This window comes from Talpa europaea (genome assembly GCF_964194135.1).
Source record: "Talpa europaea genome assembly, chromosome: 13".
Taxonomy (NCBI): domain Eukaryota; kingdom Metazoa; phylum Chordata; class Mammalia; order Eulipotyphla; family Talpidae; genus Talpa; species Talpa europaea.
In genome coordinates, this window is record NC_140080.1 from 3666422 (window position 1) to 3810600 (window position 144179).

General features: G+C 48.6%; 2 protein-coding genes across 2 annotated transcripts; one reads left to right on the forward strand and one right to left on the reverse strand.

Annotated features, from left to right (window-relative positions):
• Nucleotides 1–4764: 4764 nt before the first annotated feature.
• DKK2 (dickkopf WNT signaling pathway inhibitor 2) lies at nucleotides 4765–90218 on the reverse strand (the record flags this gene model as incomplete). The annotated part of the gene is made up of 4 exons (XM_084252175.1): nucleotides 4765–5015; nucleotides 7249–7404; nucleotides 8503–8653; nucleotides 89997–90218. 4 exons carry the CDS (start codon nucleotides 90216–90218, stop codon nucleotides 4765–4767), a joined length of 780 nt encoding a protein of 259 aa, XP_084108301.1.
• Nucleotides 46315–47480, forward strand: LOC311182957 (abl interactor 1-like; the record flags this gene model as incomplete). The annotated part of the gene is given in 3 exon segments (XM_084252121.1): nucleotides 46315–46422; nucleotides 46426–46883; nucleotides 47018–47480. Coding segments are annotated over 3 exon segments (1029 nt in total).
• Nucleotides 90219–144179: the final 53961 nt, after the last annotated feature.

A 144179-nucleotide genomic window follows, 5' to 3' on the forward strand; every position in this document is an offset into this window, starting at 1 on the left:
AGACAGACGGCAACGGTGACTTCACTTGGGCACTTGTCGCTGTGTGCCCTCCCTGGGGTGGAGGTGGGGCTGAGCAGTGTCGCGGCTGACGCCCGGCCGGCCCTCACCTGCACTTCGCCTGCTGATGCTGCGCGTGCGGGGCGGCGCACGAGGGTGCATTTCCCGACTGGGCCGTGCTGACGTTTCCCCACGTAAACCTAGGACTGCAGAGCATGGCTCCCGGGCAGCTGGTTCGAATTTGTCAACGTTTTTAGTGAAGTGAGCAGACGCCCTCCCTCTCCGCACTCGGCCTCCAGACACCTGCGAGTCCCAGTGGGCCTGGGCGTCTGCGCCCGGCAAGATGTCGTGTTCCTGATGTGCCAGCATCCGTGGCTTAATCGTGCACCTTCTAAAAATTCCTTGTGCTTCATTTTATTTTCCCCCTTTGGCGCGCAAGTGGTGGTCAGGAGATTATTGGTACAAAGTCGAGCAGAGGCAGACAAATCCAGGTAGCTTCTATCATCCTAATTTATTGGATCAGTTTGCTTTTAAAAACCAAGCCCTTGTTATTAAAAAATCCTAGTAACAACTGGCCTTAAAATATGGTTTTTAAATTACTGTGGGCTTTTCAGATTTTTGTCATATAGTTTGTGGTAACGATCTGATTTGCTTGTGTGTGTGTGTGTGTTTTCATAAGAATGTCTCAAATGCCCCCTGCGCGTTCCTATTTCCACAGGAATCACCCACGTTGTTATGACTGTGCCCTCCCGCCGCCCTTTATTCCCCTTGGCACTGTCTCCCGCCTCCTCCCCATGAACCTCAGAAAGTGCTCCTCATTTTATTTGGTGTCCGCTTGTTTTCATCTGCAGTTTACTTTGTCAAATCATCTGCTATGCAGAAGACCAACATTTGTCTTGTCTGCTGACATTTCACCTTTCCTTCTAACTGAATAGTGTTCCTAGTGTGGATTTATTTTAACGAACCCTGTCAGAGATTGTTGGGGTGAAGACAGCCTCTGAGGTGTGTGGGGCCCCCACTTAGCCCCTTGAAAGCCTGTCTGGACTGTAGATGCGGGTCCCGCTGCACGTGGGTCTCAGGATGCCCCCCCTGAGGTCCCGTGGGAGGGAATGAGCCAGGAAGCCACAGTCACGGGTTAGGATTTCAAATTTCGATTTCCTTGGACCCCTAATTCTAAAGAGAAACAACAGACTATCGTGACTTTCAACTTGAACTTACTTTGACTTTAACGTGCAAGAGGAGCTAAACCTGGTACTGGATTTCCCCCCGAGCGGCCCTCCCCAAGAGGATTTATTATTATATTCAAATCGGCCTTGTTGGAAAGTCACGCTGATGTGCCTCGCGCACGCCCAGCAGGTTCGCGATGCCAGCGCTCCGCTCCGCGGGCCCGGTCACGTGTGGGGGAGAATGTGGCAGACACATTTGGGGTGAGACAAAAGGGGGGGTGTCACCATCCTGTCCCGAGTGTGGCCTTGCTGTTGATGGAGCCCACAAGCTGTTTCCTTCCGCTTTGCAATCTACGGCGGGCAAAATCTAAACTGCCCGCCTGCGGAAGGGTGGTGAGGACGGCTGGCACTCGGCGTGCCCTGGCTGGGGCTGCCCCGGGGGCGCTTCCGCTCCCTCTGGGGTAGGGATGTGACCATCTGGGGAATGATACGGCGGCGTCTTTTCTAATTGTTAGCATTCCGTGTGGAGCGTGTGCTGTTCTTGCTCTTGCTCTCCCTCCATCCCTCGCTCCCTCTTTCCGTGTGGACTTAAAATTGTCTCGCTTTGGAGAATTTCTAAGCAGATTCTGGAATGAGAAATGCCTAGTTCTGCCCCTTCCCACCTCTTCTTCCTGGGCACTGCGGGAGGAGGCAGCCCCTGCTCCCCACGCTGCCCTGCAGGTTCCACTGCTGTGGCTCCCGCGGGAAGGCTGGCTGGGCCGTGTGGCCCGGGGGCAGCGTGGGGGCGGTGTGGGGGCGAGGGGGGCCATCCCCTGGAGCCCCCGCGCCCGGACACGTGCGCCTTCTCCACAAGCAATGCCCGAGCGCCCGCCGCAGGGGAGCTCCGCCGGACTGCCTTTCGTGCAGCCGCCTGAAAGGGTTGAACCCGGGGGAGGAGGAAAGTGTAATTGATAGCTCTCCGGCCCTGCCTGTGGGTCAGGCAGGGTGCTTTGTTTCTTGGACACACAGGAAGTGAGGGCAATTTGTCGCTGCCGAGAGCATCTCCCTGAGCTCAAGAGAAGATGACCCATGTGATCATTGGGGCGGAAGGCACACCGTACCTAGGAAGCAAATGCTCAGGCTGAGGAATGGCAGCCATTCCAGAACATGCTGAGGCTGCATTGCAGGGCTCCGCCCCTCTCGTGGCCCTGGTCTCATTGCTCCTGTGGGCTCCCGGGACACACTGAGCCCCTCAGTCTGGGTCCCACAGGGCAGAGACCCCCACAGCTTGACTGTGCCACGGTGGGGGGACCGGAAACCCGTGTGTTGTCGTCGCTGATCTGCAAAGGGTCGCCCCGGGGAGAGTATAGGAATGAGACTAGGTGGCCTTGTGTCTTGCAGTCTGTGAAAAGCATCTGCCTCAAGAGGTTGTAGAAGGTGAAGTACACATTCGTGGGCGGAAAGCACACATCGCAGCCCTCGAGTTTAGAAAAATAGCTTTCTAGCAGGTACAGCGGTCCTGTCCCGAGACCAGCAGCCTTGAAATGGCAACGCTGCTTGGCCGTCCCCTCTCCAGGGTCCCCATCCCGCCACGCCTGGGTGAGCCCCGACAAAACACACTTCTACGGCAATTCTTCCCATCAGCAAAACACAGATTTGAATTCAGTTTTCAGAGAAAGAAAATTTAATATATTTTATCTTATTATACATTTCCCCTAAATTACAAAGTCAATAGCTGCAAATATATTCTGCTACAAAGCTTTCTGTAAGAAATATCTCTATAAGAAAATACATCTCATAACATTTCCTGTAAATAAATTACTTCAAATAATAATTTTTGAAGGGATGTACATAAGGAAAATAATGCAGAAACCAGACTGTAAATGTAACTGCTGCACAGGAAACATCTGACCGAAATGCCCCATGTTCACGTTACCAAGCTGAGAGAAACCTGTTTGGACGGAGTTTGCATCTTGCATAAATTAGCTTATGATTGTTATTTTAGCAGGCGTGCGGGACAATGGCCACCTGAACCCTCCTAGGAAATGGATATGGGGAGCTGGATTTCTTAATAGACAGGCAGGCTCGGGTTCAGTTTCTACTGGGAGAACTTGAGTTGGAGACAGCAGGTGGATTAAAAGAATGTTAAGGAGTGTCTTGCAGTCTAAGAAGAAAAGGTCAAAAGTAAGAACTACAAGATACCTGTTCTTTATGCTCTAGCCAGAATATTTAGAACCAAGTAAAGAAAAATTAATAAAACGGTTTCAAGGAATTTAGAACCTGTGACTTCTATAGATCAGTGATACGTGTAGCCTTTGTAGTTTATTTCATTTGTATTTTAAATCTTAGTGGCTGCAGCAAACGAACTATCTCTTTGGCAACAGCCATTGTAGGGAAAGTCTGATGCCGAAAACATGGGACCATTACAGCCTGGCTGCCCTGCCTCCTCGGGGTCCGTTCCTCACAGTAAGCTTTGCTGAGGGCCTCACAAGTGTAAAATAAATATTTTGAGGTCACGAGAGCTCGCACTGAACTCATCTGCGTGGTAAATGTTAAATACGAATCCCTTGGAAAGCCTCCATGGAGGCCGCGCGGGCTGGGGCTTCAAGGAAGAAGAGAGCGTGTGCCTCAGACAGGGGAGCTGCCGCGGCCCGAAGCTGGGCGCCTGGCGAGCTCCCGGCGTCCTGTGGCCTCGGCTCAGGACGGCGGGGTCTCTGCTGCCAGCTTTCCCCTGTCATTCTGCAGAGTATGTCAGGAACATGCGTAGTCACTAAGTCTATCAAAACGGGATGCCGAGACTTCAAAAAAAAAGATCTTCCTATTAGGACGTTTGTCTCCTACGTCTTACCCATCTGAGGGACGCTCCACTCTGTGCACTTGCTCTTCCGCGCTAGTCCCAGACGAGGCGCAGGCCGGAGCCCCCGCCGCCGACACAGGCCTGACTCCCTTGCAGCCGGAGCGGGCGTTTTGCCTTACACCGGGTCTCCTGACTGCGGGTGAAACGCAAATCTGGAAAAATGTAAGTGGGCAGTTGCAGGGAAAACCAGATTTTCTACAGGCCTTGACTGCCTTTCTTTTGGGGGCTGAGAGGGGGGTTGCCAGTAGCAGAAGGGGGGCTCCGTAGTAGGGATTACAAGATGCTTCTGTGTCGCGCGTCAGCTGTGACCTGCGCTTTCTCTGGTATGGGACTTTTCCTGTTTCAGAGCCTGCCGGGCGCCAGGGCACGGGGCTCTTTGTGTTACACTGTCACTTGCAACAGAACTATGGCTTCTTGGTTATTTTCAGAGGCAATCACCAATCTGCAGGGACCCTGTCCCCCAGCGCCACCCAGCCTCCTGCAAAGTCACTGGTGTCCCCTCAGTGATTTTCACCATGTGCTTTTCCTTCAGTAATAGCGTTGCCACGCGCGTGTACATTATTTACATAAACGAGTTGCGTAATGGAAACACATCGGCTGTCCTAGGTCAGTCGCCCTTCCGTCCCCTTGCTTCTCTCTTCCTCCCTGCTGGGACCCCTATCCTGACGCCGGCCGTCCCGCTGAGCTCCGGGTCTGCCCCCCCCCCATGCCATCACGTGTTGAGCACACAGGCTCACGGTCTGCGGGCGGCCCCGCGGGCGGCGGTCAGATCTTCTGGCACACGTGGAGCCTGGCCTTGGAGGAGTAGGTGGCGTCCTTCCACACTTTACACGACAGGCCCTTGGCGCAGTCACAGCGCTGGAAGATCTCCAGCCCGTGCGAGCCCTTCTTGCGCTGCTTGGTGCAGACCTCGCCCTGGTGCAGCACGGGCTTGCAGATTTTGGTCCAGAAGTGACGCGCGCAGCAAAACCCGTCCACGCAGTCTGAGGAGCGGAGGCAGGGGTCTCCCTCGTGCCCTGCAGAGACCAAAAGACAGGACCCGACACTTAGCGACACAGGGCGCTGTAGTCAGCAGCCTCTGGATGCTCTGACGTGCACGGTCTTCCATGGTGCCCCCTCCTAGCGAAAGGCTTTAGAGTCACACCCATGGGCTCTCTCGAAAAGACAGAGCACCGTCTCTTTCCATACTGGCGTCTAAATGTCAAGTGTCGAGAATCGCAGGGACCAAGCTTTGTCTTCTGTTTACTTTGTCATGTCTGTGCGGAGACATTTCCTGCACTTTTTTTTTTTTTTTTTTAAACAAGGTGAGTGGAAAGTAAACAGAGAATTGCTTTCCAGTGAATGAGTCTGATACCCTCTGGGAGAGTGGAAGCAGTGCTGATTGGAAGGGAAGACTGTACCCCCAGGGCCTGCTAGGAAAGAGCAATCAGTGGGCTGCTGCGGGAGTGGGAACTCCCAGCGTGAGGACAGGGGTCCGAATGCAAGAGCTCACACAGGTGCAGCAAGCTCCAAGGTGGCGAGCAGGGCTGGAAAGCCACCCTGCCTCAGGCTGAGAGGCCCTTGTGGCACAGGACTCCCAATTCTAAGACCGCAGGCCCAACAGCCCCCCCAGGGGAAGCTGAAGGCCCCTGAGGCAAAGCTCTACCAGAAGCCAAGGTGCAGACCCGGTCGTGGGGCGAAAGGTGGTTCCTCCTGCCTCTGCCTTCTCGGGTCTCCCATCTCCAGCAAAGCCAGCTCAGGGAACATAGTCCAGGGAGAGACGCGAGACAGAGCAGAGCTGAGGGAAAGCAGCTAGTCCCAGGCCCAGCCAGGAGGGTGTCACAAAGACCTCGGGAAAGCATGAGCCTGGACAGTTCCTTCAGAAGGAAACTGTGAGGCAGCAGAGACTCGCGCCTCCTGACCAGGTTGCCGGGCAGCCTGTACAAGGGGCTGGTACACCCTCTGCAGCGGAGCTGAGGACAGGTAGTTGAGGCTGTTGGGGCCCCGGGAACAGCCCTGGAGAAACTGCATGAGCCGGCTGGCTGGTTCCAGCCAGAACCAAGCAGGCCCACCCTGGCTCGGTGCCACAGTGCCTGCCTACCCCACCAGACAGGGAGACCCACCTTTCTGCTGTCACCAGCTCTGCTTGCCAGTGACACCAGTTCTGCTTCATCATCTCAGAAAGTCACAAGTGATTTGCAGGAAAACAATCAGTTAGAAACTAGTGTTAGAAACGGGTTTCTGTGGCAGTAAAGGCAGATACTCATGTACTGCCAGATGTAGGGAGTTTGGTGGAACAGAAACGGGGCCTGTGGGTAGAGGGCGCAGGCCTTCAGGGAGTGTTGGCAAAGAACTGATTTGAGGTGTGTTTGGCAGGCCCCTCGCAGCCACCAGGACTCCAGGTGGAGGCTGCAGGATGCTTGCTCTCAGTACAAGGACAGGGCTGGTAATGGCTTTGTAGTCAAGGGAGACTGAAAATAGCCGTTGGAAAAAGAGGGCCAGTTTTGCTCCCCACTGGACGCTGAGAGCCTCTGGTATGGAGTTTGTGATGACGGTCCCAGCCTGGGGAGAAGTGTCCTCCCAGCTCTGGACGTGGGGCGTACCCCCTGCCTGGAGGAGCAGGGCTCCGCGGAGCACCTCCCTCAAACACGCAGGTGCTCCAGCCGTGCCAGGTTCTGCTCTGTGATTAGGCGTCTCAAACACTTAGAAACCAGAAAGGGGCACCAGCAACCCGACTTAAGCCCGCTAGGAACCTTTTCCTTTTTCTTTTTCTGGAGATTGGCTTATGAGTAGTATATTAATAGTTACATAATGAAAGAACGTTTCTGAAGCTGAGAAAAATCCTCAAATTAGGAAAAGTATCTGATCTGGTCGTTTAGTGAGGTAACACTCCTGAATCTGCAAGGATGAGAAAAGGTGCTAGAGCCGCGTGAGCAGGCACATGACAGCTGCCACTCCCCGCACACTTCAGAATCCCCCGCACAGAAGCGCCTGTCGAGGAGACTTCCTCTCAGCTCCATGTGAGACAGCAGAACTGCTCAGAAAACGGGTGGGTTATCCAAGCAGTGAGATTTCCATGTGCATTTTCTAACAATCTAAGATGTCTAAGGAGCCCTCAAAATTAAGACTTAATAAGCACAGTTAAAATGTTGGCATTGAAGTTGGACAAAGCAACTTGCCTTTTTTCCAGGACTTACAGAATTGTCTGTATTTTCTTTTACGTCTTTATAAAGCCAGGAAAAGCAAAGCCGTAACCCCAGGTGGGCCTACCTTTTATATGTGACATCTTCGTATGTGGTCTGCCTAGGTTCTGCCACCCCAAGTCGTGGTTCGAGTAGTGGCCGTGGTTTCGATCCCGGTGCCGAGTGCCGTCCAGAGCTGGGATGTGAGGCGTCAAGATGCTCTCAGTGACCGGGATGCAGATGCCTGCGGATGGCCAGGTAAGCAGTTAGTCTCAGCCAGCGGAGTGTGGCTTTCCTCCAGGTGCGCTCCTGATGTGAGGTATGAAGCCATTTATCTACCTGCCTACCAGTCAATCAATGGATCATGTCTCTCTGCAAATGACCTGTCTTGTCTACCTGTTTATCGGTGGCTCCCTATCAGTCACTCTCATCCGTCTACCTACCCATTCATTTACACATTTATTTCTGGGTTTATTGAGACCACTAGTTTGGCCGGGTGTCCTTGATTTTAAATCATGTCTCTGTGAAGACCAGTGACTGGGTAAAAGTAGGAAGAGAACCAGAATTCCTGTCACTAAGTCATAAATAGTTATAAAGTGTTAGAACCATGACACGGTACTATGGGAGCATTGCCAGCTAGTAGCAGTGCTTCAGAATCACCCGGCCAGGCGTCCACACTGTCAGCATCTCTACCATCCTCACCTCCTGCGCAAGCTGCTGCCACCAGGCCAGGCGTGGACGTCCAGAACTGGTAAGTGCGTGAGAGTTTGTGTATTTTATATCCTAAGCATATTCTGGTGACATTCTGCAATGATGTGACAGTGTTTGCCACACACTGTTGGTGAGTCTTCAGCTCATCGTTAATGCTGAGTAGTCTGTGATTTCACTGGGGTTGGGTGAGGCGCCTGGAGAGGCTGGGGTGGACCTCTGTGTCTCCCTCTGGGGGAGACCTCCCTCTGTCGCATCTGAGCATGATATGGGGGCTGGGGAGAAAGGGGGGTTGAGAGGACGCCTTGCCATAAGAGGCAAGGGCTAAGACTGGCCGGAGAGGGTCCTCTGGCTCCCTTGCTCGTATGTGAGTATGCACTGAAGCGGAATAGGCGCTCTGGTTTCCTCTGCACCACACTAGGACTTGGCAAATCCTGGGCCAGCACAAGCTGCCAGGTTCACACAGAGCTCAACACCCTGGAAAACCAAGATTTGGGACGTCGTCCAGGGCCTCTTACCCATGTCTAAACAACGCTCTACCCCTGCCAGTTAGGAATGGCACCCGCCGTTTTAGGAGTTTCACAGGGAGTCACTGTGGAAGGGGCCTCCGGGAAGGCAGCGCGCAGATGCTCACCATTGTTGCAGCGGGTGCCAGGGCAGCACATGCCGTCCCGGTGGCAGCGCTTCTTCTTCCTGCGACACGCCATGCAGGCCGAGGAGCCCTGGTGGGGGCTGTGGCAGTACCTGCCGACTTCGCACTCCTTGTCACTGCTGCACGGGTAGGCCTGCGGGCGGGCAGGACACCAAACAGGCAGTTAGCGCTGGGGCGTTTCTGGGGCCTTGTCTGAGCTACTGCAGCGGGTTGTGGCGCGAAGTCGTCTCCAGTGTCCTCTGCGGGCAGAGCCCACTGTGGGAGCTCTCAGCCCTGGCCCTGCATCCGGACACAGAGGTGGTGGTTGTTGGCGACACAGAAAAAGCTGAACATATTCATATTTGTTCATTGACGCAACTTGGTGTTGCTTAGCAGGGCCTGTGAGAGTGGGGCTGGGGACTCGGCCACCTGAGGGGTGGCCCCGGCTCTGCCCACCTAGCCGTGCCGGTTCCGCCCGCTGAGCCCAGCGAGGAAAAGGTTAAATCCAACAGAGAAAGGCTAAGCTGAGGGAACAGCATCTCCTGCCCAGGGATGGATGCGTATTTTAAGAGTGACTCCTCAGTCGCTGCCTGTGAGGAGCAACGAGGGAACCGCTGCCAGCCAGTCCAGGCAGTGCGCTCTGGCACAAACGCGAGGGGCAGGGTCCTCCCGACCCGATGAGGAGCCGGAGCGTCCAGTCGCTCCCCTCTGGCGATGGGCCTGGCTCCCAGGAGGCGCCCAGGCAGCACCTCACACGCAAACAGTCCACAGACCACGGCACATGGAGGACCTGTGTCCTCACTGCCCTGTGAGACCCGAGGCGGGTTAGCCGTGTTCCATGTCTCCCCCGAGTGCCCACGTCTGCTCTCCAGTGACGTGATCCTGGCCTCTCGGAAGTGCCCAGAGCACTGGAGGCTCCCTGTGGCAGACGTGGGAGGTGAGAGGCAGAAAGTGCCCGCCCTCCTCCCGCAGGCAGCACACAGCAAGCCGCACTCACCTCCGCGTGCCCGGGAGGGAAGGCTACTGGGGCCTCGGCTTTTTGTAGCTCTTTGCCCCTGATTTCTCAGAGAAGGAATGGTTGCCTCTTTATAATGAAAAAGTAACAAGTACAAAAACTCAAAAGAAGCCAGGCCGTTGCTGTTAGGCCAGTGCAAATGATTGGAATAGAGAAGTAGGGCATAGAGTTGCCGAGACCGCACGTACCAGCGTGGTTTGATTGCTTAGGTCGGAGGCCTGACGCCGCGTGCCTCCTCCTGACCCGGCTCCTTCTCACTCTCGCCTCGTCACTGCCTCTTCTCCCGAGTGCCTCTCCTGCACGTGTGCGTACATTCAGCTGCACGCACTTTGCCCTGAGAGTGAGCACCTTCTTAGGGGGAATACCTAGAGTCGATGCGCGTGGCGTCAGCGCTATCACGTGCTGCTTACTCTCGAAGGAAATCGAACTGGCACTGTCTTTACACTGAGACTTGCTCCTAAAGAACTGCACAGCAGAGCTGTCTGGTGCCTTTATTATCACTGGAGCCAGATGCAGCTGTAAAATAACCCTGGGCATTCTTGTCCCACCCTGGAACTGCACTGGTCGGCTTAAGAAGGATCACAATGAGGTTGAAAGCAGAGTTTTAGGCCATTTTTCAAGGACCCAAGACTGATGAAAACAAAACAAATGTCACTTCCCTCCTTGCCACATTCTTCCCCCGAAGCACTTACTCCCTTCATATTTAAAGCTATTAATTTTAATTGAAACACAATTCACATGGTTCTGATTCATTTACATCTATTTCATCAAATAGTTTCGCAAGAAACATTTGATGTCTTAAAAGTTTTTTTCCTTCCTCAAAAATAGGACATGTTCTGTCAACGGAAATAAACACGTGCCCCGGAAACATCGTGTGCAATTTACAACGCAAATAACAAATCTTCAAGGGATTCTGAATATACAGTAAGACTTGATTCTATCCCTAAAAAACAAAAAAAGAATGCCAAAACAGTCTATGCAGGAAAGCAAGCTGTTTGCTAAAAGTAACGATTCGTGTAGGCAGAAGACTGAGGCAGACATGGCAGCATCTTCCCTTTTTAGTTGATGGGCCGTCGAGAATATTTCAATGGGTAATACATGTATCATGGGGATACCTGACACAGAGATTATATTACAAAAAGTGAGGTCCTCTGTTGGAATGCGGTCGCCACCGAATTCTCATTTTTGGCGAAGGAAACTCCCTTTGTATAAGAGGAAATACAGGAAGAGTACCTGTAGTTTCATTATGCTCCAAGTTATCTTTTCATTAGTTTGAAATAGAAATGACACAGGAAGAGAAAGTGTGCAGTGAACATTTTTAATGGGAGGCTATTGTTAATGTGCCCTGTACCTGGAGTAGAATTCCAGGGCATAGACATTAAGAGGAATTCTTGGGCAACTGAACAAGTAAGTTTTAATAGTTGAAATGCAAGATTATACTACACAGTTTCTAGTGTACTTACAAAACTTCTGGTTCCAATAAATAGCATGTATACATGAATGAAATCAAGAAAGGATGAGATAATAACTGAATCAGGTTTCAGGGATCGCAAATGGTATTTGGGTGTATGTCTTGCCTTCCGAATTCAGCGTCCCCAGAACAGATTTACTCACCCACTGTTTTTTCTTGCATAGCTGTAAGTGACAAAATGCAGCATGTGAAGAAACAATGGATGTGACCATGAATAGCAAGAAGCCTAAGGCGTAGCTATTCAGTGAAAAGTTTAAAGTATTTACAACTCCAGGTTGACAGATCTGTTGCTTTGCTACTGGAGCTTTTCCTACCTTAACCCCTTCAGTGTCTGGAAATTGGATCTGGGTGGGGGAGACAGACAGACATATATGAGTAAGGTAGTTATGGAGGCTCTTGAAGAAGCTATTCAGACCACGGTGGGGGAAGGCAGGGAGAATTATATACTTATTTAAATGCTATTGGAAGCTTTCCCAGCCTCAAAGGCTGTCCCAGGCAAACTTGATGTTTTGTGACAAACAAAGGATATTGAATTTGAGTACCTTAGTCTCTCTTTCCATTTAGCACAAACAATAATATCCTTCCCTGGTATTTATTTACAAGTGAATCATAAAAGGTTTTCTTCTACCTGCTATGGAAGTTACTGGCCTTGAAATGTGGTGGCTCTTCCTTTACTTGACTTGAGGTGGGCCGCCTACGGTGGGGGGAATCTGTGCAGGCTAGAGAGGAGAGAGGATCCAGAGGGACCTCGGAGGCCTGCCCTGTACAAACATGTCCCAAAGCAGAGTCTAGAAGTGCGGCTGCGAAGGGCCAGGAATGTCCCTCTTCACATAGCATCATTCATGACTTGGGCTCAGCGAGACACCTAATAATAGCAGAGGCTGGGTCATAAATTAAGAATGTATGAGCACTGTCTGTGATCAGCCAAAAAACAAAGTTGTTTTGCCCAGCCCCCTTTCAAGGTTTCCATAAATAGCAGTGCTGGTTGTCATGACAACCAGGGCATGCACTTAAAAGGGAGTGAACAGATTGGACACAGCTTGAAAGTAAAGCCTATCAGAAATGAGCATTTCTTTGCAGTAGGAAGGCTTTTTTAAGCCCATTTCCTCTGTGCTAATTTGGAACCAGTATTCAGAGTCTTAGCAATGAAGTAAGGAGAGCCTAGGTAGTTTCTGCAGAAGAGCCCTGTGAGTGCTGCCACGGAGATCTTGGGGTGTCGGAGCCCAGCCCCACTCTCAGAAGACACCGGTAGGATGCGGAGCAGCATTTGATAGCGACGCTTAACGGACACGCAGAGAAGGCATCTGAGGAGTGACCTGTGGGCTTGGTTCAGAGATGAGAAAAAGAAACTTGGCCACTTCTCTTTCTAGAAGCCTCCAAATTCCAAGAGCTGGTTGGGAAGACAGGACACTGACAGCACGGGAAGCCACACTTCCTCATTCGGCTCTGTGACAACCAGTGTATGTCCACTCAGACGCCGCGGGAGCGGCCTTACAGGCGAGGCCACGGGGCAGAAAACGACGCGTAATCCTAACCCGCACAATGAAACGCTACTGCATCCGAGCTCAGCTAACTGCAGGGAGAACAGGCCTATTAATTTGAGGCTGACTTGGGGTTGCTTCATTCTCTTCCCCCTATTACTGCCCATCCCCTAGAACATGCAACACAGCCAGTAAAGCACCCCCCCGCACCTCCCCCCCCCCCCCCACACGAGTCCTGAGCCAGTAAGAAGGTCCTGGCTATCTCTGCTGTGCCAAACTAGGAACAGGCCTTTACCCACAACCGAAACTTAAGTTTATCTCCCAAGGTTTCAAACTAATGCCGTTATTTCTGTTAAATGATGGGGAGGCTGGACAGAGACGAGAAAACGTCACAAACTCTTGCTGTGGGACGACCACCCGTCTGGGTCCTTGCGAGACCTAGTTTGGCTGCTCTTCTAATGGGAACAACACTTTGTCCCCTCGGGCATTGTTGTTACCATCTCACAGGTTGTCTGGAGCCAGAAAGGCCTCACCGGCAGAAGGGGAGCAGGGGTCAGCCCACGGTGGAAACACAGGGGAGGGGGCTCAGCGCGGTGGAAGGGCGGCAGTTACATTAGAGAAACCAGATTAGGTGGCTGCCCCGAAAAGGTTGTTTCCTGCATGTTGACGTTCCACAGGCAGGGCCTGGGTGTCCCCGAGTGGGCAGGGGAGGCGGCCCTCGGGTCCAGCCTCGAAAGCGCTCTGCACCACAGGCCGGTGCTGCCTCCCTCCTGTGTCCACAGCGACCTGGGGGGGGATGCAGGGCGAGATGCGTCTCAGAGGATCCCAGTGCGCGAGGTCAGGATGACTGAGCTGTATCGGGGTGAGGGGAGAGCTTGGCTGTTTGACGAGATTCTGGACGTGGGCCACGGGGCCATCAAGGCCACTGCTGGGGATCCACTCACTCCTCAGCCACCATTTAGTTAGCATTTCCTTATGGAACAACTGCGACCCTAGCTCAGGGAGCTACACGTGTGTTGCCGGCTACCCCAAAAGTAATTTGAGAAACATACATCCTCTCACACACTTGACAGGTAATATTTCCCAGCCTAAGTTTGCCTGACTGAGGTAATATATAATGGTAAGCATTTTATAAGATGAAGCTCATGGTAATTTGACATGACTCCATCAAACAAACTTCGCCTACTTAATGATCAGTTCTTGACTTTTTGGTGGTAGTCATTCTAAACAGCAGTGCATTTACGGATACTTATTTTTCTTGAAAAAAAAGACAATCTTAAAAAGACCTCCAGCTAAATTTTAAAATATGTATCATCATCACTATTTTGGATGTTCTGTATGCAGCCGAGGCCAAGTGTCACTTTTAAAGAATTGATGATAAGAACAGAGAGTGCCTTTGTGTATTTGGGATGCCCTCAGCAGCCATTAAGCATCTCTGTTATAACGAATATTCAAATTCTACTATAGTTTGTCATCCAAAAAAGGTTTCTGTATGTCTGGATACAGCAATATATCAAAATATGGAATTCATAAGTTTTGCATCTCCTCCCCTCCCCCACCCCATAAAATGGGATAAACACAGGCCTATTCCCAGACAACTTGAAAAAACACCAAGGGAACTAAGAATCTGGAGATTGATTCCCTCGAAACAGTTTTGCCGTGCGCCACACAAATATCTTTGAGTACTTTCATCATTTCATCATTTTTTATGGCTGAGTAGTAGGAGTTCATTGTGTGTGTGTGCACCAGCACCTCTCTGAGCACGCCTCTGTGGCCGTGCACTGGGGCCCTTTCCGCATCGTGGCTAGTGTGAACATTGCTGCAGTGCACATGGGGGTGCCTGTGTCTTTTCCAATCCGTGTTCTCCTACTCTCGGGGTAAATGCCCAGACGCAGGATTACTGAGTGGCGGCGGCTTTAAGCTTGTTGTGGAAGTTCGATGTTGTCTTCCCCGCAGGCTGCGCCAGCTTACATTCCCGCCCTTCCTCACATGCTCACCACCATTTCTCAGTCCTTGACGTTTTGGTAGTCGTCATTCTAGCCTGTGTGAGGTGAAATCCTGGTGTGCTGGGTCGCTGCCCCGACCTAAGTGCTAGAGAGCAGCTTCTCTGTCTGCTGGCATCTGCGTATCGCTTTTTGGTGACATGTCTATTGAGATCCTTTTCCCACTTGTCAGTGGAGTTGTGTACTTTGTTGTTGTCGTTGAGCCGTACAAGTCGTGTATGCATTTTGGAATTTCACACCATCTGTTGGCAAGTATCTTCTCCCCTTGTGTAGATCGCCTTTTGGTTTGAACAGTGGTCTCTTTGGCTGTACACAGCTTTTTTAGATTGATGTCTTATTTGTGGAACAGAGAAAAGAGGAAAATTAAGTTTTCCTGTGACCTTATTTGCACTAAATTCACTTTTAATCTATTAAAATGATAGCATTTCCAAAATAGCTAGTATTCTAAGACTCAGTGAAACTTCTTACTCCTTGCTAATGAATCCCTTCTGCTTCTCACGTGTGGAAGACACACTCCGGGTTCCTAAGGCCAGGGCTTCCTCAAGAGCGTCATGTAGTGTGACTGCAGTTTCCTGATGAAAACTTGCCTTTTCATTTCACAGATGTGACCTTCTTAGCAGATTCAGACCGTCAAGGCAAGATTCAAATCACATGTGTGTGTATATATATATATACACAATTCATTGTTTCAACAGTTACTTAATTGAGCTAATGTTTATTGCCTTGACTGACTTGCCAACTTCATGCTTCTCTAATCGCATTTAATTCTCTTTCATTTCCACGAGGACTTAGGCTAGCCCGACAGGATTTGGAAACCAAAAAAATTAAAGAGGTTGTTGTTGGAGGAAGGAGGAAAACACAGCAAAGTAAAATTTCAATATTTAATCTCTAAGATATATCGTCAGCCTTGTGTAAATACTGCTTGAAAATAGAAAGTTTTACCATTGGAACTTAGAGCTTTAAGCAAGAGGGCCGGCCACATTTCATCCCTCAGGAGCTCCGGGAGGAGAAACAATAATTTGGGGAGAAGCAGGGCCCCAGATGACTGCTGGGCAGCTTAGAGCAAAAGGTCAGCTCTTTAGCAATTCAAAGACTGAATGGACTAACATCTTGATGAAAAAGGAGCACAGGGAGGCGTTCACAGGCCTAGCGCAGAATTCTCCTTGGCCGTTCAGCTGCTGCTTCTGCCAAGGAGAAGATGAGCAGTAGGCCTGGGAAGGGTCCTGAGCCAGAGTCACTGATGCTGAGCTACTCCCGAGAGGACTGACCCCCGAGCTGCAGCAAAGCGACCTTTGCTAGGAGAAAGGAGTGGAAGCTAATCTCATTAACCCATCTCTCCTGCTTCCCTGCCGACCCTCCTCGGGCTCTCTCTGTCTGTGTGGCCTGTAACGTTGATGAGGACCTGTGCTCCCTGCCTGTGTTTGATTTGTGTTGATCTGAGACTTTGTGGCTAAGGCAGATCTCACACAGGCCACGCCAGGAGCACTCCACGGACTGCCCGTGGGCTCCTGGGGTTCCCATGATCCCACGCACGACGAGGAGAGGGTTGAACCACAGTGCGGCATGCTCTTTCATATCATGGTCAGGTTAAAAGCATCTGGAATTGTGGCCTGACTTCCTGACAGATAACATTAAAATCACCGAGGCTACTCTTTTATTGCAGATACTTAATAGACAGCGGGACTCAACGGTCCCAGCTTGGAGAGGATTTTAATTTTTAGTGTTTGATAACAGGAAGACTAGGGCTCCGTGTTGCTTATTAAAGGAAACTACTTCTCCCCAAAATAATCAATACTAGTCTTAGTTTCCGGCCTCCTACCCCCGCAAACCTGTATGGAGGGAGGCAAGGGCTGGGCAGGACCAGGCGGCCCGTCCCTTGCTGGCTTGCCAGCTTCTCTCAAGGTTCTAGGTAAGTGCTGTGGAGAGGACTGGAAAGGCAGGCCATGAAGAGGCAAGTGACAGATTTTTTGGTTTGTGTGACCACGGCGTTCAAATCTCAGACTCAGAAATGTGGCACATCTCGTGATGACACACTCAATGTGTTAGTAATCCCGGGAAAACACGCTGAGGCCTCGTCCCCGCACCACCCACGTCCCCGGCCATCTGCGCCGCGGCAGTGACCACGCTTGCTCCGTAGTGCAGGGGAGGTCAGATGACTTGTGACTAGATGGGAAAAAAGCAATGTAGTCGCATCTTCTCTTCGCGCTGAAGTCACTTCCCCTCCAGCCCATCGCTTCTTCGAGTCTGTGCAAAGAGTATGCGCCTCTGTGTTCCTGCGGCTGCTTTTCTGGGCCCCCATTCATGACTCAGGCTCCCCAGATGTACTGGCATCACCCTCTTTTTAACACCTCTGTGTCTGGTCTCACACTCTGGCAGACTTTGCAGCAAATATGGGGCTTTGAAATGTGAGCTGGGGGTGGGGGGTGGGGGTGGGAAAGACAGGCAGAGCTCAGCCTGGAAGCCCCAGGGGCTGGGCAGATGCGTGCAGTCTGAATGCCGTGTGTGCCTTCATAGGAAGTCTAGGTAAAAAACTTCCAGAGACAGCCTGGCTTGCCACGTGGGTGATACAAGGCCGTGCATGTCTGCTGGTCAGTCTGTCACCCTATACATTAAAGAAGAAAATGGTTTTCTCTCCCACCCAGCAGCAGTGCTCCTCTGGAACTGGGGCTGGAATGCTATTGGAAGTGTTTGTTTTTGTTTGTTTTAACCAGAAAAGGCAGACGTGTTACAGAAACATTGCATTTTTAGGCTGGCTCCTATCAGCCCCTCTGCGGGCACCCCCAGTTCTGGGGTTGGCCACTCTCCCTCCCCACTGTGCATCTGTAAACATTTTTCCTCCACCAAGAACACATTTGCTCCATTCACTTCATCTCTGGACTTACTCCAGTTCCTCATTCAGAGATTGCATCAGGTGAGTTCACTGCTAGGGAAGCCTGTGGACTGGCTGGATGGGTCACTAACCTGCACTGCTCACACCTGATGCTTCTCTGTCCTCGGCGCAGCTCCGTCCATCTGCTCAAGGTCTCTGTATGCCTCTTGGATTAGGGGATTCGTCTTCCATGCCCACATCTCCAGCACTCACATAATGCCTGGAGACGTTAGCGTGTCCCATTTTGTGCAATAAACATACGATTTTTGTTGCAACGGTGCTTGGAAATGTGCGCCACTGAACTGATAAAAATGGCCACGTAATTACCCATCCAAAAAAGATAAAAGAATGGACTGAGAAAGTCAGCAGGTGAATGTAGAGACGTTGTGAAATGATTTTTTTTTTAATCAGTTAATGCCACACAATTTCTGCCGTCCAGGTTAGCAGCTCCATTTCAGCAGAAAGACACGGGCTGCCGAGTAACTCTCCAGCCAGCCACTTGGCTGCAAGTGTTTGATGTTCAGCCTCGATTCCCATGTTCACAGTTACTGCCAGCTCCTTTCTGTGACCGGCCCATAGTGGGTGACCTTTTCCATGTGTCTGTGATCTAACAGATGCCTCTGTGATGTCTAGCAGCATGGAGGCCCCCACACAGGGACCAAGTGTCCTCCTGCCTGCCTGTGGGGGCCCCGACCCTGGGGGTCGTGCAGCACTGCACGCAAAATACTCCCTGACTCTTCCTTTCTGCTCCCTCTCAGTACTTTCCTGATTGGTGGGTATGTCCCGTAGTGCCCTGGTTAACCTCCACCACTGTGAGATCCCGTTGCAAAGAAATGGCACAGTGAGGAATTCGAGGGGGCTTCCTTTAGCTGTCTCGGAGGTGTGAGGACGGAACAGGAAGGGGCTCTTTCTTGATCAGCTGCTGCCCAGCAGTGGGTCGGTACTTCATGGCTGCACGAGACAACCGCAGCGCTTCCCCCAAGGGCACCCCCCTTCTCCCCACCGTGGTCGCACCCTCCAGGACCAGCAGTTGTTTGATGTCTACCTTGTGGATTAGCATAGCAAAGTGAGTTCATCGCATGCTTTCAATTGCTTAAAGCTCATTTTCGGCATCACCAACAAATGTGGCCAGGCTGTCTGGGTTTTGATTCAAACTCATTTTAAATTGTGGTGACCACCCTGTCCACATCCGTGCAAGACCGCTCGTTAGACACATGCATGTGTGTTCAACTGGGGGGGGGAACCTTACAGTTGAAAAAATTACAGCAATTTACAAAAAGATATCTGGCACTTACGAAAAGATGATTTAAGCCTGTTTTGGGGCAAAGAGGCAAGAAGTAAGAACACTGGCTCCAGCTCACATTTCCTAAGCTACGTGTTGGCGTCATGGTTTTAGTCCAGACGGGGATGTCACCATGTGCCCGAAAAGGCTGTGCCCCTCGGCCCCCTGCACGGTGGGGCCGCACAGCCGGGAAGGCAGGCGGATGCCCTGTGCAGGAGGCGGGGAGGCCCAGCCACACCCAGGCACGGCAGGTGACGCCCAACAGTGCGCTGGTGGCTTCTCCTGATTTGAAATGAGATCACCGGAACTTTAGTGGTTTCCACAGACACTGGCTGAGAGATGGGTGTGAGGAAGCCGGCACTGAACAGGCTCCTTGCTGAGGACAGAGCAGAAGCAGCGGGCTGTGTCGAGGGCCGCTTTCCAGCTCTCCTCAAGCCCAGCCCCCTAGCAGATGCTGGCCTGGGTTTGCCTGGGATTCTAAACAGGATGGTTAGAAAAGCCGAGACTGAGGCCTTGAAAGAGCATCGCTCACCCCACGGTAATGAGAACTGCGGCAGTACTTTCATAAACGCCATGCTGAAAACTGTTTACAACTTGCAAATGATGGTTCCAAGAAACACTGGAAAGCTTTTCTTATAGAAAGTCATTAATAAATGACAGAAAGCTTGCAAAAAAAAAAAAAAAAGGAGTCCAAGTCCTGCTCGCTGGAAACCGTCCAGAAAGAAATCACAAATCTTTATAACACAGTTTCACAGAATGAAACAGTTACAAGAGTAATCAACCGGGAACTGAATCTGTAATAATTAGTATTGATATTTTTCTGCCACTGCTCATGGAACTTTCAGTCTTTAGTCTCTTAAGTAGTGACAAGTTAACGGTCTCCCAACTGCCACGTATGTGTGGAGAGCCTGGGGGAGTGTGAGGTCCACTCAGCCTGCACAGGATCTCCCCGCTGATGCATGAGCATGTTTGGGTATTCAGAGATGGGGCGTGATCCACACCCACGTCTGTCTGGCGGGCTCGCTGCTGAGTGCTCAACCCACATCCAGTCAGAGGCAGAAATGTGTTTCCAGTGATACAGTGGGATGGTTTTCATTGAGGACAGACTTTGCTGAAAATAATATAAAAATTGTCTGGGAATTTGGGTGCATAACCTGGGTGTGGTGAGCACGAGCTTTTCACGTTTCTCTGTACAGTTGGGGTACTCTCCACATAACCTCAGCATGGCCCTGGATGCCTGCGATCACCATCTCACCAGCCAAGAGCCCTCCTGCTGGCTGACGCCCGCCCGCACACTGCGCGCCTCCTCTGCAGACCCTGAAAGTAACAGGCTCCTGGAAATGCACGTATTTCGCAGCTGTGCCTCTGAGGACACAGCCTCCTGCGTGGCACTTCGCTCCTGCGTCACTTTCGCAGGCAATGTAGAGCAACCCCAGCTTTTACTATCAATGACACATTTTAGCGGCGATCGGTTTCCTCGATAAATTCCAGTACCGTAAGCGTTCAAGAATTCTGCTTACTGGGCTTTGAATGCGATGAGGGAGCGCTGTGCAGTCTGCTTTTCGTAGCACTGCGGTGATTTTTTTGGAGATTACTTTCTCTTAAACAACCGAAACATTGTGGATGAAACAATGCGAGCCTAGGATTTACGGAGAAATGTTCTGTGGAGAGTGGGCCTGAGTGAGGTGGGACAAGGCTAGTTAAAAACTGTTGCAGGTCTGGGGAGGGCGGTGATTCCAAGAAACAAGAGATGGCTCCAGGACGCGTGAGAGTGCCCGCCCGTCCACCTTGTGTGTGTGTGAGATGTCCATTCAAACAAAACACTTCGGGATTTCTGCAATATAATCAGGATTCTGAAGCGGCAACCCCAGCTAGAACGTGAAGTCATCTGCTTCCACATCCAGCCTGCGGACAAAGCAGAATCTGAGTCCTTCACCGCCGACCCCATGGTCAAGCACTGGGTACAGTCAGAAGCGCAGGAGGGTGAGAGAATTCGCCAGAGCGGGGAACAGAACAGGCAGACTCGACGAAATACACTGCTGAGGGGAGCATCGGGCAGCAGGGGAGGTCTGCGCGCCATGTGGGACCCTCGCCGGCGGCTGGGGATCGAACCGGTGCTGCAGAGGATGCGGGCAGCTTTGCAGCCCAGCGCTCAACCGCTGCGCCACCAGGGGATGCCCGGGATTGTATCTCTTGATTCCAAGCCCATTCCCTCCACCCCAAATGGCCATTTGTCTTGTGAAATGTCTGTCTCGCTAGAATGACCGCTCTCTCCCAGCGGGGGAAGGCAGCTAAGGCTAGCCACCCTGAGTGGCCTCCGCAGGAGCCCCGTCGTGTGGCCCTGGCGGCTGGCAAGAAGCTCACACACCTTCCTCCCTGCTGTGGGAGGCGAGCTGCGCATGCATGTCACTGGCACCTTGTTCCACAACTGGCTCCAGCCAGTAGGAACTCTGGGGCCAGCTGCACATGTGCCCCTGTGGCCCAAGACCTCGTTATGGGGAGCAGGATTGTACACCCACAGTGCTGGGCAACCTGTCTCTGACTCCACTCCCTGCACTCTGAAGCCAAGCTCTGCTCTTCACCCCTCAGCATCTCGGGTTGGGGTGGTCACCTGAGGCTGTTCACCCCCTCTCCTGCCAGGCAGCCCACCCAGCCCTCTGGAGTAGCCGAGTGAGTAAGCGCGGCAGCCTGGTCGGAGCCCCCACCAGGTCACGGGCTGGCAGCTCCGGTTCAGAAGGGGAGCAGGGGCTGGACTTGCACTTCTGAGGCGGATGCTTCAGCACCACTGTGGTTCTGGGCGGCCCACCCCGCTGTGTGCTAATGACAGGTTTTGCCGGTTCAGCCCGGGAGTCCTGTGTGTGAGCAGAGGAGGGTCTGCTTTGCTCCTGCCCAGCCTTGCGGGCCGATTGGCCGGTTCACCATCAAAATGAAACGGGCAAAGCCCTTTCTGTCAACATGAAATGATCGTGCCGTCCTCACCGGCATAGCTCAGTGTGTCCTCCAGCACATCTGCGGCGACCAAACCCCGTGCCCCAAGCCCACACTTCCCACAGCCCAGAGCAGGAAGCCTCCCCAGCGCAGGGCTGGCGGCGAGACACCACTCGCGTCCCCTGAATTCTTCACTTAACAAGCAGAGGTCAGAGGCTTGGCAGAAGCATTTCCGATATGTGGCTGTGAAGGTGACTGACCTGACGGGCAGGTGCATGTGGACAGTCCTCCCCAGGTCCGCTGAGAGCCTGAAAGCTGCCGGTGAGGGGACCCCTCTCCTCCTACAGGAGTTGCTGCCAGTGTTTCAGCATCAACCTCAAACCTCTTTCTTCCCCCACCCCATGTATGTGCATTTCTAGAGATGGCACCTTGTACTCCAGCCAACATCTGCCCGCCAGACTGGCGCCCTCCCGGTCACTCGCACGGAGGGGTGTGGAAGGGCGCGCGCAGTGCACAGTGGAGCTGACAGGGCCTTGCGGCTAACGTGCCAGGCTCCTTTCATCTTCCCTGTGCCTTTGATGTCTGAGAGCTCTTCTCCGTGCGGTGACACGGGGCCACGGGGAGCACCAGGGCACCATCTGCAGGCAGGGGTACGTTGAGACACCTGCATCGCCATGGTGCCCGGCCTGCTCCCTGGTGGCGGCAAGCAGGGCTCTTTTTTCACTTGGGTGAAACCTTGACAGCGCCGGTCACGCAGGACCTCTCTTCGTTCTCTGTGCACATGTTCAATGAGCGCGCAGGCGGTCGGGGGGCGAGGGGGGCTCTGTGTTGCTGAGGAGTATAAAGCAGTTGCTTGAGCGCTCGTGGCTCTTGGCCATGAATCTGCTTGACTTCTGCCTTCAACAGTGTGACATTGCCTCCTGACAGTGTCTGTTTCCATCGAGCAGAAAAAATTAGATCTCGAAACAGAGTATGTGCTGAATATGAAATAGCACCAGTACGGCTAATGCAGCCTGGCGGGGCCAAGCTGCCGACAACCCCGAGTATTTCCTGCGCGTGCTGTACAGCGCAGTCTGCATCAAAAATCTCACAAGCGACAACGGGTATGTGAGTTTCCTCAATTGCGAAGCACTGACAACTCAGTCGAAGAGGAAGATCAGGAAGGTCGCAGCAGAAACTGGTCCTGTGACCATCCACACAGGCAGGGACGACCCTTGGGAGTACGCCCAAAGGAAACCACGCTGTGCCCCCATTCTCCAGCCCTCTCCCCGCCTCGGCAAGCGGCCTTTCTGCAGCGTCAGCTGCTCAGCCAAATGCTTCGGAATCCTCTGGATTCCTTTTCCTTCCTCCGTTCCTCCTACTCTCAGGCCCGTCAGCGGGCGCGGCAGCTCTCTTCAGCGTTCACACGATCCACCCTCTCACCATCTGCTCCGCGCCACCTGCTCTCGTCCCCCGCCCTGCCCTCCCGCCCAGCACTGGCCCACACCCTGAGAGTCCCGGGTCCCGCAGCAGTTCCATCTTGCCGGTTACTCCCTGCATGTGGTATGTGGCTTTGCGTCTCATGCCTCATGAAGGCCCGGCCCGTGGTATTTGCTGTGCACTGCGCCGCTTTCACTCCACCGGGCTTGGCGAGCCCCACTCCAGCTGTGCTGGGCCCCTTGGGCCTCTTCCCGCACGCCAGGCACCCTGAACCTGTGCCCCTGCACTCACTCTTCTCGGTGCTGGAGGCCCGTTCCAGGAAGCCCTAGGGCCATGCCCTCCTCTCCTTCACGTGTGCTCAAACATGACCGAGGCCTCCGCGTGGGAGATACTGCCGCGCGCTCCCTCGCCTGCCTCGCCCTGGGATTTCCTCTCTGCGTGGCTCTCAGCGTCTGACATGCTGTCCGTCTTGCTTGCTTGTCCCCCCCCTCACTGAAGTGTAAGCCCCCAGAGAGCGGCTGCGTTGGGCTTCCTGGATGGCTGTGTCCCCGTATGTGGCTGGTCCTGGTAGGCGGCTAACAGTCAGGGGAATGGCCATGGCTCAGAGATGCAGCCTGCACGCCCCACTCCTTAGGCTTCCTTTTCCTCCTCTTTCTGTCTGTTTGTCTGTCTGTCTGGCTGGCTCTGTCTGTCTGTCTTGCACTCTGTAGACTCTCCATTATTTTTCCTTTCTCTTACACAGTTTATCCTGCTCCTGAATAAATGGTTGTCCTGCGCTTAAAAACGAGTTTACTTAGAAAGAGATAGGCTACTTTAAAACTTTCTTCCAATTAGCACATTTTTCTTTGCCCTGCAACACACTCTTGTGGAGCACAAAATCCCTACCTGTGCTCATGGCTTTCATTAGTGAATTTCTTGGAAGTAGTTTACAGACGCAGCCTCTGATGTCTGGCTGCAAATCTGTTCCTTAGCGCACACGTGAACTGAACTCTGACGGTACCAATGCACAGAACTCATCAGCCAGCCTCCTACAGAACTTTCTAATTGTCCGATCACAGGGCTGTCTTTGATCAGGACTTTTTCCGTTCTCCCTCAGGGAGCGCTCGAGGAACAGCCACCCGCTCAGCCTCTGGCCCGTGTTATCGCGGTTCCTCCCTTGTCGCAAATGGGCCTTCTGTTCTCTCACCTTTAAACAGCGCCAGCCTCAGAGTTCTTATTTTTCTACAGAATCTTTCACTCCAAAATTCTACTCACTTCTGTGACTTTGAAAACCTCGTGCAGTAAGTTCTCGAGGCACGAGACAGCAGGCGCCCTCGCAGCCGCAGACACGCCCACCCTGCCGCACACCACCCTCCTCCTGGTCCTGCCGCGCAGCCCCGCTGAGCCCGGCCGTGGCTCTCCTGCTAGCACCTTGCCGGGACCGCGCCTGACAGCACGAAAGAGCCCCCGCCTAGCTCGGCGGCCTTCCTGCAGGGAAGGGCTTGTGTGCATTTCAGACGCCCCGCCAGCAGCGAGCCTGGCACCCGCGCAGCAGACACCGTTGGAAGCACAGGACGAGAACTTAGTGGCGTCCGGGCCATTGGGTGAAGGGAGGCAGCCCTGCCCACGGCGGGTCCACTCTCCCCACCGCGTGCTCTTGGTCTTTCATCTTCTCAACATATTACTCAGTTTGTTTCTAAAGATACCACAAAACTTAAACTCACAGTCCTCATTTTATGTCATTTTGGGGGGACATTATCCTTTACTGATTTCCCCCCCCAAGTCCCTGATACCTTCTCTCTGTCTTATACAAGTTGCATCTAATTTCCGGCTTTCCCATAGTTTCTTCTTTGTATTCCTCCCAGGTAGCCACTTTTATTTTGTGGCATTCCCATTTGGGTTTCAACTCCTTGTTTTTTTTCTGTGCACAACCAGCTGTTAGGCTTAAGCGCGCCAGATGTTAGTGTAAGGCTTGAGACGCAGTCGCCAGGGCAACCAGCCCGGGTGCCCCAGCCCACCCTGAGCTAACCTTCTAGGGCCGAGTTCCACCTTCCTCGGTGGAAGTGAAACAGAAGGAAAGACATTTGTAGCATGAATTTAAGGAGCTGGTCAGAACCCCCTTTCGTGTGGACTCTCTCCCTGCCTTTCCAGCCGTTCTGCACTTCGGGAGGAGACCGGAGCAGCGCGCGTTGGCTAAAGCACACTAGGGGACGGGAGGGCTTTTATCACTGCCACCTGCGGGAGCAGGAGAGGGGTGACTCTCCCCTTGTGAGCGCGTATCCCGATCACATCACCTCCAAGTAATGAAATCAAGTACTTGGAACTGTAGATTTTGATTCTCGTCCGCTCTCCTTAAGCTTTGATACCTAGTTTTCCTGCTAGTTGAAACCCTGCCGTGCAGTGTGGCGAGGGAAACCCAGGTTGCGGAGAGCGTGAGGGTCCCAACCTCATAAATTATCAGCGAAAGGTCAGTTTCCACAGAAACACAAGGAGGAGAATAACCACCTCTGTTCTGCTCACTGCACCAGTGAGTGGCCAACAGAAGGGAGAGGTTTCAAGTGCCTGTAAATGGTGTTTTCATGCCGTGATTTTGCAGGAACACCGTAACACTGAAAATCACCTGCGTGACGCAGGGGGCTGCTCTCCCAAACCAGCCGAGGTCACCGATGTGCCAGCTACGAGCCCTCAGACACAAGGTCTGGAGAGGAGCTTCCAGCCAGGGTCCTAGGACTGCGATTGTGAATTCTAAGGGTTTGCGTTAGTGCCTTGTTGGTTCGTTAAGTTCCCCTGATTTAATATGGTCACCTTCATTTCTGTCCAGACTGCCCAAAAGTTTATTTTTATCGTAGGAAAACAGAGGTAACGGGCGACAGTTAGCACTGCATTTTGACTGAGAAGTAATTGTTCCTTAGTACCCCCCGTAACCTCACGACGTTAGAGAAAAGCCCACTTTTATGTGACAGAATGACAGGTCTTGGGCCTTTCCTGGTGCACAGAAGCACTTGTCCGCGACCAGCAGGAGGCCGAGCCCACTGGGGTGGGGTGAGAATGTCTCCTGAGGACGCAGAGGGCCGTGTGACCTGCTGCACGCTGGCGCTGCCTCCGTTCCCAGGCTGACCTCTGGGGCCCCTTCACATCCCCGGGCAGTGGCTCACCCTCACAGCAGTTTACTGGCAGTGGAACGGCAGGTGCTTTGCCCTGCGAAGTTCTCCCGATGCCCTCCCTCGAGCTGACGGCGGGGGGACTGCTAGCTCCCTCATCCTCACTCATGGCCCACCCACCCTCCTAGGGCCGGAAGCATCCTATCTACAGCTGTGACTGAAGGCAACTGTGAGGTGAACACATTCTTCACATGGCCTCGCGCCGGGCCACACCCGCCCGGCTAGCGCACGCTGCACACTGCACACTGGCGCGGGGGCCTTCCCGCTTTCTTCCCGTGACGCGCACACACACACCAGCACATCGCCCGCGAGGCCGGCCCAGTCCATCTCCTCACACCTCCCAGTGCAAACACAAAGCAAAGTATTGTTTTTATCCAACAAAGGTCAACATATATCCCAGGGGCCAATCTGGAGAAATTGCAGTGAAACCTAGAGGGGGCAAATGGCTTTCTCTGCCATGATGAGAAACACAAAGAGAGCAATAAACACATTTCTTGGTAGTGAGCTATTGCCAGGCGCTGCGGAAGACTAACGAAGTGCAGCTACACTTACGGGACAGCTCAGCCCGGTGTGGTGGGCTCCGTGGAGCCCCCTCTTCCAGGCCCTCCTGCGCCGTCCCCCTTCCCAACCTCACGGCTGCCCTTGCTGCCAGCGGAACCACTTTCCTTCACGGGGTGTAGCACAATCTACTCTCCTGTCCAGAAGCTCCCAGGGCAGCGACGGCCCGCGCTGCACAGCTCCTCGCCAAGCAAAGGCCCTGTGCACCTGGGGGCGGACCGCCAGCCCCACCAGTTCTGAGCTCCAGAGGAGTCAGTCGAGGAGCAAGACAAGGGCGTTCACAGTTAAGGTGACAGTCCACTGGCAATTTCGTTCCCAGTGTCTCCTGGTTCCCGACAAGCTCCCAGTTGCCCTCCTGCCAAATGGTTTCCCCCCTGTGTGCCCCCGCCATTCCTTCAGCAAATGGCCAGCGAGGGTATTAAGAACGTAAGAGATTTTCAAGTGACATTAAATGTCTTTCCTTAATGGTGTATCTTTCCCTGCAGAAGATATTTTGGGAAGCTAAAAATATAAGGCCAATTATTGTATTTGACTTTCTAAAATAACAAGATGTCTAAAAAAAGATTTTATTTGCCTGTGTGGGAAAATACTCCAAACAAACAAAAGGGTTTTTTCCTGGTGGATTAGGAATGAAATGTCCCAAGTCTCCACATCACAGGATTCATGTCATTAAGCTGTTTTATAAGAGTGCCTTTGGCCTCACATCAGTTTACATTCTTGATTGATCTCATCCTTTCTCAGGCACTCTAGAAAGCTGGTCTTCTGTACCATTAGGAAATGCTGGCTTGACGTGCCCCATGAGAAGAAACTACTCCTGTCAATCTCTTCTTTCATCCGGGCTGTCTGCCTGTGTCTTCAAATGTTGAAGGGGTAGCGCGCTCAGGCGTGACCTAGAGCCGCCATCTGTATCAATGCCGTAAGCGGGCCCATGCCAAAGCAGAACGGTCTCTTAGAATGGGAATTTCACAAATTTTTTAAATTGTATGGACTAGGTTTAATAATGTAAAATCTGAAATATGAACAAACCCCTGACAATAAGAAGTAAGTCGCCAAAGTGAGGGAGACTGCAAAGAGCTGCGCTGGCAGGATTTCACGCCTCTTGCTCTTACTCCTCATCCAGTCAGTCAACAGACACCACTGCCCCACGTGAGGCCAGCGGGGCCTCCTCCCACGGCCGTGTAGATGTTCAACTGTGCTCTTACACAGTAACGCTGGAGTCATTTCTAAAATGTGATTTCTGAGTTTCTCAACATGTCATCAATTTGTGGATCACTTTGTTCCTTAGCACAGATACAGAACCGAGAGGGTGTAAACTCAGACAAGAGGGACAAAGCCAGCTGTGTGCAGAGAGACGACCTGGGCCGTCCAGGTGCCCATCATACACTCGCTCTCGAACAGTGAGTCGTCTCCTTAGACCATGGTCAGCCGACCGTCATGTGCAGGCTCTTCCCTGCCGACATCCGTGCTGTTGAGAAGCAAACACTTCCCTTCACATTTGCTGTAAGCTGTAACTGGAAAGAATGCATGTAACTGATGAGTTAAATTATTTTTTCCCTAATGAGGGTGAGCAAGACTCATTAAGTCAACTAAAAGGAGCCACCGAGTGGCCGGCTCATCGTTGTCCTGTGCTTCCCTTCTGGTGTGTTCCTTCTGTTGCTGAGGCCTGTTTTTGTAAACAGGGGCTTCCAACGTCTGTGTTTATTATTCTTTACAATGGCACATGTTTAGGGGAGGCAAGAAGTAATTTGTTTTTCTTTTTTTATTTGAGTGTTGTACTTTGGAGGTCAATATCTGAAGAGATTAATTCCATTTAAATTGTTTGTTAGATTTGTAACTAAGTGTATTCTAAAATAGTAATCCTAAATTCACTGGTTTTCAGAAAGAAAATATTTTGGCCATGTTTAAAAGTTGCTATACACTGTAGGTTGTCTTTTTTGCTAAATTTTTAGAGGTGAAAAATATTATAGCACCCTATTTATTTTCCTAAATTTTTAATCCTACTAAAGGTCTTGAAATTTTTATAACAAGAGTCTGCTTAAAGCAGTCACTGACTTTCTCTGTAAGCTTGGGTTTTTCCTTCCCTGTGCTTCCGATAATGACAATTTAAGTATGGTCATTAATTAGATGACAAAAACTTATCCAAATTTATAGATTTTTTAAAATGTTTTAAGGCTTTTTAATTACATTAAAATTTTTCTCATGTAAACCTGCCTTAGCATCATTTTCCACAGATTTAGGTAAATACTAAGAAACCAGCTGGTAATTATAGATATAGTACAATAGTTAAATGATCATAAACTAATGAATTCCTCATTCCAGGGCCATGCTAACTGCTACTATTCTTCTTGTCATCGTGGTAAAATTTGAGGCTTTAAATGCACACTGATCTCCACGTGTCAGTTGGTCAAACCATCTTTTTTTTCCCTCACCTGCACTAAGGTGGGGAAAGAAGACCTTGTTACTTTCACTGGCCTCTGACTGCACATCTTAGCTGTGTATGTAACCCGCGGATACAGCAGTGGTAGCAATGTCTGTGACTCTGCCAGAAACAGGAATCACAGATAAGTGTAGCACATTGCAGTTATATCTGGATCTCAAAAAACTATTTCCACCCGCCACCATTTAAAAATTATAGTAGGGCCTCCCCTGGTGGCGCAGTGGTTGAGCGCTGGGCATACAAGTGCCTCGACCTCTAGTGAGACATCAGGTCCTTTTCCCAGTACTTATGGAAGGAAAGATGATCATAAGTCCCAGAATTTCCAAAAGTGCTCTATTTTGAAATGGAAGTTAAGAATGTGAATTGAATTTCTTGCCAGAGGAAGACTAAGAAAACTGGAGACTAACACGCAACTTTGGTGGGCTAATATTCTCAGTCGTTTAATCAGCTACCAACCTACCTAGATGTTGCTGTGCAGGTACTTTGTGGATGTGGCTGTCATTTACAATCATTGCACTCTAAGCAAAGATTGGTTTCTCAGACATTCTGCCCCAAAGTTGCAATGTCATTTGTTTACTTGTGAGTTGTGTGAATTCACTGTAGATCTTGAATGTTAATACTGTAACAGGGTGGTCCCCAGGAAAGGGGGAGGTTCCCTGCCCCACCCAAGGGAGGGTGGAGCTGAGCAGGAAGAGGAGAAGCTGCAGAAGAGACTGAGGACGGAAGCAGGATGGAGCCAGGAGACCTGGAGGAGGCGCATGGAGCGAGAGACACGTGAAGAAACTGAGCTTGTCTTTTGGTCGTGGACTGGGTGACACAGAGGTGGGTGAGACCCGTGGGGAGGTGACAATGGCAGTTTTTATTTTGATGTTGATTTTGCTCTTTTCCCTCCGGGCTTGTCTGGTAGTTTCTGACCCTTTTCTGTGGGTCCGCACTGGAAGATGCTTTAGACTTGTGGCAGGCTTTGGGGCCTTGCTCTGGGCCGATCCCATTTGGATGGACTTTTACCCACGAGGGGACGGGTAACTTTGGGTGCTTCATTTAGAAAGTGGACTCTGCCTTACCTGTATTGTTTCCTAGTTTTATTAAAGTTCCTTCCCATTAAAGTCTCCTATGTTTTGTGTTGATGCGGCGGATGGCAGAACCCATTTAGAATAGGCAGGTTTGCGGGGGTTTGGGCTGCCCCTCTCCCTGTCCTATAACAATACCTTCTCACATGCATGATGCACAAAGATCCTCTGGCATTCAGCAGGATGTCTTTATGTTTTAATGATAATTTCTTTTGCTGTGAAGAACTTTTGCGTGTGATATAATCCCACTGGTTTTTGGTTTTTGCTTTTGTTTGTATTGTCGTTGGAATCAAATCACCAAAGACATTTTGAAGCTAATGTTGCAGAGTGTCTTGTCTTTATGTTTTCTTCTATGTGTTTTACGGTACAGGTCTTACATGCAAGTCTTTAAGGCATGTGGAGTTAATGTTTGTGAATGATGTGAGATACTAGCCTGGTTTCATTCTTTTGCACAGGGCTGTCCAGTTTTCTCAAGACTTTGCTGAAGATGCTTTTTCTCCATTCTTAGATTTTCTCATCTAAGAAGGGGATTATTTCTGGGTCGATTCTATTCTGTTGGCTTCTGTGTTTATTTTTACTCCAGTACTGTATTGTTTTGATTTATAGCTTTGCAGTATAAACTGCTCTGAGTGTGGTACCTCCATTTTGGGGGCCAGGATTGCTTTGGCTATTCAAGGTCTTTTGTGGTTCAATCTCAATGTCAATAATGTTTTCTCTGTGTCTTTGAAAAACACCATTGAAACTTGGATAGGGACTGCTTTTGTTAGGGGGAAAAGGATGTCCCAAAGCTATTTCCATATAGGCTTTGTGTACTCCACCCCCACCCCAGGTCAAAGCCAAAGACACTGGGAACTCCAGATCCCACCACCACCAAAGGGAAGGTGGCTGGGACCTGAGGGTGGGGTTAAGCAGCTGGGTGGATAGAAAAGGCAGACACGTGGGCTTTGCGGGACCCCATTTTGGCTCTCCACCAGCTCGCAGCGTCCGGCCAGCTCTGAGAGTGACTTTGGGTTTCCAGGTCGTCGGATTGGGTAGGACGCATGAAAGACTTTATTTCCCTATTTTCTCCCTGAGTTGTACATTTTTCTTATTTCCTTTCCTCTTGTAAATAAACCTTTTATTAACCTTTTTGTGTGTGTCTGTAATAGAATATTCATAAGTCCCTTTAAAGCGCGCGGGTGAGGACCCACAGCCAGGAACCCGTTTAATATCGGGGTTGCTCTATAACACAAAGAATATTAATACCCCTGAGACACTCTTTGTGGTATTTGAAGCCCAGTAAAAAAATGAAATAATAGTTTGGGGCAAAGTGAAGAGTTTTAACTACCTATTTCAAATGAATTTAGGATTAAATATAGTAAGTCTTGCGTGGCTCATCATTTATTTTTTGTAAGGTGACTAAAATTATGAGATAATGACCAAATAGCAACTTAACAGGCAAAACAAAACAGTAGCTAATATACTCTAATAAAATATTGGCTTTAGTGGCATACAGTTCTTTCACTGCAGCAATAATAACCATTTTCAAACTGAATCATAGTCTGAGTTTAAAGAAAAACATGCAGTGAGTTTCAAGAAACTACTTGTTTTCACAAACCTTGGCACAGTGGAATCTGTGGGAATATGCACTGGAGGCCAAACTGTATATAGCCTTAACGTAAACTCCAATCACAAACACTGCAACTGATTCACAACCTCATTGGTTTCCTGGGGGGTTCTCATTAGTAGCCAACTCTCCATCCCTTCTAATTTCAACCATTCTAATTTTCCCAAGAATGTGTGTGTGTTTTTTATTTAAATCTCATCTGTTAGGAAGTAAACGAAATATCTTGACCATTGTTCACAACTAGGCTTGTTTGAAAGCACATATTGTGAGCCTCTGGGCTTTTTCTTTTAAACAATACTCATGCTAATGAAGAGCCTGGAAGTCATCATCCTCTGGAGGCTGTCTCAGAACTACCAGGCCTTTTAGCCTTTGGTTTCTAGAGTAGAAGAAAGGTCACAACAAGGAACTGCCTTCAGAGAATCATGTCCATTCCTACCGTGCATCTGTGCGTACAGATGTCCACAGGTTTGATTTCATTTCAAGAGGGGACTCCTCTACCTAAAGCTTTACCATCTCTGATAGGGACAAGAATTGCTACTGAGGGGGAAGTCCCTCAGCTGCTCATCAACTCACTCGCCGACTCCCTCCCCTGAGAGACCCTGAGCTTTTCTCACAGCCCATGGCTAGGGCTGGCTCTGGCTTCCCACTGCTGGAGCAGACAGGCCATGGCTGGTCTCCAGGCTCTGCTGTTCGGTGCAGCAGAGGTGGGTACCTGCCTAGGATGAGCTTGGCCTGTTCTCAATATGGGTGCCAGGAGAACCTGGCTGTGAAGAAGGGTCAGAGAAAATGTACCCCCAAACCAAAAGTGGCATTTTAGCCAAGCTCTGGAGGCTGCCTAGAAGTGAAGTTGTTGAAGGGAAAGCCGTGCTGAGGAAAGGTGGAAGTAAGCACGGAAGAATCCAGAAGTGAGAGCAGGGTGGGATGGAGAAGAGGCCGCTCAGCGGGGATTCAGACTGTGTTCTGGCCGCTGAGGCGCTCTTGTGACTGAGAACGAGAGGACGAGTGCAAGGAGCGCTTTCCATTCTGAAAATGATGGTGGAGCCCGTGGCCCGCAGGTGGACGGCGCGGGAGGGCCACAGTCTCCCTTCCCACAAGGCGTGCGGGGCGTTCCCTGGTGCTGGCAGGGTTCCCCTTCTGCCACTGAGACAGGGCAAGCTAGGGTTATTAGGCAGTTTTCGGGATAGTGCAGGAGGGGACCTCTGAAAAATTTAGGGAGGCTTCAGAGATAAGGACAAGCAAGGGAAAGTAACCCATTCCATCAGGAAAAACAAACATGCCAGGACCAAGGACAACATTGTTAACGCTGGTCCTGGTTTCCTTCAGGTGGTAAAGGGAGGCGGAGATTGGAGAAATGGAGAGTGGTTTAATTTACGGTCACATTAGAAGGGCAGCTGTTTAACTTCAATGCAGGGATGCCCATCCAGAAGACTGGGCCATACATTTAAAGATGCAACTAATGGGGAAAGAGAAAGCTGTTAGATAAGGAACGTGAAGATCCCCACTCAGTAGCAAATTGAGTGAGACAGCCGAGAACTGACCAATCACAAAGAGACGGGCAGCTTTAGAATAATGAGGGGAAAAAGGTCTATATTCCCTAAGACACGACTCTACTTTGGCTTCCTTGCCCCTCCCAGGCCTGGTTCCCTGGCCTGGGAGTCCCACTTTATTTCTGCTCTTTTCCTCTTCAATAAACTTTTTCTTCTAAACAAACCTGACCTGCCTCTTCTCGCTTGCTTGCCTGAGTGTCTGCGAAGTCCCTGCTGCGGCTTCGTGAGACACCAACCCGTGGGGGTCTCGTGGCCGGGGCTCAGTGCTGCCCTGCAGCCTGGGATCCTTTCCTGGCTGGGAGACTAGGCCTGACCATTCCGGTATCACCATCACCCGTGGGCTTTATAGAAAATGCAAGAGCTGGCACTGGGTCTAGTCCCTCAGGTGCAGAGGACTGGGGTTCCTGTTGCCGACTCCCCCACTGCAGAGAAGATAAAAAGACACTCCCTCAAGTCACGCATGTGGTCCTCTTCTTCCTCCCCTTCCCACGCTGCCAACTCCGGTTTCACAGAAGCATAACCAGCACCCCGAGGCACTCCCCAGAGTAAGGGAGAAGTGCGCACGATGACAGCATTTGACCTACAAGCAAGCCCGCTTCCTCTCTGAAATTGGGTTGACTCCAGGTTCCTGGAGGAGACTGGTGTTCGCTTTTTTCTGTCTTCACTGAGGAGCGAATCACCCTAACAAGCAGTTTCATGGTCTTTGCCTCCCTTGCCCTGCCTTTGCTCGGACCTGTCGGCTCCAGTGCGGGCCACTCTCCCCAGCGCATGCCAGCCAGCCAGGGCACTTCCAGAGGCTCCCTCCATTAGCAGAGCCACTGAGGGGCACCCTGAGACCCCCAAACTTGCCTGCTCTAAATGGGTTATGCTCTTGGCCACATGAAAACAAAGCACTCTCTTAGGGCCTAAGACCTTCAATAGAAAAGAACTTTAATAGGATTCACGTGCAGTCGGGAGGGGAGGCGGAATATAGTTTCCAAATGAAGCACGCAAGGTTACCCTTTGCCCCGTGGGTAAATGCCCAGCCAAACAGGGTCGGCCCAAAAGCTTGCCACAAATCTGTGCCCCTTCTGGCAGGGACCCTGCCCCTAGGAAAGGGGCAGCAGGGGCCCCTTCTGGAAGGAAAGAAGCAAAAGCAACGTACAAATCAAGGTAACAGCTACCTTTGCCAGCCCCCCCATAGAGCTCTCTCACCCACATCTCGCAGGCGCCTCCACATGTCTGACTCCACGTGTCTCCCTGCACGTCCTGAAGTCCCTGGGGTAAGCCCAAAGCTCAGAAGCAAATGCGCCTATTTCCTGACATGTCTGCTCTGTGTGTCTCCTGCAGCTCCTCTCCCAGGCCCCTTCTAGCTCCCTGAGTCACTACTGTTACCAGCATCGTCGCCATGATGAGACATTTGTCCCATGGCACACCTGCCCCGTGTTGCGCTGCAGTCTCTTGCTTTCGTGGAACCTCAGCTGAGGTCCAGCCTCATTTCTACGGCTGAGGTCTAGTTAACGAAGGCCGTCGCTGCTCAAGGCCTTCTGCACCCACAGGCTGCCAGGCTGTGCGGGTTGGGTCGCTTCGCTCAGTGGTGCGATTTAGAAGTCAACATCCGTGTGGGTGGCATCTTCGTTAGCCCCTGTCCTGGCACTGACGTTCATCACAGCTGTGAGCCTTTTCTTGTTGTGTCAGGTTTTCTTGGGGTAAACGCACACAGACTGTGACTTGTAAATGTGCTCTGGCACTGGCCGCCTCTGGGGGATCTGATTAGTCTGAGATAGATACGCAAGGCCTCTAGTCAGGATAAACACAGACGCTGCCTCCAAGGCACTGAGGGAGCCTCCCTGCAGACACGAGCTGTCTTCACAGCACAGATTTCTTTCTCTTAAAAGGAAACCAGGTTATGTTCCTCCTTATACTGTGGCTGTTGTGTGGATCATCTAGACAGCCAAAGTCAGCGGCACGTGTTTCAAAAGTAATCAACAAAAGATTTGTGCTCTGCTTAGGACTTGAAGGTTAACGGTACTTTGGGGACAGGGCAGAGGTTGCCGCCCAAGATCACCGAGCACCTGCGATGCAGGCCAGACCACATTCATGTTAGAGATGCTTTCAGGCCCTCTGGATAAAAAGAATGCCTTAATGAAGCAAGAGCTCCCCAGTGCACAACATGAATGACACTGTTATTACTTATTTCCAGAGCCTTCCATCTATTTTATAGCTTTCTTTGATCAATTCTTTGCATTCTTCTTGTCTGAAAGTAATATTCTTGATATGTTTAATAAGGAGACCCCTCCCTTGTTCCTAGATGCCTTGGCGGCTGACCAACAGAGAACACTGCAAGGGCTGCTCCCCTACGCCTGGCACCACATCAGTCTGGAAGTAGTTTACATGCAGTCTTTGGAGTAAACACTCATTAGAGGTTCTGTTGGCTCACTTGGTCACCCTCACTTTGCAGTGGGTGGCCCAGTTAGGATCCTCATTATTTTCGTTTCCACCCCTGAAAATAATCCAGATGGAGCAACCAGACACTTCCTTGGGTGCTCTGAGGGCACTACGCCAGGGCACCCCCTGTGTGTGATGTGCGCGAAGGGGGTCTGAGGAGCGAGGGCCTCAGGCTGGGAACCCATCCCCAGTGCGGCTCGCGGGCTGAAACGCAGTCCGCTCACTCCAAGGAGAAAGCGCTAGTGATTTCTCACACCTGAGCACTGAGACCTGCCTCCGTCCACCCTCCCCCCTCCTTCTGCTTCCCAGCCTTCCTGTCTTTGCCTCCGTGAACAAGCCAGCAAGCCAGAAGTACGCGTGTAAGAGGAGTTAACTCTGGGCCTCCCCGCTGGCGCAGCGGTTGAGCGCTGGGTTGTGAAGCTGCGCTGCAGCCTCCGCGGCGCCGGTTCGATCCCGGCTGCTCCCCGCCACCGAGGAGGGTCCCGCATGGCGCTCACTCCAAGGAACTCCAAGGAGAAAGCGCTAGTCATTTCTCACACCCGAGCACTGAGGCCTGTCTCAGTGCTCGGGTGTGAGCACTGAGACCCTTCTCAGTCCCCCTCTCTGCTTCCCAACCTTCCTGTCTTTGCCACCGTGAACAAGCCAGGCGTACGCGTGTAAGAGTAGTTACTTCTGGGCCTCCCCAGTGGTGCAGCGGATGAGCGCTGGGTTGAGAAACTACCCGCAGCCTCTGCGGCACTGGTTCGATCCCCAGCTGCTCCCCGGCCACCGGAGGAGGGTCCCACATGGCGCGCAGACCTCTCCTGCCGCCCGCTGCTCCCCTCAGTGGTGTACTTCATCAGTCTGCTTGCTCTGCTCCCCGCTCTGGTGAATTCTCTCACCCTCCCGCGCTTCTGACTGTACCCAGTGCTTGTATAAATAAATCTTTTTTTTTTTTTTTTTAAAGAGTAGTCACTTCTACCTAGACGGTCCTCGCTACCTGGAGCTTGTGGCTCAGCCCTGGATGAGGGAGGCCGACTCTGTGTTGTCATCTTTCTCAGTTTACCAGTGAAAGTCCTCAACGGGACAAAGCAGATGACTCTTGATTGCTTATTGCATGCAAAGCAAAACAGTGCTCATCTGCAGGGAGGAGAAGGCACGTGTTCGTCAGGCGCTGGCGTTCGCGTGAAGCCAATGGAAGGAAGGGAGGACTTTTCTCCTCCTGGTTATTAGGAAAAGCACCGGCCTAGTGTTTACAATAGTAGCTGCCAGACGGGATATTTGCTCATTTGAGGATTAGGATCATACGCTTAAAGTACCTGTAGACTTTTCCTATCGGTGCCCGTAAGTCAGTAGTTATTCCCTTCTTTTTCTATGAATGAGCAAGAATTTTCGATAAAACACTCCGAGGTATTAATTTTAGGGTCTATAAACTCCGGATGGAGAGATGTGGTTTTGGAGGATGAGGGGGTGTGGCCAGCTAAAAGGTGCCAGGAATGCATGCCTCAGCAGATTTGCATCTGTTCTCTCATTTAACACGGAGAACCACCCCACGGGGTGCATATTGTTGTCTGTTGTTCAAAAACCAAACACATAGCCCACACAGGTTAGTCGGCCTTTGAAGGTATGTTCATCTGGCTCTAAAACGCACATCTTACCTATGCCTTGAGCTCTAATCAGAATACTTAATACCATTTTTTCAAGGACAGGAAAAGTGGAGGAAGCATCCTGTATCCTGGGCAAAGTCAAAAACTATCTTGGATTATAACTACCACCGAGATTTAGTAACTGGAGAAATCCACCAGTGAGGCGTCCTCGTGTGCATAACTAAGCCACTTGCTGGAAATCACAGGCTCACGGCTCAGCCTCGCCGGAGCCTAGGTCACCGCGGGCAGTGCTGCTGTCAGACCCGGGGCCCTGCACGCGTGTGACCAGCTCGGCAGAGGCGGAGTGGCCCGGCCGCCCTGCACCCACGCCGCACCTGCCTGTGCTCTTCCCTCACGGCCTCCGGGTGCTGGCTCGTAGGGCCTCCACGGTTCGCCGCGGACGTGCGTGAGGGGACGATTCATGAGGCCACCACTCTGCTTTGCTACCGTAAGCCCGAAAGCCCTTATGCCCAGACCCACACGTGGGATTTTGTTGGGGGGGAGGCATTTGCAGTTGCTGCTGCATCCCCTGCGTTACAGAGACGCCTCTGTCGAGAATGCTGTCAGCACGCTGCAAGTTGTAATGTTGACAAACCACTGTAACGGCTACCCGTGTTTCCTTTGTTTCACTGTCCATGAGATTTGAAACTCTGCACGTTCCAAGGCCAGTATTACGATTCCAAGACAAACCATGGTTATGTGGCTGCTACTTACACACCTATAGCGTTAAAGAGAGATACAGACCTACGTACATAGACATGGGTGTATGCTTGCTGTAACAAGCCAGATGTTATAAAAAATTAAGTTCTGATGCTTACGCTCAAATATTTTAACCTTAGTTAAACTTCTTAACTAACTTTTCTGCATGCTGTGGTCACTGTATCACATATTGTAGCTGTCTAGCACAAAGTGAAGCTAATGGAAGCTGCGTAATTTGACTTTCATTCAGCATTACACTAGATATCTCGTACCGAAAGCATAGCATCTAATAATTCTGTGAGCTTTTGGTATTTTCCTTTTTGGAGACACATATTCTGATGTTTCTATTCTGCATGATGTTCTGTGATGACATGAGGTATACATGCTGCTTTCTTTGTAAACTAGTGTGCACACAACATGTGTTTCTTCACCAACAGGATGAACAGATTCTAGGTGTACAGGCAAATATATGGGCAGGTGTTGGGGCCATTTTCAGTGGTGCTACCAGTGAGAGCTAGTGGCTATTGTGGGACCCCTTGGAGACATGTAGGTATTTCAGGGTGCTCCAGACGGGCACTAACACAGCACTCTACTGGTTTTTCAATAAACTGATATACATGGTCTCATTCTATCCCTATGACAACAGTAAGTAGTAAACATTATTATCTCCACATTCATAGAGAACAAGTAACACAAGCAAGCAAGGATTGGACACAGACCAGGACTCTAGCCCCTGCCTCAAAGTGCCGCCCGACCGGGAGAGCAATCTTGGGGAAAGAATCCGCTCTTCATTTACACATGTGGCACAGGAGTGCTCAAAAATTAGAATGGATTGACTCCAGGATTATCAGAAGGTCAGCCTCTATGGAAAAAGCGGATGGACGCAGAGCAAAGTCAAATTGTGCCCTGTGGATCTAGGAGGGAGTGGCCTGAATCAGGAACAAAACCAGGTGACCTGAACTGATAATGAAATTACTATGCTTTCTTGGTAACATGTTATTATATATAAAATATTCTATTTTATCCATTACTTAGTTTAAAATCATGAAAGGCAAGTATAGAAATGAAGGCATTGCCCCATCCTATTTAAAGCCTGAATCTTAAATCTTAAATCTTGAATATCTTCAGCAATATAAAGTGGTGGTCATTCCAATCTGTGACTATTTCATTTACTGATCTTCTCCCTGTTTCACAAAGAACTGTCTACTTTATCGAAATTTATTCCCACGTATTCATTAAATATTAGTAGAGGGCCTCCCCGGTGGCGCAGTGGTTGAGCGCTGGGTTGTGAAGCTGCCCGCAGCCTCTGCAGCGCTGGTTCGATCCCCGGCCGCGGGGCTAGCTCTGCTCCCGCTCTGGCTCTGGTGAATTCTCTTACCCACCCACCCCCCCGCGCTTCTGACTGTACCCAGTGCTTGTTTGCATGCATGCATGCATAAATAAATAAATAAACAAATAAATATTAGTAGAAAGGAGGAGGAGAGGGAAGTAAGGATGTACAGCCTTTTTGCATAAAATTTGCTTCACTTCATCCGCACTTTAGCTAATGTTCTATCTTTTTGAAATTGCATTTCCTAGGTACTTCATATGAAAGGAATCATACAAGTCCTTTGTTTATGGCTTATTTCACTTAGCATAATGCCGTCAAGGTTTATCCATATTGTGACATGTGTTAGAATTTCATTTCTTTTTAAGGCTGAGTAATATTCCATATCTACATACCAGATGATGCTTAGCCATTCGTCTATTTCTGTATATATGGGATGTTTTTACCTTTTTACTGTTGTGAATAATGCTGCTCTGAATATTTATGTGTAATTATCTGTAGAAGCTTTAATAGCCCAAAACTGGTGGGAATCCTGAAATGTTTTCCAACAGTTGAATAATTAAACAAACCTGTATAGCCATCTAATGGAATACTACTCAGCAGCAAAAAATACTGTTGCTACATACAACAACTTACATGGTATTATAGAGATTAACTCCCAAAAGAGGATACCCCATACACTTCCACTTATAGAACACTCTTGAAATGACAAAACTAGGGTCAACAGAACTGTGAGTGCCAATGTGCTAGATCCCCATGGAAGGGAAATGGTCTGTATTTTGGCTTATTTTGTCAGTATCCTGGGTCTGATATTACACTGTAGTGGGCCAAGATTTTCCCTGAGGGGAGGTAGGTAAAAGGTACACCTGATCTACATTGTTTATTACAACTGTGTGTGAATCTGCAATTATTTCAAAATATTTAATTTTAAAACATGGTGGAACAGAGGAAAAAGATCTTTCTCAAACAAAGCTATGAACATGCAGTATTCAGTATGAGTGTCTGATTGGGACCTGGTTTAGATCCCAGCCAGCCAAGCCTCAACATCGCCCCTAAAGGTGGCCCAGAAGCAGTGAGTGAACAGTGAGATATTTACAGATTGCAATAGCTGGAATAGCCACAGTGGACTGCACACAGTGCAATTAAAAATGGCACCGTTTTTAATTCCCTTCAGCTCTTTTTTTTTTTTTTTTTTCAGAATTCTGTGAAAAGTTTTGGCGACCTCTATATGAGAGTTCCTCATACTGGAGATGCATTAAGGAAGCAGAGGGCTTACTCTGGCTCCTCTGCATAATGTAAAATTATTTTGCCTTTTAGTAAAGCTTTCAGATGAGGGAAATAGCTTTGGGTCTTAAGTTAATTGCTTGAGGACTTGCTTTGACGTGCTAATTGCTTCATTTTAATGGAAGAAGTTGTTGTGAAGTGAAAGCAGAAGTTTAAAAAATATCCAGTTACTTCCTTTTAAGTTCCTGGTGTTGTCATGCAGTCCATAAGCAATCTCAGACCCCGGGCTAAAGAGATTCTATTGATGTTCTATTTTAAAGAACATTTTAAGTTTCATACTTCAGCATAGAGGGCGATTTTAGTGTGGAGGAGCAGCTTACCAAGGAATATACTGCTCTATAAGCTAACAGTGCAGGGGAGGCATTCTAGATTTTTTTGTTTGCACGGAAGTGGAGAGATGGATTCACACAAACACCCCCCACACACACACACACACACCCATCAGCGAACTCATGTTCACTCATGTGGACCCTAAGAAGGGTCCACAGTTTCCCTGATTCGAAGCAGCTGGTACATTCTAAATATGGAGAGCCCAGCCTTCTAGAATCATCAGAACTGTCATGATGAGTGAGAATCCTTGATTTAAATGTTCTTTATTATTCTTTCCGTAGGGGGTTATATCGCATAGCTGTTAGCTCTCCCCTTATTGTCCCAGACTGTCATGCATAAATGTCAACAAGAGTATATTTCATTCATCCTCTAAAATTAAATCCTTTAATCCCACAATTAGCCATAATCACGACCACATACGACTATGATTTACCATAACTAAAATAGATGGCGTGGGATTTATTGCTGGCTTATGTTTGAAATAGCAAAGGCAGACTTTGAATTAAATAATCGCATGCTAACTATTTGGGACATAATTACTACTTATTTTGTTTTCATATATATCTCCATCTAGTTAGATAGCAAATTGTTACAATGACCCTTTAGTAAAAGCTAACAGAGTGCTGCGTGCGTGTGTGCGTGTGTGTGTAACATGCTCTTTAAGAACATGATCATCTCAGGAGGGAAGGATGAACTGGATTACGAACTCCAGGCACTTGCAGCGCCTGTAGTGGCAGCATCTACTCCTGTAGTTACGGCATAAGCAAAGGTCAGTGATGGTTTGAACGGTACAGTCACTGTTCAGTCAAGAGTCCATAAAATGCTTCATCTCTAATGAAACCTAACGGCTGCTTTAAGACCCTAGCCCACCACTTGCTATGGCTGCACGCTGGGGGCTCAGGCCTGCGCCCGTCGCCCCGTGGCCAAGGAAGGGACGCGGGACCCCACCAAGGGCCTCAGAGTCCTGGCGGGGTCTTGCAGCACGAGTGCAGAGGTGGAGGGTGCGTTTGTTCCGGTCACAGCCCCATGGGCCTCGTCTTCCGGAACCCTGAGCTCTAGGGGGTCATACTCTTCTGAAGCCCAGCTCACTTTTTGGCTTGACTTTTCTCAGTTCCCTCCTATCTTTACGGTAACTCCTCTCAAAGAGCCACTTTGGACGAGCGGGTAAGCGTTCCTTTGCGCGGCGTCCACCCGAGCTGCCTTGCTGCTCCTCTCCCCCGGCGGCTGAGGAAAGGGACAGGGGCCGGGCACCATCACGGCCCAGGGACAAGGCTCAGGCTGCCCTTCCCAGCTCTGCTTCTCAGCCCTAGTCGCGCCGCCTGCTTGGTTTCAGAGCGTCTCCACACGAGCTCCCTGTCTGGGGGCAGGCAGAAACACAGCGTGGACGGACGAGGGGCGTCCCTGGCTTCGGGGCAGCGCGCCGGGGAGTGTGCGTCCTGCGCCAGCATCGGGGGCTGCAAGCAAGGGGGATAGCACGGCCCCTGCCGTGGCCGCGGTCCTGTCCCCCCTTCCGTGTGCAGTGACACACAGCTGCGCGCAATTCCAGGCCACAGGTGGGGTCGAGCACGAGCCCTCCCTGCACTAAAAAAAGCTTTTCTTTCACACCCATTTAGCAAGGGAGGATACAGGACGCCCAAGGCAACAAGTGCTAACGCGCGCATCACTGTCCTTTTCCAACCCCCATAAAGAATGTCCTCCTCAGAGTGCACGCCCGTTATGCGCAGACAGGGGGCAAAGCTGGGGGCGCACCCAGACAGCTAAAGCCAAAGGTCGAGGACCTTCGTTCCGTTTGTGGCTTGGGCACACTGCGCCGAGGGCCCACTGTGTCCTTGAAGGGCAGCCAGGCCAACCCCTGGTCTCGGTGCTCCAGCTCAGGCCCCAGGTGGGAGGTGACTCTGGCCAGTTCGGGGCTGAGAAGGCAGCCTGCCCACGCTGCACCCAACCTCAGCCCTCCCTCGCGCCAAGGCTCTGACAGGGCCCATGCGGGCAGCTCTCCGCAGAAGTGTTGTGAGCTGTGGCCTTTTCTGGGCCTGTCTGCAGCAGTTAGCCTGGGGCCAGGAAGAAGTGGAAGGTGGCCTGAGAGATCGTGGTCACCTACGTTGCAAGGAAAGGTCTAAAACCAGTACATAGTCAACAACCCCTGCCCCCTGTATTTTATATGAACTGCGCTGGCGTGAGGGAGGCCCATTGTGGGGCACGCGAGGCTGAGCCTGGGCCACTCAGCACGCCCGCCCGCCCTTGAATTTGGCATCTGGGCTCCCCGGCAGCGCCCTGAGCGGGCAGCTTCTCTGTGCCTCGGGCTCCGGGTCTGTAAAATGAGGGACTTCGAAATTTCCTGTCTCTCAGGGATATTGGGGAAGTAGAATTGCAACGTGTAACCAAAAATCGTCTGATAAAAGCATATGATCACTAAAGACATTAGTTCCAGCCAGAAAACACGTTCGAGGAGCATCCCGCTGAAGCCCGTTTAGGAAGCGAGGGGGGCCCAGCTGGGGGCCTGGAGCGGACGCCCGGAAGAAGACCGCGGCTGCTCCTTGACACTACGGCGGTGACGAACGCGTATGGCACCAAGTGAGTGACTCACGATTGCCCTTGGTGGGGTGTCCGTCCGAGTCCCGGAAGGAGACGGGTGCCCCCTTCGGATGTGCTTGCGGGGAGGGGGTAAGGTGCTGCTCACAGCATCGGGGGCCTGGGTCAGAGCAGGACTGTGCAGTAGGGGGAGTCACAGAGAAATCAGAATAGCCTAGAAACCACATTTAAAAGTTGAAAGAAGCAGATAAAGTTAATCTTAAAAATAGATTCAGGGTAACCCGACACATCCAGTATATTTTAACCAGTAACGAATATAAAGCCGCTACTCTTAAAATGTTTTCCCCGTCGATTCTTTGAAATCTGATCTGTATTTTACATCTACAGCCCATCTCAACTCCAGTGATGAATTCCATCCTAAACTGTAGTGCCACCAAAACTAAGTTCTGCTTAGTGGAAAGTTGTTTTATAACTATTTCTGTTTTTAATTGTTAATCTTAACTACTTTTAGCTTAGTTACATGAAAATCCCCAGCTCCTCAGTTCACGGTGCTGGCAGCTGGGTCATCACCGGCCACGGGAAGCGAGCATTGCCTCGTCACGTGGTACAGGATTCCACAAAGTTAGCGGGAGGCAAGCAGGACAGGAGTCCTTGTCCTTTAAGCCGCAGGGGCGAGGGAAAGCAGCGACTACAGACACCTGAGCGATCCTGTGCTGGGAGAGGGCCCGCCACACGCCTGTGGCTCTGCACCAGAACCTGGGCTGGACCACCTGCAGCTACACCCCTCTGGGGGCGAGCAGGTAACCTGACTCTCCAAACGGGAAAACCCAGACCCGTAGCATGTGCCTACTGCCACGGTGTAAATGCTCCCTTCATGGCTGACTGCAGGCCACCCCCCGACGTCCCTGCAGGGGCTGTGCAGAATGGGATCCTGCCACGCGGCAGCCTCTCCTGACAGCCACGCTCAGCTGGGGACCAGAGGCCAAGTGGTCAAGCGCTTCCTCGGCCAGCCTCCTCGGGCACGCCCGGGTTGGAGAAGGACCAGAAAGCCTAAGTGGACAGGACACTCGCCTCAAGTGAAGACCTGTCTGCCTTTCCTGTCCCCTCTGCGCATGGCGAAGAAAAGGGCAGTCACAAGGAAAGGGAAACCATAGCGGGGGCTTTGAAGGCAGGATGTTAACTGGAACATTTAACATTAATTAGGTGTCACATTGTTATTTTTTGTCTGTGTGAACACAGAATTTGTGCAAGACAGATCCCTGGGGACCGTGACTTGGGAAAAATCATTGGCATAACTTCCAAAATTACGAGAGAGTATATTTCCTTTTCTTGCAATGGACTGGGGAAATTTCTTTGTGAAAACAATTTTTTAAAATAAATGTTTCCTTTTATTGGAAATGATGCATTTATATGACTCCTAATCATTCACTGTGTCGGCGACACTGGCATATGGGACATCAGGTACACTAACAGCTAATTATTGTTCCACCCTCAGCATCAGGACCCCCAGGCTTGCAGGCCAGTGCCCCTCCACAGCAGTCCTCACCCCCCACACCAAGTCAGCCTCCCCGCCCACCTCTGCTCCATGCCACTGCAGTGCCTGTGCCTGCGGGGGGCCCTGCCTCCTCCCTCTCTCTCGACTGCCCCACAACCACGAAGGGAATCTTCCTGGACCCCACTTTCCATGTCATCTCACTGCCCAAGAGCCCTCAGGGTCTGCCTGGCCTACTGAAATTGCCAAATCTTGGCATAACCTCCAAAGAACATAAATGTAACCTGCCTTCACCTCGCTTCCACTAGCAGTTCATGCAGCCGGATAAAGTTACTGCAGTAGCCGCCCAGACCCCATTGGCTACAATTTATTCCACACCTTTGTGCTAGCCTGTAATGCACATGTACACTTTCACACGTGTGCACTCATCTGTGCGCACACACACACACGCACACACCAGAATTTATTTTATCCATATTTTTCCCAATTCCCTCCATCTTTGAGATTTAAACTCAAGCATTTTGTAGCCTGCTTAACAGTCAGCCTCCAGCCTCAGCTCCTGAACCCCCAAGCCAGTTCCCCCACTGATCTATCCGCTGCATCACCTCCCTGGTCAATTTCATGGCCTCCGTGTATCCCCCCCTTAGTGTTGTCCTACCACTAGGCTGACATGACTTCCCTAGCGCCAGAAATAAACTGAATTTTGAGCATACATCATCAGCGGCACCTTCCTGCAGAGTCAGATGAGCAACAGGCAGTGGAATACCAACAGCTTTACAAGCAAATGCTGTAAAATCATCTCCCGGAACACGTGTGTGCGTTAGCAGTGGTGACAGACACAGGGCTAGGCAGCCCTAAGTCCTGGAGCCAGCGTCTCCTCAGGCAGAGCTTTACAGGAGGAAACAGTGGGGATGCCAGGGTTCTGGCTGATCCCCACCCTGTGGCTAAGAGCCAGACTCCTGCCTTCGTCCCTCCCTGCCTTGGCAGCCACTTGCTGATCAGCACCTGGAATGCAGCTCTGCGCACCTGAGCCCAGTTTCTCCAGCATCGTCTCCAGAATTGCTGGAGCTACACCCCGTCTCCCCGCCCCCCATCCTCCTCCTGGACAGGAAACATCTGCCCATATCTGGTCCTGGATTCAGGTTATTACCGAAGGTCTGGACCGGCAATCGTCAATCTGTGCTTCATGAGATGGTGCTAGGTGTTCATGGAAATGGCGGCGTGCGTTTAAAATAAATTTGGGAACGCGAGAGGAAGCGATGCAGAGGGGTGGAAAATGGCAGAGCTGCAGATGTTACTAGAGGAGGAGATCCCGTCTGGCAAGCGGGCGCTGATAGAGAGTTACCAGAACCTGACCCGGGTCGCGGACTACTGTGAGAACAACTAAATACAGGCTACAGATAAGAGAAAAGCTTTAGAAGAGACCAAAGCCTACACAACCCAATCCCTAGCCAGTGTTGCATATCAAATAAATGCATTGGCCAACAATGTACTCCAGTTGCTGGACATCCAGGCCTCTCAGCTCCGGAGAATGGAGTCATCCATCAATCATATCTCACAGACTGTGGATATTCATAAAGAGAAAGTGGCTCGAAGAGAGATTGGTATATTGACAACAAATAAGAATACATCTAGAACTCACAAAACAATAGCACCTGCAAATATGGAGCGCCCTGTAAGGTATATTCGGAAACGTATTGACTATACAGTTCTGGATAATGTGGGCCATGGTGTCAAGCATGGAAATAACCAGCTTGGAAGAACTGGCACATTGTCGAGAACAAATCCTCCTACTCAGAAACCACCGAGTCCTCCCATGTCAGGTCGGGGAACATTGGGACGGAATACTCCTTATAAAACCCTGGAGCCTGTTAAACCCCAACAGTTCCTAATGACTACATGACAAGTCCTGCTAGACTTGGAAGTCAGCATAGTCCAGGCAGGACAGCTTCTTTAAATCAGAGACCGAGGACACACAGTGGAAGTAGTGGAGGAAGTGGAAGTCGAGAAAATAGTGGAAGCAGCAGTATTGGCATTCCCATTGCCGTGCCTACACCTTCACCACCCACTATTGGACCAGTTGCTGATAGTCCAACTCCCCCCCCACCACCTCCACCAGATGACATTCCTATGTTTGATGACTCTCCACCACCGCCACCGCCACCTCCAGTGGACTATGAAGATGAGGAGGCTGCAGTAGTTCAGTATAATGATCCATATGCAGATGGGGATCCTGCTTGGGCCCCCAAGAATTATACTGAGAAAGTTGTGGCAATATATGATTATACAAAAGACAAGGATGATGAGCTATCATTTATGGAGGGTGCAATCATTTATGTTATAAAGAAGAATGACGATGGCTGGTATGAAGGAGTCTGCAGTCGAGTGACTGGTTTGTTCCCTGGGAACTATGTTGAGTCAATCATGCACTATACTGATTAAATTTTTAGCTTCTAAAGTAGGTTCTTATTCTTACTCAGTCATACTGTGGGACTATCATGGTTAACAGAATTGTCTTAAAATGTTCCCATATTTCAGGACATGCTGTTTTACTGGTATAGTTGAATGTCTACCTGTAAGCAGAAATCTTTGAGGCAGTTTGTGTATTGCTCAATAGCAATTTTTTTACAAGACGCTGTCCATAATTGATTATGCTTATATACTTACACATTGTTAACTTTATGACCAGCCTAAATATTCTGGGGTGTGGGGTATAATATTTAACAAATCATGATTCAGATTGTACCATAACATGTTTCAGTGCAGCATGATTAACGCTATGTCAGACTAATATTAAAATCAGAAAACTTAAAAAAAAAATAAAATAAATTTGGGATACGCTGGCTAGAACAAAGGTTCTCTACTGCAGAACTTCTCAGAGTTTTATAAGGCTATTGTGAGATGGAGTCTTTCAAAGGACAACAGAGTAGGGACCATTTAAAACATGGATGGGAAGAGGAAAACCTTCTTGTCCAGGAAAGCTGGGCAGACACCGCAGCGGCGACGGGAGCATCCGTGTGCAGGGAAGGGAGGACACGCTCTTAAAACAGCGTCTGCAGCAATACCGCACGAGCTGGGGCGAGGGGCCCGCATGGAGAGTAAAGTCCTCTAGAGTCATTGACTTGGGGGCACTTACCCATGCTGGGCCCTACTGAGACCCTGCCCTGTGCTGGAGAGAGGGGTGCAGGGTTGGCACCCAGGGCAGAGTGTGTGTTGCTGGAGACGGTGGTAGGAGCAGGGGTACGGAAGGACGGTTACTCACTTGAGCCTGCAGCCCCAATATAGAACAGATGGAGTCCCACTGGAAGAGACGGCGAGGCCGGGTCACCACATCCCCTCATAGCAGAGGCTATTACTTGCAGCCCGATGTTGTTATTCTGACCAGCTGCCACACACCCACCCACTCCCACCACCCAGGGCCCTAAACCGAGACTAAGCAGACAACTGGGTGAGAGCAAAGGAGTCGACCCCCCCAGCATGAGGCTCTGTGCTGGAAAAGCAATGAGAACAGAGATGCCGTCTTGAATCCAGCCTGTGCCCCCCACTGCACCCGGTGTGTTGTAGAGGAGGCCGGAAGGAAGCTATATGGGCTGAGGCTGAGGCCGAGGGGAAAGGATACTGCAGATCCCGCCACACCCTCTGGTGCCCATCGTATCCCCTCTGGAGCCGCGTAGGCGGCTCTGGTGCCCGCCCCCTCAGTTCCTTTCTGGCCACCGCTCCTTGCTGGAGCCAGTGCTCTGGTCACTTCAGCAGGTGCTGAGGGTCATCCTCTAGGGTCAGCCCCACCACCGCCTAGAGAGACAGAACAGTGAAGCGCCAGGACAGCTCACAAATGCTGACCAGTAGGTCTCAGAGGAGCCTCCAGCTAGGAGAAGTGTGGCCTGCCTGCGGAGGAGGTCAGGGGGCAGTTTCTAGCAGATCGGCCAGTACCAGATGCAGTTAGGAACAGAACAGAGAAGAGTAGGAGGCTGTTACAGTGACAACTCGTTGATCAGAAAAGTATTACAGCCACGTTAAAACAGCAGCAGGCCTCAACTGCAGACAGACGCAAGCAGTGAAGAGGACTGGTGAACTCAAAAGCACGGAGATGGAGAACACACAAACAGATCAACGAAAAGAACAAGCTGAAATAGTGCAAGAGCCCTTTAGGACACCCTGAAGAGAAATGACGTTTGTGTCATGGGGGTCCCGGAAGAAGAAACAGAGAAAAGCATAAAACACACTGTCAATATTTAAAGAAACAGTTGCTGAGAACTACCTCCAGTTGGGAGACAAACCAGACGCCCCGATCCAGGAGACCCAAAGTCCCAAATAAACACCAGGCAGGCACACGGCAGGACTCACGGGGAGCGAAAAGGAGGGCCTCTGGGGGAACGCCAATTAGACAGCCAGTAGAAACTGAAATCCTGCAGGCGAGAAGGGAAACTCCTGCAGGCAGGAGATATTTAAAGTACACAAAGAAAGATCTCCAGCCTAGAATCCTTTGTCCTGCAAGCCTGAACTTCAAGACTGAAGAAACGATAGTAGCTGTACAGAAAAAGCATTAACTCAAAGAATTAACACCAAGCCACACATGAAAGAAGGGGTAAAGGGATTATTATAAGTCAGAGAACAACAAATACAGGTAACATGACTAAAGGACATACTATGGAGAACAAAAAAGAGCAAGAACAATGTGATCCATCAGACCATCCAATGGGCCACACAAATAGTCCTTCACATTCGAGTATCAGCAGAACCGTCACACGACCATCAACAGGAGTGACATCTAAGAAAAGGACATGAAACCTAAGCAAAACACAACTTTCAATAATCACCTTAAATGTAAGTAGCTTGAATTCACCAGACACAAGCTATAGGGCGCTGAATAGATACAAAACCAAAGTCTAACTTTTGGAACCTGATTACAGAGAACTCATCTTACTGACAGACTTGTGTTGAAAGGCTAGAAGACAATCCTAAAAGCAAATGGTAATAAAAAAAAAAAGACAGAAAAAATACTTAAGTAAATTTCCAATTAAAAACAATAAGAGAGACATGATGAGTAGGGATCTAATGCAACAAGAACTAACACTCATATATGCACCAAATGAGGAATTAGCAAGCATAAGATACTAACAAAAATAAAGAGATAATGACCACAACACACCAATAATACAAGAGAATTAAGCCAGTTAGGCTACGGTCAGATCAACGAAAAGAGTAAATAAGAAAACAGCCTTAAAGAGGCTTCATAATTATCTGCAAAACATTGCACCCACAAAGTCCTGCTATCCTTTTTTTCAAGTGCACATGGAATATTTTCAAGAATAAACCGTATGTTGGGACACAAGTGAATTATCACTAAAACTACAAAGACTGAAATCACACCAAGCGCTGTCTGACCACAATGCCATGAAGCTAGACAGCAACCATTAAAAAAACAAAAAACAAAAAACAGGGAAAACTATAAATGATTGGAGACTAAACAATATGCTTCCTAATAGTTACTGGATAAAAGGGAATTAAATAAAAAAAAAAAACCTTGCATCTAAGGAAAACAAGGATACAAACAGAATGCATGAGGTTGGGATGCAGCAAGAAAACGGCCCTATGAGGAAGGATAATTATAATACCCCAAATCATCAGTTTAACGTCACACCTAAAGCCACTTGAAAAAGAGACATAAAGAAGACACAAAGTTAGTAAAAAAAGAAGGAAATAATAAAAAGAGCAGAAAAAATGAAATAGAGACCACAAGGATCATACACTAGATCACTGACATGAATGAGACGGAAAAGCAATTAAGAAAATCATTGCCTTCCGAATGGCTTCACCAGGAAGCAACGCCTCAGGGTTCACTGAACCGAGGAGGTAAAGTGCCCGCACTCTGGGAGCGACAAGATGTCACTAAAGGAGGGAGATGGTGCCATAAGGAGAGAGGAAGCTAGCCCAAGGCCGTGACAGGGAGAGTCGATACCCACAGGAGTTCATAAATCCCGCGCAACTCCATCAAGATAGCGAAGATGCTCTTTAAGGAAACAGAACACGAAATAATGATTTATGTGAAAACATAATGAGCCTTGAATAGCTAAAGTAATTTTGAGAAAAAAGGAAACAAAGTATCAACTCATCTGACTGTCAAGGCTAGTATAAAGCAATGATACTCTAAACATGTGGCACTGGCATGAAAATGGATACCCAGATCAGTGGAACAAATTAAAACCCTAAGAACAGCCGCACACACACACCGCTTCATGCACGAGGACGCAGCAGGGCGGACGGCGGGAAGGGGAGTGGCCAAGTGGGGGTTCACGTGTGAAAGAACAAGGTTGGCTCATCCCGCGCCCCAAACACACTCCAGCGGCTCGATTACCCAGACGTGAGACCTGCGAGAGCAAAATAAAGAAAATATTCGTGATGTGTGTCCTGGCATGGATGGCGAGGGAAAGAAACAAAAATAAACCATTGGAGTCACCTCAAATTACCAAGCTTTCGCAAGGTCAAAGAGAACATGCGTTCATTAAAGACACCCACTGACCGGGAGGAGACACCCGCTACATCACTGGCAAGCGTCACCCCGAGAGATAAAAAAGTTGCCCAATTCAACAACAGGAAAACAAACCACCCACCTGATAAACGGGCAGCTGGTCTGAACAGACAGTTCACCGGGCGATACGTGAGAAGAAGGTCCACCGTGAGGCCCGGCGAGAGCCGCGGGCCGCGGGAGGCCGCGCACGAGAGGCCCCGGCCGTGGAGAGGGCGCGGCGCGCGAGCCCCGCCGCGGGGCGGCTGCGACGGCCGCTGTGGACGCCACCAGAATGCACCCAAATAAACTCGAAATGGAAATACCGAGTGATCCCGAGTGTCCACTCCTGGCCGCCCTCAGGGAAACGGTGCCGCGTCTGGCAGGCGGCGGGGCAGCTCCCGGAGCGGCCCACGCAGTACCCGGGGCGCAGGCAGAGCTCGTTCCACAAAGCAAAACACTTAGCAAGCAGCGGGCGCAGCACAGGCTGTGGCCCCGGAGGTTCGCGGGAGAAAGGGTCAAGGGGACGAGGGTGGCGGTGGAACAACGTAGCCGGAGCCCCCCACATTCCCAGGGTCAAAGCAAGAGGCCGCCCCGGGCAGCGGGCTGGGCCCGGCCTGACGCCTCCGCCAGGGAGAGGCGCGGTCAGCTCGGGCCAAGGCACCCACGGCGCCCCGGCGCGGCCAGCTGGCCACCGAGATGGCGGTCGGCGGGAGGAGACAGCGCTGGCGCGGAAGAACCACCTCCACCTAGGAGGTCCGAGGATGTACCTCGTGAGGTTATCGTGAGGGCCACCTGAGCCACGCCTGGGGACGCTCAGAGCAGGCGCGGCCCCTGCCACCGCCACTGCTGCCTGCCTGCCTGGGCCGCCCTCTGCGGAGGACGCCGCCGCCTGGGTTGGGGGGGCCTCCTCCAGGAGCCTGGGGACCCGGCGCGGGCCTCTCTCCGGGCCTCTGCCAGCCAGAGGCCGGCGCGGCGGGAGGGCAGGCTCACTCTGCCCGCCGGCCTGGCTCGCCAGGGCCCGCCAGGGCGGGAGTGGTGCTCCTAGCACAGTGTCTCTGCGGGAGGGCCGTCTAAAGGAGCTGCGCCTGCAAGGGGAGGCCTGAGAAATAACGACTCTCTGGGCTGTGGTCAGGACCTGAAGGCGTTATTTATAGGGAGGACCTATTCGCCCAGGCCTGACCCCTGGTAAAATGCTCACCAGCAGACTCCTTCTCTAGTCTCCACGTCAGTACCAGCTGACTTTCCCCACGCAGTGATCCCACGGGGCCCACCAGGCCAGTTGGCTTCACAGCTAGTAGATGTTTGGTGGCCACGTTGGCCGCTGGACAGCAGGCTGGCTGGTCTACGGGGCCAGGCCCGAGGCCTCGTGGTGACTGAGCGGCAGGGGTGAAAGGGGGCTGCAGCACCAGCCTCAGTCCCCTCCACTCTGGCAGCTACGATCGCCGGCTGAATGTCACAAGATCAAACAGTCATCTTGGAAACTGCTCTGGGGCCCCTTTATATTTTGAAATCCATGAACGATTTCTAATCCAAGGCATAAAGATTTAGCTCCTAGTTAAAATGGAAAGTATTCCCAGGTTTAGTGCTTCCATTAGAGAGGCTGTGACGAACACTGCGCTGTTCACCAACCAGGGGTCGGAAGTGTGGGAAAATAATTTTAATTTCAGATGTTTCACGCCCCCCTGCTAATGTTATCTGTCCTGTTTGGGCGGGGAGAACCCCGGCGAGAGCTGTGGGATGGGGAATTTTCTGAGTTCATGGAAATACCGTGGCTGACCAACAAAGGAACTTGCCCAGCCAAAATCCAAACAAAGATATTAACTTGGAAGGGGGAAAAAGGCCCACGGCACAATAATATCATGCACTGAAACCTTATCTAGCGCTTGAAGTCATTTGGTTTGAAGAACTTGAAGCGCATTTCGTGGTTTCTGGAAACTGCCAGCAGACACCACGTTCGGCCGCCTCTCCACCAGCCAGTCCGCAGCGGCCCCTCCTCCCCCAGCGGCCAGGGCCTCGCGCGGGGGTCGCCGCTGGCGGTGCGGGTCCCCGCGTGGCCACTACGTCTGAGGAGCAGCGCGGGCCCCGCACACCTGAGGTTTGCGACGTCCCCGGGAGGTCCCTTCCCGGGTCCTTTGAGGAGTTTTGGTAGGAAGTAGACACACCGTCCTGCCTCACAGAAGTCTTCCAGATCCACCCCCCCCCCCCACACACACACACACGCAAGATCCTCATTACAACGTCACAAGTAAAGTTTATGATAATTCTGAAATCAAGAGTGGGTCATCCCGGGTGAACCAGTATTACAGAAGAAAAAAATAATAATCTGGGGCTTGGAGAGCAATTCTCTTTCTCTCTTTTCTAGCACAGCACTGAGGCACTGTTTAAAGACCCAGAGCGACACCTGGGGCGAATAAGAAAACCCCGCTAAGAGACTTCCCGGGTTAACCCTCTGCTAGCCCATCTGGCTGCTGCTCTGCGGTGCCGGCATCCCTGCAGGAAGACCTCGCACACCTGGCGGGAGAGCCAGTGCTGCCACACGGCACGTGCGCCAACTCTGCGCTGCCAGGTACCTGGTAAAATGCATTAAGTGTTCACTGCCATCCACACAATAGGGCCTTGGAAACTGCAAGTTTAAGTGAAATAACAAAACAGGAGCCTTGAATAACGTCATTTCATTCAACCCTGGCCGGGAATTTTTTCCTCATCAACATTATAATGAAATCAAGTTATTCAAGGACCTTCCAGATACTGTTATACCACAGAAAGTTTGGCCTATTATAGAATATAATAGTAATTTTACTAGCATATTACAGTAATTTGGAATATTATAGTAATTTGACGTTGTTGGTTATAGATAACAATAAGATTAACAGCATTAGCTCTCTCTCTCTCCCCCCCACACACACACACATATAATGGGACTGTTGCCTGCAATATTAATATCCCCTAATCTAATTTCTTTCACTTTTGGTACCAGAATTTAGTAATATTAAATGTTAAATTAAGATTGAGAATTTATTATGCACTGGAACAAGGACAGTTTGTTCAAGAAATGGTGCTGGGGAAACCGGACCATCACATGCAAAAGAATGAAGCTAGACCACTACCTCACACCATGCACAAAAACCACCTCGGAATGGATAAAAGAATTGAACATAAGATGTGAAACCATTAAATATATAGAAGAAAATATAGGCAAAACACCACAGGACATATATCTCAGTAACATCTGTAAAGATTCATCCCCCAAAGCAAAGAAAGTGAAGGAAAAGATGAATAGCTGGGACTACATCAAACTGAAAAGCTTCTATACAGCAAAAGAGAGAATAAGCAAAACAAAGAGACACCCCACTGACTGGGAGAAAATGTTTGCCCTCCACACAACTGGTAAGGGACTGATCACAAAGATCTACAAAGAGCTCACATGACTCATCATAAACAAAAAGTAAACAAGCCAGTCAAAAAATGGGCAGGAGAGCTAAAAAGACACTTCTCCAAAGAGAAAATACAAATAGCCAATAAATACATGGAAAAATGTTCAACATCACTTGTCATCAGGGAAATGCAAATCAAAACTACCATGAGATACCATCTTACACCAGTGAGAATGGCACATATTCAAAAAACAAGCAACAACAAATGCGGGTGAGGGTGTGGAGAGAAAGGAACTCTTCTGCACTGCTGGTGGGAGTGCAAACTGGTCCAGCCACTGTGGAGAGCTGTGTGGAGCATCCTCACAACACTAAAAATGGAGCTACCATATGCCCCAGGTGCGTGAAGGGCTGAATGAATAATGGCCCCACCTCAAGCTGCTCGCTATTCTTTCTGGTTAAAGGTTTCAGTTTTTTGTTCAACGTGTGAAGTGCTCGTCAGCGTCTACCCAGCCAGGGGCTGTGCTTGTGGGACCGTGAAGGTTATAGTCACCGACGGTCCAGGCTGCTGACAGATTCAGCTGAGGTACCGTAGATCACCAGGAGTGTCAGCAAGATTACGGGGACAGGCGAGCTTCTCTAGGCCCCCGGAGAGCGAGATTTCCTAATTTCCTTGCAGCTCAGTTTTTCCATTGCCGCTTGAACTGAAAAATGTCCTTGCCCTTTAAATCAAAATCAAGTTTTTGGAGGATAGAAACATATTCAGTCCACAAACCAAAGCATCCATGATAAAAGTCCTGGTGACTTAAGTCCTGAACCTTTTTCTCAAAACTCTCCAGGTCTCACATGTACTGAGATGAACGTCCAGGCCAGCGATCAGGGGTGTAGGCGTAGTCAGTCAGTTATTCTGAGCCTTGTTATTAGGCCTTCGACTTGTCCTTTTCGTTTCAAACAGTTCCTTCTCCTCTTTCACGGTCCACCAAATTGCGTCAGGCTGAATGTACCTACTCAGTGAAAATGGCCCCCGCTAGGCTGCGGTCATGCCGGTCCGTCGTGCTCTTCTGAGGAAGTAACGGGGAACATGCGCAGCGGCTGATGCCGGGCTCCTGGTTCTAGAATTACAGTCTCAGCGTTGTCAGGACTGTTCGGGACCGAGGGTGACCCAGCACTCGAGGGGCAGGTGAGGCAGCCTTCCTGGGAGCAGTTCGGCCGGCCGGCAAGGCAGGCGCTCCCCTGGCACGGGTACGGGGAGCGTGGGCCCGGCGGGGTGAGGGGAGAGGGGGCGCAGCAGCAAGGTGGGGAGGGGCCTTGCTGCTCAGCTGCTGGGACATCCTGTTTTTCCACCATACGAGTGAATCGTGTTTTTGTCATCTATTTTGAACGGTCTGATTCTTCTGGTCCATTCTGTTTCAATCTCAAAGTGTGGTAGCCTTCCATCTGGCCCTCAAACCAGTTATTTCGCTTATATTTCTTCTAGAAGATGGCCTAAAGCATATCCACATTTTTCTGTCAAGTGATTGTAATCACTCGGGTTAGACAAGGGCAGAGAGGTACATCTGCCGCTTTGCCGTCGGTGAGGACAGTCTCTACAGGTTCCCTCCAAAAGCCAGCTCTGAAATGATGCTAGCCAGTCTCAGCCAACTCAGCGCTTCTAGTAAAAAGTGATTTCAAATATTACAGTAACATTAACTCTTCACTGGACTCTGATGTAAAAGGAGTAATAGCTCTATACAGCATCAGCAATACTTCCCAAAAGGGGAGCTTTAATACACTTGTCACGTTTTCCTAACATGAGCCGTAGGTGAATAGCTATACCTTAGAAAACCTGCCCTGTGCCCCATTTACAAGCAGAAATCGGTTTATTTGCTAAGTCCAGACCAGAACACATCAAATAGTATGTCATATTGAAGGCTACCAGAAATAAAATGAAACTATCAGCAACGAAATCCCAACTCATTCTGTCGCCACACACATCGATCCTATTATAAGTATGTCGTTTTGCAGCTTAAAAAACTTTCAGAGGAACAAAGAAGGCACTGGAGGTGGGGTCACCGCTAGCCCGTGGCACGAACAGGCACACCTTCCAGTGGGCTGCCGCCGGGGTCTCCAGGGACAAGAAGGCGAGAAGAGGATTCAGGGAAAGCTGACAGATGCTGGAATCACCAAGACCCTGACTCATGGCCTGGCCCGGAGCTCAGCTCTGTGTTGTCAACAAGTCACTGTCTTCCTGTGGACCGTCCTAGGCCAGCACCGCAGTCTCCAAGCGCAGCCTGGGCCACCGCAGGCGGCAGGGCCATGAGGATGTGCTAGATGTGACCGACTTTACAAAGGTGTTTACGACAGATACACATATGCAGTACGTGTGTTTTTAAACTGTGTGTATAAATATATATGTTTATGAGCACTCATTTTTCTAACCAATCTTTTTTTTTTCCCAGTTAGAAAGCATATGTCTGCATAACCAATAGCTAGCTAAAAGACATCTACCTCAAAATTTTCTATTTTTCATGTTTGTAACTTTACCATTTTATAGACCTATGAATAACAGAAATTTTAAGTGTAAACTGGAGTATTTTAAGTTGGTGAGATTTCAGACCCTCAAACAACAATAGAAGTATTGTTCTGTGAAGGGAAGGGGGATGTTTTGAAACCTTATCTTTATGAAAATGAGCAACCTCGACAATGAAACACATAACGTGAAAAGACCCGCAGCAGAGGAGATAAGAGTGGGCGGAAGGGAGGAAAGGAAAGTGTGTGACGGGTGATAAAACAGAAACAGACACACCACCGGCTATTGCAAACAATGCTTGGCTTTATCAACAAAGCACGAAACCCTCTGAAATTCACTTACTGTACCCAAGTCTTGCTCTACCTCTAATAAATCCTCACTTAAGATTAGTGCACGATACATAGAAATGAATATTTAAAAAAAGACCAGCGGAGGATGGATGGCAAGTTGGCTTCTACTGTGGCTTTTTCTTTGCTGGCGTTAAGCCGAAAAGTCACATCTCAACCATGATGAATGCTAAGAGACGACATGGCCGTGTTTCTGTTCAATTCCCCAACAACACACCACTCATTTCAGTGAGCATGAAGAATGTTGCTCACAACATTTGGACACAATGATGACGGGCCTTTCAGTGTCGGCAGAAGGCGCACCGTGCGCCTGCACGCTGGAGACCGGTACGCTGCGCAGTGCCCGAATCCTCAGGCGGAGGCTGCTGCTCTGGGAGCAAATGGCCCCTCTGAACCGACAGGCGCACCGTTCCTGGGGCTGCGAGCTACCGCAGCGGGGACTGACCTCGGCACATCACTATTTCTCTTCGGAATATGAATCGAGGGGCCTGTGCCAGATTTCCCCAGCGGTAGCCCCTTGGGATACATGTGACCCTAGAAGACCAGGAGAACAAACTACCCCTGTCCACTATGCGCCGTTCTCCTTCAGGGTACTGCTCAGCAAAGCCCCCCACAGGGCCTACTTTCTCCGGGAAGGAAAGTGGCATCTGAATCAAGTGCTGCCCGAGGCCCCTGAGCTGGGGGGAGGGATGGGGAGCGCTGCTGATGTCTGCCAGCCCCCAAATTCTACAAGAGCCAGTCTTCTCGGCCACCTGAGCCGCGCCACCTGCATCTGCTGCTCACACCAGACATTCGCGGCTCCTGGGAGGCAGAGGCCAGGGACAACCGGTCTGTGGATTGGCCTCTTCGTTTCTCCCCATACTGGCAGGACTAGGCTCTTTTCCCTGCTGAAAACCAAACCCAAAATCTTACGTCCTGCTCAGACTCCTGAGGCCCGGGTGAAACCAGGCGTGTGACTGCCCATCGCAAAGCGCACAGCCGGCCGGGGGCGGCCACAAGAAGCTGGCGAGGGGCACAGAGCCCCACAGAGCGTGGTCCTGCACCTGAGGACTGCAGACTGAGAGGACGAGCTCTGAGCTTTGTTTCCGGAGCCCGAGGCCATGGCAGCGATGCCGGTGAGCCTAAAGCCTGTCTTCAAGAATTTTCTAGGCAAACGTGATCTACGACAACATTTATATTTTCAGGAGTGCATGAAGGAAATGGTTTTTGAGACACAGAACCAGGGTTTAAATCAACTAGTCCTGACTGCTGTGAGGATTAAAGACTATGTTGCAAGCTCCTAGTCCCCACTCTGAAAGGCATCTCATGCTTCGTCAACAGCAGCGCCTTTCTTTCTCTCCCCTCTGACCCCAGCTAACCCGCAGGTTTTAGGGTCCCAGGGGCCAGAGGACCTGACCTGCAGCTCTCACACTCTGGGGTTCATCTTCTGGCTCATAGGAGACAATGCATTGTATGTACAAAAGAATGAGCTCTTTTCACCTAAAGAAATGAAAGGAAATGAAAGGCTCCTTGTTTTCAGTGAGGGGAGGTGCAGAGCACTGCAGTAAAGACAATTTCTGGAATAATGAGCGAAGAGAAACATTTTGAATTCACAGCGGAGAGAAACGACTGTCCCCTGGAATGTGAAGGCCTTCTCGTGACATCATCGTGCTCGGGACAGACTACTGTGGACCTCAGCCGGGAGCGCGGCTGGGCTCTGCTGACCAGACACACCCCCGCCCAATCAGAGATAAGCAGGAAGTGGAGGGTTCCGTGCCATGAAAATCTTACTCTGCCCTTAATTTTTTGCATTTGGTCCATAATGACTTTTCCATCTTCCTTCAAAGAAAAGAAATCTTTGATTTCAAAACATGTGTTGGAAGAAAAAAAAAATCTGCCCTGAATTATATCATTCCGAAGTAGCTACAAGACAGCCTCTGCAGGCCTGACCTCGCAGCGCAAGATGCGTGAACGCAGGAGAGCCTCCTGGGCCCGTGTGGCCGGGCTCGGGGCTCCGGGCTCTGGGCTCAGCGCAAGGCGACGCCGCGAGCAGACCTACTGGCTGTCTCTGCCTCTGACTTGCAGTTTCCATAAGCAGAAGCTGGATCTAATTTCCAAATGAAAGCCTCTTCACCAAAAATTTATTTTTATGAAGGCACGGCTTTACAGTGTTTGCCATTTGGGTTTTTTATTTGGCTTTTTTATTCTCTTCAAAATGTGAATGGAAAATGTTTATCTGCTGGAGGGCTTTCCAGGCCTCCGCTCTGCTGGCTCAGTGATTTCTACTCCCAGAGAGGAAGCAAGACGGAGAGAAAACCAGTAGTCACTGAACTAACACGGAGTCCACAGCGAATTCGCTGTGCCCTGGGAACGGTCAAGACCCCAGTATCCTGCCCCTGGACCTGGCCTCTGGGCCTGCTCCCTATGGACACAGTCGAGCCAGGGGCCCACGGCAGCTCCTGGGGCCCTGCGGTGTGTCTGAATGCAGCATGCCCCTTCCACGCGAGGTGACCACAGACCTTTTGACCTTTCTCAGCGTTGCCCCCCTTTCTGTAAAAGGATGACAGCACCAAGCTCTCGGTGGTGCTGTGTGGGCTGAAGGAGAGGGACACATAGAAACTGCTTGGTCCCTACTGTCAGGCAAGTTACCCCAGTCCATTAATGGTTCACTGTCTATAACACGGGGCCCCCACAGGCTTTGGATAGACTGAAAGTGGGGTCCTCCGTAGGCAAGTCCACGAATGCTCAGTGGAAGGGCTGGCTCCTCTGAGTATGCAGTGCAGGAGAATCCGCTCCTGCCTCCTTGCTGGCAGTCCCAAGCAGTCCGTGGCCGGGCACGCCGCCTCCCACCCCACACGGAGTTCTCCATGTGTGCGCCTGCTGCCCTGTTGGCTACCCCAGAACTATGTGATGGTGCATTCTTCCTCCTACACCCAGGTCAGAGCAGGGAGCTGCACCAGGCAGTGCCTGACCACCATGGAGTTTCCTCTGGCATCACTGTCCAGCAGGGTTTACTACCGGGCCAAGTGCCCACGCTCAGCCTCCCAGCTCACGTATACCCCTTAGCCCTTGGGAGAGGACTCAGGATCTACCAAGGCAAGTGATCTCACGAGCGCCACCGCCATCACCTAAGGTCAGCCAAGGCCTGGCACTGCTGCCCTGCATATCTGCCTTGGGGCCCTGACTTAGAGGCCTTTAGACATAGTCCCGCAGATGGAAGCCTCACCCATGATGCTGCTCAGCTGAGGGCATGTGCCAAATGCCCAGCCTTCAGCTTCCTTTCCTGCCATTGTGGCTGCCACGGCAACGACGTTTCATCAGTTGGGTACCACTGGGTCTGGCATCATTCCATCGCCGGGGACCTTGCTAAAATGCAAAATGTTTGACTCCACCCCGGATGTGCTAAGTCAGCATCCATGTTGTAATGAGGTCCCCAGGTAAGGAGGGTGCAGTGCCCTTGATGCTGGGGAGTCTGGCACTGCCGACGCAGCTTCTGGGGGTCTGGGGGCTCATTTGGGTGGCGCTTGCTCGTTCCCTGTTTGTTTACTGCGGTTCTCATGAGGGACGGCCACAGTCAGAATTGCTGAAGCCACATGGTTCCACACAACTCTTCCTGCTAATGCTACGTGGCTCGGGAGAGAGAGTAAGAAGCTGTAAAACAGAGTGCAAGACAGAACCATCTGAGTTAAGCCCCCACTCCCAACTGTTCCCTCAGCGCGAGGGCAGGGTGGGGGTGAATGTGCTGCGGAATCAGTTTCAGAGTGTGTCTGCTACCACGAGGCCGCAGTGTCTGCCTTCACTGTGAGTCAGCGCTTAGATGTATATGCATTTTGCATGAGCCCGATTAGAAATCTGTTAACAGCTATTCTACATGAATCACAAGTCATCTGCCATTGCCAAATAAAAAAAATAAATTTAAAACTGGCTCCACTATATAATTCTACATAACGCAATAAATTCACAGAAAATGTGGTACAGAAAGAAACTGCCCGGAGGTCCCGTTGGCAGGGCCTGTCCACATCCCAATGCCTGGAACCTGCGAGCAGGTCACCTCACACCACCACAGAGGACTGCTGGGGGTGGGGGGCTCTGGAATACTGGGCAAGCGGACCCTAGACTCCCGATGTATAGTCAGAAGGCCGAGGGGACTCACGGGACAGAAAGGCCAGAGAGATGCAGGGTGACAGGACCTGACGTCCAGCTGCTGGCTCAGAGGAAGAGGAAGGGGCTCCCGCGAGCCCAGGAAGTGGGGATTCGGGAAGCCTCTAGATGCTGGAAAAGTGAAGAGCGTGGAGTCCCTCCTGGAGCTTCCAGAAAGGAACTCAACCCCGCTGGAAGGGACATTACCCTGTGAGACCAGCACCAAACTTCTGACCACTGACCTATCTGTAAGGTAACAGAGGGTGTTGATTTAAGCCACTACATTTGCAGATTTAAAAATATGAAACAGCAAAAAGACCATGAAGATGTTTCCTCCTTCCTGATGCTTTAACACTGTTCCCCCAAATATATGGCAGTATGTAACGGTGTTCTAACAGCGCTCTGCTCTTTCCTCCTTACACGCGTCGGGTGGGCACCATACTCTTAATTCACGTGTGTCCCCAGCACCCTGTTTGCGCTGTCATTCTGGACCTGCAATTCGAGAGGGAAAGGGTCTTTCTGAAGATTTCTGAAGTGGGGAGGTAAAGGGAAATTTCAGTTTTGTTTTGGTCTTCTGCACTCTCTGTTAGCGACTCTCTTAGGATCCTCTACAGAGTTCAGAAAGTAACTTTTTTGCTGATTAAGCTACACTCGTTACAAGACAGTGTCTAGTGACATCTAATAAACAGTGTTGTTTCCAGAGCAACGGGTTCCCCAGTCTGGCAGCATTGCCAGAATCCCTGAGAAGCTCCTCGGGAGAGAGTCCCTTCTCCAGTGTGAAAGCAACCTATCTTATACTGAAACTAGAGCCCCACGGCCTGTGGAAATGTAAAATAACACCGCTCTGCATGAAAACCAGTCAGAGTTCAGAGACCAATTCTAACCTTTAAGAAAATGTTAGGGGAAAAACTTAAAGAGCTCCGAGGGTAATGAAAGAGCTAGTGTGTGGCTAATGAGCTAAAAGGTAAATGCTAGAAATAAAAATTAAAGGACTAGAAAGTAATGGTTTGGGGAGCGGACATTAAAATGACTTTCTTACAAACCCAAGCAGCTTTTTGTCTGTGTTATTAATGCTAATCATGACTGAATATATAATTTTGGTAATGTGGGTCAAGTAGCAAGCATAATTCAGAAGGAGGAATTTCAACATCTTAACGATAATTTCCAAGCAGTCCTTTTTTCTAGATACTTCAGTGAACCCCAGGGAGGGCGTCCTCCCTGACCTCAGATCCTCTTTCCATGCTTAGCAGCACCTGCTTGCGGGTAAAAGAATGCCTTCGGCAAACAATCTTTTGGTAACCAAGGTTTGTTTGTCTGGGTTGAATTTCTAGGGTCTGGTTGAAATCTTTATTGACTGCAAGACCATGCTAAGTGGCAGTATTTGTCAAATGCTAAATTCTGTATGATTCATTTGATGGCTGAAATGAGCACAGGTGGTTTCTGTTTTCCTTTGTGCTCAGGGATCACCCCAACCCCTACCCACACCCCTCTATGTAGCTCACAATTGGACTTAAGTGAAAGGAATGAAATGGCAGGTGATAATCTCTGGCTTCTGTCCTGGTTTTGTATAAAGCAAATCAAATGAAAATTAAAGAAATATGGAACAGTTAACTAAGAACCTGTAGGCAAAAATGTTCTCAAATCTATTGTGAAGTACAGAGCATTTTTGAGCAAAGTGAAATAAAATTTTAACCTTCCCTGGTTGTAAAATACATCTATTTTAGAGGGGGACTATGAAGGGAAATAAGACGTGTTAATATGACAAATATGTCAAACACTGCCAGACGCGGAAAACTTTTCAAAGGGATGGTGTTTTAGATGTTGTAAAAAGAAGACATTCTTCAAACCAAAACTTCACTTTGAATTTTCAGATGACACAAATGGATGTACACAGGTTGAAAGGACAGCTCTCGCTGTAATTTTGCTCTTTTTCATTAATCACTTTCCCCCTGTAGAAGGATCATGAATTCATTTAAGAATAGGACCTTTCTGTTGATTTTTAATTTTGTGCTTAAATTGAAACACAGAACTTTAATATCCCTTCTGTGCCATTATACTCGGGAATAGCGAGCCTCTATTTTCTCTTATATGGTCATGAAACATTCAGTTCTTTTATAGCATCGGCTTAAGGAAGGTGGCAGTAAGGAAACAGATTCCTATTCTTTTTTTCATAGGTATTGCATTTCCATGCCAGAGCAACCATTCATTTCGGCACTCCTGAAAATGGAGGGACTCCACATGCAATGGAGAGCCATTAGCACCATAAAACAGAGTTCTAAGTGTTACCACTACAAGCTTTAAAAGGTAGCAAGAGAAAGGGATGGACATTCTTTAACAATTAAGGGATCAATGCATCGTATATCAGGAAGAGGTTAACCCTCACCAATATACATGCGCCAAATGTGCACCAGCATATACAAGGCAACTATTAACAAATCTAAAAGCAGACCTTGGCAGTAACACAATAGTAGCAGGGGATGTCAGTACGTCACTTTCATGAATGGACAGATAATCAATAGGGAGATAATCGCCTTAAATGAGAAATTAAAGCACAGGGACTTAACAGACATTTACAGGGCACCTCACCTCGAACACACTGCGCACACACTTCTCAAGTGCGCAAGGAGCATTCTCCAGGAGAGACACAGAAAAGGTGCCAATGAATTTATGAAGATTAACAAAATCACATCAAACATTTTCTCTGATCACAGTGGTATCAGCTTAGAAACCAACCATGAAAAGAAAGTCAGAAGAAACAATGATTTAGTGAGGAAATCAAGTAAGAAATTTTCGAAATACCTGGAGACAAATGAAAATGAAGACACAAACTACTGGAACCTGTGGACACAGCCGGTGAAATACCAAGAGGGATGTGTGCACGGTGCAGGCCATATCCAGACACAGAGATCTCAGCGAATCCAACCTTCCACCCTACTCAGCTAGAGGAAAAAAAAATCAGCAGAAGGAAATAATAAAAATAGCATAGAAGAAATGAAATAGTTATAAAAAAATCCAAAAATGGTCAATGAATCCCAAAGCTGGCTCTTTGAAAAGAAAGACAAATCTCTAGCTAGATTCACAAAGAGGGAGAAAACTTTAAGAGAATTAGAAACAAAAGAAGTTACAACAAGCATCTCAGAAACATAGCTGTCAGGACAGACTGCTGTGAAGACCCATATGCAAAAATATAGGACAACCTAGAAGAAATGGACAAATTCTTAGAAAACCTAACAGACTGATTATAAGCAAGGGAATTGAAACTGTAATTAATCAAAAGTTTCCCAAGAAACAAAAGGCCAGAATCAAATGGTTTCACTAGTGAGTTCTACTAAACTCTCAAAGTTAAGAAATGTTCTGAGAAGGAATCAGATAATTTTGGTGTGGTGATATGGTTGTCTAGCCCAGAGATGCCTTCCTGTGGGACGCTCACAGCTCTGAATGGGATTTCAAAACATCGGTTCTACTGTCATCTTCAAGTACAGTGGATTCAACATCTCTGTACTTGAAATCATCCTGAAGATGATGATGCCTTAATGCTAATGATGCCTGGAGTTTACACCAAGAGATTAATTTAATTGGTTTGAGGTGTAGCCTGGGCACACGGTGACTGCAGTGGACGGCTGAGTGGAGGCGCTGGCATCAGAATGAAGTGCAGACACAGTATGACACAGGAGATGTGTCAGGACCCACGGGCATGACGGCAGGGGCTGTGTGTCACTATGCAGGTCTGCTGACACACCTCACCTGCTGGACCCCACTCAGCTGCCCTCTCCAGCAGGTAAGAAGTTACGCCACTACTTAGGTTTTAGTTCTGATAAAAAGGATCAACAGAAAATAAGTCTCTAATCATGTCCATTAAAAGTTGACAACTTGAAAAACAACAGAATCAAATTTCACAGTTGAGAGGATTTTAAAGGACTTATAATTCTGCACTCATTCATTCATTCAAGTAAATTTACCACTGTCAGTGGTTGTGTAGACACTGGGTCTGCAATGGTGAAAAATGTACCATCTTTGAGTGGGGGTAATACTGACCAGAAATATTCGAAAACGTAATGAGAGTAAATACAGGGGAAAGGTTGATTCAGGGGACAGGAATGCAAAAGCCCACCAGGAAGCCCACCTGGGGGCAGGAATGCGGACGCCTGCCTAGAAAATTCAGACAATGAACCTCTTCCCACCCTACAAATCTTTTCCCATCTTACAAACCCAGTTTCCCACCTGAACTCTCCTCACCTTATAAAAGCCTGCGTCCCTCTGGCAACGCAACGTGTGAGTTCACCCAAGGACCCCCACCTTGGGTCCGTGAATTTCACCCAGGGGGAGCAATAAATTTTCCCTGCCTTTGAGAAACTTGGCATGGCTCTTCTTTTCTTTACTTCACCCCCCAACAGGGAGGTGGTGAGCACTTACTTGGGAACCTGCTGGTGTCTTGGCAAGTCCAGTGAGGCCTAAGGCCTGTAGGATCATGGTTATCCAGGTCAAACTTGTACCGGGAAGGAACAGCAGAGGTGCCAAACAGCAGTGGTCTGGTAAGTCATGGATTGTGAGTTGTGTTAAGGCCATTAGACTTTACCTTAAAGGATATGGAGTCAGATTTGCAGTTTTGAAGGCTCACGCCAGCCACAGTGCGGACAAGCAGGAGAGTGCGAAATCACTGCCGTTTCATCCCACTTCTCACACACACATACGTGTGCACAAATTGGATTTTCTCTAGACTTCAGATTATGTAGTGTCTAATTTGGCTTATACTGATTTCCGCAGTTTTAAGAAAACGACTTGCCAAGCAGAATCGCTTTAACAGCAGCAATGAGGTAGCACAGGTGCGCTGAGCCCCGGCGGCCAGGCAAGGCCCGCCCCGTTCAAGCGGCCTGCTGGCCCTGTTTCACCAAACTCACCGCAGCTTGTCCTGACAAACAGCTGCTTGTTTTGTTGTTGTTTTTTTTTCCCCTTTCACAACTTATTGCTTCAGAGTTTCCTTGGGTCAGTGACTGAGGGCGCAAAAAGTCCCAGGTTGACCAATCTGTGACCTTCCCGGGAGGCGGCCACTGGAGCGCCAAGTCCCCGGCATACACAGGTAGCAATCAATCGCCGGAGACCCTGCTTGCCCTCCTGTGACTGCCCAAGATCAGAGAGCTCTGCCGGCACCCCAGGAAAGGAACCCCTAAAAAGCCCTCCCCGCTCCCCTAGGAAATCAGCCTGAAAACCTCTCATCCAGCACTGCCTCCCTGGTGCTCTGGCGTAAGACTGAAAACATTTGTGGTTTCTTTGCCGCCTACTCAAATTCTTTTACAAGAGGCCAGGACCTGTAAGGACACCCAGGTCAGAAACTGTAATATGAGTTTCCTAGACTTGATATTTCAGTGAGGACAGATTTTTTTTTTTTTTAAAGTATGGAGTAAGATGAGAAATAACTGTGTTGAAACTTGTATGACAGAAATATCAACCCGTTACTCTTTGGTCAGAAATAGTTGGTTATTTGTAATGTCTTCATATACCGCCAAATCACAGAGAAACTGTAAATCTGATGAATGTAACAAACGTGAACATCACGGGGGTGGGTCACAGTAGAACCAACTGTGTCTTCACAATGAAAAATCCTTTCATGGACTTAGATTTTAAACAGGAGGGAGTTACGCAGGAAAGGATCCATTCAAAAGGATCTGCCAACTTCAAGTACAGAGGGGAAAAAAAAAAAAAACACTACGACATCAACACTACGACACTAATTTCAACATCACAACATCCTAACAAGCCAGTGCCCATTTTGTAATGCTCTGAGGACTGAAGAATGAAAAAGTCAACTAGGAATAGTGGAAGTGGGCCTAACACTGACACCGCGCAGAGGCCTGGCCGGGGTCAGAGCGGGGAGAGTGAGGGCCACTCTGCGGGCTGGGAAAGAGGCATGGGAGACCCCGAAGCGGTTAACAGAAAGCTGAGAAAACCACAAAGGGCAGGAGCAGGCAGCTGGTGGGGAGGGAGAAGATGACTTCTTATTTTAAACATATGTATTAATTACCACACAGAACCGGGCAGGGTTGTGCAGCTGGAAGGGGCAGAGCTAAGGAAAAACAAAATTTCATTTCAGAAAAAATGTATGAAATCATGTGTCAACAAGGAACTTGCAGCTGGGGGAGGGCAAAGGGACAACGATGGTTTTTAGTAAGTCACTTTAATGAAATATGCGAGGCCACGCTTTGACACGGCATTGGAAGGGACAGTCTTGAATCCGTATCAAAGTGGAATGCAATTCTAGGCTCTTTGGCTAGCGGGGGGTTTTTATTTAAAGGAGTACTTTTTAACCAGTTTCTAAACCTCTGTGATTCTGTGGGAATTCTTCTCCAGTTACAGGGAATAAGAATTTGGCCCCAGGTGACAGTTTCTCAATTCCTCAAATTTGTACTTCAAAAGGATTTATTGTTCTCTAAGGATCCCAGAGCATTTTGCCATCTGTGAAGCTGACCATCACTTTATAACCTTAAATAAGCTGCTTTTTATACAAACAAACAAAAAACCCAAAAAGGCCTGTGGGTTTTTTCTCCCATTTAAGTGATTAATCTACCAGTAAGCTGTCTCCCCTCAAGGTAGGAAAAAGCAAGGGTGCTGGCTCATGCGGACTAGGTTACTACCCTGAGTCTTGCTGAGGTTCCATCCACATAAAACTATAAAATGTCTAGTGATTCCAGTTCAAAGTGAAGGCTGATCATTGATTACGACAGCTGTGTATGCAGCGGACAGGCAATAAAATAGGCCATACTTTTAGTCCTATTTTCTAAGGTGAAATCTACTAAGGACACATTTGTGCCCCATGGCCTTTCCCCGTTAGCGACAGCCAGTACTTGAATTTCCTTTCTAAGGACAGAAGCATTTGTCTTTCCTTCTGTATTCCCTGTTCCAGCACGATGCGTGTCACACAGAAGGTTCTCAAGGAACACGGTTTAAGGGAATGTGGGCTCCAGCTTTAGTAGGAGAGGTTTTTTACATTAAGCTCAAGAGAATGAATCCAGTTGCCTTTCTATTAGAGTCTCAACCTCCTGACAGTTTTCTGTTTACTTTGCCCCTCACCCCTGGAAGAAAAAGACCAAGAATTTGCTGATTAAGACACTTGCTCTCAAACCTTTAAGTCGAGGGCCCTGTGAGAGTCTTACAAGCTACTGAGGATTCCCCCAACTGCTGTTGGTTCCATGTATCCCTACTGACCCGTGAGAGGTTTAAACATTAGAGAACAAATTATTTGTTTCACTTAGAAAGCAGAACTCCATTACGTGTTCATAAAAATATGACTTTTCAAACACAGAAGAAGAATGGTATTACTTTGCATTTTTGAAAATCTCCTCCGCGTCTGACTTAGACAGCGAAGCGGCTTCTCTTCTCTGCTGCTGCATGTCAGATGAAGAAAGTCTGTTTTCACACAGATACAGAGTTTGAAAGGGAGGAGCTGTGGAATAGTTGTTTCATGCAATTGCGAGTATGATTCTCTGATTTTCACACCAAGACCTGACAGCCGGGAGTTTCTTACAGGTAAGTTATAGGCACAAATTGTGAATATTCTGGGAACCAGCATCCCCCCACCGCCACCCCCGGCCCTCAGGCACAGAGCGAAACCATCTGCAGGGACTTGAGGTCTGCAAGCAGCTCAGCAAACATCTGTGGCCTGAGGGGAGACCAGCCTTTCACCCCATTAGTGGCCAGGAGGCCTTCTCCATGGTCATTCTTTGGAAATTGGGAAGTGATTAAACCTCTGTGTGTAGTCAGCCGACCTAGGTCAAAATGTCTTAAGAAATTAGAAGATTCAGACCTATAGAAGAGGACCAGTTTAAAAAAAAAAAAATGGTGTTACTCACAAAAAAAGCAGCTCATTCAACTTGCACCTCTAGTATTGTAGCCACACTATGGGACACAGAAAAATGAGCTTTATCCATCCTCTCGCCACATAGAATGTATTAGAGACAGACTCAGAGGTCCGTGTTCTGTTACTGTTTTCTGCTGCATCCGGGACACTGTCTTTCTGTTCTTGCTATTATGTAGAGGGTAATGGTGGTTCACAACACCAGGTGTGACTCGGGGTACAGGTTCACAGCTCATCAAATGCATGTCCCCCGCCAGCCCGGCCCCAGCACCACGGGCTCCGCCACAGCCCAGGCCCTGTCCGCACGGTTCTCCTCCCAGCCCTCCCTCTCCGGGGGCCTCAGCTTTGCAGTCAGATTACAGGGTCTGCTCTGGTTTCATATCCAGCCCACCAAGGACACTCCTAGGAAAAGTAGCACCGCTTCTTGCTGCGCTTTGCCGTGCGTGCGCTGATGGAGCGGCCGCCGCCCGGGACCAGGCACTAGCGGCTGCCGGCAGCCTTGTCTGCAGCAGCAGTGAGGTTAACACAACCGAGAAAAGGCACCTAACATTCTTTATGAAAAGGGTTTTTTTTGGGGGGGCCTCCCTGGTGGCACAGTGGGTTGAGCGCCATGCTGTGAAGCTGTCCGCAGCCTCTGCAGTGAGGGTTTGATCCTGGCTGGCCAGGGAGCTACCACATGGCGCGGCAGACCTCTCCTGCCTCGCCTACTGCTCCCCTCAGCAGCGCTTTTAGTCAGTCTGCCTGTTCTGCTCCCCGCTCTGTCTCTGGTGAATCCTCTCACCCTTCTGCGCCTCTGGCCCATACCCCAGCTCTTGTATAAAAATAAATAAATCTTTTTTTTTTTTTTTAAAAAAAAGGTTTTTTTTTTTTTTTTTTTTTTAAGATTTATTTACCTATGCATACAAGAGCTGGGGTACAGGCCAGAGATGCGGGGGTGGGAGGATTCACCAGACAGAGTGGGGAGCAGAACAGGCAGACTGACTGAAATACACTGCTGAGGGGAGCAGCAGGTGAGTCAGGAGAGATCTGCTGCGCCATGTGGGTTGTTGCTCCCTGGCTGGCTGGTGCGGCAGAGGCCGTGAACAGCTTCAGTGCTGTGCTCAACCCTTTGCGCCACCAGGGCTTCTGACCTTCCAGACTTCTTGGGAGTTTTCTGAACCCACCCAAGAGTCTCTGGACCCAACTTGGAGAAGACTGGCAGAAGGCAACTTTTGACGTTACAAATTAGAAAAGTCATTTTCTATTTTTCCCTTAAAGAGGAGAGTAACAACACCCGCCTCAAACAACTTTATCACAGGAAACAGCTAACCAAGTACAACTTCCCATTTTAAATAAAAATCATTTTTACCACATCCTCCAAATATAAAATGCACCAAAAGCTGAACTGCTGACAATCTCAAATCCCATAGAAGTAATATGGCTGGAGGAAAAGTTTAAACGCAGATTTAAACAGAGTTCAACCTGTTTTACTACAGTTTAAGAATTAGCACCTATTTTACCAGCAAGGAACCGAGGAGCCGATAAGTTTACTGGCTTGTGCCCAAGGGAACAATTCTGCAACATTTTTTTTTTTTTGTAAATGTGATTAAAATATGCCCAAGGATGCATGAGAGTAGGAGGCCTGGGCTCAGCCCATTCGAGGGGAAACTCATGAAAGCTGTAACAACATTCTCTAAAATCTGGAGCCAGAAGATTCTATCACAAGGCATTCTACTTCAGGGCTCCCCTCACTTCTAGTTATAGTTCATTTATTTCTTGTCACTGCTCTGTAACGCTCCAGGTATTGGTGTACGGTGATCTATACAGATACTCGTTTGTTGATGAACTGGGCTGTTGTCTCGTTTCTGTTTTTACAAGCAGTGTTGCCGTGGCCCTTTTAAGACATCATACAGTGCCGTCGACATTCATGTGAACAGTCTATAGAATACTCTGAAAACCATACATACCGGATGTGTGTGTATGTGCTAGGTACACTTCCAGTCTGCGGCAGGGGGCCTGTCACACTACACATGCCACACACGTGCACAAAGGACACATGCACATCTTCTGGTGCGCAGGGACCGGTGGTTCTCTGGACTACACTCAGGATTTGTGAGTGTTCAGAACTGCAAGATGTTGCCGAATGGCAGGAACTCCATTAACAATGTGTTCACTGTCCATATTCTTCACAGCTGTACTGTAAGTTGTTAATTGTGGGTCATCCAATGTTATGACACGGAAGGTCATGACCTTCATTTGCATTCTCTTTAACTATTAATAAGATTAAGGCAAAAGAATCTCTGGTATTTATTGGCCCTTTCACTACCCTTCCATCAAATTCCCTCAAATGCCTGTTCGGGTGTTTTACACATTTTTACCAATTGTTTACCTCCCTTTTACTTCCTTGTTGCCTTGTAAGAGCATGAATATTCTGGATCCTCACCTTAGTCGATTCTGGCGGCTGTGTGTGCTGTGCGCAGCTCCCCGCTGGGCCTGCCTCCTACCTCAGGGTGCCAGCAGCAGAGCAGCACTCTTCCTTTTAATGTCATTCTTTTCCTGCTTGGTTAGTGCCTTGCTTCGAAAACACATTCTTACCCAAGACCTGAAAAATAGTCACTGTGTTCTCTTTTATATAGATATGTATATATAAATAAAATACATTACATATATGTTTGTGTATGTATGTATGTATGTATGTATGTATTTCCCCCTTTTTATACACTATCCATTCAAATTCTTCTTTGTGGCCAGGTGATAGTACAGTATCAGCTTTTCCATGTGGACATTTGATTTTTCCAGCATTATTTTTTAGATCGCCTCTCCCCCGCTTAATGATGTATGTCTCAGTCTATATTAGGCTAGTCTGTTTTACTGGTTGACGTTTCAATACTACAGTGTCAATTAATATAGTTTTGTGTTTTCCATTTCTCTTGAGAGATAATTACTACCTTCTGCAAGTGGGATTAGAGAGTAAAGTACAATTTGGAGCACACTTCTAGCTGCTAAACTAAAATGCAGTCTTCGCCAGATGTCTGCGTGCAGCCTGATAAATTATACTGGTGATATGAGTGAACATTAAAGGGGAGAAATTTCATATTCATGCTAAAAGGGAGGGTGATGATAAATGGTGTAATAACCGCCTGAAGCCTCAGCCAGGGAGCCAAGCTCTGTCTCAGCACTAGACTGCGAGAGAGCAGCACGTCTGATCTAACAGGTCCTTGTCCGCTCAGCCTCTCCTGCTGGCTGTGTGTGCACAGTGACAGAGAGGAGACCTTAAAGACATTTGGAAAGTGTCAAGAAAACATGGCTAGAATATGGATTTTGATGTTGTCTAGTCACTTACAAAATACTTGAGGAATCCCAGTGTTACTAACAAAGAACAGGATTCACCAAGTGTTTCTGCTTCATGGGGCGTGTTTAATATATGCCACTTCAGCAACTTTCCTGCCCTCAGCGGCAGCCTCGATGATGGCCCTGCTCTCAGAATGCCCAGATTCGTACTGTTCTGGGTGTACACAGATAACACCCCCCTTAGGCTCCAGAGCTGCGTTCCCCACGGTGGTGCAGCATGATTTCCTCGAGTGCTCAGCTCCGCGCTGACTCCTGAGGCATTGTCTGTGAGCTACCGCTAAGTCACACATTACCGACATGGCTTTCTTGATCTCTACAGTCTGAAGATTGAAGTGAGGTGCCTTGCTCAGGGGCTGAACATGAGAGTGAGAGAGAAAGAGGCCTCAGATGGACTCAAGACTTTTCTAGTTGAGCAATTAGAATGTGGAGCTGGAGAGGATGAGGTTTTGAGATGGTCAGTCAGTCAGAACTACCGATTAGTAGAAATGTTAGGTAGGCACTTGGGTACATCATTGAGCTAAAGCGAGCGCGTTGGCTAGGCACAGAGATGGGGCGCCGGCGGCCAGAGTGGTGTGTGAAGCCACAAGACCACTGCAGCACAAAGGGAGTGATTACAGGGGACCAGGACAGACATGGCACTGATACCAGGCCATTCGGCAAAGAATTACTTTTCTCATCGCCATATATTCTGAGTGAACCTGTGCGGTTTCCTGGGTATATCTATTTTCCCAAGATAGTAATTTTATAACCTGCTGTGCAATGAAGTCCAAAATCAGTATCAAAGTCTTTCCACGGAACGAACCTGCCCTTTTTGAAAAGCAGAACCCCTCTTTTACGTTGTATTACTCCATTTAGATGAATAGCACTGGCTGAAGTGTCTCCATGCAGTGGGATAAAATCACTTCTGGGTGAGACACTGTCTGTTCCCTCTTTAGCTTATCACGCGTCTGCGTCTCTCAAGGCACCGCTGCTCGAGCTTTTATGGTGTGCTTGAGTGAAGAGGAGTACGTTTTAATAAACAATTTTGACACTGTGATCGTGAAAGAGAACATCAAAGACAGGGCAGGAACACAGTCCAGCTCGCCATCCCTTCTACCAGGAGAGACAACTCAAGCCACAACGTGGCCCCACCTCACCCCAGCCGGGCGGCCTCCATCCAAGAAGCTCGCCCGCGAGAGGAAGCAGTGCCGCGGGCTCTGCAGCCACCCTGGAAAGCAGTCTGGACCCTTTTTAAAAAACTGGAAATAGTAATACGATAGGATCCTGCAAACGCGCTCTGGGCACCGACCTGAAGGACATCCAGGACAGCTGAGCCGCCCGCGCACAGGCAGGACCGGCGACAGGAGACGTGGTCTTTCCCACAAGGGAACCCCAAGATGAAATTCTGCCCTTTCAGCAAAATGGAAGGAACCCAGGGGGTTATGGGAGTTCGAAAGGCAAGGACAAATATCAGATGATCGCACATTATAGGGACTATAAGGGAGCCAAACAGATAAGCCGATGGCGCAAAATAAAAACAAGGTGGAGGACACTGATAACCAAACTGAGGTCACCGGAGAAGTGACTGTGGGTATTGCGGGGGCGTACTGGGGCGGCGGCGGGCGTTTGGTGGCACAATTTTTCTTTTTTACACAAGGGAAAGCACAATCTCAGGCTCCAATTGTGACGCCATCTACTTCTCTCATTATTTCCGCCAGGACCGCCTTCCCTGCCTCGGCATGAGCCCCTGTCAGAGGCAGCTGTTACTAAGATGGAAAGGAATGGGAGAGTTCTTAAATATTGCTTTCTTTAAAAAAAAAAAAACCTTCAAAACATCTGGGCTCTGCACTGAGAAATATTTCTGGGGAGACTGAAATGATTATGTAAAAGATTATGCAGAAGGAACAGCCGCTAAGTTTCCCCTCTGTTGCCTACATTTCTGAAATTTCCTTTTACTTTCACAGTTTTTGTCCAATGCCGTGAAGACTTCCATGAGCCTGTCTAGTTTCCCTGGTTGAAGCCCTTGAGACGCCCTGACATGTGGCTGCTCCCCCGCTTCCTGGAGCCGGCACCCCCTTAGCACCGTCTCGGCTTCGTGTCTGTGGCGGCCGGCTTCCCTCAGAGCTGCTTCCCCCCCTTCGGAGAAGCACCCCAAGTCGGAGAGGAGCAGGATGGAGGCGTGAATGGCAACGCAGCATGAAAGGGGAAACCAAAACCACAGTGTTGGCCTGGACTGCTGGGCAAGCCCCAGGCCCTGTCCCAGCGAGGTGCGAGGGGGCTGTTAGCCCCTTGGGGGCGCCCTTACGTCAGCCTGTACCTGTGGTCTTGGGAAGAGTCCAACTTCCCAGTGGAGGCCAGGGCAGTGTTGGGGTTCCAGGAAGGTCCAGACACCTGGGGGCTGGACCGGCAGGTTGGCCGGGGCGGCGGGGCACAGCTGGGCCGCACATGCTGTGCCAGTTCGTTTGCTGAATATGGGTTTGAAGGATGGGATTCTTTAAAGAGAAAGCTCACAGCTCGACTGTGACATCCTTAGCCGTTCTCACATTTTAAAATAAACAATTGTAGGAAGAGGGGATTAAAGGCTTATGTCTGAGAGATGACAAGTAGGGCCGATTGCCCACTCCAGAAGAATTGCCTCAGAAGTTCCCCCTCAGTTTGGCATTTGGCTTTTCATGCTGGTAACTGATGAAGTATGACTAGAGCTCCCAGAAAATTCCAGGTGTTGAGCATGTGGACATTCCAGAGATGCTCTGTGGCCCTGCTGTGGGTGTGCAGCGCTCAGACCAGCCGAGGCGGCCTGCTCCTCCGTTCTGCTGCGCTCCGTGAGCGGCTTCGCCCCACCTTGACTGCTGGTCGTGGGTGGAAGCCCGGTCCCAGCAAACAGGGCAATCCTGAATCTGCTGGACAACAAGCAGGAATTGCCTTTTTTGCCCCCACTAAAACCAACATCTGGAAATACATAAACTAACACTCACTTCTTTGTTATTTGGGGGCCGGAGGTGCATTTCCCACAGACTCTCCTCGAGTCCTGCTTAGCAATCTGCCCTCTTTTAGTAACCATGAGTAATGATCAGATATTTTATATGTTCATTTTTCCTGCAATGGGTATTTATAGTCTACTCCCCTTGAAGGCTATGGCAACCAACTGTTTCTTCAAAGATGAGAGGCAAGGACTTTGATAATGTTTCTAGAACGTGCAGGTACAGTTCTATAAAGCTGTCTGATCTCTATAACCAACCAAAGTAAAACACCAGTATGAGGAAAACAATTTCAACTCACTTTTACAAATGAAAGAAAAAACAACATCATCTGTGATCTCCCCACTTAGCTCTTCAGCACAGACCCTAAGTATTAAAATGTCATCAGCCAGTCGTGAGCTGGAAGCTGAGCCATGGGGACCCAAGGTAGCCCGGCTTGTCCTTTCCTGCCTGCCTCCCTCCCTCAGATACCACCTGAGAGCGCCGCGTGTGGGTATTGAGAAGATTGAGAGAGATCACAGAAAGTTCATGGGCGGGGTGTGCGGGGCCTCGCACTAGGCTTCCTCCAGCGATCAGCGATGGCCATGATCTGGGGGCTGGCCTCCTGACCCTCTGGGGTTGGGGTTGAGACCGAGTCACAAGGCTCCATCGGTCGCCTCGTGTTTTCCCTCCCGGGCACCCTAGGCGACCACCCCTTCAACCGTTAGATGGAATCTCGCGGTGCTTGCCACTGGCTCCTCACTGAGCATCCATTCTCAAATCCGGCAGCATGGATTTGAAATCAAGAATTGGTCCCCGCTCTGCCCCTGTGCCTTGAATCCCTAAGATACTTTAAATAGCCCTTGAAAATTCAGAAATCTTGGCCCTACCATCAGAACATTCTCTCCAGTGAGGCTCTAACTTTCTCCAGAAGTGGACTTTTTAAAAAAAACAATCACTGGTGAGGTTGGGCTACACTGTTTATTGAGGTCTGCTAAGAACGAAAATTCTAGTTTTTGGTCCCACTTAATTTTTTAAGTGCCAGGCCATCAAACATAGTTCTCTTTGTGTTGAAAGCTTGTGTTTTCCACCAAGAAAACTCCCAGCACATACAGTCCAATTTTGCCCAGCGGCGGGGATGGCCGTGGCCGGGACCTGGGTGCAGGTCACTGCACTCTGGATGAGAACCGGCAGAGGCTGAGACCCAGTCACGATGCATTGCAGCTGGTGTGGCCAGGCCCTGTTGCCAGTGTCACTTGAAGATTTATTTTGTTAAAAAGCCTTTTCCTTCAGAAGAGTGTTGGGAAGATAGGAGTAGGAGAACCAGAGAGCAGGGAAATCTACAGGGATTTCCAAAGAACATTTTGGAAGCGTTGTATTAATTTCAACAATTGCAAAAGCATTTTTACTGAGTTAAGTAGTTTAGCCCTTTGTCTGAAATTTTAATGGGATATGTTTGCATTCAATATAGAATTCCTGGACTGGCTGCCTGCATTTTAGCCAACAAGTGGCACGTGGCACCACGAGTGTCATCAGCCTGGACTCTAGGGAATGGCCTGGATAAAACTCGTTCCTGCCTCTGCTTTCAGGAAAAGAGTGGGCTTGGGGTGGGGAACGCCTGCTGGATCTCCCTCGTAAGCTGCTGTCTGGACACCGCGGCTCTGAGACCGCAACCATGTCACATAATTCCAAACAGGTTCTTCTAATGCAAAAGACGCGATTTTTTCAAAATGGTAAATCTATAAACCCAACTAAAGGTTTCCACCTTAGAGCCACCTTGAAAACTTCGTTATACCTGCAGTGCTGCTGCCAGGGCTCAAAATGTCTCTCAGAAATTCCCAGACTATCTGAAGGAACTATACCACATTTCCTTGACAGCCTCAACTCCAGGGGGGTACTGGGTTTGCAGAGAGAACACAAAAACACGTACTTTGAATGTTGTCTCTTCATCAGGATGGATAACACTGTTTTGGACACTCGCTTATGGCCAAATAAACAGGTAAAATACTTACAAAGTTAGTTTCAAAAGATTGGTCTCCATGACAATATCAAAGTAACTAATTTGGAAAAATGTTTGCTGAAAAAAATCTGGACCTAATTCTACACATGCATCTTTATCAGATTCCTTTCTTTGACTAATTCAGTGCCAGGCTGCTCTCCGTCCGACCTGGGGAAGGTCTGGTCCGTGACCTACATGTCCCGCCACCGGGCCACGGAGGCCACGCAGTCCCACCTGCCCACGTCTCACTGTTGTCAGCCTGCCTATTCCACAAATTGTTTTTTTCTTTCAATGCTTTGTAAAGGAGGAAGTTAGGACCAGAATTGCTCAGGGGGTGAAGGGACAGTGCTGAAGAGGACAACAATTCCTTCCAAAGTATAGGGACCAGAAAAGGTAGATCCACCTCTTTACACCATTAACATCCTGATGCTGAGCACGAACGGGACATTCCAGACCTTTCTTGACTGTTAATCGAGACAGCCTTGCTCTCCCAGGTCAGCTGACTGTCCACTGAATGAGCCAGACTCAATCCCCGAAGAGTGGCCAAAAGGACCGCTTCTGTTCTCAGTAATGAGGGTGGGTTTTACACAGGCGCGGTGGCCAGCTGTGTGGTATTCACATCAGCATGGACGGAACGTCCCATTCTTCACACAACGAGGGTGAAGATAATGGAGAGACACATGCAATCTCGGCTCCTGGGGCTGCTTCACAGAAAAGGAAGCGCGGAGTGGCCCAGCTCCAGCATGCACGGGACAACCGGGGCCTCCCTCAGCCTCCAAGTCCCAGCGTGACCCCTGGGGCGCGGTGCTTGTCGCCGGGGATGTCTGCAGCGGGATCTGACCTGTGGGCTTCCTGTGCCCACAGTAGCCAGCCACCCGAGCAGTGAGCACGCAGGGAACAAGCTGGCGGGCCTAAAGATGGACTCACATCTGAGTCTTGCAACGGGTCCATGAAAAAGTCTCGGGCTGCTTCTCCGAGGCAGCAGCCCAGCACAGCGACCCAGCCCAGTGCGGCGACCCAGCTGACAACCTCCAGGAGGGAAGGCGCCCTGGCTTTAAAGGCCCACTCCGCCACTGCCTGGCACTCAGGTGGCCCCAGAAATGAAGTAGAGAGCGAAGGAGGACAGTGGATGACACTGAGCCCCGCTGAGGAGCTGAGACTCCGCGCCCTGGGGATGCAGCCGGGGCAGACAAGCGCCTGACCAAAGGACACTGTGGAGGGAGCGGGCAGCTCCTTGGGACACGCGCTCAACTACATGACACTGTACTAGTCCCTGGGGCTAACTCGGAGCAGTGACCAAGGGGTGACAGTAAAGCAGCGAAAGGGATCGCTATTCAGGCCGAAGTGGGAGCTGATAAATTGGAGGACAAACACTTAGGAGAAGGATGGAAAGCGGGGCCGTCCCTAGCCCGGACAGATGGCCGGGAGGCTCCTGCACACGTGACCAGCTTGCACACTGTCCACCAGGAAATGCCTGCCCAGCAGGCCAGGGACATGTTCTCAGCAGCTGGGATACGCCCACCTTCCTTTGGAAGAGCTTCCGTCACAGTCCGCAAGTGTCTCACCCACACGACCTGACTTTATTTACCACTGGCCGTTTCCCCGAACCTGGCTGTTCTGATCCCCATAACCTGTGAGGCACCCTAAATAGGACCCTCAAGTTTCAGTTTTAGAGCTTTAGAAATGCCGCCAACTTCTGCACTGGAGCCCCTTTTACGCCTTCCCGAGCAGTTTCAGGCCCACATAGTGCCCATCAGGTGCCATGGCTGCACGGCCGAATCCAGGTGGGTGTGGGGCTGCGGCCAGTGAGAAACTTTAAAGATGAAGTTGTAATCAGAAACGTGGCCAATTATTACTGGGTATTGAAATTCCTTAAGAAATTCAGACAGGGCCTCCCTAGTGGCACAAGGGGTTAAGTCTCAGCACTATGAAGCTGTCGGCAGCCTCTGCAGCACAGAGAGCTGGCCAGGGAGCTACCTACATGGCACAGCAGACCTCTTCTGTCTTACCTATTGCTCCCCTCAGCAGTGTATTTCAGTCAGTCTGCCTGTTCTGTTCCCCGCTCTGTCTCTGGTGAGTCCTCTCACCCCTCACACCTCTGGCCTGTACCCCAGCTCTTGCATGCATAAATAAATCTTAAAAAAAGAAATTTAGACAATCAAAACAAATAGACCAAAATAAAAAATACTTCCACATTCAATCTCTCTGCCTAGAAAGAAAGACCATTTATCGAGGTTAGAATCTGAATTTATGATTTCAGAATCGTCACACTCAAGGCTTGCGTCTAACGCATGTTGGTCCTTCGTAAACTCAGGGTGCAAAGGTCTTAATTTTGTTTTCCATGAAACAGTCTGTAATGTTAATGTAAATAAACAACATGCTGTATTTTGCAAAGAGGCGCTGCCACTCTATCTCCTTCTGCAGAGGAGGCAGTATGGCCCCAGGTGCTAGCTGCATTCCCCAAGGCTCAGCCTGCTTGACTCTGTGCTGCTGGGTCTGACTCCGCATCAGAGCCTTGCCAGCTCCCCTCCATCCCACGTGGGGCCTCCCCTAGCACAGTCTCAGAGTAAGGCACGGTGGGCACACAGTGTAGACCCAGAAACAGCAAAACTAGTGTAAGATCCCAGGGAAGCACAGGTGACGTGGCAACACTCGAGCCCAGCAGAGCCGCTCCCATCTCCCCCCAGGGTAAATTGAGGGGAACAAACAAGGATTAAGTGTGAGCCCAGGGCCCAGGCCAGCGCTGACCTGTGGCTGCAGGAGGGGAGGTAGGAGGGGTGGAAGGCGCTGATGCTGTTCTCCACGGAGAGGAATAGCCATCTGGACTGTGGCTCCCCGACCTCAGTGGGGCGACCTCTCACTCCTGAGGGTTGCCCTGGGGAACCTGCTGGGTTCGGCTGTGGGCTAACCCTCCGGGGTCTCCAAACCACAAATCTAGATAATTTGATTCAACGAGTCCCGATGGAGAGAGGAAAGAGAGAAGAACAAGAGAGTAACAGAGCAGAACAGAACAAAAAAAGGTTTGACTGCATCATGTGTCTTGAGAGTATTCTGAAACTTTTCGGGGGTGTGTGTGTATGTGTGTGTATGTGTGTGTGTGTTTGTGTACATGTGCGTGTGTGCTGGATCACAGTGTGAAATACGTTCCTCCATCAGAAGACTTTTCTAGCTGCCGTTAGCCGTTGGCCGCTGTCCTGGATGAGGCTGGACGCAGGTCCGTGCCCACATTCCCAACCGCCTGACATTATTCTCTCCCCTTCTCGTGTGCTCCCGTCCCTCCTGGGAGACCCCAGCCCAGTTCCTGCCAATCATATCAGGAAGTATCGGGCCAAAAAAGTGAGCGAGCACAATACGCGTCTCTCCTTAATCGCCTTTAAATCCCAGGACACTGCTGTCACCGTGACAACGTGTTCCTCGGTAACACGTCTGGATAGACACGATGAAGGAGCTCTCTATTCCGTGTCTCTCCAGCACCTTCCTATACGAATTTGTTTGTCTGTCTTTCCCACCAGCTTTGTCATCAACTGAATTTGTTTAGGGTGCACCACTATTAGAGATTTGACAGAAACTGGTGGTTTCTGGCACAAGCAGAGGCTCAACTCGGGTGGAAGTCCTCCTACCCCCCAAAGCACTCTGCGGTATTGCAGAGGTCCTGTGTGAAACGAACAGATGAAATGCAGTGAACCCCATGGATGCTCCTTCTCCAGCTCTGACTCGGCCTCAATCTGCCCTACACGTTCCTGAAACTTACACGAGAAAGTTTCTCTTGGTTCTCTCTAAAGCTCCACATCTGGAAGGATAACCACATCCGTCAGTTATTAAATGGAATATTTAATCAGTTATTAAATATTCAAACATTTAAGACTCTTTCCAATTGAAAGAAAATGCTAAGGTGACTTTCCACAGGAAAGATCAACAAATGCTCATTTCTAAAAGAGCAAAGCAACTTTACTTTTTAGTACCTAGCTCACATTATACAAACAATTCCCTATTGTTTAAACCGGCTGGGGACACAGCCTAAAAGGCAATGTGTTGTGAGCGTACCCAACAGACACTCACACATTCTAATCGGACGGCTGCTGCTTGAGCAATAAGCGAGCGTCCCACAGGGAGAAACTGGAGGCCCTTTCGACCACGAGCATTCAGGTCAGCAGGGCTGAAGAGACGCGAGCGGTGCCTGTCCTGAGCAGGATGAACGTTTCCTTTCAAGGGGGACGCGATGGGCACAAGCAGCCCGGCCGTCAGCCTCAATGCCAGGCCTGAGCTTCAACGGCTGCTCGGCCGACAGCCGGAGCAAGCGCGGCCTCAGCCGCCTGAACCCTGACGCGCAAAGTCAGACATGAAAAGATTTCATTCTCGACATGGAGATGTGTGTGAGTGTGTTTCAGGAAGGGGGCAGGCGAGCCCTGATTTCTGATCCTCCCAGGGGACAGCTGCCTGTCAGAGCCAGCCCCATGCCGCTGCCAGCCTGCTTCCACGGGGCTCTCTCACTTTGCAGAATATCAAGTTAACGCGGCTGACAGCAGCCGGGCACGTGCCCGGTGATTTTGGTTCCTGCGGTTAAACAGCTGATGTTGCCATGGCTGTTAGGACGCCACTCCCGGCGCTGTCAATGTCGGGGCACCCCTCCTCTGCGCAACCTCACCCATTGCTCAATTTCATGCTGTTTCGGCAGGATGGCAATGACCTGTGGTCCCTCGATGCTAACATCCATTTCAAGAGAAGTGACAGCGCGTCTGCGTGTGCTCATTTTACACGGCTGGTTTTGGTTTGCGGTTTCTGGCCTTGCTGTAGCTGGGGTCACTCGTTTCCCTCAGCCCCTCCATGCCCATTTACTACAGGGCCCAAGGTGGCAGGGAGACTCAGCGGCGGCTTCGAGTATGTGCAGGGGCACTGACCTTGCTTCTCATGTGGGACCCGGCTGCTGCCTACCTGCCGTCTGATGTGCTTCCCTGTCGCCCAGAAAGGTGAGCATGAGGACTATTTGGGCTGTTGTCAATACACTTATCCCAGTTTACAGATCAAAAGAAGCAAAACAACCAAGATTTTAAGTGTTCCAAAGACAATCGCTTCCGTGGCAAGCAGGGATCTAGGACCTTTCAGCTGCTGCTCCAGGTCATCTGGTCCCTGAGAGGCAGAAGGGGCCTGGAGCACAGAACAAGCAAGAGCGAGAGCTGCTGTACACTCACACATACTTCCCCACACCACCAGCCCAACCTCCATACAGACGGCGTGGCAAGGCCCCAGGAGGGAGGGCCTCTGTCTCCCGCTTCCATCAGTAGACACTGGTGGCCCTCAGATGCAGAGAGACGGGGCCAGGCTGGCAGGGTGCCAGGGGAAGAGGAGCATGAACAGGATTCACCCAAGAGCACACATCCCTTTTAGGTGGACAACACTGTAATCTAATGGGAAGGAAAGGGTGTGCGCGCGTGTGTGCATTTTCCTCGATACCCACACAGCACGCCTGGCAGGAAGGTGTGCTGAGCCAGAGATGATAACAAGACTATTTGCGTCCATGACTTCCTTGCATACTTCGGGTGGCTCAGAGGTGCAGGTGGCAGGAGCAGGAGGGCAGGTTGTGTTGTGTTCAGGGCCTAGAGTAACTGACGACATCAGAGAACATGAGGGAAGAGTCAAAGAACATCCCCTGGCCCCTCCTCAGTCCGCACCCACCTCCGCATCCTGCAGTGAGCAGGCAGACTCCCGCCTCCCCTGGCTTGGATGTGTCTGCTGCGCTCTCCAATTCCTGCTGCTGTGTGACTCTGTACAAACTGCTTAACCTCTCTGTCTCAGGCAAGTTATGGTCTTAGCTTTTATAAGAGACATCACCACTTGTACAAATTAGGGTGATGATGAGACCTGCTTCAGAGGGCTGCCAAGAGGGTCAGAAGATTTCCTTCAAGCGGAGGAAGCACGTGGCGCAGTCTGGCCCAGGGCACCCGCACGCCCAGTCCCTCTGCTGCAGCTGCCTGCAGGCAGGTCAAGGAAACAGCGTCTGACCATCCTCACTTCTTTCTGTTCCAGAAGAAAGACCACTCCTCGGCCCTACGAAAATGCCTCAGATGGAGAGCTGATTTCTCATGGGAACTGTTTGGATGGATTCACCACTTTCAGAAATCCCCCCCCCCCCCAATTGTGGTGCTTTATGGTGATTTGCCATTTTGGTTTTCTGATCCTCATAATTCCTTCATGTTAGTGTGAGACAGTTAAAATGTGTAATTACAAACTATTTACATTGAAGCTATTCTGTATACCAAATTATAACAGAAATTGAGTCAACCTATGTAATTAGGCTGTATGTATTTAAGCAATACAAGTAAAAGTACCTGTGATATATAGTCATCCTTTTTATTTGACTATGGAAGAGAAATAATTAACTTTCAATTTAATACTTTTGTGCTCTTGATTTTATTTCTACATTTATAATTTGGAATACACAAATAGATCTAAACTCGTATTAAAATCCCACAATATAATCTGTCCATATAAGTTCAATGCTTATAGAATCTGTATTAGGAATAACGATCTTCTTTTTAAATGTTACGTAAACTAATTAATGAGTTCAAATACAACAATTTAGATAGGATGTGGAAACGCCTCTGCCTTTCAGGTTTCGGATTCATTTTACCATCACAAAAACGAAGACGTGTGGGCTGAGCTCTCCTTAGGACAAACGACCAGATGCTGGTGTAATGTAATTTGTGGCTTCCCACCTGGACTTGCACCCAAAAAAAAGGGAAAGGACCCAAAACTGTTAGCATAGAGACTCTCTGGGAAGGCACTTGGTAAAACATTTAGATGGTGGCCTTTCTATGGACAGATGCTCTCATCAAAACAAACCAAACCAAACCAAAAAACCCCCAAGCCTCCCAGACATCAGTTATCAGCTGTCTTTATTTGGGAGAATGGCTTATTTTTGTCTTAAAGAAACCTCAAAGTTAGAGAAAAATATGTCTTTGTTCTCTAGGCCCAGCAAGACTGAACCGGTAAGGAAAGTTAACTTTTTCTTCCCTTGACTAGTAATGCCCGTTGTCTCTCCACATTTCATATCGAGTCTTCCTCTGCAGTCTTAAAGCAGCCCCACATAATGTAACAATCTATTGTTATTAATTGTGTGTCCTTTTGGGCACTGTTTCAGATTTTTTTTTTTTTAATAAATGACTCAGTAGAAGGCACACACAGACACATACTGCAGAGATCTTTTCAGTGATCAAAGAAATAATTAGGAGCAGCTTTATCTGCTTTTTATAAATGACTGAAAATGACCACAGGTCTAATCAAGTAAAATGACTTTAAAGGGTCGCCAGGGAACCAGACAGAAGTAAGATTCTAATTCTGATGTTCTATCAAGCCAAAGCGTGAGCGGCCAGAGAGATGGGTGTAAAATGGCCAATACGCTGACCGTCACGGCAGTCCCGTGTCACGAACACACCGTCCTCGGGCACACGTGGGACGACTGTGCCGGGAAAGCAGCGGCCGCCACTGCACTCACTCCCCCTTGACGGAACAGCCCACTTACCCTCCACTCACTCTGCTTTATCCACTTTAAACGCTAACATTTGAAACGTCCTGGGAAGGAGTTTGTATGGGAGGGGAATGCTACAGACGAGGCTACGTAGGGTCAGAGCCACAGCTGGAGCGAGTTTAGGTGTAACCTGTCCTTGCTCACGCTCCTCTTGCACAGAATCAACATGATGGAGGCTCATCCTCAGATTATCATGACAACACTTTTCTTACTATTCCCCAGGTGACCTTCCACTCAGATCAACTACAAATTCTCCGTTATTCACAGTGAAAAAGAAGGAACCTTTGTGTCAACTGTTTCTAAACCTTTGTATTTTGGAACTCTCAGTTTTAAAAATGACTCGCTCTCCCAGTGATGTGTGCTGACAGCTGCTGTCCAGAGGAAATGGCAGGGACGTGCTCCCCAACCGGGGAAAGCCGGAGGGCATCAAAAAAGGTCAGGAATCATCTCAGAAAGTGGGGCGATAGCATCCAGGAAACTGGGTTTCTAGTTGATTCCAGGAGCGCTCGCACAAGTCTGTGTGTACAGACAGAGACCCATGTTTATTACAGAAAAAGCAGTTAACTGACTGCCTCAGCTTCCGCTTCCACCTATGCCAAGCATTCCTTCTTCACAGTATCACAACATCCAAGCCACTGTCCTTAAAGTGTCCAAGTTTTCTCAGAAAAGCATGAAATCTGGGGCCTCCCCGGTGGTGCAACAGGTTGAGCGCAGTGCTGTGAAGCTGTCCGCAGCCTCTGCACCGCGGGTTCGATTCCCAGCCTGCCAGGGAGATACCCACATCGCGCGGCAGACCTCTCCTGACTCGCCCGATGCTCCCCTCAGCAGTGTTTGTGGTCCGTCTGCCTGTTCTGTTCCCTGCTCTTTCTCCGGTGTATTCTCTCACCCTCCCACACCTCTGGCCTACACCCCAGTTCTTCTATAAAAAAATAAATATTTACAAAAAAAAAAAAAAAAAAAAAACTCATGAAATCAGAATTTACGTGAAACAACTTTCAGCTTCTTTTTAGAGACACACACCAGGAAGTTTACCTGCTGTTGTCCTTATAACTTACAGAAATATTTCAGAATCCTCCAGCAATGCATTCAAATTCATCTGTTTATCTCACAAAGAGAAAGCAAGGAGCAAAGAATAAGAAAAGCCATTGAAGAAACAAGCCGAAAGGATCTTCATTCACACACACACATACACAAGTGTAAATTGCAGACATGGATATTGAGTTTATACATAGCTTGGTTTTTTTAAAATCTGTTTTTTTCAGGTGGCTCATGAAAGTCATTATTTCGAATTCCAGAGGTGAATTCAAGTAACAGTTCACTTACTTGGAATATATCTATGGACGTGATATTGTAGGCTTCGTTTACAATTAATTCTGATTTAGAAAATTTATGTCTAGAATACCGTCTTTAAAATACTAAAAACATGTATATTGGAAAAATATGTTAATGAGTCTGCGACTTAATTTTTCTCTGTGCATTAGAACACACACACATGCTATTTCGGGCCCACTGGCAATAGCTGCAAATGCTAATTAAGAGGGAAACATTAATGTGAACTGAACAAAATCACTATCGCCCCTGAACACTACCGCGTTCAACTTTCTCAGTCAGTTTCTATCATTAACCCAAACCATGTTGTCAAAAGCAAGCTGAAAAATGGAGATTGTGACACCTCTGAGACCACTCTTCTCTCTGCGGCTCTAAATCTTCCCTGAAATTCAAATAACCCACTTTGTCTACAGTGAAGTAGAATTCCCGTATATAAGAATCTTTTTGTCCCCCCCATAAGAAATGAAATCAGCAAATGAGGCAGATCAAGAAAGCTTTGGGCCTACTTTGTCCCATTTTCACTGTGGTAGATTCAGATTAGTGCATGATTCTTTTTCTGCAGTGATTTTTTTGCAATGGCTGTGACATTTAAAATTTTCTAGCTTGAAAGTAAATAAGGAAAATAAGGAATTACTAAACTTTCACTTAAGGAAAAAACCCATCTCTAATATAGATACTTGAAATTGCATCCCGTGGTTTCGTGTCCCTCTGTCGCCGAAGGAGCCTGTTTCAAGAGGAATGAAGGACGGGGAAGGGGAGCGACGGTGGGCTGGGCTTCAGGGCGACATCGCATGTGGGTCGGGGTGACCAGTGGACACCCTTTCCAGTCTTCTCAATCATCCCTATTTTTCTAGTATGATGGTTAAAAATTCAGTTCTGCCACATTTCAATTCCAGAGTTTTCTCTACAAAAGGAAGTGACCTCTTTTCTTTCGAATAGCCTTTCTAATTTCCATCCCATTATTGAAAAGAGAACCAAGAATTTTTGGTAACCACTCAAATAGTGGAATAAAGATAAAGAAACCCATAAACATTTAAAGAATTCTTCCTATTTCAAAGAAGAGAGAGATTTCTCTTTATAACAGCACACATTTGAGCTCCCCCGCTAGCCAAGTGAGAAGCCAGAATATGCAGAAGACAATCTCCCCCTTGCCAGTGACTCCCGTGACTCCACTCCGTGTTGTATTTTACCGCAACGTTAGCTCTGAGGAACTGTTAAAAGTCTCGTGCTAACCCATCCTCAGATTTTAAGTATCTGGTATTACGGTTAAGTCGATAGAAGGATATATAATTCCGCAGGGTAATTAAATTAGTGAGAGCTCACAAGAAATTCAACTCAAAATAAGGAAATTCAACTCTGTGTAAATGCTACGTAAAATGCATTTCCAATGTGAAGGCAAGCCAACAGCTGTAACCTCTTTAAGAACAGGTACTTGGAGAGGAAAGTAAACCCACGCTTTGTGTATGTCCACCTGCACAGACACACCATCAACCACAAAGGCTAAGTCAGTGCCAAGTGTGCCCCTCGGGCCGGTCCTGGCAGACCGATGACTTCAGGGACTTTGGATGTTTTGACCCAGTCGTGACAGAAACAGGAAACCCTTTACAGAAACGCGTAGACTAGAATCAAAAGGAGCCTCGAAAGATGGTCCAGTCCATCCCTCTGTCCAGGGCGGAACAGAACCCCGCGCTCTCCCCAACAAGGGAGAAGGCGAAACTTGAATGAGAAGTATCAGAGCAAACCCTGATGGTCTGGCTTGCCCCGCTCCTGGGGGATTTCCGAAAGACAACGTTAAGCCTGTTCTACTGGGAGTGCCAGGCTATTTCCCAGGAGAGAGGAAGGGGGTGAGCGCGGCCGTGCAGGTGTGGCGTGTGTGCACGTGTGGTATGCGCAGCGGCTAGGTGTGTGTGCACTATGAGTGTGGAGACAATGCTGCCCACTTGCACTGTCGAGAGCTTAGTTGGAATAGCTGACATCTCACAGCCCGGGAAGCAGTGTCAGTAGCAGAAGTCTCCCCGTGAGAGGGCAGCAGGGGGCCAAGTGGGCCAGGAGGCTGGCAGCACTGTCAGCCTTTCCCGTTCGGCCTGCAAGGGCTCCGAGAGCGGGGCGCAGAGGTCTCGGCTGGGCTCCTCCGGAGGAACAGGAACCCGAGGCCTGAGGGATGGCGACCTGCCTCCCAGGGCCACCCCTGTGCCCTGAGCTCCAGTGTGTAGGGTGGCAAACCGGCTTTGACTTGGCTTCCTTCAAGGGATCAGAAGGGGGAGCTGTGGTGGTTGCCGGTGCCCACAGGGCCCCCTCTCCTGGCCACCGTGCACTAGCCACAGTGGAGCGGTGCCTGCGCTCCCTCCCTGAGCGCGTCTGTGTGGCCGTTTGCGAGGGAATGTGAGTTTTTGTGACAGAGAAAGGGTAACTGGCACAAAACATTCCCTCTCCCAATCTGCCTCCAGTGCCCCTTTTGCTAAGAGGCGGGCACAGAGACACTGTCATTTCCTCACTTTGCTTCCTCCTGGGTGATGTCCTGACAGTTCTACAGGCACGGGAAGGGAGCATCTGTGGCGCTTTCTGACTGACCTTCCTTTCCTGAAGGAAGTGATGAGCAGAGGAGAACCTGAAGGGGAAGAACTTCTCTGCCAGGTGGTGAGAGATAATTCTGCAGCCCCAGACCCGGACCCAAACCGTCCAGACTAGAGTCCTGCTCTACCCCCGCCCCCGATGTGTGCTTTGTGCAAATGCCTCAATTTCTCTGCTTGCAAAATGAGGGGAACAGGGCGGCGCTCTTTGGGTCGTGAGGTTTACATAAATGTGAAGCGCTTGCAACAGTGCCTGGCACACCGCAGCTGTTAGGTGTTAGCCATTTACATCATCAACCCGACGCCTTGGCAAAATGCGGAGACTGTCACTTTCCCCCACCGGTCCAGCCGCAGGAATAAAACCCTGGCCCCCTCCCTGACTAGCATCCACTCATCACCTCCCCACCCCCAGGGTGGCCGCCCGCCCAGCCGCCCTGCCCCACACCTGCCCCACACCTGAGGAGCAGGGAAGGTGGAGGAGCGCAAATCAGACAAGCACTTGCGCAAGAGAAGCGCGCTGGGCCCTACCTCTCCGGGCTGGCGAGTGTTTGGGGGTGTTTTCCTACCTGCCCCAGGTTTTTGCCCTTCTTACTGCCGCTGAAAGCCAGTCCTTGGTATATGCCCGCAGATCGATTGGTGGCCTGGGCAGGCGTCTCGCCGCCCAGGGAGGACTTGATGGAGTTGAGCTTGGCCCGCGAGCTGCCGAGCTGGGAGCTCTCCACCATCAGCACCGCGGCCAGGAGCAGCAGACAGCGGGAAGAGTCCTTGCTCCGCATCCCCGCAGCCATCTCCCGCGCGGTCTGCGCAGCCCGGAGAGGTGCTGCTGGAGGGCGGGGAGGACCCCAACGGGGGCCTCTCGCTGAGGATGCGGGGGCTCGCGGCTGTGGCCCCGGCCCGGCACCCTGAGGATTCCGGCTCAAGCCTCAGACCGCAGCGAGCGCCGGCAGCAGCCCCGCTTCTCCGGGGCAGGAAGTCGCAGCGGCTGGAAGCAATCAGAGGCCGGGCTCGAGGAGGCGTGACCGCGGCCAGAAGAGCCGGCCCCGCCGGCCGCGCCTCCCGCGCTCCGCACCTCCGCGCCCGCGGTCCCGCCGCGCCGACCAGGCGGCCGCGCTCGTCCCGTCCTCGGCGGCGGCTGCTTTTCTCCTTCCTTCTCCGCCCTCCGTGTCTCCACCTCGCCGGGCACAGCCCCCGCGAGAGCCCGAGGCGCGCTCGGGGCGCCCCCCGCCCGGCCGAGGGTCCGCGCCGCCCTGGAAGCCCTGGCGCAGGGCCGCGGGCACCGCTCGGCTGGCAGCGATGCCCTGGGCGTCTGGGCGCCCGGGTCCCTCCTCGTCTGGCTTCACCTCCGCCCCTTGGCTTTTTATAGCCTCCAAGTGGGTTTTTTCCCTCCGCCCCCAATTCAAGAGTGACAAAGAGTGAAAACGTCCCCCGCGTTCCCGCCCCCTCGTCTCCTTCCCCGTTCTGGGGAGCCCCCTCCCGCTCGCCCTCCTCTCCTGCCCCTCCCGCCTCCCCACGCCGAGGAAGTGGGATTCACCCCAGAGGAGGGCGCGGGCTCCCCGCTCCCCAGCCCGCTCCGGCGCGGGACGGAACTGTGGGAACAGATCGCGGGCACATGTGGAAGTAGCGGGGAGGGGGTGGGTGGGGAGGGGGTGCACTGCCGCGGGACCCCAGCATCCCTTCCTGGGTCCCTGCACCCAGCCCCAGCCCCGACTGCGGCAGCCTGGGGAGCCCCGGGGCTTCAGAGAAGCGCGCGCCGGGGCTGTAACAGGGCGGGCGGGCGGGGTGCGCTCGCTGGGCCACTGCCTGGACGGCACGGCGCGGCGGGAGGAGAGGGCCAGGAGCGGGAAAGGTGTCCTCCTCCTGTCCTCCCTCCCAGGTGACCTCCAGTCCCCCCGCCGCCCCTCGGGCCAGAGGCAGCGGGGAGCAGTCTCCGCGTCTGCGGCGGGAGCGCGCGGCGCCCGGGCGCCTCTGAAAGTTGCGCTCCGCGGCCGGGGAGCCGCCTCTCTGCGGAGCAGCCCCAGCTGCGAGTGCTGGGCGGGCGGTCTCTGAGGTGCTGCCTTCGCAGGCGCCGGCGCCTAGCCTCGGCCACTCCCGGGGTCTCTCCTGGGAGCCCTGCCGCTCCCCTGGCGGGCTCGCTGCTGGAAGGTCTGAAGGGGCTGGGAGAGCCGGCGACTTGGGCACGCGGGCGCGGGGCGCTTGGGGGCGCCAGCGGCAGTGGCTGGAGCAGCAGGGACATACTGCTGGAGACCAGCTGTCCCCGGCGCCGGGCTTGGAAAGCTTTGCCCTGTCAGCTTAGAGGGTTCCAAAGCCGGGGTGGGGGTGGGGGTGGGGGATTGCGGGGTTGAGCAGTAGTTGCATTTCACCCCCCTCCCCTCAGGCCAGGACTCGCACTACCACCATGTCCCTGCGGCGTGGCACAGCTCCAGGAGCACCTCTGCACCCGGCCTCCTCAGCTTCCACACCTGAGCTGGCACCCCCTGTACCCATCTGGGTGGACCGTCCAGGCCGTGGCTAAGGACAGGAGTGACACGGCTCTTTTCCCTCCGAAGGGCTGGGTACTAGAGGGACCGCACAGCGAGCTGCTCCCAGGCGACTCCAGCCCTGCGTACTTCTCTGTCGCATCTGTGAGTCTGTCTGCTATGAAATTTTTCATTTTCCTGAAAGTGTTCTGTTCTTCTGTTTGCCTTTAATACACGAGCAATGGGAGATGAAAACTTAGGAACCCTCTGGCATGCTTTGCCTAAGGAAGAGATTTAAAAAAAATTTTTTTTTGCCTTTTAAAAATCTGCCCGGGAGTGGCTGTGGGGGGACAAACAAAACATTCCGGCATCCCAGGCACTTGTGGAAGGCAAGCAGACGCGCCCTTCTTACTTAGGAACTTGGGGTTCGGTGCCACACTTTACAGAAGGGGCAGCTTGTGCCTTTACTTTGATTTGCCAATCAGAAAAGGGGAAAATGGTAAGAATTTGCTCCTAGCTTAACAATTTACATATTGAACCTGGTACATTAAAGAGCATCTTAGAGCCATGTGGGCAGACGAGAAAGAGCCTGCTGACTGGAAGGGCGGGAGGGCCCCAGCGGCTGCAGGACAGCCTGGACCGACAAGAGGCCATCCGGAGAGGCTCACCTGTTCCCTCAGTACCCACAGCCTCCTACCTCCACTCAAAACACCTAGGTCACAGGTGCGACCAATAGGGAGTGTGCCAGGAAGCTGGGCAGTGTGTTGACTCAAGAGCGGACGACCCCTCAGCTGAGCCTCCTGAGAGAGGGCTCCGCTGGGGCTCGTGCGACACCCTGGCCTCTGCCAAAGCAAACTGTGCCCGACACTCAAGTGTGCAGGTGGGGCTGGCACACTCGCCTACCCGAAACCTGCGCTACAACACCCCTGAGGCCACCAGAACGACCGAGCCAGCTTCTTTCAAGGCCGCAGGTGCTCTGGACAACTCTGCCCCATGAGAGCTGGGCGCGGGGCCTGCACGCGGACCAGGGCCTCGACACAAAGCAGCAACTGCAAGGACGTGTGTGGAATCAGGATGCGTGCTTTGCAGTATCCCTGGAAGACCAGACTGCCTAGGGAGGAAATACACGAAAGCAACACTTACAGGAGCCAGGGGAGGCCTGTGTCTGAAGAACATGGCCTCTGCTCCCCTTCTCCTGGCCATGCTGCCCCTGGCGCCTTCACCTGTGGCTCCTCACTGCCCCGGGCGGCGGATTCCAGCTCCTGGTTTCCTTCCCAGTACTTCACCCCCAGGTGAGCTGTATGTGGCCTCTAATTTTTACCCCGTCATCTGTCCCTGCACTAGTAAGCGCCCCTAAACCACCCACTTAGCCATTGCTCATGTATTCACTGCCTATCGCTTAGGATTAGGGCCCATGGGTGCGAGGTGAGTCTCAGTGTGGAGGGCCTGGCCCCTCGGACAGCAGCCTCGGCCTGTTGGGAGTCGCTACTATGAGCCTCCCTCCGCTGAGCTGCCCTTGGCTGCGAATCCTGCTAACCTCAGCCTCACCCAGCGTGGCACTTGGGACGCTAGAGCTGGTTAGAGTCACGTGCCCGTGGGAACACCACGGCTAGAGGCGACCCTGGCGGCCGTTCCTTTCCTCAGAAGCACACTTACTAGTGTATGGCAGAGAGGGGGACGCTGGCCTTTGTGGTTGAAACCCAGTCAAGCCATTAGAAATAGAAACATGGGAGTACGGCAGAGGTAGGGGGACATTACTGTAGAGCCCCAAATCATCTTGTGCGTACACATGGACACAGAAAGCCTTCGCCTTGTTGCATGACCACAGCCTTGGGGAAGACGCTTATGTGGGTCTCCTCTCTCCAGAGCACCCAGATTTACCAGCTTCCCACTGGGCCAGTTCCCACGCCCTGGTGTATGCGCGGGCAAGCTGGATGATGCTCACTCGGCCCAGGGAGCAAGCGTGTGCTGCTGGCAGTTACGCTTCAAGCAACCTGTAATAAATGTAAGTCAGCACTGGAGCTGTAAATGTTTCCTGATGTGAAAGCGGCATCTGCTCTTTGACCGCTGCCGAAGGCTCAGCCCCCTCCCTTCTGCCCTGACGCCGAGGGCAAGGCACCAGCCAGCGAGAGAAGGAAAGGCTCACTGGTCCCAACTCAGCACCTTCCAGGGAGCCCCCAGGATATCAGACTTGTCGGCCATCGCAAATTCTTTGCATCGGCCACCGACGTGAGGGAGGCGCAGTGGCCAGTTCCTGTCCCTTGAGCCTGAACCCAATGCATAGAATACGTGCAAGTAACACGGACGCGCGGATGGGCAACCTGCTCCGCTCTCGGGCGCGCAAGTGACCTCAGGCGGAAGAGAAATTGGAATCAATTTCCCAGTGTTTCACGCCAAACCTTTCCCTGTGATGACAATTTCTGCTGGTTCTAGACCCTGCATGTCCTTGCTGGGATTTACTTATTCCTGCTAAGTTCTGGCAAGCTGTTTCAAGAGTCATCTTTGCAGACAGCACTATACTTGGCAATGAAAGAGAAATATGTTTAATTCTTTTTTAAAAAATATGTTTATTTCTTGAATGAGTTCATTGCAAGAAATCTCATTTTCTCTTGAGATCCTCAGGACTGGCAGCATCCAGCCTCTCCCCTTAGCTCTCGGGCTCTACAGCAGGGTGAAGCTGGGGCTGCCTCCGTGCTTTTGACAGGACCTCATAGGAAGGCGCTTCAGCAACACGCATTTTTTAAACGCCCGTTTTGGCTGTTATTTTTATGGGGGGGGGTGTTTGTTGGCTGACTTGTTGGTTTTAATTAACAATGAACTGCTAAGATTTGGAAGCCACAGTGAGTTGGGCAAAATATTCTATGAGACTTAGCCTGCCAACCACAAGACAGAATGACTTCTACCCTGTTACCACTGCAGATTATTTCCAAAACAAACATTACTCCAGTGGGAAAATGATCGAAAATCTGGCGATTTAATACTCAGAAATAATGTGATCACTTAAAGCAGGCAACCAGAGAGAGAACGGCAGCTCATTAACGCTCACAAACGGGAGCTGAACAACAGCGGCCAGTGGGCCATGTGCAGCGCGCCCGCTCAACCATCTGAAATGAGGACAGATAAACATGGCAAAACTTCACAACAAAAACTGTGCCACAGATTAAAAAGTAAAATGTATAAAAAGTAAAAAGTGTATCTTACCTGGGTCCTCCGTGGTGGTGCAAGGGGTTCAGCCACAGCACTATGAAGCCATCACAGCCTCTGCAGCACGAGTTCAATCCCTGGCCAGAAAGCTACCCACATGGCACAGCAGATCTCTCCTGTCTCCCCGCTGCTCTCCTCAGCAGTGTATTTCAGTATATCTGCCTGTTCTGCTCCCCCCTCAGTCTCTGGTGAATCTTCTTACTCCCTGCACCTCTGGCCTGTACCCCAGTTATTACATGCATAAAAAAATCAATCTTTAACAAAAGTATATCTTACCTTTTGATGTTCTAGGAACAGGACACAATGCATAAAAAAACAGTTGGAGGTGTGAAAAGTTGAGATTTCAAATTTCAGTCCACAAAACAATTTTATACATAATAGGCTTGGAATATATGGCAATCGTAATAATAACAGAAACAACAACTACCAAGCTCTAGCGAATGCTTGCTCCGTGCCAGGCTTATTAGGGTCTCTCCCGTACTCCCATCATCTCCTACTCCCGGCTCACGAGTCATGCCATCAAAGCAGTCCAAAGTCTCATATTAAGATAAACCCATGTCAGAGCAGCCCAGTGCAGAGCAGGCCCTCATCTGCAGTGCAGGTGCTCAGTGGTGGCACCGTTTGGGAAGTACCCGGGACAGGCAGAGCCCAGCAGAGGAAAACAGAGGTGCCTTGGCTGAGTGCACCAGGGCCTCACACTGATTTCCCCCAAGGAGACAGGAAAAATTACTTGGCCCCTCCAAGAATCACAAATAAGCCCAAGAATACAAGCCATGAGCTCACACACTGCAGCTCTGTCTAACACAGCAAAATGATTATTTAACAGAGAACCAAAAAATACACTGTTCTTTAAGGATGGCATCTTGGTCTGCTAAGGCTGCTGCAAGAAAACACTACAGGCTAGAGGCACAAACAAGAGAAATAATAGAAATGTATTTTCTTACAGTTCTGGAGGTGGAAGTCCAAGGTCACAGCATTTGCAGGTGAGTTTCAGCTGAGGTCTCTCTCTGTGGCTTGCACGGGGCGCCTTCTGACTTTTCGCTGTGTCATCACAATGGATTTATCGACACAGTACACATTAAAATGCTTGGGGTAAAGTAATACTTCTGTACAAAAGGCAAATAGTGCCCTTCCACACTCCTAAATTAATGTCATCTATTCACAAAAGCATCATTCCAATTTTCCTGCTGCCAGTTTACTTCTGAGCCAAGTTAGTGATATTGGTTTCCTTACCTTCCTCCTGTGTGTGAACTGTAGTGACAGGTGAGCCCAGCCGACAGGCTGGAGGTGATTGCTAAGATCCCACAGGGCCTGAAAAAAAAAAAAAACAGAGAAAACATGCTGATTGTCAAGAAGATAAGGCTATTTCTACTTTTAAAAACAGTACTTCATTAATGAAAGATGGAAACAAAATACAGGAGTATGTGATACAAAATGAAATCACTGTAGATCAAAGAAAAGGAGCGGCAAGCAAAAATAGTGATCTAGCAATCAGCAAGTGGTTCTGTCACTAACTTAATTTGTACATTTAGTTCATTTGATTTGTTTAGTTTACTCAGTAAATTAATAGCCACTTGGAATCACAGCACCTTTAATTACTTCAAGGCAGTGCTAAATATGCAGGAACAGAGGGAGTATCTCATTTCCTTAAAACTGCTCATGAAATAATTTTTAAATATATGTACACTTTGACCACTTAGTTCTTAAATTATCAAGAAATCTGAGTAAAAGTCAGCTCAAATTTAGTTTCATATTGTGCTGGTTGGTGTTTCTGAAATCCCTAACATGCTATTTTGGTTATTAGTGTGAAGAACGTAGGAGCAGACTTGCGACAGAAGAGCTGCTTCCACATTCTAAAAGTGGGTGAACCTTGTGCCCCAACGCCATGCTGTGTGTTTTTATTCACAAGAACATGAAAGCTTACATCTTCGTCCATTTGCCTTTTCATTATTAAAAAGTGTATGCATATGATCTTAGCATTAATAAAATTATTCAAATTTTAGAAACTATTCTTTTGTTCTGTAATTTTGAATATAATTCTGCCCTCCACTTAACGCTAGCTGTAGTACTGGGGCAGTGATGTGCAAACTGGTACTCTTTCTAACATGAAAGGGCAAATACATTCACGGAATTACCTGGCTATCCTCCTATGTCTGCGTAATTCTAGGTCACCCACTACAAATCCTACACTTGCAAGTTCTTATAGAAAGTTGTACTTATTACCATCCAACACTCTTCATTCTCTTTCGCTGAGTACAGATACAGCCTAAATCCACTAATTATGGGTTAATTTGTACTCTCTCTGTCCCTCATTTGTAAAGCATTGTCTAAACAGCAGACATGGTTATCTACTTCTCTGTCTCAATGGCCCATTAATATCAGAATACCTTTAAGGAAATAACTCTGAAGAATGCCTCTAAGGAAATCCACATATATGGGGGATGGAAATTGCACTCTAATAATATTCTCTGACCAGAGAACAGTTCCTATTAACTACTAGTAATTTTTTAATTGATTATATTATACAGCTATTATTTGTCTGGAAGAGTAGGAGAGTTTCAAGTTAATGCAGTAGATGGCAGTAATGCACATTGAGCAATGCTAAGAAAGAGGAAGTGCTAGAGACTTTTACAAAAGGATCTACTTTAGAGAAAAGTGCTTAAAGGTGTTTCCTGTATCAGTGTTATTGGATGATTGCTACCTGACAAAAGAAATCACCTACTTTTGCTATGATGGAGTTGTAGTACTTCTCAAATTACAAATTGCAGTTAAGATTGCATCCCCCCCCAAAAAAAATCAAAAAGCTCTCCTTTACCCAACTACACACAATGAGTCCTCTTTGTCAGGGTCACATGGAGGTTGCCCAAGAGGTTGTGAAGTCCACTGTAAAATCTCCAACAAGCCACTTACAAAGGAAATTATACGACGTTGCAAATGGTCCAATGAATGTGCAGAAAGAGTAGGAAATTAAGAACAACTAATCTTATTTACTACCATTTTATTCGCAAACATTCTCTGGTTACCTGAGGGGGGAAAAAAAAGAAAAGAAAAACATGAAACAAAATCTAAGGATCTCAGTACTTAACTCCCTTTGGTTGTTGTGAATGTCCACTACCTTGACAGTGTTCATGCCCTGGTTCTTTCATAATCAGTTGCAATAAGGTGCTTCCCTCCTCACTCGTTCTATTCCGACTTTATCCTGTATTCTACTTTTTGAGATAAACCTTCTAACAAAGCAATTCCAACAAAAGGGCACAATGTTATTCAAAAATACCAGAGATAAAAATTTGAAGGTAGAGTCTAGAAAGAACGACAGCATTTTAAAAAAGATCCTGTTATTCAAAACCAAAAGGAAGACACTAGGACAACAAAACCAGAAGACAGACAATATCTGCAGTAAAATTAGGCAACAGGGTGAATGTAGTAGCTGAAGGCCCACATAATATCAGTACCTGTGAAAAAGGACATTAAGGGAAAATAACAGGGCTCTTTAACAAGACCGCACCAATCCTCTCTAGGTTCTGTTGCAGATGACACAGCCAGTCAGAGCAGAGTAGCAGAAACCAGAGGGGAATGTGATCTGCAGGCTCCAAATCAAAGAATAGAGTCTCCCAGTGAGGAGTCACAGGAACAGAATCCAAATTGAACAGGCCAGGAATAACAGGGACAAAGAAAGAAAAAGTCTGGCTACAAATGAGTAAAGGGAGGAAGCCAGTCTCAGAAACATGAGATCATTTTGAAAATCACTCCAGAAACACAATACAAGGGGGAGTGTAAGAACCAAGAAGCTAGAAAAGTCATTTGGCCAACCATTTTTCTAATAGCAAAAAAGGGACATATTTGCTATGAAAATGGGCAACAAAAACATTGTGGCCCAATTCTGTTTAAATTTAATATGGGGATAAAAGAGAATAAGGACTAAAACATTATCACTATAAGCAAGCCAAAAAGCATTGCCCAGTAAACACATAAAAATAGTAACAATATTTCACAACATGCCAAAGGAAATAAAGATTAAATCATAAAATATCAGAAACCACCAACAGAACAACTTCTAATATGTTTAAAGAAAAGAAATACTTGAAAAGAAAGGCAATAAGAAAAACCATTTCGTAAATGAAGATTGAACTGGAAAGAACAAAAGGAGCAATATGCAATATTTTAGGAAAAAATAAGAAAAATAAGATATTAAAACAAAAAGAAATAAGGGAACAGTTAAAAATAAATCAAGAAAAATGATCACTATAGAGGATAGGAAAAGAAGATCCAACAAACTTATAATAGTTTCCTCCAAATAAGAAACCCAAGCAGTGGGGCAATCAAATACTAAATAAAATATTTAAGAAAATGCTTTACAATAATCTGAACAAACTAAAAAGACTTGAAGCTGCACATTATAAAGTTATACAGGGGAGAACGCTGACCCAGAATAGATGACACCTAACATATTCCAGTTAAACTACTGAACTTGGGGGGAAAATCCTTCGGGTAACAGGCAAAAAGAGAATGTCACTCTCAATAATTACCAAAAGACAAGTAATATATTTAAGATATTTAAACAAAAAAAGTATGTGAACCAAGGGTTTTGAATCCAGCTAAACTGAATATGGTCTATGATTCCAGAGAAAATGATTTGTGAGATACAGTAAGTCAGAGAATATAATTACATAAGTACTTATTTAGAAGTGTATCAGAAAACAAGATTTAGACAATCACTATGATACAGATATTGAAATGACATATTAAAAGGAGAATGAAATATGCGATGCTTATAAAACTGACTACAAAGTAGTCTTCAAAGAGAGAGACATGCCATTATGTAATGGCTATATGCAGTGACAAGTTATGCCGAAGGAATATAAACCCCCTGAGTAACAGGGGTTTATTTGAAGGTGTAAACTTAGGAAATGAGTTACTAAGCTCTATCAGTATAAAGGAGAAGAAAAATATGATGATCTCCAGACATGAGAGAAAAAGCATCTGAGAATACAACACTATTTAAGATTACTCAATAGAATGAAAATATCTCTATAAAATGAAATGGGAATAGCATTACAGTGAAGGGGACCATGGATATGAACAAGACATTTTTTATAGCATCGACTGTGCAAACATATAAATATTTTACATAACTATGAAATAATTATTGTTGAACTATTTCCAAGAATAAGATTCCTGGCGATGGGATTGGTATTATTATTCTGACACTTCTATGGGATTGTCAACTGCATTTGTGTGGGGGACCAGGACTTTTAGTGTTGGAGAAAGAAGAAACCAATGTAAGACCCATGAGGCTGTGTACAAACAAACCCTCTATGATGGACTTTGAATTCTCAGCATCGCTATTAACTTCCTACTAAAAGGATTCAGGGCTCTTTGCAAAAAAGGCGATCTGTAACTCCAAGGTAGAAAATCCTCAGATATTATCTTGACAGAACAGTAGGCAGGAAATGATAAAAGACTACTTTTATGGACAAATGAATGTGTCTGATCAATCAGGGAATAAGGAAACAAGAAAATAACTGCAATATAAGGAAAATAACAGCAATAGATGGAAACAAAAAATAGATTAAGATCTATCCTTTCATAACAGAATTTAAAAACCTCTGGTGACTGCTGGGTGATGCAAAGTATTCATCTTATTATTTTGAAAATATATATAAAGGAGAAGAAAATAAACATGTATTTCTGTCTTTTCTGTTCTCACCATGCCTCAGGATAATGAAATATACAGAAATTTTCTTCATATAGCAGCTAGTAACTGAAGAACAGAAAAAAAAACTGAGAATATATACTACAATATTATATGTAAGAGTCCTTTGCTTCTAAAGAGGCATACTGCAACATATGTGTCTAGCATTTGCTTCAAAATGACTGAGGAACGGAGTGACTGAGTTGTGCAAAGGAAACCTGGTTGGTCATGAGTGGATCCATATGGATCCATTATACTCTTCTATTTTTATAGGTTTGAAAATGTCCATAAATCAAAGTGACAAAAACAATAATAAAAATAGCTTTAAGGTGAAAGCTGCAGTTAGGCATACAGGAGGCCCCGGGGACAGTGCCTTCCTGCACACTGACTCAGTCCTGCCCATCCCGCTGTCAGGGCACTGAGGGCACTGGGTTTGCCACTTCCCTGAAGGCCCCAGGAGGCGACATCCTCTCTCAATTCTCCTGCAGCAACCAGCTGGCTCCAGTGCCACTGCCCACGAATATCTGTTACTGGGATGGACACCTAGAACAAGCATGCTTTGATTTTTTTTCAGGGCACCGGAATTCAGTCATGACACTCGGAGGGTGAGTGCCGAGTCTGCAGGCTTTCGGCACCCTGGATCCCAGGCGGCACGTTTGTGCTGTGCGATGGATAGTGGAGGTGCAGATCCTCAAGTCAGAGGACAACAAAATGGGGGTCAGACAAACAGTCGTATGAGAAGGTAACTCCTGCACAAATGGTCAAAATAATATCGGTGGTGTGAGAGCTCACCCTCGGGAAGCAGGTTTATAACCGAATGAACTCTGAAGAGGACATCGACCTCATGGGCACAGGCACTGGCCTGGGTGTCCAGAGCCCCACTCTGGTCAGAGACCAAGTGTCTCTGAGAACCACCTCTCACCTGCACTTTCAGAGGCGCGGGGCAAAGGGTTGTGGTAGTCAAGTCACCCAAAGACCCCCTGCTTCCCCGCAGCAGATGGACGGGGGGCAGGGGGGGCATCTAACCCAGGAAGCCAGTGAGCCCCTTCATGTTAAAATGAGAGCCTGACTGGATAGGGGGATGGAGGGTAATAGATACAGCGAGAGTGAGAGCGAGCAACAGACAACAGCAGTGTCACATGCAAGCATCTCCAGCTGATGTAGGTACCTGAGAAGAGCACACTGATATGTGTGCACCTGTGCACAGCTGGGCGTGTGCATGCGGCGCAGAGTCCTGATGCCGGCTGGGCCGCAGGGCCAAGAGAAAGGGCGGGCGCGGGGCGCTTTTGCACTGTCATTAGATGCCAGTATTTTCACACTATAATTACATGCTCGAACATCATTCAAGTATGTATAGCTCATTGCTATTTTTGTTTTATTTATGTAAATATTAAGGTATTAAGAAAGAAAAAAGCAATTTAAAATGGTAACACTGTGAGCAAGTGTTCAGGGCCTTGACGGGCAATAACTGCTTCAAAACAGTCAGGACAAGGTCGCAATTCCACAAATGAAAAACCTATCAATTTTCAACTTCCAGAAAGACCCCTTTCTTTGGAACATCTAATTCCCTTTCCACAAACCCACTGTCTGGTGTTTACTTCTGTCACTGAACAGACTGCCATTTTCTGAGCATTCACATTCCCTCCAAGAAAGAAATCAATTGTATCGCTTAAAAGCAGCGGCAGGGCCGGGAATACACGCACAGGACAGAAAATCAAAAATACTTTGTGGTTTCGCCAGAGTGAGGACTCTGATTTTCCGCTTTTATAATTTTCCCAAACACCTCAGATCCACCCATAGGGTATGATATTGATGAATATTTTGAAATAAACGATCAAACGTGTAACAACTGCCCGTGACAAACACACACAGTCCGAACAGACCTCAAATCACGTACCAGCTCACAAGCGACTGCTCTTGGATCTGATCAGTCCTCTTCACTGACTAAAAATTCGGAACCCTAGCTGGTCCTCTGCTGCCTCACAACTGGGCAGTGAAGCCAAAAAGGACTATCCTCCCATCCCCCCACCCCCTCTGACTGTGATTTCACTTGAACACTGTTCTCAACCAATTCCACTGGGGAGTCTGCGTATTTTCCTTCTTGGACACTAGAGGGAGACTGTCTGCAGTTACCACTTACCATGTATTTTTTTGTTTGTTTGTTTTTGTTTTTTTACGATTTATTCATGTGTACAAGAATTGGGGTGCAGGCCAGAGGTGCAGGGAGGTGAGAGGATTCACCAGAGACAGAGTGGGGAGCGGAACAGGCAGATCCACCGAAATACACTGCTGAGAGGAACAGCGCGGAGACAGGACAGGTCTGCTGTGCCATGTGGGTCTGCTCCTTGGCCGGGGATCGAACTCAGGCAGCAGGGGCTATAGCGTGATAGCACGAGACTTAACTCCCCTGCCACCACTGGTGGCATGTATGCAACAGGGCTGCTGCCTTTTCCTCAGCCATGGCCCCTGTTTGCACCGCTACAGCTGTGCAGGGTGGTCCTGCCAATAACACAGTTTTAATAACACGCTTCCAACATACACAGAGAAAAGAGCTCACATATTTACGAAATGAGATTCTAAACTGGAGGAACTTGAAACACGTTAAAAAAGAAGTCTAGCCCAACTGTACTACAGCTCACACTTTGTTGACCTACTCACAGTTACAAAGCAAAACACATTTTTATAAACTGCAGTAGCTAAACTTTTTGAATCACCCAGGAAGCAACCAACTTGCAATGGAGTATTTTGGCAGAAAATATATCGTAGTATGCTCCCCATTTTCAGTCTCCCCTGCTCTCCTCCACAACCCCACCACACAGCTTCATGGCAACTGCTGAACCTTACGAATCACACAGCTTCATGGCAACTGCTGAACCTTACGATGAGCCTCACCCAGACACTTCTCACACACTGGTCCCCCCACCACAACCAGTCCCGCCAACATCCATGCAGCTCCTTCCCTCCCCAGTGTCAAGCCTCTGCCCAAATCTCATCTTCCCACTCGACTCTACCTTATTTAAAACTGATCCTGACCACTCCAAAGCCCTCATTACTCGGTTACCTTCCTCCACACTTTATTTCTCCCACAGCATTTAGCAATTTCTATCATTCTACAAACTTTACTGAAGTGTTCTATTGATGTCTGTGTCCTCCACTAACAAACAGGGCAATGTCGGTGAGGCTTTCAGTCTCTCTTCTACACCAGTGTCAAACCTAGATTAATGCCCATAACACATTAATCTGGCCCGTAGCTAGCCCGTAGCACAGCATGCTACAGGCGTTAAATTCTCTTCCGTTCAATAAAACATGATTGCTTTGTACTTAAACTTAATAATATTTTTCATGATCTCACATCTGTTATGGAAATTAGCATTTCCTACCAGAAAGTCTTGCAGAGAAAATAACATTATCTTTCTTTGACGTAGGTCTTAACCCACAAACCCTGATGGATAGCTATCATATCTTGTCTTCCTCGTGGCTTGGCACTTGAGATCCCTTAATTTCTTTCAACATCTATGAATAAGAAATTCATTTATCGTTTTTGTCTTTTCTTATATCCATTGTAATTCATCTGTATTTTTTCCACTGGCATTGAAGAATCATAAAAGACGGCTTGGAGCAGAAATAACTACAAGCCAATTTGTGAGCTAGACCACGCACATCTTTGATGATGTGCCAACAGAAGTCATCTAATATACCATCTCCTTGGACACTGCCCCTCAAACACTGTTTCACCACTAGCCACCAACTCTTCTCTGCAAGAGCATCAGCTCGTCAGTGGCTTAGGATGCTTCTGCTCTGAGGGAGTATCTGTCTTGAAATAAAACTCCAAGAACCTTAAGACCCAAAAATGTGCAGTTGTGTGTCAGGTAATGGGAGGGAATACTGGGGAAACATTCTGCACTCTGAATCCTGCACACCAAATGCCGTGGCCCCCAAGGCTCAGTGAGCGTGATTCCTGTTCCGTGCATTACCATGCACGATGATGACAAGGCATGGATGCTACCAAAGTACCTATGGCCCGTGCATGGACGATGGTGAAGAGAGATGTGATGTTCATACACAATGGAACACGTCTGAGTGTGCCAATGGGGAAGTTCTGCCACTTGCAACAACGTGGATGGAACTGGGGGAGATTATGCTAAATGAAACAAGTCAAACGAAGAAAGACAAATCCTGTGTTATTTCACTCACATATGGAGTATAAAAACAAACACACAAAACAAAAACAAAGCTCAAACTCTGGCAAGAAGATGGAGGTTACCAGGGGGGAAAGAGATGGAGGCAGGCGGAGCGAGGGGACGGGGTTAGCTGAATGACAGTCAATGGTAACTAGACCTTTGGTGGGGTGGGGTGGTGTGGTGAGATGTGGTGTGGTGTGGGTGATGGTGTTGTGTGTGTGGAGCGGTGTGGTGTGTGATGTGGTGCACACACTTACCAAGGTGTGAAACCTGAAATGTATATAGTATTATGAACCAGTCGTGCCTTAATAATCATAGTAATAATGATGAGTATTAGAGGATTGTTGATTGATTTATGTTTCATACAGAGGTTTGGGCTTGTATTTGGTAACTACAAATGTAAGCATCTTGGAAGAGTCAGTAAAAATGTTTGAAATTATTCTTTCGTGATGTGTTGCAAAGTTTAAAATCAACATTACTACCACTCTTGCTTTCACAGGTGTGCAGCATCAATACATAGCAGGACTAAAGAAAGATGCTGGAAGCAAACTAGACATGACATTCCCTCTGATAATTGTTTAGAGATGTGGGTCTCACTGGAAAGTTTAGGAGGAAAAAGGAAAAAAATGGGGAAAAACATCAAGGACTAACCTCTGAGATCAGCTGGAGAACTCAAAATTGTTTCTGATGTTACAGTGAACATAATTTTTCAAGACATCAAAAAATAATTTAAAACATTCATTTTGCTGTAGATAATACTTATCTAAAACAAAGAAATTATAACCATACAAAATCGAATGTGTCTGATTTAGTTTTAGGAAATCTTCATGACCTAATCTACAAAGCAATTTTGGAGGAAACTAAAGCAAAAAAATTCAAGCTCTCCAGGATCCTGTTATTTTTTCTGAAGTGTGACATATTGAAATAATCTCTCCCGAGAGGAGAACTGATGAGGCAACGGGACAAATGATCTGAGCTCACAGGATGAAAGAGGCAGATGACGCACCGAGAAATCAACGACACAAGCACTGTAAATAGTGCCCAGGTCTTCTCGGCTGCGCAGGGTTTCTATATGGCCTGGTATTTTAATTTCACAAAGGTGATTATGACAATAAACAAATCACTTGGCAATTCAAGCTGAACATCAAAGTATTTCTCTTATGCTTAAATTCAGAAAAAAATTTTGAGGAGTAGACTGATGAAAGGGGCTTCCAACCTTCCAATCCTGGAGTACAACTACTCTTTGGCTACGTCCTGGCTTTGCTGCATCTCCTCAGGGGTTTTCAGAGCCTGCAGGGAGAGGTTAAGAGCAGACTCACCTCTGGAAAGCCAAGTCAGGAAGTTAAGAAATAACTAATTAACTCTTACGCACCATCACGCCACACTAGCAGGCAAATACTACAATGGGCACCGCAGGAAACACCCGGGGATCTGGGTAAACTACAGCAATCCACTTTCTGAGGAAGGGAACTTAGTCTTCCTAAATTTTTGCTTTAGTTTCCTCCAAAATTGTTTTGTAGATTAGGTCATGAAGATTTCCTTACGCAGAAAATAACTTCATTCTGCTGAGTGAAATGACTTTCTGCCCTCTTGTCCTAACTGCATGTAGCAAGATATTTTACTGTTATTACTGATATGTGCCACATTAGTAATTACTTATGAACTTTCTTTTGAGTTGAAGATAAACTTAGTCTTAACGTTCCAAAGTAGTTGCAAGGGGAAGCTTATGAAGCAGAAATTTAAAGCACAGAAGTTGAAAATGAGAATTCATTTATTTATATCATCTCACCTTCATTGTATGAAAAATTAATTGCTGGAGTTAAAGCAAAAACACATCACATAATATTCTACAGGATATCCTTTCTGTATTTGCTGAATTTTTCTTCGAAGGAACAATAGAGAGAAAATTAGTATTGTAAATACCAGGCGAATTCCTGAGGGAAAGTTAAATCTCAGCTATCTGGACCACAACTCAGGTAGAGAGCTACTCTCTAGCTGAACACAATGTGTCCTTGCAGGAAAAATAAATAATTCAAACACACCCAACAGGAAAACATTCATCAGAAAAGACAGAACAAGCAGGAAACTTCATCAGGAGCTTAAAGGAGCGTGTGAAGCAGAAAGAATTCATGGTCAAGACTTTAGGATTACAAACCATAGCAGTGACACCAGTAACTCTTAAAAATATCAAGTATCAAGGTAATACCAAAAAAACAAAAACAAAAACAAGCCAAAGGCCAAAAAAACAACTCTTTCAAAATTATGAGTGAGCCAAACCATGACCACAGATCACGTGTGCAAATGGACATGTAGATAGGTTTCCAATATGGAGCTAAGATTATAGTAACCCTCAAGAACTCAACAGTCCAATGCATAACTCCCGTATCCATTCAAAGGGCAGCTGGAGTCTGCAGAGGTGGTTACGCTGCAGCAGCCCTCTCGGAGGGAGGCAGGGATGCAGGGAAACAAGACCTGAGGAGAATGGAGGTGAAAGGTGAGCAAGGTGGCCAGGGTGCAGGGGGACCGGGGACCGCAGACAGCTGATAACCCTGAGAAATTAGACCTCAGATCTGGGCGAGCAGATGTAGGGTAAAGGTAAAGGTCCCCAGAGGTGTAGGTAAAGGTGTAGGAAAAGGTCCCCAGAGGAGGGGAACTCTGAGCTGAGACGGTCAAATAGAAGTTGATCCTCCCCTTCCTTCTCTGTATTCCTGAAAAGACAGTGCTTATCTGGAAAAATGCGAAAGGATGATCACAGCGGGGTTTGATTTTGCTCTTTGGCAGGAAATAAAGGAAGGGACCAGACGGGCCAGGGCCCACGGCAATTAGGGGGGGAGGCCCAGAGCTGAAAAGATCTTAATGACCAAAGAGAAAGACTTTCAAATCTTTCCAAATTGAATTTACCATCACTATGAAGCATGATTTTCTTCCTTATCTTCCAAAAGGGTCTAAATCTGCCAAATACCAGCCACACATGTATCCTGCACACTTGTTTTGAGTGGCGTGAGAGGGTGTGTGAGAGCTGCTGGTCAAGGGGTGGGGAGGGAGAGCAGGGGGTGAGCGACCTGCATGCCCCTCAGTGTTCAAAATTCACTCAGAATCAAAAATCTGTCATGGTTCTCCAGCTGTGTGCCTCAGGTAGTCTCTGGGGGTAAAATAAGAGACATTTAATTGTTTCTCAACCTGACTCAGCTTATAACCACTTGAAAAAATATATACCCTAAGATTATAGAATAAATGCAAGGTACAGTCTTTTCGCAGGTCATCTACCATCACAGGGCACTCACGGCGGTCATTGAAATAACAGGGCGCATCATCCCGGGAGAGAGTCGCTCCAGTCACCACACAAAGACAGGGCCGCGCCTCTCACGGCTGACTGTCCCTGCGCACCAGGCATTTCGCTGGAGTCTGCAAGCATTTTGCATTTAGTCTCCATCGCGTCCCTGCAAATAACTGCTCCTCCAGCCAACTGACAAATGAAGATGGGGTTGGAACTCTAGACTTAACTTCTAGACTTACCTTCCGAAGCGTCACGAAAGCACAGGATTCAATGTGATGAGGACAGGGGAGAGGACAGGTGGGGGCCTCTCAGGCAGATGCAACAGTCAGAAGCAAGGTGACTGCAGAATGTGAAGCGCACATCCTGTCTACACCCGGGGAACAGCAAGCGCTTACCTGAGCCTCTGTCCCCACCACCCCAGGAACCGACCCAGGGGAGGAGGGCAGCGGCATGGCGGGAACCCACCGCGCTCAGCGCCCAGCCTGGGGCAGGGCCCTCCAACCTTGCCTCTGCAAGTGCAGACGTTTGCCCTGTCCAGGCTGCAGGGATAACGCATGCCACGAATGATGGAAACATTTCTCTTCCCGCTATTTTTAAGGATTCCGAGGAAATCCATAAAACAGCTTGCTTCCGCTCAGAAAAAAAGTAAAAAAGAGGAAAGATACATTTATTTTGACAGACTGTCTCTTCTTCCAAATACCTACCATAAATTAGTCACCGTTTCCTTAACACAACTCAGAACTCCCCAAACCAGAGAAGACAGTTTTATTCGCTCTCCCTCAGGTACTTTCACAGTCAGCACCAGGGCCCCGCGCAAGCCTGCTGCCTCCAGCACGCTGCATCTCAGCCACCCTCTCTAAATTATAGCTCCAACTCCACAATTTCATGGGAAAGGGTTTGAAATTTGTTTGTCTGGAGTTGGATTTATGAGCACAACAGAAACAATTTCGCATTGGACAGTACATTCATTCCTAAGAAGTTCACCGTCATTTCGTGTTTGCGTTCTCTTGTGACGAGCATTCTTTAGTTAAACATGTCATCTAGTGACAAATAGTTCCATAAATATGCCTCCCCCCTAGTCCCCCGCTCTCCACCTCCACGTCGCTTCCGTGATGCGCGCAGACGTCTGTTTCCTGTCTACCACCCTCGGTGGGGTCAACACAACTAGAGACCGTGTCCCGAAAGGCTTCCAGGAAAGATGGACAATTTAAAACCCAAATCACCCTCAAGATGATCTCGTTGGTTTGAATGAATTCAGCTGTCAATCTTAGAAACCTTGTCACTTAGACAAACTGGGCCAGGGAGCTCAAGTAACAAACACTATGGCTCACAGCTCTGGAGGCAGGAAGCCTGGGATCAGGTGCCCATGTGGCTGAGTGCTCACGAGCACCCTGGCAGGGGCCAGGCCCTGCCCCCACGGCGCTCCTTGGTGTGTATGCGCACAGAATGACATCCTTTTCCTCTTCCTATAAGGGCACTAACCCTACCGGAGAGCTCCACCCTCACTGCCGAATTGTCTTGGCAAGGCCACACCCCCAGACAGTATCACACTGGGGACTGGGGACAAGGTTTCCATCCACGCACTTGGGAGACACAACATTCAGCCAGCAGTCTTAGAAAATGATCTTAATTTTCAAGAGCAAAGCAGGCAGGTAATCAATACAAATGGAAGTGGCACCAGCGATACCACTTTCCAGTTCTACCCCAGGGATAGGGACAGGTGCTCATCCTATGAATAATAGATCTGCTATGGCATTACAATTACTCCAGTATTAATTCATTCTTGCAACAGGTGATTCAAATCTACCACATACCACATACCAAATTCTGCTCTTGGCTCCTTTATGGAACAGTGACATGTACCACTGGCAAGTTACAAAGTCTATTTTACAATGATATGTATGTGTGCATGAGTGGCTACATTGAGAACTCATGAGCTACCTAAAACTTGAAAACCATTTACATAGTGTTGCTCTTTCAGCAGTCTCTCCTTTGTATTCGCTTTCAAAGCCCCCTCTAAAGAGGTGAATTCCGGCAACTGACAACAAACATTTTGAAATACATTACATATGAATGTTCTATCCCTCACCTGAGCAGTGCCCAGCAGATAAAGGTCATTCACATATATTTGATGGATGAGTAAAGGAGGAAATAAATAATGGTGAAGGCGAGGGTTACTGTGATTATTGGATAAGTAAGCACTCACTGTCAGAAAGGTATCTTGGCGGTGGCTCGTACTGTTGCTGAAAGTGTACGTCCACCTCACTGCACGTGGCAATTTGCTATATATAAGCAGAAACATGGTCATGGCCATGGAGACTATGCCCACATGCTGTGCTTGTGAACACTAGTCTCCCTGACTGCAGAACAACTACCCTGATCTTTCCAGCATGCCCTGTGGGAGCACAGCACCCTCTTCTCTAAAAGAATAGACTTAAAAAAAAATCTGGCTTAGTAGCTGTGCATATTTTAAACCCAGTATAGTCACCTGGAATATACACAGTTATACAGTCTCTCCCCATCCAGTAAGATGCTTCTGTTTGTTTTCACTTTTCTGAAAAAGTGATCGAAACAAAGATCTAAAAAGACTTCGGTTCTATCAAGATCTTCTGTAGAAGGTAATGAGGGTTTAAACACCAGCTGGTGGCCATGATAGCTGCAGGCTGCTGGGATCCTACCTGGATCCAGAGCAACTGCGGCGCCTGTACCCGAGCGGGAGTGGACAGGAGGAGCAGTCACCTCCTCTATGCTCCGGTGGATCGTGTGCACGGCAGCCTCCGCCAGGAACAGTCTCAGCACACCATGACAGAGCCTTGACGGAACCATCATATCTGTCGCTGTCACCGCAGCCACAGCACCCCGGCGTGGTGAGAGCCCCTGCCTTCCTAATTTCTCTACCGACACAATGAAGGTCCTTCCTCACTCCACAGTTTTTTTTTTTTTTTTTAATGTCACTGTTCAGGAAAAATAAGTCTGCTCTTTAGCTTTTTTTTTTCCTTTGGAAACAATTCCAAGAAAATTGCAAAGGACTGTTTTGTTTTATAGTGTTGTATCCAAAAGAGTTTTCTGCTTATCTGTGGGACAGACACAAAATGCAACTAATTTTTATCCTTTCCATACATTTTGTACAAAGCAGGGGTGCATTACTGCAGGCTGCTGAGAACATGAAAGCATGTGGCATTGATTTAAAGCTTCACATTTCATTTTCCCTTCTATAGCAGCTAATCAATTAGTTGAAGGTCACCAATTAACCATCTGATTTGACATTTTGGAAGCAGTCAAATAAAGTTGGTAATGAAGCACAAAGAGAGAAAGTAAACACACTTCTGCGTGAGGACTGTGGATCCTGGTGTGTGCAGGATGCACTTGACTAAGGCACAGGCCAATTAAACACGAAGGTCATTACCTCCCGAGATCACAGCTCTGTCCTTAGACACAACTGTGTTTAAATCTTGATGTACATGCAATGGAGAGGGAGCGGGCTGACAGAATAGGAGAAAGATATTCAAAGATCGCATAACCATCTCAGTTAACGTGCTTCACCCACTTAGATATCCTGAGGGACTACTGAGATTTTTTTAGAATATGTTATTCTAGGGGAAGGGATGGGAGGAATCACTGTATGCGCTTTTCTCCAAGCTCCAAACTTTTAGCTGCTCAGTAGAGATGCTGTCTCTTTGATGGACCTCAAACTTCCCCAATAGTCGAAAATACCCTGTAACAGAGTATCTGTAAAGCAAAAATGTACATACCATTCCTTCCTGGAGCCCACATGTAACAAATAAAGATATCAAATGAACTGACATTTCTGCATTACAGTTTAAAATAACATCCTGTATGACTTCTAGATGCTGTGCTGTTAGCTCAATTTCAGATTTTCTAAACACTGGCTTTGCTTTCAAAGAATAATGTTCCAGTTCCTGCACTGAGTGTGTGGAGAGTGGGTCTAGGCTGGGGGGAAAGCTAAGAATGTGAGGGTTTTGGCTCCAGAATTAGCCAAGCTTTAGTGATCTCCTGCATTAAACTGTTTCTTATTAATAGATCGTGCAACTACCCCATCACCCTCCCTGCTCCCCTCACACGTATCTGACACATTCTCCTAATCAATAGCAAATGTTCATTCTTTAAGTTTCACTTTTTTTTTTTTTTCCTTGAGCCCACCCTGACTTTCACTGGATACAATGAAACCGGCAGCTATGGGAAGACGTGTGTGGCACAGGGAGTGAGTGGGTGTTATCTGAAAACAGAACTGACTCTCCTCAAAGAATCTAACAACTTTTGTGTTTATTCTTCTTTGCAAAGGATTAAGATTTATCCTGGATAAACAGAGAGGGAGTAAGTATATCGCACCATGAAGATAATTAGGAAAACTGTCATAAAATTGGAGAATTTTTTAGCCTTAAATCTTTCTTTTGATAAGGATTTTGGGTTTGCTTTAAAAACAAAAAATAACAAGTTTTTTCCCCTTAGAAATCATTCTGAATAGCACAGTGCTCCCCTAAATATTTAATCCCCACAGAGATCTGTGGCACCCGCCACTGTCCAGTGCCAACCTTTCACTTCTTACTAACACCAGCCAAGCACGTGCTTTTTTCAAGCCTCGTCTTCTTCACCGCTTCGCTTCAGTGCCAATGTCGACCCCTCTGTCACCCCTCAGTGACACCCACTCCTTCCTTTGACTTCTCTGCCCCAGTGTCCAGGCTCTCTTCTTTGTATGGATTCTGATCCAGTCTTCAATCATTGACCCATTTCACATACTTTCTAATACAATGGCTCCGTGTCTAACCACATGTCTCCTGTCCTCCCTTTCTAAACTTCCATTGACATTATATGTACTTTAACAATTAAACGCAAAAAAGCATGGCTCTCTTGTGCTCCCCTCCCTCTTGCGTGTTTCTGTGTGTCCGTGTAAGCTCCTTACACGCCTGCGGGATAATGCCCTGGAAACGCTGGTTAGTGCTGCGGCAACAGAGACTTTTGCTGGTGTTTCAGCAGTTTGCTTCATTGAACACATCCTCCACATCAAGCCCAGTGCGAAAGCCAAGTAAGAAACGGTATCTGCTGTCAAAGTACTTAGGCCAGTAGAAGAGACAGGTGTATAAAAAATTCTAAGATCCAACCTTTACATAAAACAGCAGACGTGTATAAGACACAGGCGTCTTAATGAGGAGGGGACAGGGTGAGTGAGAGTGAAGCCAAAGACCCGAATCAGAGGACGGAATACTCTGATCAGAGATCAGAAAAGAGGGAATTTTCCAGCAGGGTGGAGGGGAAAAGGTATCCCCAAACAAGGAAAACCTAAATGGTCCAGATGGATGAAGACAAGCACGGACAGAGGGGTTATAAATCCACACCAGTGTCTATAGCTCAACAGTTTACAAAAACAGAAATAGACTTATATGAATTGACACTACAGTATCTGATTAGTAAATGTGTGGAACATGTTTTTTCCCACGAGTTGTGGAGCTTTCAGCGCAGCCAAGTCAGCTTACTTACAGAGCTTTGTAGTTAATCCTTCCATGCCCACTTCTCTGGAAAGAAGCTAAATGATCGGACAATATTTATTTGCCCAAGTGACACAATGTTGGGCAGACTACTCAGCCTCTTTCACTGTCATATGAAAAGTGCATATGTTTACATGGATTGTTTAGAAGGTTATCGGTTAACACATGCTTAGGACTTAGAACTGTTTCAAGCACATGGTGGACACCCAACAAATGGAATCCCTTTTTGCAAATATAAACACTCGGTTCTTTCAATTTTTGAACATTCTTACTGAAGCCACGTGGTTTATAAGACGTGAGTTTCAGGTGTACAGCGCTGTGATTCGTCATCCCTCTGTGCTGCCTCAGGCACCCCACTAATGGTCTAGTTCCCATACAGCTCACCTCCTGTGCCTGATTTACCCACCAGGACCCCTCCCCTTTGACAACCACCACTTTGTTCCTTACTAAGCGGCAGAGCCGTAGAGGGAACACCAGCAGGAGCTGTCACCGACCCATCGCCTTCTGGGAGGTTCCGTGCTAGCTGGAGCATTTCCTCTGAAACCCTCCCCACCCCTCCCCACCCGCCGCCGCCGCCAGCCCATCTAAGCACAGCCACCAGCCTGAGCAGGCTGAATTCCCCTGCAGAGATCTCGGTCTCTTTCCAAAGCTTAGTGGGGTTCTTAGTCACATGATCAAAAGTCCACATTCTGGTAGTCCTTAATCCCCCATCCCACAGTCCTCCCTGTGGGGTCCTGCTTGGACCCCAGGCTCCTGCTTCTCGGCACTTCCCTGAGTGACACGGGGTGCCTTCCCAACTGCTGTGAGAAAATAAATACAGGCAGCGGGCACAACTCACTGCTTCCCCGGGAGCCCCGCGCTGCTGACGTTTGTCAAATCCTGGACGGTTTAACATGGACTGTGTCCTGAGGCAAGGTCAGCCTCAACATGGATCAGCACAAATATTACCGCCAGCTTTCTTCCAGTGGGCATTACAGAACAAGCAGGGGGGAGGAAGAAGAAGGAAGCAAATTCTGATTTCCTCAGCTACTCAGCAATATACTATCAGCGTAGATGGGCACCAGCAGAAACAGTGGCTTCGGTCTCCCCTGACTTCCAGACCTCTACATCCAGCAATCTTTTGAACATCTCCTTTCATATCCTACAGACAACTAAAACTCAACCTGTTTAAGACTGAATTCATCAACAGAAGGCAGCTCAGCGAAGACTCCCATGTTAAAACACCCAAGCTTCAGGCTCCACACCAGGTGCGGCAGAAATCACACCGAGGAGCCGAGAGCAAACACTCACACCCACCCAGAGCCAGAAGGGGGGAGCATTGAAACAGTCAAGAAGGCAGTGAGTCAGAAGCCTCTGAAAATTAGGACTCTCCAAGTTCTTGGTTAAAAGTAGACACATCGGATGCCCAGGGGAGAAAGAAGGGCTCAGAGAGTGAGATGCCAGCTGGCCAGAGCGGAGGCAGCCCTGGACTGGGCCAGTCAGCCTGCAATCAATGCAGTGAGGGTCGGTCAGTTCCCACTAGCATCATTCAGAGGTGAGAAATCCTGGGGTGTGGGGGGACAGGAATCAAGAGCACGTGTGTGTTTGCATGTGCTGGAGTGTCTTTTCACAGAGGTCTGTAAGGTGCAAAAGGGAAAGAGGAACTATCCTGGGGGAGAACGCGACAAAACCTGGGTGAGGAGATCCAAGCGAGCCTCGTGCGGGACGGACAGGTGGACACCGCACACCTCTCAGTGTCACGGCCGAGAAGGACACGTAGGTCATGTATGCGACATGTCAGGACCTGCGATGCAGAATCTGATTCTCATCAGGACAAAAGTAACAGATGATCCCCGGTGGATATAAAAAGGAGAATAAATCCTTTTAAAAAATAAATAAACGGAGACACTTTGAGAAACTCTACCAGATAAAAGGGGACTACAGACATACAGTGAAATGCAAGATGTGATTCTGGAGTGGATCCAGTCCCTGGTGGAAAAATGTTATAAAGGACATTATCAGTGACAAGGGAGGCCTATGGAGAGCATGGTCAGCTATGGAATCAACGCCACATTCTGCAAGAGGACAAGTGCCGTGTGGCGGGGGCAAGGAACGTCCTTCTGAGTACCGCATGCGGTGAGGGCCCGAGAGATGAAGATGGATAATGTGAGCAGCTTCCCCTCAGCCGACTCGGGGACAGCCATATCATCTTCAGGCCTGTCTGGACGGACGTGCGTCTCTGCCGAGGTGTGCCGATATGTGCATATGTGCCTCCCCACACACAGACACATGCACGTATGGGGGTGTGTGTGTATATATATGTAGAGAGAATGCAAAGGGCCTAAGGGGCCCTCTTAGTAACTTTTAATTAAGAGCAAGAAATTGATTCTAAATAAAAAGCTGGTCTCACAAGAAGCCGTCATTCACTCTCTTTCCTCCATGTTTAAGGGGGTGACATCTCCAGACCCGGGTGTCCAGACAGCAACACTGGTGTCCCCTTCAAATCCTCCTCTTTTATGGCCCAGTTTTATGCAGCCACAGGCCGCGGTGACTCCACGTCATCATTCTTTCTTTCCATCTCACCGCCTTCACGAAGGTGAACGCACTGTTCCCAAGTGAGATGCGTTTTGAGCCCCCCCCCTCCAGTCTTGACCCCACAATGCCTTCCCCTGCCACCAACAGCAACCCAACGTGAGCTTCCTTTCTTCCTGATAAAATCCCCATGCCAGGGAATTCCTTGGCAAGTTAATGCCTTGTGTACTAGTTATTGATGGAGTTCTGCTGTGTCGGCCACTCTCTGTCGAAACAAATCCTTGGCCCGTATCAGTTATAGTCTCCTGCAGAGTCGCTGGGAGCAGGAGGCTGGCAGCAGCATGGCTGAGGATGCCCTGACGGGGAGATAAGAGGATGATGGGAGTGGAGGAAAGCACCAGCGGGGAAGGGGTGCTGGGAAAAAGGGGCAGAACATGATGGAACCAGCGGTGGTGATGATGTGCTAGAGAGACTGGAGAGGCTTGGGAGTCAGATAAAAAGGACATCCTCATTAGGCACCAAGGACCACCTGCAAGAACTGACTCATACTTTGAGATTACAGAATGCGCGATTATTACATGGCTGCGTGTGAAATTAACTGAGATTCTTTTACCACACCCTTAGACACACAGTACGTATATAAGAAATGTCTCTTTTGGTGTTGTTTTAGTCTCATGAACCCCTGTCCTCTTAGTCCTTGTCTCAGTTTGCATCAAATCTCAACCGTCTCCAGCGGTTTATGGGTTTTGCTCTGTATATACCTCTGTGGAGCCAAATATCCCCCCGTCCCTTTCAGTATGCGACGATCATCCCTTCCAGGAGACTTGCGCCTGCCCTGTGTCACACACGAAGCAGCAGAGCCCTCCTCTCCCCCACCCCCACGCTCATTCTTGATGACTAAGAATCAGTTTCCCCTCATCTTTGCAGCATCCTGTTGCTTAGGACTTTGAATCACAGCAAGAACAGCTTGACTTACACTTATTTAACACAACACATATGCGCGCACACGCACACAGACACACGCAGTTCTCCACTTGAGAAAGAAGTCAGGAAGCAGCATAACTGTATTATGCTATGTCACCTAGCACAAGAGGAAGCTTCCAGGAAACCCAGACACTCACTTTGCCACCCTCCTCCATTCTGCATCCTCTCCTTCTTCTGCGACAAGAGACGGTTTCACCCGCCACGTGGCTACCCTGCAACCACTACTCTCCCCAGCGGCCCGTGTGACCTGAGCAGGAGTGGCAGGTGCATCTTCCAGTCATGAAGCCGTGAGCATGTCCTCGCCCCTCCTCTCTCCTCCCACTGGCTGTACTGCAGACGGAAGGCGGGAGCCGGGGCTGTCACCTGGACCATGAGATGGAAGCAGCCTCGCTGCACTGCAGGGTGAGAACACAGAACGCACCTGGCCCCCTAGTGACCACTGGTGTAAGTTAGTGCTGACTTTGGAACACCTGCTGAATTACAGCCTACCGAATGCAGCGCCCTCCCAGCATTGCCATCCAAAGGGCACAAACCTCCTCCTAGCTCCAAAACGAGGACTCTTGGAGAAAAGCATTGATTATCCTGCTCTGGGGCACAAGTCTACCTGAAAATGGTCACCATTGGCAAAAGAGTAGAAAAGCGTGGGCCCAGGTCACACATCACTCCCGTGAGCAGGACTGTGCAATCAAAAGGCGCGTGACACCAGGGCCAGTAGTTCCAGCAGAATCATACTGGATAGGAGAAGTCCTTTCTGAGAAGATGTGTGCTGGACAGGCAAGAATAACACATGTGTGCTAGAGACCAGAAAACAGAAGGGGATGCTGGGAAGTAAATTTTCACTTATTTGAAAACAAAAAAAATCCCAAAGTAAACACCAACAACAAAATTCCCAAAGCTTTTCTGACTCAGTAGCTACCTTCCAACAGCATCTCACCACACTCCAGACTGAATCAAGCCTTAAAACTCAGCCGGTCTCAAAACGTCACTAAGTGATGCCGCCTCTGGCATTGTCCTCGCTGCTGGGGAGGTTTGATGAGAGGAACACAGGCTTCTCGTCAGCGGTTCCACAACCTGTTCTTGGGCTTTGATTCCTTTGCAGGCAGCTGGTCATGCTTTAGAGGAGATTTTAAAGACCATGGACTTTGACTCAGATCTAGGATGAAGACCCTAAATCCTCTTTGAAGCCCAACCTAGTCTGATCCTCGGTGAGTACAAGTGTGTCTGTGCCCAGCAACCCAGCAGCACTCGGGCTCATGGGAGGCGCCCCTCAACCCCAGACCATGCTGCAGCCGCCATCTAGGGCTCAGCTCCTGCTCCGCTTCTCCTTTCCGTCTCTCCCCAAGGACTGACTCTGCTAGATTCACTACTGTCCAATCCTCCTCGCCATCGGGACTCCTATCACCACCTTTCCTGGAAACTCTTAAAAATGGCTTCATTTTCCCTTTTTTTGTAGCAAGTTCCTGGTCTACATAAGGTAACACTTCCTGACATTCTAAGCAGCTCCCAGAACTCTCTCCACATAAACTACCCCCAGAAGAGCCTCCCACATCCAGTCACCCATTACTGTCTGTCCGCCCAGCGACCGCGGCCCACGTCACACCAGCATGTTAGAGAGGAGAAGGAGACAGAAATGTTAGAAATTCACCCAGCTTCCGACTCAATCATCCAGTCATGTTCTTCCAAAAAGTTAAGAGTTGGGCTTCCCTGGTGGTGCAGCGGTTGAGCGCCGCGCCGCAAAGCTGTCCACAGCCTCTGCAGTGCCGGGTCGATTCCCTGCCAGCCAGGAAGAACCCCACATGGCGTGGCTGACCTCTCCTGCCTCGCCCGCTGCTCCCCTCAGCAGTGTCTTTGGTCCGTCTGCCTGCTCTGCTCCCTGCTCTGGTGAATTCACTCACCCTTCCGTGCTTCTGACCTGTATCCCAGTTCGTGTATAAAAATAAATAAATCTTTAAAAAACAAGAGTTAAGAGTAGTTAGAAATTTCAGGACTAAGAAACTGTTCAGAGCTTCAGTTAAGCTTCTTGGGACTCTTCTGAAGAACAATGACTGCTTTGCCGAGAGGAATTGAAGGTGGACACAAAAAAAAAATCGAGAAACTCTTTCCAAACTTTGAACCCATGTTTTCCAAGTATGTTCAATCCAAACTTAGCAAAGTAGTCTCCAAGTTTTATCACACATTGCTCTTCTAGACATTTACCTGAGAACTGATGCAAAACAAGTTAGTCCATTTCCCCCTTCCTTTCGTCTGTATTCACGGGAAGTTCCCTTGTGTAAGTAAGCACAGACAGTCACTTTCTAGAATGCCAACCTTCTCCTTGAGCTTAGGATCTGCAAGTCACTTGATTTTTATATGCTTCCCTTCAGCAACTAAGACACAGAAACTCGTTCCATTGTTAGGAGACTCCATGATCGTGGTTTTTATATTTTGTATTGTGGACTAATAATCATAATTATTTTCAAAAACAAGGTGGAGCAGCTATTTCAAGCTAAGCAATAACAAATCTTCTCTGAATTCCTGCAATGTGCCTGCCTTCTATTATGAAGACAGAGGACCCTTGTCAGATACATAAAACCACACATATCCAATTGTTATAAAGGGAGAAACTGAACAAAGATCATAGGAAGGACTTCTAAATTCAGAATGATATAGTCTTTCCTAAATAAACATATTTTTAGTCATTACTTCCCATCAATTATATTAGCAAAAGAGAATTTAAATTTAAATAATGCTATTTGTAATAGCATCAAAACCAACAACAAAAAATACTGAGTCATACACTTGCCAGAGCTAAACACAGAAAACTACAGACATCTAATGAAAGACCCACTAAGTACATGGAGGGGTAGACTGAGTTCACGGGTTAGAAAACTGATATTGTCAAGTGCTGATTTTTCCTAATTTGACCTATACATTCAACCTGATCTCAATCAAAAGCCCAGCAAGCCACTTTCTACATATTGACAAACTGTAACATCTATGTGGGAAAATGAAGGACCCAAAATATCCCTTGTTACACTTAATAAGAACAAAATCAAAGAGCTGACAGTACCTGCTTTAATCAAGTAATCAAGAAAGCATGACATAGGAAAAGAAAAAAACCGCAAAGAAAGAAAATACACATGCAGAACAGAACAAAATGGGGAGCACAGAGCTAGACCCCCACAAATACAGTCAAATGAACTCTGAGAAAAGAACAAAGGGCATTCAATGGACAAAGGATAATTATTTTAAATGATGCTGGAAAAGTTGGATGTCTAGCTGTAAAAATATTTAACCTAGAAAGAGACCTCCCACTTTTCACAAACATTAACTCAGGAAAGATCATAACCTGAAATGGAAACTGCAAAGTGATAAAACTTCCAGAAGAAAACACAGGAGAAAATCTAGGTGACCTTGGGTTCGGTGACGAGTAATCTGACTTACATAGCACACCATAATATGCGAAAGAAAAACACTGTTAAGCTGGACTCCGCTGAAACTAAAAACTATTTTCTGTGAAGACATTGCTAAAAGAATGAAAAGATATGTCACGGACGGGGGGGGGGGGGGCAGGAGGGGGAACCCTTAGCAAAAAATGTATTTGATAAAGAACTTCTATCCGAAATAACCCAAATAAATAACCCAAATAAAAAGTGGGTAAAATATATGAATGGAAATCTCGGCAAAGACGACAGACGGCAACTAAGGGCATGAAAGGACTCGTAATGTCGTTTGTCATTAAGTAATTGCGAATTCAAACTGCAACGAAGTAGTGCTGCCCGGGACGGCTAACACCTATCAAGTTGACACAGCTACTGCCAGAGAACGTGCTAAGTGGTGCGGCCACTTGGAAGATGGCTTCTCAGCTTCTCACGAGGCTAAATGAAACACAAGCTCCCCGTAGGAGCCAGCAATTCCTCTCCTAGGGATTTGCCCCACTGATCTGAAAAGTTATGTCAACACAAGCATCTGCCTGTGAGTGTTTATAGCAGCTTTAGTCATGACCGTCTGACCTGAAGGGCTGGGCTCTTTCACGCGTGCGTGTGTAAGGAAACTGAGAGTGGCCATGTGCCGGCATATTATCCATCGTGAGTAGAAAGGGGCTGTCAAGCCATGAGACACATGAATGACTCAAACACGTACTGCTAAACGCCAGGGAGTACCCCCAGAGCCTATCTACCTTGTGATTTCAGTTAGATGAAAAGCGACAGGGATGGTGGTAGATCAGGGAAGGGCTCTGCGGATAGGAGGGAGGGGACAGGGGAAGCCCAGTGCGTATGTATCTTGGGGAACTGAAACTATTCTGTGGGACACTCTACATCTGTCAACACCCCCCCCCAGAATGTCATCAGACTATTAGTGTTTCAAAAACAGTAATAGTCAACTGCAGATAAAACAGATGAATTTCCAATAGCTCAGTTACTTTTAATGTAACACTATTAAAAAGATTGCTTTATACATCTGAGGCCGTTTGTGATGAATGAAAGCTTATCCTTATTTATCCATTCAAAAACACTAATAGTCAACTGCAGATAAAACAGATGAATTTCCAATAGCCCTCGGTGTCAAGCTGGATTACTCTTAAAAACACTAATAACGTCAGTGATCCAACAAGTCAGAAATCATGACTGTGTGCTGTATCACCAATTATGATGAAATCAGTTGATATCATTTTCAAAAGACAAAGAAAAGCAATCACAGGGAGAGATCAAGGTGCAGGCAGGTGCTTTTGTCATTCATAAACTGTATCTGTGACAGCCTTTGAAAACAAATGTGACAAGCTCGATGGTGACTTTGCTTTGAGGCCTATGTTCAATGGCAGATTAGTAACCTGATAAGTTCTCTATATTTATCCCTACAACAGAGCTCCATTTTCAGATCAGCCAACACAAAGCATGGTTTCTTTTCATGTCATTGTGACACCCAGGGACAGGACACCATCTGGACAGGCTGGCAGGATCCACTGACCACTCAGGCAACGACTGTGATGACCAGCTTGCCTCTGTGGGGCTGCCAAGAAGCCCATGCTGTCCTGAATGGCCGGCGTGTTGTATAGAATCCCAGACTCAATGACTATCCTTCTCAGGGGAACACAGGGTGCAATATTCCTGGCGGTGGCAATAGTGGGGAGTAAAGGAGAGCAGAGGCCTGAGCTCACTCCCCATGGGGGCCTGTGCTCTCGGTCCTGCTCCAACGACCAGTCCCTTCCCAGCAAGACAGGCCCGGGCTGGTGTACTAGCCACAGAAAGACAGTCAGCTTTACAAGCTGCACCCACTCTGCCTCTGTCCAAGAAGGTTTCCTCTTTTCAAGAAAAAAGTGACAGTTTTCACATGTTGGGGCTGATCAGTGTTTGTGTCAGTTTACACGAAAATGTGAGTTGTGAATGTGCACACGCGTGTGCTATGTTCAGGCTAGCTCCAGTGAGTGGGGCGCTTACCCCAGGGCCCAGTCACTCACACACAGGGCGGTGTATTCATCTGAACGCCCTCAGTATGGAAGAGGGAGGAGCAGGGATGGCTGCACCCCATCCATGTGTCTATGCGTGGACGAGTTCTGCAAAAGGGGGCTGCTCTGTGGGGACCGGGAGGGCGCCCTGTCTTTCCTACCCTTCCCAGGCCCTGTCCGCTACGGGAACCTCAGGGGGGTTTTGAGGACACAGCATGCAAAGCCACTTCCCTTCATCAGGAATGGGAAGCCAGTGGTGAGGCACAAAGTGGAGGCCCGAAACTTAGTTTTGTCATCTGCGAGACTGAAAAACTCTCTGAAAAATAGTTCTTCCAGGATTCAGCCACTCTCAAGTAAGATCTTTTTTTCTGACATCTAAAAAGTAAAAAGAAAAGCTCGCCACTTGATGAAATTTACCTAATGTAAACCCATTCTCCAGACGGGGCCTTTGCCCCACACCAGCAGGAGCAGAGAAAGTGCGGCCTGCGGGCGGGAAGGTGGGAGGCAGGCGCAGCAGGGCCTGGGAGGGAGGGCAGGAGGGGCAGCCTCACCTGCGCATGGGCCGCCTGCAGTCCTGTCAGCCAGCAGGAAGACTGCGCTGCCCTGCGTGAACTGCAGGCTATTTCCAAGGCCTGGAACTCATGCTCTGAGCTGCTGTGGGCTCAATGTTGTGTCAGAGAATGGTCTGCAAGGAAAGGTGGCCACACAGCGCGCCGAGGAGAGCAGCGCGTCCATGGGCCCTGCCCAGATGCAGAGCGAGACCGCCGAGGAGAGGCCCGTTTTGTCGAGGAGGGATTTATTCAGACTTATTGTTTCCCTTTTTCTTCTTTCTGTAAGCTCTGTTTAACTTTTCATGGCTCAGTGGAGAACAAAGAAAAACAACATATTTGGTTTAATTTTCCCAGGATGGGAAATGCTTTAGCAAACAAGACTTGCGATGAATTTAATCAGCCGTTTGAAAGATTGCCCACATTGAAGCCAAGCATCTCAATATAAATTGATAAAAATATTTTGATGCCCCCCTTGATAGCTACCTTCCAAACTCAATTATCACGAGAGCCCTCCCCGGGCCCTAGGCAAAACCTTAAGAAAACTGCATGGAAAAAGGCCTCAGCTTCTCTATCAGTGAAGTGTGTTTGCTTGTGCACGTTGCGTGGTCCTAATATCAGTCTTCTTACTCATTTGTGTAAATCCCAGACAAGGACACAAGTGTGTGAGAGACTCACATGAAATGGGCCAAGGGGTAAACAAAACAGTGCATTTGAAATGCATTTGACGAGGACGGAGCGTGTGTAAATAGGGAACAACTTATAAATCCAAGTATGTGTAGTCAGCCGTGAAATTCAAACATGTAGTAAAATTCAAATATGTCTAGTCACCTCTGTCTATGCTTATGAAACAGGATTATCAGTTGAAACTTTTGTTTCAAGGCATTTCTTGCTATTGCCTGGCTTTTCTAAAGAAATAGCATGTGATCAACCACATCTCCTCTTCATTGCTTCTGCAAAATTAAGACCCTAGAATTAACAGCACATCAGGATGTGGCCGGTCATATACTTCTCTCCCCCAAGTTGGATATTAACTACAAGCATTTCTCAAGGGATCAACCAGCAGCACCTTGCGGTCAGGAGGGATCTCGGCACTCAGGCCGCATGCTCAGCATGTACGGCCCTAGCCTCAGCGAGCTTCTGGGTGAGTGACATTCAAGCAGACTCTGCTGTTCCCCAAGCAGGTATGTAGCTGGAGGGTCCAAACAGCTGGCCTCGTTCCCTCTCTGCCCAGCCCAGACCAGGCACTCCGGAGCCCTGTGTCCGAGAGTTTCTGCAGTCTCTGGCCAGGTCGCGTGGGTCACGGCTTTGTCTCTTTCCCATGAAGGTGGAAATGGGTCCACCACTCCCGACACACCGATTCTACAGAACTGATATCCACCAACAGGTGCTCTTCCTGTCTCCAGCCTGCCTACTCTGCCTGCTCTTCCTGCCTACTGCTTTTGGCTTCTCTTTGCCTCCAGCCCTTCTGCACAACAGTCTGTTCTCCTGCCTGCCCTCACCTTGCGGCCTCCGGTTCCTCTACCTCCTCCAAGCTGGAGACACTGGAGGAGCCCTACAGCCAGACATTGGGGCTTGTGCTTAAAAAATAAAAAGTGAAAAGAATTTTCCCCAACTTCATTCCTGGTTATGAGATCTCTAGCTCTTGCCACCAACATTAGCATCACTGTGGATTCACTGGAGCAGAGGGAAGAGAGGAGCTCTTTAGGAAAAAAGGCACAAAACCACAAATATAAAATTCACTACTAAGCCAGACAGGGGGCATGCTCCTAGAAGACATTTCTCCCACCCCGACACAGAAGTGATCTCCCAGCATAAAGATAAAATTAATTAAAAGTTAATGGAAAATTGGGCCTCCCTGGTGGCGCAGCGGTTGAGCGCTGGGTTGCGGAGCTGCCTGCAGCCTCTGCAGTGCCGGTTCGATTCCCGGCTGCTCCCCGGCCACCGGAGGAGGGTCCCACATGGTGCGCAGACCTTTCCTGCCGCCCGCTGCTCCCCTCAGCAGTGTACTTCGGTCCTTCTGCCTGCTCTGCTCCCCGCTCTGGCTCTGGTGAATTCTCTCACCCTCCCGCGCTTCTGACTGTGCCCAGTGCATGTATAAACAAAAAAACAAAGGAACAAGCAAATAAATAAATAAATAAAAAAACAGGCCTCTATAAAAAAAAAAAAAGTTAATGGAAAATACATAATAATAAAATGTTCTGAAATATAAAGATCACATGGAAAAAACAGGCTTTTACACTTAGGCCATGGTATAGGAGAACTTGCTCAATTCCTGCAGCTAAGAATATGGATGGACACAACATTTTCCCAACAAAGGACAGGAAAGCAAACTATGACTGCCATCTGCTCTTTGAGTCGGCAGTCCCATCTCTGGAAAAGTTCCCAGAGGTGTGGGCTACCCCTTGAGACAGGTAAAGAAACTTATGTTTGGGAACTTCTTTTTGTTGGCTGGGGTAACAACAAAAACTGTAACAGCAGCAACATAAATAATAACAAAAATAGGAAACACTGTGACTGTCCCCTGAGGAAATCAGATATGGAAAGCGCATGCAACAGCACCACCTCTGTTCACGCGGCAGCGGTGTGCACAAGGCGTGTGCAGTGGGCTCGTCACGGCCGGGCAAGCAGACTGTGTAAGGCACCAGCGTTTCAGGAAGGTCTGTCTAGAAGTTGTATTATGTGCTAATCTCTGTGGCAGGGAAGTGAGGGCGGGGAGTTGAAGGGCTCTCTGAGGGGGAACCTCACTTTATTTTTCACCCCTTTGTGTGCTTTCTATTACACACTGACGTCATTATGGGATCTTTTGTGGAGTAATAAAAAATAAAGCGCCCTTTATTTTAAATTTTGTTTTGGCCCCCACACAGTAGGCAGTCTCTCTGATGACTGGCATGTCACATTTCCGTACCCAAAAGAGGTGTGTAATCTCAGATATGAAAATCCCAGAGGTCTTTTCCTTTCACAGACCATTCATTAAAGTGTTGAACAAAACTTGTACCAGCCCTGGTCCCTGGGAACTCTATTGTTTACCTTTTCCAACAAAAAAATGTCCATTTATCACAACCCTTGACTTTCTATTTCTAAGCCAATTTCCTATTCACGACAAAACATTTTCTCCAGTTCCAGAGTGACACAATTTCTTCCCAGTGGTTTTGATGTCAAACTTTGTTAAAGGCATTTGAAAATGAAAAGAAATAGCAATTCCAGTCTGTCCTTTCTCCAGCCCTGTATGCAAAGCCTTTTGAGGGAGCAGCTGCTGTGGCCAGCCAGGACCCCCTTTGGGCAGTGGCCTTGCTCACCCCGTTGTAGTCAATGTTTAGTCATTAGTTTGCTTTCATGTTTAACTTTCATTAGTTTTACCACCTTCATCAATGGATCATTTTAATGACAGTGAAAGAGTCCTACACATTTTCACAGTCCCTTCTGGACCTCTTTATAGAGGAACGCTGAATTGATAACCTCCAGGGCTCCTAAAGTGTTGACACTTGTCACCTTAGTTTCCTTATCCTATTTTTCCACAAGTAAATTTTTGAGTAATGTTTTCTAGATGACTAGTTATTCTAGACCTACCTGATTAGACACAAGAGTGATTAATTCATCACAGTATTAAAAGGAAATTTCTGTATCTCAAATGTGCCAAGGTGGCTATTATCACGAATAATACTTAATGCAAAAATGTCCCCCATACCATATTTTCCTTTCTCCTCCGTCACATCCAGCACAGCTAGCAGTCTTCTGTTCTTCCTTGGCCGCTGCTTCTCAAGCTCCTTCTGGCCCATCCCTCTGAGACCTGTCCCTCTCGCTGAGACGGACGCCAGCATCGGCCTTAACAGCTCTTCTGCTTTCTTCTTTCTTTCCTGTCGTCTCACAACGTTCAAACAGTGCCCTCCTTTGAAACGACAAAGACCTTAGCTGGAGATGGGAGGCCCTCCACATTCTGCTCTCACTCTCTTTTCCTGGCTGAATGCTCCTGGTTCTTCAAGCTCTGCCGGCGTCCTTCCCTGCACGGCCCCCGGGAACACTCACGAAACGTGTGTGAAGGAGAAGAAAGAGCACCCCGTCTCGCCTGTTGCACCAGCAGCGTCCTTACATTCCACTTCCGCCACACATCTGAATTCTGAATTTCTCTTGGGCCCGGCCTGTCCATTTCCCAGTGCTCCCTCCCCAGGGACGTCACATTTCCATGAATTCATGCCTCCCCCCTTCTACCGGCTACAGTGGACCACGACACAGAAGGTAACAGCCAGGAGAGATCTGGATCTGCACGGGGTTCCTTAAGCCTGACACGAGACGGCATGGATTGGCTGTCAAAACCTAACCAACTGAAGCCCGAAGCTGGTTACCTGCTCAGCCTTGCAGAACGCCACTGATGACCCAAATGTCTCCTTTTTGTAGCCGACGAGTCACACTTCTCTGACCAAAAATTTTGGCCAAAAATGCAAAGAGGAAGAATTGTTCAAAACTACTTAGATCAAAACGTAAATTATCTGCCTGGATTTGTGGGCACTACAGCCTTCAAATAAAAGTGTGGAGGGATATAAGTAGAGTGAGTTCAAAGGAATCTTTAGATGTGTGAAGAAATGTATACAATATTCTCTTCCCCACCCCCAAGGAAACAGTACACAGCCAAATCGTTTTTTGTGGACAAACCGGGGCACATACAGTTAAGGGTCATATATTTTAGTCTGCTTGGATTTGAGTCAATCAACTCCTGGTGTGTCTCATAGAAAGATAATCATTTCCTGCTTTTGCCTTAGGGCCTAGGAGACACTGTGCCCCCTGACTTCTTCCTCCCCAGGTAGCCTAATGTCAGCAGGGTTGAGACTCCATAGGCATGCCCTCAGCATCCATGCTATCCCAGACCAGGTGGCTATTATCTGAACCAGGACTCAGGAGAACAGGCATCACCATCCCCTTCCGTGGGATGCCCAGGTTGCCAGGTAACAGTGGAGACACACACCATCCTTCCCATCCACTGTCTTACAGTGAGGGTTCTGTCACCGCTGGGATGGAAAGTCCCTGGGCTCTGCTCTGGGGCCTCTGCACAGACTTCCCGCAGACGCACTGCGTCAGGCCGCACGGTGTGGGTCCTGCCTGGTCTCTCACTACTTCCTCTCTTGTGGTCCCCGACAGTCTGCAGGCCCCTCAACACTGCCTGTTCTGGTGAATATGCTTTTGCCATGCTCTTCTCTCTACAGGAATGTCTTCTTCCTGACAGCTTTGCACCTGCCGAAGCCCTCAGCAGTCTTCGAGTTTCAACCCAGTGACCACTCCATTTCCCTGCCATCTCCCTATACAACCCACCTCCAGGGCTTTCTGTTGCTACTTTTACATCAGCCCCAGTTCAGTTCCTGTCTTCTGAGAAGGATCACTCCTCATTCACCTGCTATTTTCCAGACACTTTCATCATGGAAGATTGAGAGAGATGCCATCATTTTACTTAAGTCACTGCAAAGTGGAGTCTACTTCTGTGTTCTCTGCTGCCCGAGTTCACAGTCCAGGGAAGGGGACTGTAATTGAATCCAGCTGAGTGGGTGCAACTAGAGAGGTGCCCAAGATTCAGGGAGTTCAGAGAAGGAGACAGGAAAGTCAAGGGGTGGTGAGCTGGGAGAGTCGGGAGCGTTTCAGGAAATAAAGTGTTTCAATGAGGAAATTTCCCAGTGGACAGTGAGATAAAGGGAGATGGAGGCTCAGGGGATGGCACGTGCAAGGGTGCAGAGGACAGTGGCAGCTCGGGGACCCACACCACCCTGTGCGCATGTGCTGAGGAAGGGGGAGCTAGGGGTGGGGGCAGCACAGGACACCAGAGAAGGGGATGGGGCCTGCATAAAGGGCAGGATTCATAAGCTAAGGGGTTTGCGCTTGCATTCTTGAGGGTTCAGGATGGAACCCAACAGATCTAAGCAGAGGAGTTACGCAGTTAGCTTCGCGTACAGTAGAGACTCAGAGAACCCACTGAAAAACCCTGACAACCAGCCAGGAAGGCACCGCAGAGCACCAGAGGCAAAGGCAAAGATGAGAACAGAACAAGCTGCGGCTCACTTCAAAGCAGCAACAGGCCGTGAGGTGGGTTGTGTGCAGGAAGGGCCAGGGAGCATGGTTAGGGTCAATCCCAGCTCTTTATGTCGGCAAGGTTGATGGCAGGAAAAAAAAAAAAAAAAAGATCTGAACTTTAGCCTTGGACAGGTTCAGTTTGAGGGATCTGTGTTCGCCCCTGATGTGCTCCTGCAGATCCCCCAACAGGGTGATTTAAAAGCTACGTGGGAGTCGGGGTTAGAAATAATAAAGAGCAGAGAGAAGCAAGTCCACATAATCCCCTCAATTCATTTGTTCTGATTCCAACATTCAGATAGGTTTAGAAACTATAAAAATAAACATCAATAGAAAGACAAAGAATAGCTTTTCTTCTCATCATCTTGAACATGCTTCATTCTGGCCCCCAAAGGGAAGCCTTTCCAATCAGTTTTCTCTACTGGAGCTCCTTATTACATGCTAGCACTGTACTGAGAGTCCCCGGGGATTCCTACACGCCGCTCCACATGCTGCTATCGTTACCCAGCTGGACAGACGCGAAAGGCAAAGCCCAAAGAAGGCCCCTCATTGGTAAGGGGTAAAGACTGTGCGTCCGCCCCGGTCTAGTGCTAAAACCCGCGCTTCTCCCGCTGTGTGGTGCTGACTACTCCAGGAACACACGCCCCCGAAATGAATAACGAGAAAACTGAAGGTTCTCTCTGTCCCTAGAGCTGCAGCATGTTGAGAAGCATTCCTCTAGGAAAGCATTTCTGCCAAACTGAATTTCAGCAACGATCAAAGCTAGCTTGGACCATGCAAGAAATCCTTCTGATGATTTGCAGCCAAGTGAAAAACTGCCCCATCGGGTAAGAAACAATCCCACAGAAGAGCATCGCAGCTACGGGAACTCCCTTCCAAATCTGCAGGGACGCTCGCGTCTCCTGCTGGGAGGTCCCCTACCCAGAACCCTCTGAGTGGACGTTGACCTGCCAGTGCTTTCAGATCTCCTGACTTCTACCTCTACTGGAAGCTCTCAGTCCTAAGAGAACAGGGTAACAAGAGAGGAAAAAAGAATCTTCTTGGAATCTCTGTAGTGAGACATGAACATGCCGCTGACGCCAAGAACAAGCTACATTTCATGGATAGGCACTGGGGATGGCACTCATCCTACCCCGCTAAGACAGCAGGAGTCACCCTTCTCCTGGGGAACCTCAGGGTGCCCTTCGCAGGAGCAAGGAGAGACGGGAGTGGGAAATGCGCGGTTTGCCAAGGGGTTTGCGTTCCCTTAATTGCTCTAACCGCATGACACAGCACATGTCAAAATGTTAAAGAACAGGAGCTCCTGGTGCTTTGGGTGCAGTTCCTGAGCTTTGATGTTCCTGCTTCTGCCCCTTTCGTTGTACGAAATTGTCTGGTTCAAAAAAATTCTTTTAAGTCTCATTACTGATCTGTCAAACATTATTTTAACCTGAAGAGGAGCTGACGGCTTGCAGAAAACCTAGCAAACCCTCCGTTTAAAAATAACCTGCCTCTGTGCTCACATATCTAGTATGGACAGCTTTCATTACAGGCTTCCTGTCACCCCGAGAGACCTCTTTACCCAGGTATTTTTTTTAGAGCAAACTAGCCCCAGGGGATCTGCAGTCGGCCTGGGGCTGAGGTAGGTCACAGTGGAGATTCAGAGCCTCTGAGGAGCCTAGGGCAGTCCAGTCCAATCAAAGGCTTCTCCACACCCCCTGGGCCCCCCTCTCATTCCCCAACAACTGTCCTGACACCGCTTTCCTGTGATGCACTTGCAGAGTTAAATGACTCATCTTACTCCCAAGGCCCTCCTTCTGCTGGGGCGAGTCAAACACCTCTGTCGGGAGCGGGAGCGGTGCAGGTCATTTGGCTCTATTAACGCAGACATGGCCCTCAGGCACTACCACCATGTCCCTGCCTGTGCTCCAAGACTTTGGCAAGCACTGACTTGAGGTCCCTGCCTCCCCTCCAGCTCTGTCCCCTCTGGAGCAGGCGGTTTGAAGAGTTTCCCAACAGGCTTTGGGGAGGGGGGGGTGTCAATACACAGGGGTGCTGTATGACTGGGCGCGCTTGAAAGGCCTGCACATCAGAGGGGAGGAAGCGGGGGATAGGCATGAAAGGGGTTTTCTTCATGAGTGAACGGAATGGAATTGTCTGGGAGGAAGTGAACCCAGTTCCATTCATGGGTGGCGGCTTACGCTGAAAGGCGGAGGTAGCCGGAGGTCCTGTAATTGGCCGCCCTCACAAGTGTTTAAAAGCCACTGCATTATCATCCACGGCCCTGTTTCCATTTATATCCTGCCATTGTTCCTTGCTGTGAGGGGGCGGGAGCCGAGCCTTGTGTGTTCTGCCATCATGAGAGCTGCTTTAATTGACGAACAAGTTGGCCTCACGGTTTGCAAAGGGAGCCCCATCTAGTGCCTTGGAGAAACCAGGGAACACCGAGGTGAGGAGAGGGAGGGGACTTTCTAAAGGCCTCTAGCTAAAGCGGATACTTGCAAGAAGCACACAGACTCTGATTAGAAATGATGGGTTACCCCATTTCCACTTAAAACTTTCCTTATTTTTAGGATTCTGAACAGAAGATTCAAAAAGAGAATGTTTAATAACAATGCCTCTATTCCAGCACTTCTATCTAGGATAGTCAGTAGCTAAAGTCACACGTTTTAACTGCAAAAATGCTTAAGCCCACCGAATAATTTTCTCCTATGCCCTCTAATTTTGCAAATTTGACAACATACTCTCACCCAAAAAGATACACTCAGTGAAATCAGGGTCCCTCCTATGCACGAACCCCATCTGAATACACCCCATTTGACTCCCAATGCTGTGGAAAGGATTTCTGAACCACTCTTGCCATGCTACTGACTATGGAAATTAAAAAATTTGAATTAGAAATCTCATCTCATTTTGAATCTGCATCTTTATTGTCAAAGAATTGGTTAAGTGAATGCTTTAGTGAAAAGAAAGCTAGTCAAGCAGTGAAAAGGCCTGGATTCATTCCAGGCTTGACGTGTGCCCTTCACCTCTCCCACCAACCTGGGCCCCGTGAAAGAGAGGGTAACACTACATTTCTGAGATTCCTTGCATTTGGCTGAACATTCTACCAATAAATCCATAATGAGCCCATCAATCCATGAAGAAACAACTCTGAGAGGGAAGTAGAGTCGGACATAATGTTTTTCACAAAGTTGTGAGGTTCAGGTATTGAATTCTGCACCCCTTCACCCACCCACTCAGTCTCCCACCCCTTCGTCATTCATCTCTGGGCACCAGGCCCTTCAGTCTCCGAGTCACAAACACAGCACTAGTCCCGGGGCACACGCGTCTCACCAGCATTCTCGTGCTTTCTTCCTGCGGCCTCACATTTTTTCCTTAGGTACTAAGAATGCATTTTCAGAGCTCTGCTTCTCTGCTTCTTACCTGCTAGTGAAGTTTTGGAAAATAAAACCTGACTGTTTGAATAACATGAATGTCTAACTATTTGGGAAACGAATTATATTATATCCCATAAAATATTCACTGTGGATTAGAGAAAGAGCAGGCATGTAAGTATGATCAGATGTAAATCATACCAGATTTATGATTTAAATCATAAATCAAAAAAATTAGTTATCATATCACAACTGCCTTATAATGTCAGTCAGATTTTTCATTTTTATCCTCCTGCCATCTCTCCCGCGCGCATACCAGCGCTTAGCTCCACATGCACAGAGAACGCTTTGCGGATCCCCAGGGGCCTCTCCTCCTCAGTCCCTTTCCGCTCATCCTCCTTTTTAATGTCCATCTTCATATTTTTTAATCTGAATGAATGTATATGGGGAATTACAAGTTGATTTATTTTCAGTCTCTTTCCTATAAAAATGTCCAATTAGTTAATTTTATGATTATTAAGTATCAATTGCTTCCGACACAGCTGACTTAACCTACATTATTCTTGCATTTCCCGGTTGGAGCTTTGCTTTTACAGGAAACGGCTTAGGATCAGCCACCTGCTAACATGTAGGTGTCTCTCCTGCTTCTTTAAAACCTCTGTGCCTCAGCTGTGACCTTATTATTTTCAGCACCTTTCACCTGGACTTCTCTTTCTCTAACCATCTAGGAAATATCAAAACACTTACTTCTTTTTGTCTTTCAATAAAAAACAAGATTCTAGAGTATGTCATCACATCCCTGATGGCAGGAAGAAGGCGCCTAATCCTCCCTCGGCAGTGGATGACTGCTGCGGTGGGGATGCCCCGCCTGACACCCACCTCGGAGGGGCCTCGGGGAAACCAGGGAAGGTGGGTGAAGACATCAAAACAAAACTTAATTTTGATGGAAAAAGTCACACGTTATAGAAGTGATGATGTTCAGGAAGGTAAGAGGAAAGTGGAAAGTGAAGGAAATTAATGTCAATCAAGTTTTCAAGAGAGAAAAGATAGAGAAGATGCGCCCGCCGGGCGACTAGAGGGCTCGGAGCGGAAGATGGCATCTCAGCACGTTTCCAGAACTGCACGCACGTGAACCAAGACAGTCCATGCGCCTGACATCAAGCCCCAACTCCCTACAGAGCTGGCTGCTAGTTTGAGAAGCACCCCAACTTTTCCCGCTTTGGGGGTATGGGGACAGCAGCTGCAACAGCACTCGGGAAAGGACAACCCTCTCCCTCCTCCTTTTCTTCGGTCCCTGGGGATTCTGCTGCTTTCTAACTGGTTCAGTCTCATCCGCTTGGAAATTTGCATCTCTTGTGCCCTGTTACCTTAGTCAAAACATAAACTCACAATTACAAAGTCAGGAACAGAGCTTCCTCCCTGGAAGCCTGCTCAGCTGGTCAGTCTGTCTACAGGAGGGAGGAGCACGTTAACGGCTCTAGACCAAGGAGAGCACTCAAGTTCTTCCAGCGGAGAGCACAGATGAATGACCCTGCCTGGCAGGAACTGCTCCCTGAGAGGAGACCATGCCTGTCCAGAGAGAGAAATGTCACGTGGCTACGATGAACGCGAGGACATCAGCCCTTGTGATTTTTCAGGAGAAGTTAAAAATCTACGTGTTTGTGTGTGGCCTCCGTATTTCACAGTTTGTCCTAAATGTTCTAAGAACTTTCAGGCGTCACACTACAAGGTTAGTCGGCCAGATTCTGACAGAAGACCTGCAGTCTGTCACTGTGGTGGGGTGAGCAAGGCAGTGCCCCTGGCTGGCCTGCTGCCATTCAAATGCAAACCTGGGGCCTAGGAGCTCAGCTGGGCAGCAAATCGAGCCAGTCAGAACTCCTACTCCGTCCTGCAGATAGAGCTCAGGGTGGAAAGCTGGAGTGATTTTCACACAAAGCTCAGGTGGACCTCCCGACCCTCTAAGTGCAAATCCGGAAGAGGGAAGGTGGTGGGCACAGGCCCCTTTGTTGTTTGTACTGAACAATCACTAACCATCCTTGTGCATTTACAAATAGCCACGTGGACAACACCAGCAGACAGGCTTCTTTTGATCACTCTAATCCTGGACTAAGCATAGGCCTCTTCCTGCCCTGCTGGGACTATCCAAGTGTTGGTGGTGATGGAAGTGTTGAAGGTCATGATCTACTAGGGGATTAATCCCTGTTGGATGACTGCATTTGCAACCTAAATTTAAAACTTTTTTTTAGATGCTTTGAACCAATGTGCTCAAGCTGATGAATCTCAGATGCCATACCAAGAACCTGACGTGAAATATATTATATACAGAGACATACTCCCACACCATTTATACTCCCTTCTTCCCCTCACTACAAAAATGGAGGGAAGGAGGCCTCCCCAGTGGTGCAAGGGTTAAAGACACAGCGCTATCAAGCTATCTGCAGCCACTGCAGCACAAGTTCGATCCCCAGGAGGCCAGGGAGGTGACCCACATGGCGCAGCAGATCTCTCCTATCTTGCCCGTTGCTCCCCTCAGCAGTGTATTTCACTCAGTCTGCCTGTTCTGTTCCCCACTCTGTCTTGGTGAATCCTCCAACCCCACCTCCACCCCCGACCCCTATCTCTGGCTTACACTCCAATTCTTGTAGGCATAAATGAGTAAATCCTAAAAAAAAAACAAAAATGGGGGGGAAATGATGTTTAAAACAATGCTACATGGTTTGTATTATGTCTACTTTTGTTAGTTTGACATTTAATAATAAACTATTGCAAATATTGCCAGTCTCTACTAGACTGATTCTAACAAATAACCATAAATATAATCAGAAGACTAGGCTACTAGATGTATAATTTTCATAGATAAACTTATCATATAACACTGTGGTTTCATGAAAATCTCATTGAAAAACCAACATTGAATCATTACTCCCAAATATTTTCATAGTCACCTACTTTCTATTGGTTTGCAATTCAACAGACACAGAGCAATCTGAGTTTTGATGTGTTTTTAGTTTGCCATTCACTGTGTAGACAAGAATGGTTAATAACGTATTTCAAGAGTATTTCCCACAGCTCACATAATACTTGGTAGCTTTAAATACCCGGTAGCAGTATACAGCCTGTGAGGCAGTAGAGACTCCAAAATGTGCATTAAATGAAGAAAGAAGTGCAATAATAGTAGCTAGACAGAGTCCTAAGTTTACATACTTCGGGTTAGTGCGAGTTCAGAGTGTGGGAAAGCGTATCTCAAGGTAATTAAGTACGTTGAAAGCTACCATTAGCACCACATACACAAACACACACATGAACATATACAGAGGGAGAGCCACAGAGACATGTGAACTGTGAGCACACGCAAAAAGATCTCTTTGCCAATTAGTCCTAGAGATAAATCTATTGAAATGTATTTAATGACAACCTGAATTCAAATTGTCTTAAGCCCAACTTTTTTTTTATATTTTTTACATCATTTTTCATTTTTGCACAATGCATGCATTTTCATCTTGGTTATATTCCCCATATAATTCCTACCCCCCCTTATTTTGACCCTATCCCCTCCAATCCTCCCCGACCCCCCGTAGCGTGTCTCTGGTTTATTGTTGCTTGTTGATTTTATTGTATTATAATTAGTCTTTTTCCTGGTCCCTTATTTAGGTTTTCTAAATTCCTACTATGAGTGAGAAGTGATCCTAGCATGTGCTAACTCACAGCCCTGGGCTGAGCTATCTGTAGACACCCCACTCCGAAGGACGCACACGGAAACAAGGGATTACATGATTTCTCTCCAATTCTACAGCTCTTAAATGACTTGAAGCAGAGTAAAACCCTGCTTGGGGGGTGGGGGAAGCAGCAGAACAAAAACGTTAAAATATTTCCGTCTTATGATGTGTTCAGATTTTTGAGTACTGAAGGGAAAGCTATTTGATTAAGGTTAGAAAACGAAAAGGAGAGAACTCTAGCCAAACCATTGCCACTTTAAAAACAGACTCCAAGGCCTCCTGACTTGCCGCAGGCTTTCCTGCAAGCCAGTCACAGAGGCTTTCACTCATTCACTTCAAGACATCTAACTGCCTGAGATCTAGTTCACTCATGCGCCAAAATGATGAGAAAGGGGCCACAGACACCTTCATTCCAGAAGCTTCATTCCAGCCGCTGCGAGAGCCGGGGGCACTACCCGTGTTTAAAGGAGTCTGTATACAAACATTGTGAGAAGGGTTTTATTTATTTATTTTTTAATTTAAATTTTATTTTTATATTCCCCATACAATTGCAACCCCCTTATTTTGACCCCAATCCCTCCTTTCTCCACCCCCCATAGAGTGTCTCTGGTTCATAGTTGTTTGTGTGAGAAGGGTTTTAAATGTTTACTAAAGTCAAAACACTGTTAGACCTTAAGAAAACGCCTTGTGTGTTCACGGCGAAACACCACCCAGGGCCAGGAACGGGGCATGAGGCACTGGCGTCTCACTGCACCCAAGGAAGTCTGTCCGTGGGCAGTACTTTTGCTGGGCTGGGTCCCCTAACTCATGCAGGAAGAAAGACGCCTATTTCAAACATGGCCCAACAGCTGGCACCTCGGTGGGGCCTCATTCAAAGGTAGTATAAATAAGGCAAACAGGGCGATTCTTTGTTCAAAGGGGACAATAACACTTATGATCTTTATGGCATTCTCCTTCAGAGACTTCAAAGCCGCTGATAAATAATATGTCATGCGCCATTCCACAGACAGGAGACAGAGGAGGGTAAAAAATACCATTCTCCTTACTTCATGGGCATAAGCTCTGAAAAGATGAAAAGAGAATGACTCCAACCCAGGCTTCTTTTCAGTAAAACAGCAACATATAAATCTAACAGAATACATTCAACCACAGCTATGTGCTTAATTTAGGCAAAAACTACTTGTTTTCTTATGTACTTTGATAATGTTGGCAAAAACAAATTGTTTCCTTGAATTTCCATGTCCCCTTTAGCTTCCTTCTCCAATCCAGCCTCCAGACTGCCTAGCAAGGTTTGTAAAACACAATCTGCTTTTCCCATTATCTTAATTAAAATCCTTAGAGGACCCATGTAGTCTGCACTGAGTTAAGTAAAACATTTGAGTGGCATTCTTCAGTTTGTGCCTCTCTCCATTCACTCATACATGTGTGCACGGGTGCATGAATTCAAAAAATCTCTCTCTTCTCCACTATGCCCACACTCTAACCAGGCTAACTGCTCCATGTTACTTGCTCAGGTGACAGGTGTCTGTATTTCCCTATCTTTTCTTACTCTGTTTCTTCTACTGAAAATGTTTTTACCCTTGTTCTTCTAAGGACAGAAAACTCCAAGATGAAATTTATACATGGTCACCTGGGAGAATCAATTCTTAAATCTTCTATCAAAGTTTCTTGGCTCTATATATTTAGTTCCTTTCCCAGGTTTGGTACACTGTCCTCTACTATTTCTTTGAAGAGCCTCTCTGCTCCCCTGTCTTCCTTCCCCTTCTGGATACTCATTATGTTTAGCTTGCCATTCCTGATGGAGTCAGACAGTTATTAAGTTGCTTCCTCTTTTTGAAATCTTATTTGTTTCCACTTCTTCCATTTAGATCCTTTGTATTCTACAATCTTCAAGGTGACAGATTTGATCTTTTATTTGATCTATTCTTCTGCTTCCATAGCTTTCCCTCCAGTTGTTTTTCTATAATGGTTTGAGCTTTTTACATCCAAAATCCATTATTTTCTTATTAAAAGCTTGAATGTCTACCTTCTGTTCATCAATTTTATTTATGAACTCATTTTGCTGAATTTTATATTTCTTAGTTTTTCTGATTTCATGTCAATTTTACTTGCCTTTCTGTATATTCTTCTATCTTTTTGAATTTCTTTATGACAGCAATTTTGTTTTTTGTTTTTTAAAAAATTTATTTATTCATGCATACAAGAACCAGGGTACAGGCCAGATATGCGGGACCGTGAGAGGATTCACCAGAGACAGAGCGGGGAACAGAACAGGCAGACTGACTGATATACACTGCTGAGGGGAGCAGCGGGCGAGACAGGAGAGGTCTGCCGCTCCATGTGGGTATCTCCACGACTGGCTGGGATTGAACCAGCACTGCAGAGGCTGCGGAAAGCTTCACAGCACTGAGCTCAACTGCCTGCACCACCACGGCAGCGCTATGATAGCAATTTTGAACCCACTATATGACCATGTCTCCGTGCTTGGATTCTGGACAGCTGTCCTTTCCTTGTGATACCATATTCCCTCATGGTCTCAAGGTGTTATTTTCTTATCTGCCCATTTTGCTGTTTTAAATTTTCCTATTTTAAAAATCATCTGCAGCAATAAGAAAGTGAAGCTTTTACTTTTCATATAGGTGGCACTATGATTTGATTTGATGTTTTTGACTTTTGTTGGTTTTCTCAGCAAAATAATGAGTAATTGTGTAAAATGAATCGATTCAAAATGACTGTCCGATGGAAATTCATGGAAAGTAATGCTGGTTCACAAGTAAATGTTGTATGTGATGCATATTCCAACATAAATGGGCTTGAGCAATATTCTTTTGAGATGTACATGGGACAGTTGATAGAATTACTTGACCTTTCTAAGCTCTACTGAGTGACACATGTTACTAAGAATCTCTGGCTTTAATGCTAAGCTTTATTGGTCAACATACCAATGAAATAACCACATCTCAATCCAAAGACTCCACGTCATTTCTGTAACAAAGCACACTATCTATGTTTGCAGGATGTGAGGGTGATTAGCTTATTTACCTCTAGATATAAGCCACAGAATTTCCTGGTGTAAATGTGAGGCATGGACTCCGATATGTAATGAATGATCAATCATGGAAGCCAGCAAGCTCAGGGAGAAATGTTGTTCGAACACCAACATGTAGGCTATCTGCCAAATGAAGTTTATTCTCTGCTGGAGCAACTTGGCTTTCAATTTAAGGACAAAGAATAAAATGGTATGTGGACGGAGCAGAAATTTAGAATTTCAGAGGCCCATAGGAAAAGAAATAGCTCTCAAGAGACAACTTCAAAGACAGGGGTGATTTCTGAGCCTTTCTAAGTTTTCAGAAGACTAGCAAACAATTTTTTTTTCCTATCCACACAAAATTCACTAGCAAGACTGGGCAGAGGGAATGAAGGTGCTTGAAGGAGGAACTGTCACTTGGCTTAGAAAATTTGCTAACGTTGCAAATCTACAGGGTTTCAAAAACATGTGTACCCATCCTAGATCTAATAAACACAGACTGAGAGAATCTCTCTCTTCTACACTTTTGTTAATTTGGAAGACAACACTGGTGCATTTTTTTTCTTTAGTGTACTACTCTACCACCCATACATATACTTTTAATATTGCCTTTTGACTCATGTGAGACAGATTTGTATAAAAGCAGAAAAAAGTTCATTCTCACTTATCTTTAAGATATATTAAATATTCCAACAATCTCTGCAGGAAAAGGGGATACAAAATTGCTGGAAAGAAAACCAGTTGTGCAGAAATGATCACACGAAGAAAATAGCACAAATAAAATGTGTACTAGGAACAAAGAGGATGCCTTTTGAATCAAAAGCGTAACACATTTTAGATCATCAATAATTTGTCTATTGAGCATCACAAACATGAAATTGTTTTTCTGCTTTTCCACCTTAGTGGTTGTTTTGCAAGTAACTTCACGTACCTCAGAGCTGGTCAGAATTAAATGCGGGGTGTGTGTGTGTGTGTGTGTGTGTGTGTGTGTGTGTGTGTGTTCTCTAAAAGGTGCTAAAATTGATTTCCTCCCATGTAAAATTATTTTGGTACATGTCACATATATCCCAAGCTTCAAAGACATTTGGTTACCATTAAATAAGTGGGAAATATTCTAGTTCTTATGCACAGTCACTCAGAACTTTTTAACTCCTTTACAACCAAGAATTCTTTGCTACATTAACAGAACACTAGCATACTTTGAAGGAGAAAAAAAAATCAATTTGCAAAGCCACATTCTGAAACAAGATATTACTAATTACACATTCTGTCTCATGCCAATTTCTCTTTGACAAACTGCAGATAGGTATTTCTTGGCTCAGTATTTTATATTAGAAATAACATTTTAGGGGCAATGCTATTCTTGGATTCTTGGCTGAATCCTACCCCTACTGAAGCCCATTTGTGACAGTCCATCCAGGATGACACATCTGTTGACTCTTATTCATCCTGTTACTCTGAGCAAGGACTAATGGTCATGACTGACTAAGTGATTTCCTGGGGCTGGACCTGCAGCTCTGTAAGGATTTTTCGACAGAGCCACTGAGTGAATAAGGCTTGGAGGGATGGTCAGCTTGCTGAATAAACAGCTTTGAAGAAAATAAAAGCTCTCTGTGTTTGAATTCCACCCATTTTCTTTTGATGTTTTTCACCGATTTGTTTAATAAGCACAAGTGCTCAAGGCTCCTTCTTCTCTGTGTTTGTGCTGTGACTATGTCATGGGCTATCAGGCTCAGAGAGGAAGTGGTTCTGCTTGTGATACGGAAAAGTTGGCTTAACCTCGTTTACTTTAAAACCAAAATTATTTGGGTCAAGTCATCGTTCAAAATGCAATCGATCACATAAACACCATATAACAAGATAATTGAGCTGGTTACTTAAGCGTACATTCATAGCAGATTCTTCCTGGCGGATTCACCAAGGAAATCAGTTTCTTAAAACCAGATGTTCCATTAGTGCATTTGCTGAAGTGATTTTTTTTTTCTATAGCCATAGTGGGTGGCTGGTTAACTTATGCTTTGAAAATGTTCCAGTCTAAATCATCTTGGTCACATTGTATGGTGAAGAACTTTGCAGACTGAGTAATTCATATGTTCATGCACTAAAAAAGGCTCAGCAACTGTTCCCTAAGTTAGCTGCTGGACGTGCCAGTTGTGCAGGCCCACCTCGGTGTGGCAATGGGGTGGTCATCTGCTCAGGAAGCAGTGTTGATTTTTGGTCTGGTTTTCACAAGCGGTGGTTTGGTTTTCACAAGAGGAAGGACCGAGGTGAGCCTCCTGTTCAGTGAGTTGGTTTTTAAAATACAGAGTCTATCCTTAATCAGGAATCAGGAATTGCTCATTGCCAGAGAGCATACTTTCAAACTACTTGCTAGCTAATTTCTATCAGAAGCCATTTCAAAGGAATTTCATTTCTGGAGCCTGGCAAAAATGAAATGCAAGTCTCTCTCTAGACATCTTAGTTTTTAAATCCTGTTATTGCTGTGATTATGAGAAAGCTGCACATTTAGATCAAATTTTCCTAGCCTCTGACAAGGTATTTTCTTTGCTGCATTTTGACATTATGCCACCTGCCTTACAGCAAAGAATGCCAAAAAAAAAAAAATTAAAAAGCTTCATGTAATGGACTACTATGGTTACTTAATAACACTATTAAAATGTCATCTGCTACATAACCCAGAATTGCCCATACAGACACCCACTCACTACATGCTCTTTCTATTTGTCCTTGCAATGAATGTGTCTGCCTAGTGATGATCTGACTCCTATAACTGATAGCAGCTCCCTTAGCTTCTACTGCCAAGAAGCTCAGAGTGAAATTTTCTAATTAAAAGTATAAAACCACTCAAGTCTTTGGAATCTGGGCATCTTAATTCTTAATTTTCTGTGCATTTGCCTTTCTCGCTCTCTTTTTTTTTTTAATAGAGGCATGTTTTATTTATTTATTTATTTATTTGCTTGTTTATTTTGTTTATACAAGCACTGGGTACAGTCAGAAGCGCGGGAGGGTGAGAGAATTCACCAGAGCCAGAGCGGGGAGCAGAGCAGGCAGAAGGACCGAAGGACACTGCTGAGGGGAGCAGCGGGCGGCAGGAGAGGTCTGCGCGCCATGTGGGACCCTCCTCCGGTGGCCGGGGAGCAGCCGGGGATCGAACCAGCGCCGCAGAGGCCGCGGGCAGCTTCGCAACCCAGCGCTCAACCGCTGCGCCACCGGGGAGGCCCTGCATTTGCCTTTCTCACTGAGATTTTTCATGGCTTTGATTTTAAATTAACACGTGTATTTCTCCGATTTGTGTACATCACTGAAAGACCCTCCATAACATTTTCTTGAACAAGATGGGTCTCAGCTGAGGAGGACGAAAAATAGCCCGGCAATCCCACTGTCTTGTCTTGTAAAAGGCAGTAGAAAAGATGAGAGTCTGGGAGGTGACAAAGGGTACAATTAAGGGGTGATGAAAACATCATTAGAGAAGTGAAGCAAAACAGACGGAGTGATCCGTGGACGCGGGAGTGGCTAGTAGTGGGAGATGTACAGGGAAACTGAGGGAGAACCTGAAAAACGAGGAAAAGAAGTAGAGGACGCAAGGTGAGCCGGGGGAGAAAGCCCACGGAGAGGCCGGAGTGCAGGGGCAGGACACAGGCGCGTGCACCGGGGCTCGGCCAGGAGCAGCAACACCGGGCTGCAGTGGGCGCGCACCCTCCGCGCTCGGTGCAGCAGCGAGGCGCGGTGCTGGGGGGCCGGGAAACGCCACCCGCGCCGTCCCATTCAGGGGGCTCTCAGGGCATGTCCTGGTCACGGCGCCGACACCCAGTCACTCTCGAATCCGCGCACGCGCTCGCTCAACAAGCTCGGCCTCAGCCAGCAGCGCTCCTCGGGACAGCACAGCCAGGGCGCGGGGCCTGAGGCCGCTCGGCCAGGAGACCCTGCAGGGAGCCCCAGCGAGGTCCGGGTGGCGGGCGGGCGGGCGGGGCCGGGGTCTCCTTCACACGCTTCAGTTCGAGCCTTGGCATCTCCTCGCGCTCGGTCAGCAGGACCCGCTGGGGAACAAAGACGCCCTGGACGCGGCGGCCCGCGAGGAGCCCGCCGGGAGCAGCACCGGGCCAGCCCCGCAGCCGCCCCGGACCCGCGGAGGAGCCCGGGCGGGGTGGCCGCGGGCGGGCTGCGGCCCACGGGGACGGGTGTGCGGGCCAGCACGGCCCGGGCAGCGGCACAGGGCGGCCGCAAGGCTGCGGGAGGATCCGCACGGGCACCGGCCGTGCCCCGCTCGCCTGCCGCGCTCCTCGGGGCGTGCACTCGCGGGGCGCGCTCCTCATTCCTGCCTGCGCGAGAACGCCTGCCGCGGGCCGGGCGAAGGGCTGGCGCGGCGTGGACTCCCTCCGCTCCCCCGACTTCTGAAGTCAGGATCCCACCAGCGGGCACGGCGCACCCCCAGCTCTGCCGGGGATCAGGGCTCCTCTTACACCCGCTGCGCCCCAGGAGCCGCGCCACGGGCAGGCCGGCCCCCCGGGGGCTGCAGCTGTCACACGCCGGCTGGGCCAGCAGTGCGCGGCCTTGCAGGCGGGAGGCAGGGCCAGGTCCTGTTTCTAACTGAAGCTCTGATGGGAACTCAAGTAGGTGGTATCTGATTTCTTGAACCAGAGTTCATCTGCTTAGGATAAAGTTTTCGGTGGCACCTCCTTCCTCCCTTCAGATGCCTAAAAGCACGCCCTCCCCAGCACTCCTTCACTGCAGCGGCCCTTCCAGAACAGGATCTGGCGCTGCCCTCTTTCCAGCACTACCTTTAGCTTCAAAACGCTTCCCTGCTAGACGGAGGAAG